General features: G+C 41.3%; 13 protein-coding genes across 18 annotated transcripts in view; 11 read left to right on the top strand and 2 right to left on the bottom strand.

Annotated features, from left to right (window-relative positions):
* Positions 1-221, top strand: part of LOC113747601 (uncharacterized) — a 3590-nt gene extending 3369 nt beyond the window's left edge. The window contains exon 4 of one of the 2 annotated variants that reach the window (XR_003463721.1): positions 1-221. This exon is cut by the window's left edge and continues 460 nt beyond it. The gene's annotated coding sequence lies outside the window, so the exon portion shown is untranslated. The other variant, XM_027287694.1, reaches the window with a different exon arrangement.
* Positions 222-2231: 2010 nt separating this feature from the next.
* Positions 2232-6581, top strand: LOC104919670 (uncharacterized). The gene is made up of 5 exons (XM_027287676.1): positions 2232-2390; positions 2660-3022; positions 3206-3322; positions 5466-5569; positions 6354-6581. The coding sequence occupies exons 1-5, from the start codon at positions 2333-2335 to the stop codon at positions 6417-6419; spliced, it is 708 nt and encodes a 235-aa protein (XP_027143477.1). The 5' UTR covers positions 2232-2332; the 3' UTR covers positions 6420-6581.
* Positions 6582-11587: 5006 nt separating this feature from the next.
* LOC104919672 (protein S100-P) lies at positions 11588-12402 on the top strand. The gene is made up of 2 exons (XM_010731738.3): positions 11588-11819; positions 12175-12402. The coding sequence occupies exons 1-2, from the start codon at positions 11682-11684 to the stop codon at positions 12313-12315; spliced, it is 279 nt and encodes a 92-aa protein (XP_010730040.1). The 5' UTR covers positions 11588-11681; the 3' UTR covers positions 12316-12402.
* A 781-nt stretch (positions 12403-13183) lies between these two features.
* On the top strand, positions 13184-13951 carry LOC104919671 (protein S100-P). Its single transcript, XM_010731737.3, has 2 exons — positions 13184-13418; positions 13750-13951. Exons 1-2 carry the CDS (start codon positions 13281-13283, stop codon positions 13918-13920), a joined length of 309 nt encoding a protein of 102 aa, XP_010730039.2. The 5' UTR covers positions 13184-13280; the 3' UTR covers positions 13921-13951.
* Positions 13952-25806: 11855 nt separating this feature from the next.
* On the top strand, positions 25807-39449 carry kiaa0232 (KIAA0232 ortholog). Of its 2 annotated transcripts, none has more exons than XM_010731740.3 (8): positions 25807-26260; positions 28251-28841; positions 29181-29321; positions 30943-31012; positions 31118-31202; positions 31331-34715; positions 34881-34989; positions 36231-39449. In XM_010731740.3, exons 2-8 carry the CDS (start codon positions 28605-28607, stop codon positions 36245-36247), a joined length of 4044 nt encoding a protein of 1347 aa, XP_010730042.2. In that variant the 5' UTR covers positions 25807-26260; positions 28251-28604; the 3' UTR covers positions 36248-39449. The 2 variants fall into 2 exon arrangements, with proteins under 2 accessions (XP_010730042.2, XP_027143666.1); XM_027287865.1 differs by lacking the exon at positions 25807-26260 and adding an exon at positions 26307-26462.
* An 861-nt stretch (positions 39450-40310) lies between these two features.
* Positions 40311-74851, top strand: tbc1d14 (TBC1 domain family, member 14). Of its 4 annotated transcripts, none has more exons than XM_010731741.3 (15): positions 40311-40640; positions 40963-41122; positions 43028-43787; positions 51640-51763; positions 61981-62105; positions 63080-63162; positions 63300-63417; positions 64285-64391; positions 67232-67312; positions 67433-67521; positions 67766-67837; positions 69615-69743; positions 70515-70624; positions 71708-71966; positions 72069-74851. In XM_010731741.3, exons 2-15 carry the CDS (start codon positions 41074-41076, stop codon positions 72123-72125), a joined length of 2163 nt encoding a protein of 720 aa, XP_010730043.1. In that variant the 5' UTR covers positions 40311-40640; positions 40963-41073; the 3' UTR covers positions 72126-74851. The 4 variants fall into 4 exon arrangements, with proteins under 4 accessions (XP_010730043.1, XP_027143667.1, XP_019126219.1 ...); XM_027287866.1 differs by lacking the exon at positions 40311-40640 and adding an exon at positions 40648-40819; XM_019270674.2 differs by lacking the exons at positions 40311-40640; positions 40963-41122; positions 43028-43787 and adding an exon at positions 47024-47692.
* Positions 74852-76398: 1547 nt separating this feature from the next.
* ccl36.1 (chemokine (C-C motif) ligand 36, duplicate 1) lies at positions 76399-77310 on the top strand. Its single transcript, XM_027287869.1, has 3 exons — positions 76399-76524; positions 76607-76718; positions 77006-77310. Exons 1-3 carry the CDS (start codon positions 76455-76457, stop codon positions 77097-77099), a joined length of 276 nt encoding a protein of 91 aa, XP_027143670.1. The 5' UTR covers positions 76399-76454; the 3' UTR covers positions 77100-77310.
* A 6274-nt stretch (positions 77311-83584) lies between these two features.
* Positions 83585-86265, top strand: LOC104919675 (uncharacterized). Its single transcript, XM_027287531.1, has 7 exons — positions 83585-83698; positions 83844-83999; positions 84556-84712; positions 84850-84921; positions 85295-85389; positions 85529-85673; positions 85961-86265. The coding sequence occupies exons 1-7, from the start codon at positions 83617-83619 to the stop codon at positions 86052-86054; spliced, it is 801 nt and encodes a 266-aa protein (XP_027143332.1). The 5' UTR covers positions 83585-83616; the 3' UTR covers positions 86055-86265.
* A 6602-nt stretch (positions 86266-92867) lies between these two features.
* Positions 92868-112918, top strand: LOC113747570 (uncharacterized). The gene is made up of 8 exons (XM_027287530.1): positions 92868-92994; positions 109887-110034; positions 110180-110335; positions 110892-111048; positions 111199-111270; positions 111644-111828; positions 112013-112112; positions 112255-112918. The coding sequence occupies exons 2-8, from the start codon at positions 109953-109955 to the stop codon at positions 112397-112399; spliced, it is 897 nt and encodes a 298-aa protein (XP_027143331.1). The 5' UTR covers positions 92868-92994; positions 109887-109952; the 3' UTR covers positions 112400-112918.
* Positions 112919-113160: 242 nt separating this feature from the next.
* On the top strand, positions 113161-119249 carry LOC113747569 (uncharacterized). Its single transcript, XM_027287529.1, has 11 exons — positions 113161-113392; positions 114032-114322; positions 114564-114672; positions 114934-115008; positions 115452-115715; positions 116039-116166; positions 116314-116425; positions 116581-116646; positions 117367-117578; positions 118388-118508; positions 118673-119249. Exons 1-11 carry the CDS (start codon positions 113326-113328, stop codon positions 118755-118757), a joined length of 1530 nt encoding a protein of 509 aa, XP_027143330.1. The 5' UTR covers positions 113161-113325; the 3' UTR covers positions 118758-119249.
* Positions 119250-119829: 580 nt separating this feature from the next.
* cfap184 (cilia and flagella associated protein 184) lies at positions 119830-123277 on the bottom strand. Its single transcript, XM_010742523.3, has 3 exons — positions 122500-123277; positions 120617-120964; positions 119830-120500 (listed from the first exon to the last, which is right to left on the bottom strand). The coding sequence occupies exons 1-3, from the start codon at positions 123253-123255 to the stop codon at positions 120174-120176; spliced, it is 1431 nt and encodes a 476-aa protein (XP_010740825.2). The 5' UTR covers positions 123256-123277; the 3' UTR covers positions 119830-120173.
* Positions 123278-123478: 201 nt separating this feature from the next.
* tada2b (transcriptional adaptor 2B) lies at positions 123479-131235 on the top strand. Its single transcript, XM_010742521.3, has 2 exons — positions 123479-123784; positions 125899-131235. The coding sequence occupies exons 1-2, from the start codon at positions 123515-123517 to the stop codon at positions 127108-127110; spliced, it is 1482 nt and encodes a 493-aa protein (XP_010740823.1). The 5' UTR covers positions 123479-123514; the 3' UTR covers positions 127111-131235.
* A 267-nt stretch (positions 131236-131502) lies between these two features.
* grpel1 (GrpE-like 1, mitochondrial) lies at positions 131503-135052 on the bottom strand. The gene is made up of 4 exons (XM_010742520.3): positions 134903-135052; positions 133243-133390; positions 132870-132951; positions 131503-132607 (listed from the first exon to the last, which is right to left on the bottom strand). The coding sequence occupies exons 1-4, from the start codon at positions 134968-134970 to the stop codon at positions 132261-132263; spliced, it is 645 nt and encodes a 214-aa protein (XP_010740822.1). The 5' UTR covers positions 134971-135052; the 3' UTR covers positions 131503-132260.
* Between the last annotated feature and the right edge of the window lie 5816 nt (positions 135053-140868).

Genomic DNA, 140868 nt, shown 5'->3' with positions numbered 1-140868 from the left:
AATCTTTTGAATAATGGATCAAATGTATTTAATGTATTTATTGATTACTCCTACATGAAGTATAAAGATCGTTTTTCTCCTCTGGCAAAACATTTAAATGAATCTTAATCTCTAACTTCAGTGCACTTCAATAGGAATGTTGAATCATCAGTTTCATTTCATATTTAGCATTACATGCTCATAAAGGCAATTCAATAAACCAAACTTTTCCAAAACTATGTGCAATATCTTTATTTTAGTTTTGTAATGAGTGTCTGAGGTTGCTGATTAAAATCAAGGGCTTAACAATGAAGCACAACTAATTAAATGAATTGACGCAACCTGATGTTCCTGATCTCTCTGTATTTTAACACCCCTCTCAGCCACATAACGAGGGATATAACACAAAACAAACAGAATGAGCCGGGCAGGTCAAAACATCTGCCAACACATCAATTCGACCTTTAGTTTGACATTTTGAAAAGTACACACTTAGTTGTAAAAATTGCTACCGCTGTCGTGTCTGTATATTGACTAACCAGCAGCTGTTAGCTTAGCATAAACATTGGAAGCAGGAGCAAAACAGCTCGACTGGCTGTAACAAAATCCACTCACCAGCACCAGTGACTAACAGGTTAAAAAGTGTAAGCATTACACCTGTGTACCAAAGGTGAGGCCAGACTCGCGGAGAACAGTGTTAAAAATCTTAAAGGTGTCAGATAATGCAACACCACATGATGCTGCTTGGTTTGCGTTACACATGCAATCTGGCTCATGGAAGCAAGTAACTTTATTGTTATTATTCTATTGACAAAATTAGTATAAAAATCCTAAAAAGTCAGAGTCAGACATGTTTAAATCTGTGTAAAGTAGGAATAAATATGTTCTGAGACCAAAGAAGAAAGTGTTATTAACCATCCAGCCAAATTTGAATGATTCAAAATATCAAGTTTATGAAATTAGGTGTGAAAATCAGGTAAAAATGAATTCTCAGCTCCAGAACTGTGATGCCGTGTTCTCTGGAGGCTCTAAAGCCACGCCCACCAGTGATGCGTGGGTTGATCCAAATTGAGCGGGTGCCACGAGTCACCAAACAATATTTTTAATGATATTCGGGTCGCGGTCGGTCGGGTCGTTTGAAATTAAGTTGCCGAGTAAAGTTTTGATGTGGGACAAAAAGCCCGATTTTCCCAACACATGGAACTGAGCAATGCCATTAAACCACATTTGAAATGAATATAATAACTCAGTAATGCCAGTTTTATGTAGCCCGATGACGCTACGAAGTTAATCAAGAGTATAGACTGCTTTTTAAAATGCGTGTCAGGAAGCGGGTTGGGTACAATATTTCACAATTATTTGCTGCGGTCCGAGTTTGGGCGGGTTAGTTTAAAACGTCAGTCGGTGCAGGTCGATCAAACATGGACCCTCGCATCACTGACGCCCACTCATGAGAGCAGTCAAGCAGCCATTTTGAAGCGACTGAAACGTGTCAGATGAGTTCAGAAAATGACATGACTAACTTTGAAACACTCTGAGTGAGATGAATTCATCTCTATCTCTCTGCTAGGGGTGCAGGGGTATGCTTAGGGTGGCCTCAGCGTGTCATCGAGCCACCCTTTAAGGACCGCCCACAAAATCCTGGACTGAAAACTGGTGAAAAACTGTTTGAACCTCTAACTCCACATTTCATTGTTCAAAGTCACATGTTTTTAGCAACTATTTTCCAACACATTTAATTCATTTTGAAAGAAACATCTTTAATTGCCTTTGCATGGGCTTTAAACATGAATTTTCTAAAGATGGACCCACTGAATGGCCTGTAGTCAGAGGTAAAGTTCAGAGTTTAGACTTTGGGGACTCCTAGTGGTCGATACTATCATAGACAGCAACATGCCCACCATTCCTCCATTGATCTGACCACTGGGCACACATGAATGGTACAACCCATGTATCTACTAACAGGTGAACTGTACCACCACTCTCACACAGATAATGATAGAAAAACTGAACATTTAGGGGCTTTAACCAAAGTACACCTATAAAATACAGTGTATTCATACAAGTTACAAGTTTTTTTATGTTCCAGTACTTAAACACATATATTTCTGTGTTAGAGTGAAATAAAGGAAGACTTTGCTGTGAGAACAGAGACGGGGAAGCGACATGTGAATGTGTTATACAGGAACTATCAGAAAAAGGAAGGAACAGAAGATGTGGTTTTCAGCTACCTCGGCAGAAAAGAAAATAACACTGAAGTAATACCATCCTGTTTGTGTGTGTGTGGTGGGAAGGACTTCTGAATCAGTGATGAGATGAGCGTCAGTGATCGGCGGTGAATCAGTGTGGAAGGATGAAGCTTCTGCTCAGCAGCATGTTACTCGCCTCGCTCTGCGCGCTCTCATCCTGGAGTGAGTAAAAACACTTCAACACTTCTAATGTCACGTCTGTTTTCATATGTGAGTTTAGATTCTGACATTAGCAGCTGGGAGTGCTGATGATTTGGTGTTTTTAGCATGATCCAGTCTTTTGATAAATGTGCAAAGAGAAAGGGAAATTGACAATGAGAAAGCGATGTGTCTGTTTCCTTGTTGCAAAAACTGGCTACATTTATCCTCCGATTTAGCTTCTGAAATGATGTATTGTCGACCAAATCATGCATCGCTCTGTCTCTTCATAGGTGTCTCATCAGGCGTACCTGTTGTGACCCAGACTCCTGATGTCTCTGTCACTGAGGGGGAGACAGTAAACATCACCTGCTGCTGGACAGTAAAGTTTGAAAGAATGAGTGTTAACTGGCTGAAGAATCAAACAGTGATAAAGACTGAACTGAAATACCCAAATAACTCTCAAGCATCTCTGCAAAAGGAGAGATCTGGATGCTCATATTTTACCTTTATGAATATTACAAGAGAGGATTCAGGGAGATACACCTGCAGGTTGTCTGTGGAGATACCTGAATTGCGCATGTATCAAGGAAATGGTACCGTCATCACAGTCACAGCCAGAGACAACAACAACGAAGATTACAATGCATCAGGAGGTAGGTGACAAAACACCAGTCATTTATGTGTTGCATTAATGGTTTCATTTATAATTGTGGTTTGCCAATGCATGTACTAATAATGATGTGTGTTCAGAAGGAGGTCTGGTCTGTTCAGATCAGTCAAAGTTTGTGCAACACACACACACAAATCACACTGTATTCATTTTTTTTTCTCTGAAGATGGAAAAGTGCCTGCCACCAAAGCTCTCCCAGTATACATAACAGCTCCTCTGGCTGTAGTGGTTCCATTGCTGCTCATCACGCTCGTCTGTTTCTGCGCTCTGAAAAGGAGACAAGGTACGAGGAAAAATGTATTAACGGATTGTCCAAGCATCAGAAGCTACTACTCCGAACTCTCACATACACACGGCTATTTTCTTAGCTGGTATGTTCTTGTTTGTGGTGCACACAGCATTGAAAGATAACAATAAAAGGATAGAAATAATGATGTTTCCACAAACAATGTTTCTGGTATTCAGAGTGATCTGCAGAACATCGGTGAAAGGTTTTCTAGGGACCATTTCTGCGTCTTCCAATTACATAATTATTTCTAAACTAAATTCACTTTAAATTTATTGGGATTGCAACAGAAATGTCTCTCACTTGTACATGATTACAGGAAAATGAAAATACGCTCTTAAAAATATCTAGAAATTAGTATTTAAAAGTTTATTAATGGTTAAAAATGGATTTCTGGGAAAGTCTCTACGTTTGTTTTAGAAAAATGAATTGGAAGAAATGTTCACCTTGTGTGAGTCTGAGGGGTAGTGAATCATTAATTCATTAAATTTTCTGTACAGTTGATCCTTTTTTTTTTGCCGACCCAAGAAAATCACACATTTAATTTAGTTACAGAGTTACCTAGTTTGCGATCAGACTGCCAGTCACCAAATTGGCTTTAGTTGCTGAGATAATTTACCACAGTTTCATCGGTGCAATCTGATGGTGGAAATTTTTTTTAGTAATTGTGAATATTGAGGTGTGAAAAACATATTGGCTCCAAAAGGAGGTTAGAGAAATATGACTGGAAGATTTTTAGCTTCAAATCATACCACGAAGACAGCAAAAACCTACAGTAACACGAATTACTTGGTGCCAAAAACAAAGTTTAAAAGGGGAAATGAATTAGATTGGTGCCAAAAACAAAGTTTAAAAGGGGAAATGAATTAGATGACACAATAAATAGGGCGAAACACCAGTAACATTGTGTTTTATGCAATTTTAAGAATAAACATTGATGTGCTTTAAAGACTAGACTAATAGAATGTTAACATTTTTTTTGGCAGCGCAAAAAGCTGAAAACACAACAGTGACATATCACTGTTTACTTGTCACACATCCATCAGACACGGAGCAACATTAGCATTTAGATCCATGTTTCTGTCAACCTAACCAATGCATGAACAATATTCACGTATACATATTTTACGTCTCTAGCTCCACTGGCTAGTCCCTAACTGTATTCTGTCTGACATTTAGTGCTGGACAGGTACTGTACATTGGGCTGACATTAAAAGCAGCTACCTCTGGCACCTTGAATGATGAGAACAGTTAGAACAAAGCATGAAGTTGCAGGTTTTGAAGTGAAACAATGAGCTGAAAGACACTAAAATGCTGTGTGCTGGGGTTTCTTTGGTTTGTCACTACAAGTGACACCTTTCATGGACCAGTTGTTCACATAAAAATATTATAGCTTTGAAGTGTCTCCAAAAATAATATTATAAAGACCTTGATCTGCTCAAAAAGAAGTAATAACTTATGTTATGATTCGGTGCTATATAAATAAAACTGTACTGAAAGTGAAAAATTGAGAGACTGTGGGTAAGCAGAGTTTGAGTTACATTACAGCCTTTCCTTAAAATTGTGGCAGCTGAAATCTGAGAGCTGTTTGATAACGGGCATCAAACAACCTATTTCTAGATAACAATGGTAAAAATGAGTTATTTTAAACGTTTTTTAATTGAATCAAGAGGCTCGTTCTAGTTTATTTGCTACTCAAAAACCGGAACCCATAAATTAATACAGAGATCTCAATAGTTGGAGGACAAAAATAAATTATGTTTCCAATGTAGTTATTTAGAATGTGGAATACTTTTACATGCGCATAAGCAGTGGCGTAAAGTAAAGTAGTCACAACGCGTCCTAGTGCAAGCATGATGGACTCTAAATCTGTTGTATTTGATATCAAATAGAGAAATTAATGTTTTATAGTTTTTACAGTTTACATAACTCCGAAGCCTGCAGTATATCAAGACTTTAGACCACCATAACTGTGTCTAGGAACAAAATAGAAGGTATATGGTATATTATTAGACTTATATTTGTAGTAACAGCTGGTGCTTCTGTGTATTTTTTTGTCCCAACTTTTTGTGCAACCTTTTCATAAGCCATTTGCGTGTGTATTTGTGTGTGTGTATGTGGGTGTGTGCCACGGTTTCAGCATCATCGGCAGCCAGGGTGATCTACGAGGTACCCCACACTGACTCTGAGGAGGCAGACATGGACAAACGCAGCACCAGCTCCTCCACAGGCTCTTCTCAGTGGGTGAGTCCATTGAGACAGTCGGCAAAGACACTCGAAAGTGAATGCTGTGTGTAGAACTGAATCATGAGGCCCAAAACCACTGGCAGGGTGTTTGTTCCTTTTTGTTGTGAGTGAGAAATCAACTTGTTTAGATTAGAGAACACACTCACACGCTTTGGGCACACTGCCGTTTCAACATTAAATCTTCAATCCTCTGCTTTCTTTGCATGAAGGGTTGATAGTATGTGTATGAGGTAGTGTGAGCTCCGGGGCAGATAATGTGGTGAATGGCGTGATCTACTCTCTAAAGGCGCAACAAAAGCAAACAAAAAAATCTGTTTGCACATGCTGCATGCTATGTGGCTACACACCTTTTTTAGTTAGCAGAACACACCTGTATGATGTATTACACTGCCCTATATACAATACAACAGCTGTCCAGTGGATAATACATGATCGTATATATCATATAGTATATATCAAAGTTCTATGTTGTAGTGTTGTTTTATTTGCAGAGGTTTCCGCTCACTCTTGTCACACAGTTTGAGATATTATAGCCACATATGAACTTGTACAGCTTGCAGTATCTTCCACTATTGAGACATTCTTATGAAATATAACTGACATCCTGTTTCCGACTAATTGTGCGTATTTCTCACGCCTGCTCAGCTCTAAACCGTACACCTTATCTCTTCTATTGACCTTTGCGTACCACAAACCGTCAAGCTCTTTAATGCTGCTGTTATGTATTCATTTGATTTCAATGCATGCTTACAATAATTTAGTCTTTATCTGTCTCTTTCAGTGTCAGGTACCAGTGTATGAATCCTTCGATTACTTTGAGCGTGTGCAGACCAAAGAAAGTGGGTGAGGATCTACTCTGGGGAATTTTCACATCTTGTTACACTTTTACTTTTTCTTTCTCTACTTTATATATCATGTACATTCATTGAATTACCTTTATATGAATGATGTAAATGTCTTTATACGAGTGTAAATATTTTTTATTTTTCTATAAACTAAGCCATATCTATCTGTGTGGTCTGAGTTCATTTCAGTAGAGACATTGTGTGTGTGCATTTATAGACAGGTTTACTCATATCAGATCAAATGAAATTAGTTTTGTTTTGTCTTTGAGCTGCTCGTCAGTGGTTTCACTTAGTGGGTGCTATTGATTCTCTAGCAAAGATGCAGGTTTCACATTGAACTCATGTCACGATAAGGATGCTGAGTGGAAACTGTGGTATTTCAGGGTCGCTGCACAATAGGTCAATGACAGGAAGTGGAAACAGTGCCTGTGACGGTTAAAGTAGTTTTTCTATGGCCCTGTGTCATCATTATCTTCACATCACTCAGCTCTCAGTATTTCAGGTAACATGTTCATTTTCTAAAATGTCCAGAGACCATGTCGGTAAAACACTCTTAGCATTATTGAAAGCAGAATTATACTTGAGGCTGCAAATACTAGTCATATAAATATGCTTAGAAAAAGCACCCTAGCTTACTGTACAGATACAGGAATTATTATTATAGCACGCTTATGGTAATGCTACTTGCTGCTCTACTGTTTAAAGGTTTAAAAAATATATATATAATAATTATATCCACAGAGACCATGGGTCCTCTTCCAAGGAATCCACCATGTTGAACTGCCATGTTTCTACAGTAGCCCAGAACAGACAAAAAACAAATAAACAAACACTCTAGACAAGCAGCAACCTCTGTGGCTGTGAAGTAAACTCAACACACAAGTTATAAAAAACTGTAGTTTCTCAAACGGCCACTTGAAGCTGGCTACAAAACAAGTCAATCTCCAGGCCAAAAATTAAGTCCCCATGTTCAAATGTCCAACTTCACAGCAGAAATAAACATGTTTACAGCCTGGTACAAAAAACAGTTTTGGTCTCTATAGCTAATTTTCCCGTTTATGACAACTGTACTGAGGGTGAATTTATATACAACTCACCTGTTCAAATTATTATTATTATTATTATATTATTATATTATTATTAAAAGACTTAAAGTTATGTAGAATTAACAGTGTGGACACTTTGATTGACAGGTGGTTGTAGTTAGATGGTTTGTTTGAACCACCAGGTTTCATTCAGCCCACCTCAGCTCCACCCATGCTCCATACGATCCATACCCATGCTTTCACAATGACTCTTCAGAAACCTGTGGGTGATGTTACAGAGACTATGCACATCTTTATACTGTCTATATATATATATATCTATCTTTGTTTTTTTGTATGTCACAGTCACTGTAGTTTCTCCTTCACGCTAGGAAGGAGAGGGTGAGGCGAGGTGGTTGCAATCAGCAACTACACCACTAGATGCCACTAAATCCACTGAGCCCTCAGTACCTTAGATTCTCTTTATTTAAACCTAATCTCAAAAAGAAGTCTTCAAGGGTGGAACTAATGTTTAACAAAACAACATTTCCACGCAGCATTTTAATTTGTGTTTCTTCCAAACTGTTTCCAGGATTGTGTAAGGTGTGTCTCGTCTGCTAAGTGTGTGGTATGCAGTGGTGGATTAAGGTGGTCATGGATTTTTGCGGTTACTCATTGCGCTTGACAAGAAAAAAGAGCAGCCCAGCTAAGTGCTGCTAAGCTGCTAGAGACGATGGGGGGATTGACTAATATTTTCATTTAAAAACTCTTCACTAGAACTGTTTGAGGTGTGATTTTGAGAAAAAAAATGACAAAAATCTACTTTTTGTTTTTGAAATTCTTTAATGTATTGTAGATTGTTCACTTCCTTTAGAAGCAGGGCAGTGGTGGCCTAAAGGTTAGAGAAGCGAGCTTGTGGACGGAAGGTCTCTGGTTCAATTGACCGGCAGAATCAATCTGGGTGGGGAAAGTGAAAAAACAGCACTTGTCCCTCTCTCATTACCACCACTGAGGTGCCCTTCGCAAGTAAGTTAAGAAAGTGGTTGTACTGGGCAGTGTTGTGGAGAAATTGCTGAAGTCAAAGGTCAATGGTGAGGTCAGGAGGGAAGAAAGTGTTCAGGAGCCTCTGATGTCTTATGCTGTATTATTTATTGTTGCTTGGCCAAGGAGAACTAGAGACACTCTCAAAGTACATCTAAAGTGCTTGAGTCGGTCTCGCATTCTGACGAACTCGTGGTGGTGGATAAACTTTAAACCCAAAGATCACACCCCAAATACTATACGCCCCAAAATTAGTCAAAGAGAATGTCTTTACTCTTGGAGGTGTTATTGTCAACATATTCTAGTCCGGGGACACAGATGTCTGTTTACGCAGATTGGAACGGCAACAACAAGCTATCTATTATGACTATGAAAGGCAGCAACAGGCCTCTTCGACCCTGGCCACCACAGTGAGATATGGTGGCACCTAGTCATAAGACAAACAGTTAATACTGCCGTGGATCACAAGGCTCACACGTGGCCTCGTGTAACCCTAAAAGAGAAAATTCCATAACAGGCAGCTACAAGGTGTGGGTGTGTAACTGTGTGAATGTGATCAGGGCGTTCCTGCAAAAAGAACTGGCAGCATTCCTGTAGCACGGTGAGATTAAGGTTAATAAGAGATCACTGTAAAAACAAGTTTTCACAATCACTGTTTACCACAAAGGGCAAATGATTCTGAGAGTTTGATTGGACGACGAGAGGGAGGTGGTGAGGTGATACTCCACATAGCTGACTGTTCGTGACATGTTTACAGGATGCACTGTAAACACAGTTCCTAAGCGACTTCACACACACGGAAGACAGAACCACACACATCATGATTCTGAGTCAAAAATGACAAAAATCTACTTTTTGAAATTCTTTAGTGTATTGTAGATTTTTCACTTCCTTTATAAGCATATTACAGTGGTATTTGTTTGCGTTTTTAGCACCTGCCCCGAACTGGGTGTGGCAGCAGAAAAAAAAAAAAAAAGTCAGTCAGTTTAAGCTCAACAGGCTCAACAGAGACACTCCTTTTTTCATGAGAATAAACTTACAGTATACTTCCCTTTAACTGCACAATGGTGGACTGCTCCTGCAAAAGGTGTTAACCACCACATCATGTGACTTAAGCTTTCACACAGACTTTGCTTTGAAACAAACATTCACCTTTATACCTTATACACGCCCGAACACGACACAAGTGTAGCGACCTGCTTTTGATTTTGCTATCGTGCACAGAAAAGGGACTGCACAAGTGAAACGCTTGCTCATTGTTGGAAACTAGTGTTAGTGATACTCCACATACTGCGAGTCTAACAGACTTGTGACATGTTTAAAGGATGCATTGTGTCATCACACTGTACATTGTGTCTCTGCAGGCATGCAAATGAGAATAAGCAAATAACTAATTTGGTCTTGTCATCACAGGTAACACTGCTCTAATGTTCCTGTAACTTATTCAAATCTTTAATGCACTCTACAGTCATATATGAGGCTTTTCTATTATTAATTACTTTTTTATTATTAATCTATTTCAACCAACCTCGCCAGGAGACAAAAACACCCCTAATCCTATAACCCTATAACCCTAACCCCAAACCTACAAAAACATTCATAACATTTGCATTTCTAAACTATAAAACTATAAAGTACATCACAGCGTAATGTTCAGTTCCTAAACGACTTCACACACACGGAAGACAGAACCACACACATCATCTATGGGTACGTGTGCAGCTCTCTAATATCATTTTTATGATTAAAATAGATGCGAATGTTCTCTATTCGTCTATTTTAATTAGGAAAATTAACTCACATATCGTAGCAATAATTGGTGACACAATAAAAGCAGGTCCACGACCCTTTTCGGTTCATACCCTAAGTTTGAGAATAGACAGTTTAATAATCGTATCAATGGTTTGCAACTCTAGAAACAAACACATTTTTCTCGATTTATGTGGTTTAAATCCCCCTCTGAAGTTCATCCATCCATTTTCTGTAACCGCTTATCCTCACTAGGGTCCCGTGAAGTTCACAGAAGATAAATTCACATTAATAAATCTATGAACTGTTTTCTTTTTTAGGTTTTAAAGCTTCAGAGAGAAAAATTGAGCACCCATTCATAGACAGAATATGACCTGACAGGACTAATCAGATGTTCAGGTTGACATTTTTCAGATGCTGATGTTTGAATATGTCAATATGAACTACTTAATTTCTTTTGTTAGATCTGGATTTCAAATCTTTAAATGACAAACTGAATTTGAGAAAGTTTAGAAGATACATCCATCCATTTTCCATAACCACTTATCCACATCAGAGCCGATTCTAGCTGACATTGGGATTTAAAGCCAGAGAAGGGGAGTACACCTTGGACAAGTCAGCAGTCTATGACAGGATTTACACATAGACAAACAAACATTCATGCTCACATTTACAACATGGGCAATTTAGAGTCAGCAATTAACCTGCATGTCTTTGGTCTGTGGGAGGAAATAAACGCAGATGTTTCGAGAACATCAAACTTCCAAAAGTCTTTAATGCATCCTACAGTAATTCATGGGGCTTTTTATAATGTTTCTTCCTCATTGCGTTTCATGGAATCTATCGCAACCAGAGCGGTGTGGTCAGTTTTGTGACAAGAGAAATGCTTCTACACAACATCTATCTCATATATAACAGAGCTTTGATTCCAGGAAACCAGGCCAGGACAGTAGACCAGAAAAAAAACCCGTGAGCAGACGCACTCAGTTCAGAGTGTCTCTTGTGGTTCATGTCCACCTTTGCAGCAGCACATAGAACCACCAACCACAGCAGAAGCACTGACAGTGAACTGACACTGGGCTTTAAATGTGATAAGCGGCACAGGGTTTTATACATTTACTATTATTTATTTTGTGTCAGACGAAACCAGTCACAGAATCTATTGCCTTTGTGATGTAGTTATTGATAAGACAACACCTTAAATCAATAAGGCAGTGGCTGTGATATAATATGCACATTAGGTGCTAAGGTCATGTTGACACAGTTGGATGCACCACCTATAGTAAACACATTAAGCCAGTATTACTTGACTTTTTCAAAAGGGGTTCAAAGGGTATAAAAAGAGCTGTCTCCCCCCTCTGCCACTCCTGACACATCTACCGCTCTGTGGACTGCTGCTGGTCTCTGATTTTCCTCTCTACGGAATTAACCACCTCTAAAGCATCAACCATGAGCCAGCTAGAGACAGCCATGGCCCTGCTGATGCAGACCTTCGATAAATATGCTGCCGGCCAGGGCAAACCGGACACTCTAACGCAAGCAGAGGCCAAGACTTTGCTGGAGAAAGAGCTGCCTGGCTTGATCAAGGTACCGTACACCCCGTACACTCCTGCTTAGTGATGTAATATTCATACTTGAAGTATTTATTCAAACTTTGTATACGCTGCATCACATGAGCACGGCTTGAAATCAAAAAAGAGGCAACCAAGACAGGAATATCTGATGTGTTTGTGTTTTTATGTAAAACTCAAATTACCTCCATGGCCTCGAAATGTTTGTGAATTTTTGGTGGTTGCTTTTTGAACAATGCTCCAACCACGACTTTAAAGATAAAATAAATAAGTAAAGTAAGAGACGTTTTTTAAGGTTGATTTTAGCATTCCCAATCCAAGTAGAATGTAGAACCCTAACAACATGAATGTTGTTTCTTTGGTCTGTGCAGGCAGCAAAGAACCCAGGGGAAGTGGACAAGGTGTTGAAAGGTCTGGATTTTAACGGAGACAATGAGATCGACTTCAGTGAATTCGTGGTTTTGGTTGCTAGTCTCACCTGCGCCTGCCACGACCGCTGTCCAAAGAAGTGAGCAGGGGGTGCCACGCCTGCAATGACATGAAATCCCTTTAGTGACTGTTCTCTGTAAGAACTGAATAAAAAGATGCATTTACCCAGACATGACTCGTGTATACTTATTGTATATTTAAAATCACAGGAATATGGTCAGGAAAGTAGAATATAAATGACAAAAAGAAAAAAAAAATGCCAACCGTGCTTTGTAAAATTGAATTTTCATGTTCTGGTTTGGGTGGACACATAGATACAGCCTTCTGGGGTGATGAAACTCTCAAAATACGTTGCATATAGGCTGGTTTTTAGTTCTTCAAAGTGTTTTTGTGAAAAAATGATGTACACACAGAACAGGTACAAAAACCTGAAAAAAAAAAGGGGGGGGGGGGGGGCAGAGCAGCAGCACAGTACTGAAACAAAGACAAAAAGACAAAGGAGTCTGAAAAGTTTTAAAAGATACAAAAATATAACAAACTAGACTGTAACTTGCTTTTCATGGGACAATGAAATTTCAGGCGGGACAATGTGCATGACAGGAAATGTTTTTTGCAGCAGCACATAGAACCACCAACCACAGCAGAAGCACTGACACTGGGCTTTAAATGTGATAAGCTGCACAGGGTTTTATACATTTACTATTATTTATTTTGTGTCAGATGAAACCAACCACAAATCTATTGCCTTTTTGGAGTAGTTACTGATAGGACAACACCTTAACTCAAAAAGTAAAAATTGCATGTGATGGTCTATGATGTAATATGTGTATTAGGTGTTTGTGCTAAGGTTGTGTTGACACAGTTGGATGCACCACCTACATTAAACATGTTAAGCCGGAATTACTTGACTTTTTCCAAACAGGTTTCAAAGGGTATAAAAAGAGCTGTCTCTCTCCTCTGCCACTCCTGACACACCTACCGCTCTGTGGACTGCTGCTGGTCTCTGATTTTCCTCTCTACGGTATTAACCACCTCTAAAGCATCAACCATGAGCCAGCTAGAGACAGCCATGAGCACGCTGATCCAGACCTTCTATAAATATGCTACCGTCCAGGGCAAACCGGACACCCTAACCCAAGCAGAGTTCAAGACTTTGCTGGAGAAAGAGCTGCCTGGCTTGATCAAGGTACCGTACACCCCGTACACTCCTGCTTAGTGATGTAATATTCAAACTTTGTATACGCTACATCACACGACTTGAAGTCACAAAAGAGGCAACCAAGACAGGAATATCTGATGTGTTTGTGTTTTTATGTAAAACTCAAATTACCTCCATGGCCTCGAAATGTTTGTGAATTTTTTGTGGTTGCTTTTTGAACAATGCTCCAACCACGACTTTAAAGATAAAATAAATAAGTAAAGTAAGAGACGTTTTTTTAAGGTTGATTTTAGCATTCCCAATCCAAGTAAAATGTAAAACCCTAACAACATGAATGTTGTTTCTTTGGTCTGTGCAGCCAGAAAATAACCCAGAGAAAGTGGAAGAGCTGATGGAAGGTCTGGATTGTAACGGAGACAAAGAGATCGACTTCACTGAATTCATGACTTTTGTTACTGTTGTCATCTACAGCTTCAACGAGGTCCTTAGAAGTTTGAAATTAAACCCTTTGAGTGACTGTTCTCTGTAAGAACTGAATAAAAAAGATGCATTTACCCAGACATGACTCGTGTATACTTATTGTTTAAAATCACAAGAATATGGTCAGGAAAGTAGAATATAAATGACAAAAAAATAAATAATGCCAACTGTGCTTTGTAAAATTGAATTTTACAGCCTTCTGGGGTGATGAAACTTTCAAAATACGTTACATAGAGGCTGGTTTTTAGTTCTTCAAAATGTGCGTGTGAAAAAAAGAAAAAAAAAAAAGGGCAGAGCAGCAGCACAGTACTGAGACAAAGACAAGGGAGTCTGAAAAGTTTTAAAAGATACAAAAATATAACAAACTAGACTGTAACTTGCTTTTTGTGGGACAGTGGAAATTTTTAGACGGGACAATGTGCATGACAGGAAATGTTTTTTGAGGCGCTGTAGCAGGTGGTCAAAGAGCCTCACTCATGTCAGAACAATCACTAGACATCCTGTCTAACTAGGACATGACCATGCATGTGAAACTAAGAGAACACAGTGTGCTGTGTCGCCCAAGATTTTTATGCTTTCACCTGAGGGATTGGACGACATGCTGGTTGAGAAAAAGCTTCCAGCTTTATGAACCCATCTTAAAACAAAAAGAACAACACACAGTTCTTTGTCACTTCACCTGGACATCTTTGATGTGCAGACAGGGGATGACACTTGAGCGAGCGGTCAGAGCGGCGGCTTTGTATCTGACGCAACAGTTCCAGCCGCATGCAAAGTATGTCATCGCCTCGCAAACAGTGCAAAATAACAGCATCTTTGCAGCGAGTGCAACATATTACACAACAGCTCTTCAATTGTGAAATAAATGATACTTCATACTGAGCCTGACTGGAGGTGATGCGTGCTGCCTGCATTGGTTTTACTCAGGGATTTGAAGATTTAAGGCCACTGGAGGGGGAACGTTTTTTGGAACCAGCTAGTTTGTGTTTGTTAAACCTCTGATCAGAGGCATCATGCTGCCTCTTAATCCACCTCTGGGATACTTTCTGTCTTTAGGTCAGGTCAAGTGAAACACTTTCTCTCCGGCAGGAACAGTTGTGTAATTACATCATGCCTGTGCTGCCCTCTAGTGGCAGATTCACTCTCCTGTTCATAAAACTGATATTGAAAACCTGTACAAGTGCAAAGGTTCATCGTCATCATTAGCACCATCCTCCTGAATCACTGCTGCCATCTTGTGCGACGTCTGGATCCATGACCTCCCTACTCCTCCTCCTCCGTGCCACTGCAGCTGATCTGACTGTGCAGGCTGTGTCCGAGGCCTCGCAGCGCTGCTTGTGAAACGTGGTTGACCTGTAATCGGCTTGCAAGTTCATCAAGCTCAGACTCTCTTCCCTCGCCCTTACCCCCACCCCCACATACCCCCCACCCTCTCTCTCTCTCCCTCTCTCTGGAGCATTATAAAGGCTTATGGGGATTAGGAGTGGAGGACAGTGTAGCTCTGGAGTCAGGAGACACAGGTGGAAAGGAAAAGTGTGGTTGAGGGAGGAGTTTATTGTATTTTACTTCATCCACACAAAAAATTATTACGAACAACTTTACCATTTATAACAAGGGTTTGATGATGAGATGAGAAGCATCACCCTTACTATCATTTATCTGGACCAGGGATTCCCCAAATGTCTCCAGCTTTGGACCCAGAAAAGAGAAATTTGGTGTCTTCCCGGGATCCAAACCTACAAAAACATTGCCCAAACATTTCCATTTATAAACTATAAAACTATAAAGCAATGCTCAAATCTGCTGAGCGTAATGTTCAGTTCCTTGATGGACTTCACACACACACACACACACACACACACACTGCAGAACCACACACACATCTGATCTGAAGAGACCAACAGAGCAAAAAGAAAAAGAAAAAAAAAAAAGACAGTTCTCTATTCTTCTGTTTTGAATAGAAAAATGAACCATACTTAGAAGAATCACTGTACCACCGTGCTGCCTCCTCTGAAGTTGACAGACGAGTTTTTTGGGAAGCACTGATCTAGACTAGTTTAATAATCTGCCAAAAGTTATTCGTATCAGTGGTTTGCCACTCTGGAAACAAGCAAATGTGTCTAGACTGATGTGGTTTGAATCACTCTCTGAAATTTACAGAAGATAATTTCACATTTAGATTGAAAAATCAAACATCCACTCATCTAAACTTTCTGTTCTTTCTTGAAATGACAGAATGTGACCTGACAGGACTGAGGCCTGATTTTGATAAATAAATAAATGATCATCAGTGGATTGATTTAGGCTTTGTCCACTGAGATTTAGTCATGAACAATTCTTTTTTTTAATTATTATTCCTGGCCACTGGGGCAAATGACTTCCCACAGGCTTCAATTATGTGTTGGTACAAGACACTTGTGGTCAGAGGTTTACACTAAACACATGCCGCTTGGCTCAGTCCACATGAACACTTATGAATACCTCATTCTGTTTCACACATCTCTGGTCATATGAGCTGCAGGGTGTCCAGCTCGTCTCGTGGGCTGACTCTCAGCAGGAAAAACACGAGAGACACACTGCTGCTCTTTGTCTCTAAACTTTAACCAAATGTGTTTTCTTGTCCCGGTAGACGTCATGCGGTGTCACTGGGTTTTACTGAGGGATTGAAGTGCAGTACGTCTGGTACCACTGAACAGCTACTTGACACATGACTGTTTGACTCGTGGGTTGTTTCAATACCGATTATGCAACTTGTGATGTTATGTCATCAAATTAAATTTTGAAATAGCAGGGAAATAAATAATATAAATAATAAATAGGGACATTAAAGCGGCTCTAATTAATATTTCTATATTCCTCATGGGTCAAATGACTTTGTGTAACATTAAAGTGTCACTCGTAGTGAGAAGTCCACAGGAAATTATCTTTTTTAGCATCTTTTAGCTCATTATTCATTATGGCCCACAACGTTTTAGTTTTGGTTCAGTGTCACCACTACTGTTAATCTCCAGATGCAGCAGACAGCTGTTTTCAGTGAAAAAGGTCTAATGATCTCACTGTACACTACCTCTCCAGCACCAAACTGCAGCCAGACAAAGCGACTAGCTAATGAAGAGCCCCACAGACATTCATGTTCCCCACAGGATGAACCCCCCTGACTCTAACAACATTATTGAGTCAAAACATACAAATAGCTTAAAAAGAACGACATTCCCAACAGCCTCAGCTGTACTTTGTGCTAATTACTAAATATTAGCTTGAAACATGCTAAACCGAGATATGGTAAACATGGTAAACAATACTACTAAACATCAGCATGTTAGCATAATCATGGTCATAGGTCAACAATATTTGATGGCATATAATGAGCTTGTATAGATTACTGGGTGTACAGGTTGTGGTGAGACATGACACACTAAAGGTATAATAACAAAAATCATCACATATTTTATTTCATTAAACCAGAACCTCAACAAACTGGTCAAGAGGTCCAGCTCTGTCCTGGACTGCCCCCTGGACTCCACAGAGAAAGTGGTGGAGATGTCAATCCAAACTCCAGCAAGTCTCATGAATGTAAAAGCTCCCAGCTTCTATTTTTGTGATAATATGAAGTATGAAATATGACATAATGTATATTCATGTACTTTAGTGCCCCTAGTGGGAATATTAAAAAAGACACAAAGACACTAATACATGTAACCACCCCACTGATCTCACATATAGACACCAAGAAAAAAATGAGCTGAACGCGACACACAGTATTCACTAATATTGACTTTTTTCTCAAGATAAAACTTTATGTTATCAGAAAAAACTTGCACTATGGTGCTTGTTAATTTCAAAATGATTCTTCCTGATGATGGCTCATTATGTAAACTTTGTCTTTGAGAGACAAAATTGAGAGTCATCATCGGTTTCATGTAGTTTTATGACGCTGGGATAAGATTGAAGATTTGTAAAATGGCCGCAGTCAAAACATGTCTGACATCTCTTTAAGCTTAGAATAGTTGTTGAGTGCATACTTAGAATCATGTGTGACTGATCTTGTGTGTTCATTTGTTAAGTTATCTTAAGGGGCGTGCCATTACTTTACCTTGCAACCTATCTCCCGAGTAGAGGTTTGTGTACCAGCTAACAAACAGCTGTCAGGGCTGATACAACATTGGGAGTTCCTGCCATACCGCACATTCCTTTGAGCTGAGTGTCACTGAGGCCATTTCTGTCAAACAGGATGCCGGTATCTGTCTGCTTTTAAGACTTAAGTCCTGTCTCCTGCATGCGAATGGTGACTCATGGAGGTAGCTGAGCGACGCTGACTGTCTGCACTGCCACATGCCTTACTAAACAATATGTTTAAGTCGCTGATAAAGTTCGCTGTGTTGTCTTAGGTGACAGAAAAGGCTTTAAAGTCTGATAGTAAGGCAGGAGAAATATAAAACAGCCCTCATTCACACACCAGACAGACAGTGTCAGCACCGTCACCTTTGACCTACACACATGATAAGCTGGCTCGTGATAGGCTGCGATAGCCTCCTTGGTTAGGTTGCTCCACCATTGATGGTTTTGAAAAGATGGAATATTAATGCATCTTTTTACTATCTGGCCAAAGGTCAGGTGACTGCTTTGTTTGTGCTCTTGTAATGTCGAGGTTGAAGATCAATAAAAATATGAATGAGGAATTTGATTCACAACCATGTTGTGACTGACGTGACGTTGGTTGATTTGTGTAGAAGCTAGACCCAGAGATGTAAAGGTACATAATTAAATGTAGCTACGTTATAATAAATGAATACAAACAAAGATCAACTATACTACCCTCAGTTCAGTCTTATCAGTGTATAACTCACTATAAACAGCTCCAAAACATTTGCATAAGAGGTAAATAAAGATACACTGTAAGCCACAAAGGTGCTGACACATATACCTTCCATAACTACATGCTAGAATGGACCTGCACATCAAGCAAGCTTAGTTAGACTTAACTCCTGTTAGGAGGCAGCTTTGAACCACAGATAAAAACAAATAAAAATGTAGCAGCCACGTTTGCATGTTTACCTACATGCAGCCCGGAGAAGCATAAATCCAGTTTTAGATATTTAGATATCCAGATGAAACAATCTAAAGATTAGAGTAGATAATCTACCTGCAGCGCCTCTTTTGATAGCATACACTGCCAGCAGAATACTTTGTAACATGAATGCGAATCTACTGTCATCGCTCAGATGCAAGATAAGTTTGTTGTTGCCCTGAATCATATCACTCAAACAGAAATGGATCTGTAGCAACACAACCACACCAACACACACACACCATGACTTTTAGACACAGTGCTATGCCCGCTAATTTAGCACACAGAATATGACGTATTTCACCTTTGCGTTGACGGATGGGTCAATGTTATTGTAGAATTCTCTTTTTGTCAACAAGTTCATTCAAGAAAAGGAAGGAAGATTCATGAAGGTGTAAATCAGATCACATATATAGAGATATGGCTCAGTAATTTTAGCCAACAGCTGGTCATTGTAGTTTTTAACAAACTTCACTCAAGACAACAGGAGGAAAAGGTGCATTTGGGCTAGTTGGTCTTGTTTACAACACTGGCAGCAACACTTCAGAAGTTGTGTCTTCAACATGAAGTTTCCAGAGCTGAACACCTTCTTAACAATGAACAAAACCCAGACGATTCTTGTTGCGATCTACAAGATATGGCATGCAAAGAAAACAATTGTCGGAATGCAGATTTTTGCTTCTTTGAATTAAGCATCCCTCAAAGAACTGTATTTCCCAAACTGTTGGAGCTTTCTTTAACTTTATTCTGCAAGTCAAACTACGGATTTCCTTTTTAAACCCCCAAGTCTATCTCCTTAAAAGTCTGTGAGAGGAAACAGAGTCGGCAGCCTGAGAGAAAAAGAAACAGAAGTGTTTGAGCTCTGTTTGACTCTGTAAACCTGTTATCAGTAATCATTCTCCAGCTGCAGACAGCAGACAGGTTAACAGACAACTGAGAGGCCGTGCTATTTGCATTGAGAACACATTCATACCTGTGCTGTGCTGATAACAGGCCCTCTGTGGATAGAGCGGCTGCATGATGTAATCCACATTTTCCTGCTTTTACAACTTTGCCTGTGACGTAAGTAAAACTAGCAATGTTTGTGCACTGTCCTGATGCAAACAGGCCTGCTCTCTGTCTCATTCTCTCTCAAACACATGACAAGGAGAGACTTTGTCCTGCTCTATCGTCAGCAGCCACGCAGAGGTCCCTCAGCACAGGCACATTTACACATTGTATCTTGGCCTTACATCAGTGTCAGCCAGCATGTATCTGAATTCATCCAAAGCCATTAGCGCCCACAGAAACGCCTTTAGTGCCCTCAGGTTTTCTCTGCCCGCACGTGGCTTGACATCAGCTGTGAAATCATTTTGAAATCCTTGAGGGTAAAAACAATCATTTGCCATTTCTCCTTCACTCGACAGTCAATTGTCACCTCGTCAAATGGTGACGATAAACACTTCTGAATGCTTAACTGCACTAGGCACAACGCGATGCGATAATGTTAGCTGTTCATCCTAATGCAATGATTAAAGGCGTTTCACTGCTGCTTTAAGAGCCCCAGGTTCTGAATGAACAGACCTAAACCATCAGACTGATTGATCTGTATCGACTGACCTACTGATTGATCTCTCTGGTGGAGAAATAATTGAGTCATAGGGAAATCGGCCTCTTTAGATCATGTGCTCCTCCTGAACAAAGATGAAGAGGATCGTACCACTCAAGTTGACCTTTTGCTGCACCTGAGCGTCGCCGGTAGACAACCGACTGTCTGTCGGCCTGCAGACAGGAACATACCCGCATCAGAATGACCTACTGTAGAAGCATGTGCTGCTGCTGGTGAGTACAGTTTAGCTGGGAACTAAGTGACTGTAAAGGCACGTGTCCTAAAATGTCTACTAAAGGTGATACATTGAGTATATGTATATGTATATGGCCATGCTTTCAATTATTGCAATGCTGTTATCTCAAGATGACACAATAATCAACCCATCATCAAAATAAAACAAGAGGTTGTTTCCTCTAATTATACTGATGGGCTGGAGCAGAGATGGGAGTTGGTCAACCTGTGACGACTATAAAACATTATTTTCTCTAACTGGAGCCAACAAAAGAACCCATTTATGCCCTGATTTACTGTTGAGTTATGAATCCTTCCTGACAGTTTTGGCAGTGATCCTGAAGGCTGAAATCAAGTGTGATCAAATGGAATCATTTTCTGGCTCTCCATAGTAAATTGTTATCTCAGGAAATCATCCTTTTTTTTAGCGAGATAAATTAATCTGTCATCACAGGAGATGACAAAATAATAAGGTTGTGATCTCTAAAAAAATTGCAAGCACTTTGCCTTTGTTGGCTTTTATAATTGATTAAAAATGAGCAAAAAATGAGAAATGAGAAATGAGGCTACTTTGAAGAATCTAAAATCTAAAACATGTTTTGCTTTGTTTACACTCTTGCATGCCACATATTTCCATATGTGTTACACGTTACCTAATTGTGATGCCTTCTGTGTTAATCCATAATGCAGAAAGTAACAAAGTGTGTCCAAACTTTTGACTGAAGCTGTATACTGTACTGTATAAGAATCATGTAAAACAGAGACCGAAAACACACTATGTACCCTCTAGCCAACTGGATCAACTCTCAGCATTATTGAAACTCATCAACACATGAATGCACCTCTTTTCTTCTCTCTGTTTTAAATGTTTTGGTTCTTGATAAAAGTTTGCTGCCTGGTTATCTCTGCAAGACACAGCATGACTACAGTAACAAAAAAACTGAGTAGTCAGCACTGCCAGTGAAATACACACACTTATTAAAATTTATAATGATGAGACGAGTCGATCTACAGTTTGTTTTCATCTTGTTTCTGGATGGCCTGAGGCCAGGTATGATATACTGGTGCCAGTGAAAGCATTGCGCAACTCTAAGCACAGGAAACAAAACATCACATCAAGTCCCTGTTACAACAGTCTGTGTGAGAGCACATACAAATGCATACATGTAGGCGTGAACACGGAGTCCAGACAGAGCACAGACCGTGGTAAACAGGTTTTGAGACAAAAAAAAAAGAGGAACCAGAGTCACATGGCTTTTATTTGGGGTGGGATTTCTTATTTCCTCAAAGGTCTTGATTGGTCTCTTTGATTCATGTTATGAGCTGTGATTGGTCTCCTCATAGAGAAGTATTTAAACCCTGTAAAAGGATTAGTGTCCTGAGATGTGGGTCAGCTTTACAGGAGGTGAGAATGGAATAGTTTGCGGCATATAGGACATGAGTTTGTCCTATGATGAATGCTGGCATGTGACTGTCTGGATACCGGTGGTGATGATGATGATGAATAAGTTTCATGAGATCGGTCAAAAGATTATCATGATAACATAGGATCAACTTCTATTACCTGGAATGAAGTGAGAAACAGAAAAATGCATGACTGACTTGATACAGTCTAATGATACTGCATCAACTGTGTATGGCAAGAACTTAAAGCTACAGAATAATTCCATTAAATGTGTGTCACATTTTTCTTTTCTAAATCAGTGATGAAAATATTAATATAATTTAGGATGCTCACTTGTACTTTGTAAACCCACCCAGTCAAATAAATACTCAGACATGTTATTCCTGTTGTTGTGTCATTTAAAGTGCATAAATCATGTTAATTATTACTTTTTGTAATGATAGCTTGAGAGTTAGACCAGTTGCACCAGCTGTTTGTAACTAAACTACGTTCACATGTTCTTAACCTAGTGTTTACTGAGCGGAGATTATCGGGTAGTACCGCACAAACTAGTCTTAACATTTATCTCTCAAAGGTTTGTTTTTTGTAGATTATTTTTTCGGCCTTTTTATGCCTTTAATGATAGTACAGCTGAAGATAGACAGGAAGCAGGGGGCAGAGAGAGGGGGAATGACACGCAGGAAATGGCCGTCCGATGCGGGATTCGACCCGGGGCCAGCTGCAGCGAGGACTGAAGCCTCTACACACGGGGCGGCCGCTTAACCCACTATGCTACCGACCGCCCCTAAAGGTTTGTTTTTACTGTATTTAAACCAATGACAGTACAAAAAAGATGGATAGTGCATGAGTGGCGTCACCTATAGGTTTCTGAAGTGCTGTTGTGAAGCTTAAAATATGTGGTGCTGGCAGCACTACTAAAATCATGGGACCTAATTTGGGCCTGGGTGCTCAAATAAGCCATCTGTAATGGCACCCACCTGTCAATCAAAGTGGTCACACTGTTAATCCTGCATAAATTTAAGCCTTAATATCATTTGAACAGGTGAGTTTTATAAAAATTCACCCTCAGTACAGTTGTCATGAGCAGGGAAATTAACTATAGAGACCAAAACTGTTTTTTGTATATAAATATATAATATGGTTGAAATGACTGAGACCTGATTAAAAAAATGGTTTAATTATGATGTCAACTAAGAAGATTTTACAAAAATAACAGAGTTTACCTCAAAGTAATAATTTATTAACATTAGACTTAAAGAACAAATATTGTCACCAAGGTGAGCATAATCAGATATTTCCACATGAGGCAGAAGAATCATCTGAATGAACCAGACTTAAAAAGGACTTTAGTCATAGTCATAATGCATTTATAAATAGCTGATAAACTCACTCACTGGAACATAAAGTCATTAGGAGTAAATAGCTTCCATATAATCGTGAGTTTTTCTTCTCCTACATGTCAGGGCAGGTGTCTCCCAGATGATCTAAATGCTTTTAAAATTTTGATTGACAGTATAGAAATGTTTCAGAGGTTGTGTTAAGACACAGAGACAATGTAAAAAAGTCAATGTGTACCATATACCACCTGTCTATAGTTATCTAGCTTATGCACTGTGACTAATGCACCTGCCCTGCTGATGCTTAACCAGCTTCACCTCAGTTGGCCGACGTGAACTTGCAGTTAAGATAGAGAGAAACACTAAAGCTTTGTGGGAAACCTTCTGCTTTCACAACCCTGCAGTGAAATCACCCAGAGGCCTCTTAACCCAACCCTCCCCCCTCATCTCCCTAACCCCCTAACCCTGGGAGAGGATTATGGGACATCCTTTAACTGTGCCATCTGCTCCAAATTGACTCTCAATTAACACAGGCAAATGAGAAAGCTGTCAGAGCAAAGAGCAGTGCAGACTGAGACGTCGCTCTGTGAATGTTAAGTCGCTCGCATGTCGGCGTGAGCGCGGCTGAGATTTTTTTTTTATCAGCGACAGGAAAGACAGAAACAGTTGGTGAGACAGAAGGAAGCAAACAAAGAAAAAAAATGAACAACTCTGGTCTTTCATCTTATATCGAAGTGTATCAGTATCAGTGTCACACACACACACACACACACAGACACACACACACACACACACACACACACACACACACACACACACACACACACACACACACACACACACACACACACACAGGGTATATTGACGGTGAAAACCAGCACAACTTCCTCATCAATCAGGCCTCTGTGTTCCATAGGGTCAATTTGTGTTTGGCCTTTGGCTCTAATGCTCTGGGCTTCAGATAAAGAGCTCAATATTAGGCCCTAACTGGCCCTGAGGGACTCTGGGAACTGTAGTAAAATTACACATATTGCCTTTTATAACATGTTGGCTGTTGGATGCACACACCTCACACACACTTCCACACCCCTCTTTGCTCTCACGTGCACATGCCTCCCTCCCTCTCTCTACACACACTCACCTCACATACACTGAAAGATAATTACATCTGGTAATAAGGCAAGGAGGCAATGAAGCGCAGAAGTGTGTGTTTCTTTGTGTTATTGTGTGTGTGTGTGGTGGGCAGGAGTGCAAACAGCTGGTCAATAGGCCTCGGCTCATCTCATCCCAGAGGTCATAACCCCTGGGGTCAGAGGGGCAGATGAAGTGTGCCACACTATGGATCCATGATCGGGGGCCAGGTGGTTAGCCTAAATATTAAACACCACCCTCAACATACACACACTTTAGTGGTTGGAGTGGGTTTTAGATGCAGAAAAAGGTTGCTGGTTCAAATTACAAGCGCTCACTGTACCACTTTTTCTCTTGCTATAAATAGTACTGGTAGTAATGGTAACACCACAGGTGTAGTAATGAGAGCAGTTAATAGACAGTGGTGTTTAGATACAACGCTGCAGGAATAATCTGCTTTCCCCAAACAGAAGGTGATACTAAATTAATAAAAACATGCAGTACCAATAAAAGGGCTGATAGGGGGCAGATAATTCTGCATCTGCACTTAACTGATGCATTTTCCCAACCACATGGACAAATATGATAAGTGTGTGCGCGGCCATCAGCTATCTTATCTGCTATTACTGACCCAGAGAGATGGAGTTAGCCCAACTAATGTCTAGCTATGTGTTTGTGAAGTCTTTCTACTAGTAGGTAAACATTCAGTCACAGTGAGAAAGAGTACACTATTTCATGATAAATATTACATAAAGAATAACAAATTCAGTCTGGTTGTTCTGTCAAAAAAACAACAACAACTGACTAACTGAAAAAAAGTGTCATTTTCTAAGCAGACTGAATCTAAAACTTTAAACTACAGTCTTAAAAATGGCAAATTTGCACAGATATGTTATTCCTGTTACACTTTAATTCATAAATGTGTTAACTATTGAGTATGTGTAATAAAGTAAAACCAACATAAAGAAATATTGTCATAAACAAATTGTAAATAGTTAATAAAACTGCAAATAACTGTAAAACCATATTTTTATGTAATTTTTGCTTATTTAGACATAAACAATAGAGTTTTTCTTCAAATATTTTTGTTTGTATGTTTCTATTTTTTACAAAGTCATCAAAACTTAAAAGAGAAAAGATAAGCTTTAATCATTCGTTTTATTTTGAGTGCTCAGTGTGAACTGTTCATTGTCATTCGTCATTTTACTTTAGCTTAAGTACAAATGAGAGGAGTACTAGTTGGGCTTCTGATGCAATACCCTAGCGGAGGAGTCAACCATATACGAATAGGACGGCAGAGGTTTGCCTTGTTGCCTGGATACGAACGCGGAGGGTGGCGCATTCAGGAGTCCTTCACTGGATGAAACTGGCTTTTCGGGAGCCGACATTGTGGCTCTAGGGGCTGAGCGCTATCCAGGGTTGACCTTCCTCCTACTTGAGCCAGAATGTCGTCAGTTGCCTTGACGCTGTTGAAGAAGCACTGGATGTGAAAACAGCGCCATTTCTGTCGGCGTCCATGATACGCGATGCTACCGCAGCGGATTCCAGAGCTCGAGCTCGGAACGGCAGCGGGAGAGAAATAGCCGCTCCCCTTTCGCTGCTCCTCTTTACTTCAGCCCGCGGCAGGTAAGTCCACCAGCGTACGGCTGGGACTTTTATCTTCGCCCTGTGGTGGTTTTTGTCCCCGTTTGGTGTTTCATGTTTAGTCCGCTTACTCTTTCGCTGTGTGACGATATGGCGTACATTTTTGAAGGGAAAACGTCTGACAGTCCTCTGGTAGCCTACCGGGGGCAGCCGCTCCTCCTCCCCCTCGGTCACAACAACAATCGTACGTGAAAGCTAACGTTAGCTAACGTGTATTTCACTTTGAATTGGATATGTCTGCGTTATTTTATTGACTTTTGATTATTCTGGGTGCCAGTTTCCGACTGAAACTTTAGACTTGGCTTAACGTTCGTGTGTTGCTGTTTGCTAGCTAACTATTTAATGGAGAACCAATCGCCAGGGCTCTAATGTCACCAAACAGAAGCAGTCTGCGTTCACCTGCCCGACACACACTGTGCCAAACTAACGTTAGTCTCGGCTGGGACGACATGAACTAAAATGTCTCACCTGACGTATACATGTTAGGTAAGGTAGGTAGGGTGTTAGGTCTTAGTGACAGTGAGGCGAGCAGCTCGGCGGCTAACTTGGGCTAACTTAGCTCCTTAGCTAAAGGTCGGTGGTCCGGCTAACCTTGCCGTTTGACTGCAAAGCGACGCTGGCTAACCGCCGTTAACGCCAAAAGTCAGTTAGTCGTCAGTTGACAGCTCGGCTGACACCAAACCGCCGAGTCTGTTGTGTGTCAGTGTGACTATGACATTAATACCTAGCGTTAATTTCAAGTATCGTCGCTGTTCTGTAGTTGTTTTTGCCGCACTCGATAGCCCAGCAATGAATAGTTAATCCCAGTAACACATTTTATACCTCAAAACACACTCGAAATATAGACGCTGGTTAACAAACAGTTTATTTTGTCCCTTTCCATGTCGGAGTTATCGCTTAAGTAACGTGTTGTACGGTAAAGTTTGGATCAGGAGCTAGCAGCCGGGGCTAGTGTGCATACAAGAAACAGCTGTAGCCACTGGTCAGCCATATTTAGCAATTATCGATGAAGCGAGCTCAGCTATTGGCGATGTGTATTTATTGAACGGACATAACGTTATTTACACGGAAGGGTGTCAAAGCTTCTCATCGTGCCCTTTTGACGTCTCTTAACGGGTAACCTATAATATGCCACTGTTGAGTGACGGGCCGGGCCAGCCAATCAAATCGGTGCAGCCTCCATTTGCTCTTCACGTCGGTTCCCTAATCCACCGCTGCCATATGAAACACATGCACTTGACAGCAAGCCCCCCCCCCCCCCCCCCACACACACACACACACACACACGCAGTCATATCCAACTGCTGGAGTCATGCTGTGTCATGGGCACTAAAGCAGGGACATATTTTTTTTATGACTTGCAAATGAAACTATTCAGTTATTGTGACGGTAACAGAGGGAATACTAAGTAAGAAGTGGTGCTTCCTGTTTCAGGAGTGTTACAAAGCCGGATCATTTGTTTCAAAATGTCTCCTCCTCGCCACAGTTCTTGTGTAATGTTACATTTACCTAACAGGAGTGTTATTACACACACACACACTCACAGACTTGAATATCTTGGTCGTTTGTGACGCTTTCACATTAATGTGAGAGGTCATTCTGAGGGGAATGCATATAACCACGCATCCTCTGCTAGGTTGTGGTCAGTAATTATTGTTAACCTGTTTATCACTCATGAAGACGGCTTACCACCATAATGTGTCGTGATCACTGCTGCTCTCTGCATTATTTAAAGCGCTCATGCTCTCTCAGGGGCCCATTAGCTTGCTGCTAAGCAAGGCTATGAACAGTCATTAAAAGCATCCTTTGGGATGAGGAACAAAACTTCGGGCATAACACTTGTCCTCATGTGTTAATGCATGTTTTAGAATAAAGAAGCCTTGTGTTGTGCTTGTGGGGGGGGGTCTTTGAGCATGTCTTTGTCTTTTTTGAAATATTTCAGAGAAACTAATGCATGTTTGCTCTGTTTCAGGTTGTGCCGGTGAAGTAAGACGTAGCCCCATAATGGACCCCTCCGACTGAGGCGCAAACACGTTGTGTGTTTTGCTCAGCAGCTGAGATCTATCAGCAGCATAAGCCATGCCTGACGAGTAAAATCCCCCCCTTTTTTTGCTCAAAGCAATAAAAAAACAAACAAAAAAAAACATCCTACATGCCTCCCCATGTAGAGCCCCTTCAGTGCACCCTGCTGGAGTGACTGCCCCCCTCCCCCTTCTTCCCAAGGTTCTGCCTCGTCCACGCTCCTTACCCTTCTCCACCAACCACCCTACAGTAACTACCCATCACAATGCTGCTCCACCTGAGAATGGCCAACACCTGAGGTCCCATGCGTCCAGTGAGCACCGATTCAGACGGTCCTGCTCCTCCTGAAAACCTCTCTTGCCCCTACCCCCTCGTGGGCCCCCTGCCTGCCTCAGAGATGTCCTTGCTCCAGTCGCTGGGTCCGGTACAAAGCTGGCTTGGCCAGGAGCTTGAGAAGTGCGGGATCGATGCCATGATTTACACCCGCTACGTCCTCAGCCTTCTCCTGCATGACAGTTATGACTATGACCTGCAGGACCAGGTGGGCCCCCAGAATCATTGTTTGTGTTCTGTTTTGTCAAAAGAGTGTACAGTGGGCTTCAAGATGGGAAGTTAGTGCGTGACTACAGCAGTCTCGTTAGAGGAAGACATCAATTTGCCAAGAGAGGTTAACAATGGGGCTTTTCTTTCACATCGTGGCGCTGTACCACCACTGAATAATTCCTCCTTTGATTTCTGTCATCTGTCATTACATGTGTTGATGTGCAGTTTGCTGTGTTTGTGTACACATTGTTAGAAGCCTGTATGGAAATGTTTTTTATCATATTTGTTTTCCCACTTGTCCTTCATGACTGACTGTTCCTTGGTTTGTGTCTGAAAGGAAAACGACATCTTCTTGGGCTGGGAGAAGGGTACTGGGAAGAAATGGGGCAAGAGTAAGAAGAAAGGTGGGACTGACCTGAGTCTTGAGGAAATGAAGAAGCAAGCCGCTGTGCAATGCCTTCGCTCTGCATCTGATGAGGTAAGCACTGTTATCGTTCAGCCTGGTTGTTGTAATGCTGCCATTTTCAGTCTCAATCAGGTTATCCTGTGCTATAAAATAATCATTTACTTGAATCACTTTCACTAAGCAGTCATTACTCATGCATTGAAGCTGGAGTGGTTTGACCTGCCCCGTCTTTTCTCAAACGTCTGAATGAAAAACATTGAATACTGAAGGCATGTGTGTAATTGGTCTAATTATGTCAGGAATCCGTTACTGTAGTATTCCTTGTTGCTTGTTAAGGTGCAGTCATGCAGATATTAATCGCATAAATCACAGTGAATAGACGCTGAATGAAGCTATGTTAGTGTGGGAGGCTAAAGCACCGAACAAGGGAAGATCTTCATTGTACATGCCTCGTCATCTTATTCGGCTGGGTGGCTACACCTTCAGTTAGTTTGCACTGGAAAGGTTATATCGAGGTCAGCTGTTTCAAGTGGTTCCTTGACCTGCTGTCCTCACTTAAAAAGCATGACCTTCAAAGGAATGTCATTTGCATGTAAGAGTGTATCCCCAGAAGTCTGTTCCTTTTAACTTTGTGTGAGTGGAGAAGCTACGGAGAGGTTGGCTGACATTTTCGTTGGTGGCCAGCAGTAGTAAGGGGGGTGTTCGTTGAGAATGACACAACATAAAGCCGGAGGGGAGCGTAGGGGGAAGGGTCTGCAAGGCAAGAAGAGGAGGAGTGTTGAGCTCCTCTCTGGGGACTGGACTCTGCGGTCTATTTTTTAACCAGCACACGCTGCACAGGATTGCAGCAGTGAGCAGCAGAGTCGGTCGGCTGTCAGCTGACCGGCATTAGCACAATGATGCAAGAGGAAACGCAGGGCAGGAGAAAACTTTGCTTGCTTTTCATGAGGTGACATGGTAAGGAAAATCATTTTCTGGAAGAGTGAACGGGAAATGAGTGTGGCAGGACTGATACTGAGGAGCAGCTATGTTGTGATTTGTCAGAGACTTTTTGCTTCGACAGTTCCTCCTTATACGCTAGCGTTTGGACATGTCTTGTTTATTTCAATCCCTTGTTGTTTATATGTTGTCGTGTAACATATTGCTCAATTTGAGAGCTAACCAGGACATGCAGTAAATGTTCAGTGTCTCAGGCAATCGCTTGTACTGTTGCTTAGTCCTTTTTTGTTGTTGTTGTTTTCTTTCTTTCTTTCTTTCTTTTTTTTTTTTTTAAAGCATTTCTGCACCACAGCTAAATATAGCAGTGCCGAGCATGCCTAAGCTCTCATAAGTCAGCTGGCTTGACTTGTGTCATCCCCCGTGCCTTTCATTCCCTCTTTTGGGTCACATTCATGTTAACACGTCATGGTTGTTTTTGGAGTTAGAATGATTCTTTTGTGTTCACATCAGGGCTCGTTTGTATTTAAAAAAACACAACTCAGTGACCTCCTTACAAAACATGGATGTGTTTTTTGTAAAGTCAGCTGCCCTACAATATGTCACAACAATTGTAGTACTAATAATACTCTACCCAAGATTATCATATTAAATAGTGAAATGTGCTGGAATGTGCTCAAATTTATTTATTTATTTATTTATTTGAGTATATATTAGAGTTTTCGAAAGTTTGCTCATGTCTTTCTTGTTTGTGCAGAACTCTGGAATTGAGAGCCTGGTTGAAGAGCTCTGCTCTAAACTAAAGGACATCCAAAACAAACAGAAAGGTGTGTTTAATACCCTTTAATACCACGTTTAGAACCTTTTCATTAAAAATACGAACAAAAACTGTAATACTGTAATAAAATGTCTTCATTTTCACTGTCTTTCAGAGGAAAAACAGATTCAAAAGAAATCTGATGGCTCTCAGTCTCCAGAGCGAGCTGAGTCCCCCTCTTCAAAGGACCAGGTGGAAATGTAAGCTGCGTCATAAAGTGTTAAAAAAGAAGTGGCTGCAGCACACACCCATATTGATTTGTTTATTCGAACTCTTCTGCTATGAATGTATTTACATCGAGCTTTCTTTACATCTGTTGTGACTGCAGGTATTATGAAGCCTTTCCTCCTTTGTCAGAGAAACCTGTTTGTCTTCAAGAGATCATGACGGTGTGGAACAAGGCTAAGGCCTGTGCATACTCCAGTTCATCATCCTCTGCAGCCCCACAGACCAGCACGGACACCTCTTCCCCAAAAGATTGCAACAGTGAAGGTGAAGCTGCAAAAGAGCGAAACCTCGAGGCATGCGGTACCATCAATACTGTGACCAGCGAGAGAGGCCAGCAACGACGAAGCAAGAAAGAGAAAGAGAACCGATACCATGGTGGTGCAGCAGCGGAGGAGAAGTCTACCGTCCACTGTAAGAGACAGACAAGACACAGATCTGAGGGCAAATACAGACCCAGATCCTGGTCTTCTGGCTCTAGTGAGGCGGGCTCAAGCTCAAGTGGGAACCAGGGTGACTGTAAGTCATCCAGAAGCAAGGCAGTAAGGATACGGCACAAATCCAGGGAGGCCGCAAAGAATAAAAGAACACGCAACAGCGGGCAGGTGAAGCTGCAGGTGAAGGTAATCGACAAAGAGGAGCGAAGAAACGCAGGAGGAAGCAGTAGCAGTGCCACAGGAGGCGCTGCCAAACAACCACAGCTTTACAAAAAGGGGAAGAGACCGCTGAAAGAGATTCGTAAAGATCCAGGGTGGAAGGAAGCAAAAGAGTCCGGAGTTGAGGCCAGAAACAAAAAGGAATACATGGAGGAGCCACTTTGGTACACTGAGCCCATCACAGAGTATTTTGTACCTTTCAGCAGCAGACAAAGCAAGCTGGAAACGAAATATCGAAGCAAGGTAGACTCTCCTGATGGCTTTGCTTTGTCAGCCGACTTGGAGAGGCTGCCGGAGAGAATCCAGGGAATCTGCATTGCCAGTGAGAGCTACCAGAGAGCATACCTAGCAGCAGGCTCGTTTGTGGACGGGCACTTTGTGGAAGGACCTGGCGAAGCAGAAGATGACACTGCTGAACTCACTGGGACCTCAAGCTGCCCTCAGCCAGAGGATAGTAAAGATTTAGATGACAAGCATCTGTCCGAATTCACTCACTTCTATGAAGTTGATATTTATCAATCCATATTGGATACTAGTGCCTCAGACTCTATACAAGAGAGTCGGATCTTAAGCATGATTCGACAAAAAAGCAAAGAGCAAAGAGACGTTGAGGCAGATTGCTGTTTAGTGTTAGATGGCCTTGAGCAGCAAGGGAAAAGTGCAATACGGGCAGACTCACAGGAAGCTTCGGGATCTGTTGGATTCTTAATGGAGGATCTTGAAAACATGGCTCAAGTGTGGGGATGTTATTCACCATCTACTTCCGAAGATATAGATGGAGAAAGCTTCGTAGGAGACTCTCCCATCCGGCTCTCCCCCCTTCTCGATAGTGTTTCGTTCACCCTTAGCAAACTATCCGGAAATCTGGAGGAGCCACCTGTTCCTGAAGCCACCAGTGAACCATCTGGTTTGAACTCATCCTGCTTCTCTCTTTTCGAGCTGCAGTATGACAGCCCCACTTTTCCTTTTCCCCGCGACTCACTCACCGTTGGTCACGAAAACACAGATTCTAGTAGCTGTCTCGACCCACATTCTAATAAACAGTCTCGTTTGCTAATATGGACCAAAAATAGTGCCTTTGATGAAACTGAACACTGTTCAAACCTTTCAACGCGAACTTGCAGTCCGTGGTCACATTCAGAGGAGACTCGTTCAGACAACGAGCAAGGAAACGTCCCGGCAGAGGACGCTGCTCAAATTGGCAATGAAGAGATTGATTGTATAATCCCTCCTCTCTCTGGTACATATCTGGAGGATGAAATCTTGGATTTTTTGCAAGAAAACTCTGCCCGCAAGTGTGAGGAGGTCAGTGTTAGTACAGCATCCAATCAGACCTTCACCAAAAAATCTAAATTGGAGTCCATTTGTGGTATAGCATTAGAAGAAGACGAGAGTAAACAGTACAGCACTGGCATGTTTTCGGACAACACAAACCAACACAGTGATGACTACAGCTCAGGGATAATAAAGGACATTTGGACTGCAATAGGAGATGACAAATCTGTAATGTCAAGGCAAGGAGCAGAAAACCCAAGCGAGGGGCTATTCTCAGATGATTCAAGCGGCTACTGCTGCAGTTGTCTGGAGGTGCAGGCAAAAGGAGTTCCAATTCAGGGACCTCAGAAAAAAGCAGTGCAGCGGTCAGAGTATCACCTATGGGAAGGCAAGAATGAAGAACAGGACTTAGCCAAAAACAAACTCTCCAAGGTAGATGGTGCCGGGGATTACATGACTCCGTCCAAGCCCTGGGACTTGAACTCTGACAAGGAGAATACATCATTCATCCTGGGAGGGGTTTACGGAGAGTTGAAAACACTAAGCGGTGATAAAAATTGGGCTGTTGTGCCACCAAGTGACACCCAAGATAACTTGCTCCAGTGTGCCGCTGCAGCTGCATCTGCATCTGCTTCTAGCTCCGACATGCTTACCATCACTGGTACAGATGTGTTCATGAACACTGGCAGCTGCTTTGCCCCTGGACACAGGCCCCTGTGGAGGCCTCTCGTATCCTTCGGGCAGAGTGACCAGGCCATTAGAGGAGGCGGAGATGGATTGAATAAGGGATTTTCTTTCATCTTCCATGAAGATTTGCTTGGATCTTACGGAGGCTTGCATAGTGAGGAGCAAGGTTTAGAATACCCGTTCGCATCCTTCAACCTGAACAATCCCTTCTCTCAAGTCCTCCATGTTGAGTGTTCTTTCGAGCCTGAGGACATGGCTTCGTTCAGTCCAGGGTTCAAGCCCAAATCTATCCTCTGCTCGGACTCTGAGAATGAAGCCTTCCACCCACGAATATATGGCATCAACCGGACGCAGTACAGGGCCATCCGCATCTCCCCCAGGACTCATTTCCGACCAATATCGGCCTCAGAGCTGTCTCCTGGTGGAGTGAGCGATTCAGAGGCCGAGACTGACAAAGAGGAGATGAGTTTTCCCGTCCTGGCACCGGTGGACGTCTTTGATGATCCTCAGGCAGACCTCAAACCTCTGGAGGAGGATGCAGAATGTGAGGGCCCTTATTACGGGAAGTCAGAACTGGAATCTGGTAAATTCTTACCCAGATTAAAGAAGTCTGGCATGGAGAAGAGTGCCCAGACCTCTCTGGATTCACAGGAGGGCTCCAGTACCCTCCTGCCAATCGCTGAGCAAGAGATTTGCTTAGACTGCAAAACGGCAGCAGCTGCAACGACTGCAGGTGGAGAGACCGACGTTGCAGTGGACAAGATTCAAAAGGAGGAATCTTCAGGAGAAAAACAGTCCTGCTTATGCGCACCAGCAGGTCAGATCTCCAAGTATGGGATTGCTTATGACTTTGTTGGAGATGTGCCAGAGGTGAGAGTTTCTTCAAATGATCCTTAATATTATAAATATATTGTGATCAACGTGCTAGAAAAGAAGAAAGATGTTGGCCTAACCACACAGTGTTTCATCAGCTGTACAATGGGCTCAGGCTTTTGTTTACTAAAACACTAACCACTTCTCATTTGTCCTGTTTAGTTCCCTCTGTTAAATGTAACTGGACAGGGAGGAACTGGCAACCAGCAAGATGAGTGCTGGTGGCAGAACACACTCTGTTCCCCCCTTTTCCCTGGATCTCAGTGTACAGGTAAACCTGTTATTTTTTTTTATTTTTTTATTTTTTATCCAACGTTTGACCATTTTAATCACATCAAACCAGTGACGGTTCATGGTTTTGTCCTGACTATCAACACATTTGATCTAAGGGTTGAAGTTATTAGGCAGCATACAACTTACTGAGCTCTTATCAAACTTAGGACAGTAGAAGCCTAAGCCCAGAGTAGTTGTCTTGTTAAATGGTATTCACCAGAAAAGAGAGTTTAGAGCGACTCTGCCTATTATTTCACCAACAATTTGTAGGTGGACCTCTGAAGTGTTGCATGTGGTAGAAAACTGAATTTGAAATGAACCATTATGTTTGTGGTGGGATGATCAGAGACTTTTAGCTCATTAACACAGCAGTGAGAGTGATAGCATAAACATGTGACCATAAAGTGTAAGTGTGTCACAGAAACCCAAGAAGGCAGGAAGGAAATGAGAAAATGCTACATTTCCCCAGTTGGACCCAGTTCATGTCTCACCACGCTGCGATATTTACACTGTGTTCCCTCATCTCGCCTGAGACGTGCTGGTCTTAGCAGGTCACCTGGCACCTCACGGGACGTGGACGTAGCCACTCAAATGGTTTAAAGAGTTTATTGATTGTAATGTCTGCTTGAACAAAGAAGGATCAGTCATTGAATGTGTAAAATCACACTATGTTACACTGCTGATCATTAACAGTGAACTGTACTGTACACAATGTCAGGATGTCACAATGACCTTTTCTCAGCATTAGTGCTCCAAGTATTTCCAATTCAGGACTTAACACTAACATGCAGTCAAGTTAAACGACCATTCAAGGCAATAAACATTAACCAGCCATATTAGTTTCACACAATGCTTAAGTTATCGGCCAGTAACAGTGGCAGCTTTCACAAAAGGAGATATCGATGAGACAAACCTGGACACTGATGAGCAACTTCTGCTATTACAGCCACCAAAATATGTGAGCTATCTAAATATTATCTCCATCTTTAGTAACTGCTATTAAAAGTTTGATATAAAACACTTCATTCAAGCTAAGAATCCTAATTAGGTCACAGAATCTGTAGGGTCAAAGAAGCACAACTAGCCAACACCACAAAGTGTCCAAAAATGGTTACAAAGTCGCAGTAAATAGTCCCAGACTTCCCTGAGTGAGAAAATAGAAGAGCTACAGTTATCAGTGAACATGCAACAATGTGTGCAACAGTCCTAACCATTGTGCCTGACTTCTCTTCTCTCCAGGGAGCAGCAACATTTGAATACTCCAGTTTTGCAGAGGACGCCTGTCGTATAGAGGAAACCTTCCTCTCCTTTTGTGACTGGACCTCTACCAGCAAACATTCAGGGTCATCTCAGAGCTGGAAAAACCTAATGTAGGCTTAATTTTCTGAGACACCCCCTCCAAAAAAGCACCCCTTCACATAACCCTGCTGGTTTTCATTTACTAACTTTAAAACCTTGTGTAATCAATCCGATCAACAAAAAGTGAGTGAAAATAGGAAAACTCAAAAAAATATGTTCTGTCTTTGAGTGATGCCATGTGCGGACATGCATTTTAGGCATTTTAGAATTTGTTTCTTTTGATTCTTCTGTACACTGGTCCTCATTCAAGTCTCACAGTTAGGTAGTTGGGACAATCTTTTTTTGTTCTATCCTCGTCAGTTTTGTTCCCACCATTTTTTGCTTTTGAACTAGGATACTGGTAGTTGGTGGTGTCTGAATGGTTGTGCATGGGTGTTCGTCCAGCCAGTCTCACTCCTCTTTTTCTAGTTGAACCTAATGTTGTGTGAAACGACTGCTATCACATCCTCTACTTTCCATCTTGTGTTCAGAAAGATTAAAAAAAAAAGGATGTTGAGATTTTTGAGTTGCATAAGAGTTGAAGAGTTTAATTTAAATAGTTTGTTTGGACGACTTTCTGAATGTGAAGTAGAGAATGTGTGCAGCTTTCTTCTAAATATCCCTAAATTCCCCATGTGTGAAAAGTTATCATAAATGAGTCTGATTTTTGAATGGTGATAGTCTTACAAAAGCTAGTAGTAGACATAGTATGGTTTGTGAGACTAAAATAAAAAAATATATATAAAAAACAGGGAATCAAAAGGAGTTTTGTTGGAAAAAAAAAAATACTAATCTACTTGAAATGCAATGCTGTAAAAGAATTGGGGTAAAAAGAAAAATGGTTTGTTTTGGGGTAAAGACCCATAATGAAAAGACATTAACTACAGCCATTTCTGCAGACACCTGTGTTGCAATTGAATGAAACTTCAGTTTTATTTTTTTGTAATTTCTATGGTACAGATTCTTGGTGCTACAAATCTGTTCAAAACTCTTTTGAAGTTGCAGTTTCCTAATATGGCTGTGATGAGTAGACGGCATAGCCTAGTTTTGTTTGTAGTCCAGACAGTCAGACTCCATGAATATCTTTTTGCGGGAAAAAAAAAAAATTGTGAAAAGAAGAAAAGTTTTGCCTGATCGTGGTTCTTGCTTAATGTGGCTTGGTTTTTAATTTTTTTTTATTTTTAAGGTAACCTCTTAGTTGTCAGGCCTGTAACAGCTGAAGCAGAAAATACTTTGCAGGTAAAATATCACATTTCTACGCATCTTTTCAGTTCATTGTCCCCAAACAGAAAGGACAAATTCAGCAGTGGTTGATGGGTTATTGTCCAATTGTGCAAGTAAACAAATCTATAAGAAAACCAGAGGCGGGGCGATGGTCAAACCAAAAACATGGCATAATCACACTAAGGTACAAATGCTTTTTTTCCCCAATATGAGGTGTGTTTTTATTTTTTTGGTTTACAATATATCTTGTTGAAATGTTGAGTAACGTCTCACTGTGTGTGTGTTTGCGTGCGTGTGTTGGCAACAGAACTTGTGAAGGCACTGGTTCAGAATGAGTGAACTTTCTCAGAGAAATGTGAATGTGTGCAGAGGCATGCATTCACCAATAAATAAAAATGCAAATGCATTAGTGTCCCCCGAAATTTGAAACACACCTTAACAAATCAGCTACAAAACCCTTTGAGGTGTGTTTGGACTGGCCCTCCCTGTGACCTGTGCTTTGAAAATGACATCTGCAGATAAATGCATGGTGCATTTCTGAATACCTGCTGTTTTGTTTTATTTTATTTTTTATTGTATATTATTCATTTGTTTTCAAGCAGGTTCTGAGGACAGTAGCAGGGTGACTTATTGGTCACATGATACCATGAAACTGAAGCACAGATGACTAAAATCGTCCCTCCGTTAATGGGTGTCAGCAGTGTGAGCAGACGCGCTGTAATGCACTGTCGCAGGTGAAGGTGTCTGTATTGCGGGCATGGCTTCGGAAATGGCTTCCTCATTAAAAAAAAAAGCAAAGATTGTATGTAAAGGCCCGAGGTTTGTTCAACCCAACACCACTTCAATTGACTAAGGACCCCCCCTCCTTCTAGTAGCTGAACGAAAGGTACTCCAACTTCAGGGTCTTGTCACCTTTCTTTGACAGTCATCAGACACTCAGGAATTTTTTAATATAAGCATACTACATAAACTACACTCAGACCTGTGACAGTGCATTGATGCATTAATGTAAAACCTTTCTTTGATTGTAGAACAGAAATTATTGACAGGAGTTCCTTCCAAGCAAACGGCAGAGGTGCCTGTCAGTAATTTAGAGCTATAGTTTTAGAGGACAAAAAAAAAGGAAAAAAAAAAGAAGTAAGCCATTGTAGATTGCATAAGCAATGCGGAGAAGAATTCAAGAGCCCTGAGTCCTATGCAATACCTTGGCGCATGTAAACATTCAAGAATATATGGAGAAAAGTCATTCAGTTAATTTTGCATGTTGATTACTTTTGAGTGAGGGACACCTGAGAGAGAGAAAAAAAAACAAACAAACATGGAATGTCTCTACAAATGCAGCATGCAAACATCACACTCCATCTTTTTATGTTGGATTAAACAATAGTTTTGGTTTTTAAAAAAAAAGTTAAAAAAACAAGACTGAACGAATGACTGTGCGCATGTGAGAATCTGAGTGAATGTGTGCAAGAAGCAAAGTCACAAAAAGCACTTACATTGGGAGTTGAAAGGAACGCATCACACCTTTCTCCATTTAATTCTTCCATTTTGATAGGCCGTGTTTAAAAAACAAAACGAAAACAAAAAAAAAGGAAAAGTACGAGGAGAAAAATGCATTCAGTGAGGGGTATATGCATTTGGAACGACACCGAAAGGGTCGCTGAGTTCCGATTGCACCATGGTCAGGAGAACATATCCAGCACTGAAAACTCGAGTTTTCTTCCGTCTTTTCATTCCCCACCTAGATGCTCCTTCACCCTCCCTGTTCCTCCATGTTCCCAAACCCCACCTGTCCCAGTACAGTAGCTCTGTTGTTCTAATTTCATGTACACCCTGAGTAAATTATTTTGTTTCATTGTGGATTTTTCTTAACATCTAATAAAGGAATAAACCAAACCTCAGCCTGTTCTTTTGCTTCTTACCTTTCATTGAGTGTGTTGTGGCGAAGAGAGAGGAAGAGCAGCTCTACGTTTGAATCCACCTTCCTCATGATGACACTAGAGGGCAGGGTGAGGATGCTTTAGGAGGAACAGCCAACTCCGTCATTGTTTTCTGCTGATCATTTTTGCTGTATGTACTTTTTGGTGGATGCTATGGTGTCCATCCACTAGGTTTTAATAAAAATATCACTTTTCCACATAAAGCGATTCATATCACATTTTAGGCCATTTTTGCTTGCACATTGGAAATTAAATAAGATATATTTTGTATGAAATGACACTAGTGACAGGAGCAAAATAAGTCTGTAATGGCTGGAATTAAATTTCCTTTGCACAGTCATATTTTTACAAGATAGGTGCTATACAAAAGTTGACTATTATTATCTTGAACAATATCTTCATAAGAGCATGTCATTACTGACCTTGGACACTAATTTGCCACCAAAAAGTCACGCTTGTGTAATGGAGCTTAATATTTCAAATGTTTTCACAGCAGCCATTTTGACAGGTGTCTCAATGATGCTAATTAAGGCTGCGTTCCATTCATGTCAAACAAAGTCAGGGACGCTGCTCATGTGCATGTTTGCTCACTGGAAAGGCTCTGCTGCAATAAATGGAACTGAACCTTAATTAGTATGACTGCTAACACCTGTGTTGACACTATTTTGTGTCAAAATGGCAAAATACTTTTTTTTTGCTTGTCACTCACACACATACAACACATTTATCTGCGTATAAATAATGTTCGATTGAATTTTTACTATCAATATGCCATTTTAAATTATTTTTCGTGTATTATAGAATACATTAGGGAGAATAGCCGTAATATCTATTCAGAAAACACTATTTTGGAGCCTGAAAGTGGAAAGACTCGATATTAAACAGATAAAACTACATATTTTTAACCTTAACGACAATTATAACACACTGAAAACCTCCTGTAACAGCTACAGTGCTTGTAAATGTACTTTTTTATTACCAAACCTTCCTCATAACGTCAGCATGTCGGTGCTGAAGTTGCGGGGTCGATTATTAATGCCTTCAGGTCCAGACAGGTGAATCCATCGACGGTGAACATTCTTGACTCGATTACACCGCACTCACGGCACAAGTTTGTTTTAAAATGGCGGCGGAAGCTTCGAGACAGGTATGAAATGTTAACGACACGGGGTAAACTTGTGACATGTCCTCGCCTGGTCGTACGTTTCGCTGAACAGCGGAGAAGTGTCGCCTCTCCTGTAGTGATGCCGTCAGAGAACATGTCTGTCGCTTTTTTAACTTAATTCGGCTCCACTTGAGGAAGCGGCGCTTAAAAAAAAAAAATCAGTGAGTTGGCGTCGGGAGCAAGTGCACTTGGCAAGCGAGTCCGGCTCGGCTCGACGTGGTGTTTCTGTTTCTGCCTTTTGTTTTCATGTTGAGGTGAATTTGTGTGTTTGACCTTAACCCCGGTGCTGTTTGTGTACTATAAGCTGCGTTGAGGAGACAGGGAAGTGATGGTGGTACAACAGTAGTCACAGCATCATCATGGACCGCCCCGGCCGGCGGCTACCTGCCACCCACCTGTAGCATCATTCGGCAGCATGGCGAACACGACCGTCGGGACCCGGGACCGGAGGGGCAGCCACTGTGGTAGGTGACTCTAATGTGCTGTCACGGGTCTCATATGTATGATTATGGTAAACACGCATAACCACATAAACTCTGCTCTGGCAGTGAATGTGCTGTTCTCCCTGGCTACACCAGACTCCATTCAAAAATGTGTAAATTTAACTATGAGCTCGGATATTGTGAATTCACACAGTTAAAAACAATGGCACGCAGTGTTTTTGTGAATTATTTAAAGCCGCTCTTCAATTCGGCATGCATTTAATGAAACAGATATGATTTATTTGTTATTAAATGTAAACTTTTAACCAGGTATGTTGAACATTTTGTGACCAGTTTGTCTCCAGTTAGACATTTTTAAATTGTGGTGCTGCGCCTGCTGCTGCTGCTGCTGAGATAACTCTTAAACTTTAACCCCACACTTAATAAACGATGACTCATAACATTGTGTGACTTATTGAAGCGAGTCTACGCATTAAAAACACCACGCTGCACCTGTACGGATTACATTTTAACATAAAAACTGCAAGGACTCTTTCATGACTTGCCACTGTCCTGCTGCTAGAAAATGGTTCTCAATGTTGAAATTAAACGTTTGATGTGTTTTTAAAAAATGAGGCTGAATTGGATGAAAAGAGGTCACATGACCTGTATGATCTGCATTACACCGTGCATTCCAGTTTCTGAACCCAAACACAACCACACCAGTGTCTGTCCACATTTCAGACCGTGGGATGTTCTCCTGCCTAACATGAAAGTGATGATGCATTTCCTCATAGCACCGATCGATAACAATATCATGACTAACAGAACAAGGTGTGTGTAACCCCTGTTACCCGTGTTAATCAAGACTTATAACAACATGAACGTGCACGTCTGTGCTGGCGTGGCTAATGCAACGCTCAGTGGTTAAAAGTTTTTTTTTTTTTTTTTTCAGCACATAGCTCAGATTCTGACATTTCTCGGCAACCTCTGCTTGTAGATCATTTCCACCGTGGCACAGGAACAACCTGTTGCCACTGTGTTTTGGGACAAAGCGTACCAGGCTCACATGACAACCTGCAGGTCAGGGTTTAGAGCTCGGCTGTGAATCTGGCTTTGCATGTCAAACATTTAGAACACGTTTTCTCAGTGTTCTGACCTCCAGACTATATTTAAGTGAACTATTAATTTGCATGTTTTTATAAAAAACACAGTATGTGTGACCCGCAGCTAGCACAGATAGTATTTCTTGTTAGAAAACAAAACACGTCCGTGTGTGTGTGCGTGCGTGCGTGCGCGTGTGTGTGTGTGTGTGTGCGCGCGCGCAGTGTGTGTCTACAAATCCATCTGAAGCAACGCAGATTCATGAAATTGTAAATGCGGCACAGGAGGAGTGTGAATGTGAGAGTCAGGAGGCTAGCTGTAGCATAGCCTCCCAGCTGGTGTTAAAAGCATGATGTGGCTCTGCTGGGGCCCTGTTCACATTACAGCACAGACTCCAGTTACAGTCCGGTTACTGTGGGATTAGTTTTCACCTCTGGAGTCTTCCACATCCATTTACTCTGATGCCCCGCTCAGTTTGGAGAAGCCTTTAACCTTTGGTTGTTAATTTGTATTTTAAATTGATCACTTAGTCTATAAAATAATGAGACATGTCGTCACTGTCGGGGCTGGATTAACTGTCAAGGTGGCCCAGGGGCGAAAAATGAACTCTGCTGATCCTCTGGGTTTTTTCTAACCAGTTAGAGGAGCGACACAAATAAAATCAGATTTATTGATTGATAAAAAACACTGCATCACAGTGCCTTTAGACTCCACTTGGTACCTTTTTGCTATAACCAGAGAAAATAGTCAAAAGAATGTGGATGAACAAAAACAACATACATGAGTTAAAGATTCTGTCAGCAAAGAGACAAAAGTCAAATTTATCTCCTTGTTGTGTTGAAGGTGTCTCTGGTGGAGTCATGGTGGAGAACGGTTGTGTGGTGACAGACGCCTCTGACCTCCACGATCACACAAACCACCATGAACCCAACATGACCCTGCACAGCGAGCCCATCCTGCCCGCTTACAAGCCATCCTGCTCCTCTACTCCCATCTACTACAGCAGCCCGCAGAAGAGCTACTCGGACCTGAACCACGACAGCCACAGCTTGTCCTCTCAGGACTCCGGTATCCCAACTCTGGAGATCAACCCTCCGGAGCCCATCCTCCACAGCCACCATCGCCCAGGCGACGCAGGCCTCATCCTGGACTCCCCTGCCACTTTACCTTTGGACGACGATCCCTCTGACAGCAACGCCATCCGCAAATCCTCCACCTTCCCCCGGAGCGGGTATGACTCCATCCGCCTCTTCAGCCCTGCCCTCAGATTGTCCGCCACCACAGGGATGTGCGTCGGGGGCGGAGCCTTGAACCGCAGCGACGACATCTCTGTGTGCAGCGTGTCCAGCATGAGCACCGAGCTGTCGGTGTCCAACGAAGACATCTTGGACTTCACAGTCACCTCCGACTCCAGCGCCATCGTCACCTTGGAGACGGACGACAGTGGCGCCGCTCACTTCTCTGACGTGACGCTGTCATCTTCACCGGGGAACCTCAGAGACTTATGGAGCCCTGCGAGACCTTATCTGGGGTCAGGGGTCATGCAACAGGAAGAGGATGGCAGGCAAAAGAAAATGGGACCTCTAGCAAGCTTATTCAACAAGTAAGTTCAGATACAACCTTTAAAGATGATGTTATTAATTAAAATGTTTCTGCATGATTCAGTAGCAAATGTTGCAACACTGTACGCTGCGTCAGTTATCCACTCTGAACTTCCTCTCATCACACACTTCTTACAGAAGTAGACATTTCTCAAAGTTGCTGTACAAACCTTGCTTAGTCAAGACTTCCTTCTCACCCCTCCCACCGGTCTTACATTTTACAGCTCTCCCAGAGCATGACCCCCTCCTCTGCATGCTGCTATCTTACTAAGAAGAGCTTGTCTCAAAGCAAGGGCGATGAGCTGAATAACCGAGACAAACTCATGACTGAGGTGATCTATGCTACTCCCAAGTCTCTGTCTTCGCTCCACATTAAATTTAGAAGCCACTGATTGGCTCACATAGTCGTGTTATTAAAGCGGACGCTGTCATGATGTTGCATGTCAAAGGATACTTCCCAATTCTGTGCGATTGGGGGTGTGCTGTTCCTTCCTCTTCAACAGGTGCATGCACAAGGCTACACTGTAACTGTTGAGAGGTGACAGCCATTTTAAGAAACTTGCCTTTAGATGTTAAACATCAAAAATATGGACAGTAAACACCCTGAAAAACCTAAGATATTGTTGCAATAGCAATACTTAATGATATATTATATGATTATTACAATCTAATTATTTAATTACATTAGCAGTCTGAACCAGTATGCTGTTGCCTTTTGAAACAGCGGAATAGCAACCAGGGACTTAGTGGATTCATTTTCAGTGTTTTGTATACCAGCAATTAGTGTTGTAGTAGTCAAGGTCAGTCTTGGTCTTGATTGATCTCAAGACCAGTTTTTGTCTCTGAATCGGCCGCATTTTTACTCAGTCTTGTCTCGGCTTCACACAAAGAGGACTCAGGACTTTATTTCAAAACCACAAGTGATTTATTTGTGGGATGTAAAACTTCCTGATTCATATGCAACCTAAAGCTTATTTCTAATTTTACACAATTTAAATGTTTTGTCACTGTTAACAGCTTTACGGCTTCACCTCCTCTTTAACAATGTGAATGCAGGAGACAGAAGGAGAATCTGTGTCTGTCTGGGAGGCGATGTCTTGTGTAATAAAATCTGTTTCCCTGAACAACACAGACATCATCTGCAGAGCAGAGTCAAAGAAAACACACAGCACCATGCAGTGTAACCTGTACTGAGGCTGCTGGAAAAACGCGCCTCACCCAAAGAGAAGTAGCAAATATACGGAGGCTGTATACTGTCTGGTCTTGGTCCTGGTCTTGGTCCTGGTCTTAGTCTTGACACAGCATTAAGCTTACGTATAACTGCTATAACTAACTAACTAAATATCAGCAGGCTAAAAATAACAACCATATTTTCAGTTGCAGCAACCACAAGCTGATGCCTGGTTGCCCGCCTGGCCTTGAAACCTGATGTGTATTGCAGGCAAAGCAGCTGGGAGAAGCTGCTGCTGCTGCCCCTCATCTGTCCAGCTGTGGCCTAGCCATTAGCCTCCCTGTATATTTTTATATATATATATATATATATATATATATATATTATATAATATATAGATATATATATATATATATATATATATACCAAAATAGAATATTATCAAAATCATGCGAAGGAATAACTTAATAATTAAATTTAAAGGAAGCAATCTTCAGAACAAGGCAGCAGAGCTGAGCAACAAGGTACTAAGGTCATAAGTCAGAGTTGGCATGGATCGTTGATTAGCAGCCTTTAATTACCCAGAACGACTCCTCTTCTCCTCATTGACTTATATAAAGCAGTTGTGTGCTTTGCTTTAAAAGTGTTAATGATGAATAACAATGCCTGATGTTGAGTTTAAGTACAACGTACGAGTACGTAGGAACTGTATTGATAAGTTAGTTCCTTGAACTGGTGCTGAAGTTGTTTTCACTCTCACTGGCTTTGGTCACCTTTAGCCACACGGAAAAAAAAGTTATCAAGTCTGAATCTCATTTCCTGCTTCGCCACATTCCAGAGTTTTCCTCGAAGCAACAGGGAAGAGGATTTAACAGCACCCAGTCAAAGTGTTTTTTTTCTATCTTCGGACTGGGCTGCTGGTAAAGCATTCTTTCACAGCTGTAATCTGACACCTGCTGTGTTGTTTTATGGTGTGTGTGCGATATTGGATGAGATTCAAGGTTGTGCAGACAGAGTACTTTCAAACTTGTAAATGAAGCCTGTAATTAAAGCATTGGAGTCTGGAGAATATATTAAAAAAACAACCCTCAGTATTCATTGCAGGATTATTACACTACTTGCATAAATGAATATAATTTACAAAACACCCATAGAATAATAAATTCCCAGCAGTAAAATCACATTTCTGGACAAAGATACAGCGCTATAGAATTTCAGAGCCAATAATGAAGATTCTGAACACTGTAAATCTGTTAAAAGGTAACATGTTAGCATTGCTGCACTTAAGTACAGCCTCACAGCACTGCTAGCAAGAGAATTGTAACTCCTTGTAGCTCCAAAGTTGTCTTATTCCTGTGTTGGCTTACTATAATTAGCCACTTGATCGCCTACATTCAAGGCTTTGGTTCAGAGCTGGAGGATGTGTGACCAGGTGGCAACCTGCGTGGCTGTGAATTGAAGCCAAAAACTGCTGTTCCTCAGACAGCCACTTGAGTCAGTCTCCATAAGTCCCCATGTTCAAATGTCCAACTTCACAGCAGAAATAAACATGTTTACAGCCTGGTACAAAAAACAGTTTTGGTCTCTGTAGCTAATTTCCCCGTTCATGACAACTGTACTGAGGGTGAATTTATATACAACTCACCTGTTCACATTATATTAAGGCTTAAAGTTATGCAGGATTAACAGTGTGGCTGCTGTGATTGACAGGTAGGCGATGTTACAGGCAACTTGTTTGAGCAACCAGGCATAATTTGGCCTGCCTCAGGTCCGCTGATGGTCCACGTCTTGAGCCACAGATTTTGAGCTCTAAGGCAGCACTTCAAAAACCTGTGTGACACATCACGCATATGTTGTCCATTCTTTATACTGTCAGTGTGTGTGCTGTGCAGTTAAGGGACTTCTGGGGTGCTAGCTAACTGTGGATGGTCAGTAAATGCCACCAGATTGTAGAGCTGCTTACCTGTCTTGTTCTGTTTCTACATGTTGGATACAGAAGATGTGTCCTGTGACTGTGGAGCATTTAGAGTTGATTTAAAGGCACCTTGGCACTGAGTAATGAAAGTAATGTAATCACTTTTTCAATGAGTACTGTGTGATGATTATTTGATCGCTGTTTTGAAGTTAGAAATGTGTAGTGCGTCTTTTATTTTTAGTAACACATTAAAGCATCCACAGACCATCGTCTGTCACACATTGGTCACACCGTTCAGTGTTGGTGGGTCATGTGAATTGATTTTCCTTAAAATGAACCTGGTTAAAATCAAAGTGTCCCTGATTTGAGACGAAATAAAATGATAAGATTTGTTTACACATCATGTGTTTAAATGGCTGAACCTCCCTTTAACATTCAGTCCTCTTATCTCCTTCTCTTATCCCTCCTCCCCTCACATGGAGAAGTTACTCATTCCCTCAGTGCCTTCCAGGCTCCTTCTACTCACACCGGTTCCTCCCCTCCCATTTGTTAAGTCAGGCCCGTTCCTCCTCCACAGTCGGACTCCGCCTGAGCGTGGTGGCTGTGTGGAACTCTGTTTACTCTCTCTAACTTCAACTATGGAATCTTCTGTATGTGGATCTTGAATGAGGGCGAGATTTGACTTCATCAGGAGTTTGTTTACTCTGTACTTCTTTGAAAGCTCAGCCTCCAGCTGCCCTTTTCTCTCTGTTCTTTTTTTTTTTTTGGATTCAGTGTGTCAGCAGGATGGCAGCCTCATCACTTCTTCTGTACATCGACAGGTAGGATAACACAAACCAGCAGATGACGTAAACTGTGTTTTATGGCTGACGTGTATGGCCCGCAGATGTTAATTTTTGTCTGTGTTTTTGTTATGGTTCACAAGTTGAATGGCTTTTCTTGAGCTTGACAGCTTGTTGGACTAAATTCACTCTGCCTTCTGGATTTGGTGTGCTCTGTTTGACTCTTATAAAAACAGCCGTACACCCTGCTTACTTCTGTTTTCTATGATGGGCAAAAAACTCTGTGCTCTGCTCTCCCTCTTGTTCTAGCTTGTTAGGTATTTCCATGCCAGGTGTCTTCATTGTTAGTTCAAGCGTACGAACCACATCACCTTATTTTTTTTAGAGTGTTTGCAAAATCCAAATGTTAACGGGAGACCTAAACACAAACCAGTGCAGCTTAAAGCTGCCCTTGACTTGAATTCAACATCCAAACAAACCTCTGCCAGCCCCTCTTGGATTCTCGAGCTGTTCCACTTGAGCACTTGACCATAGCCGCAGCCATTCAGCTGTCACGTTGAGGCACATTTCGCCTGGACCTGCAAATCATGCTTCTGCTTTGTTGACGTTTGTTTGGCGGCTGCAGTGGTGTTTCTGGTGGCGGTATACTCAGAAGGCATCCATGATGTTCTGATGAAGTGTACAGTAAAACTTGAAGTGTCCGTGTTTAAAGTTGACACTTGAAGTCAGGCTTTGCTTCGTAAAGGTTGCACTCGGTTAACCTCTGCACTTCAATCATTGCAGCATTGTTTTACGGCAGCTCACAGGGTTACTCAAGTACATCCCTGCACATAGTTCAAAGCCAGGTTACAGTTTATCTAATGCACCTCAACTCAACCTTGCTCAGCTGATAGTTTTGGGTGATTTCACGAGTACTTCACTGCTTAAGCTTGAAAGTTCATTGACCTTGGAAATGCTCATCTTACACAAGGTTCAAGCCTTCTCCAAAGCTTTCGGCTACCTCTTGTGGTCTTCTTCAGCCAGTGGAGTTTGCTAAAACTCAGGTATCAAACATTGGTCACGTCACAACAGATGATAATGATAATGGGTCATAAATGCTGAAGAAGACCATGAAAAGATGCTCATGTAAAAGCTAGTGAAGTGAGAATCTTTTTTTCTTTTATTGGTTGAACTACTACCATCACTATCTCTTTAGATCACATTTCAGTCTTTTTTTTTTCTTCTGTGTGAACTGAAAGCTGATGTTTTCTTCCTTATGTTCTCCGGGTGGAGTTGGGTTACTTTGATTACAGCAGATATTCCTGCAGCTTCCTCTTGCAGAGTATAAAATTGTTGCTCTACAAGCGTTGAACGCCTCATGTCCAGCATTTTTCTGTTATCTGTCAAAGAAAAGAAAAAGTTGTTACAAACATGGTGGCTGCTTTTTTTTCTGTTCTGTTTGGTTTGTGCTGTTCTGAGAATAGCCGAGTAAGATAAGCCATAAATGTCACTGATAGAACAATTAAACATTGTGTTCAGTTTATCAGCACATCACAAAAATGTTCCGTTCTTTTAAACTGTGTTGTCATTGAGCTTCTTCATTAAACCCTCGACTCAGCCACAGAATGAGGAAATACATTCTTTCTTTGTATACAACTGTATCAGTAAGCGGCGTGGAAAATATGCAGCACTGACGTGAAACACACCACCACGAGAGAAGCAAGAGTGAGGCGTTACTACTGAACTGTGCTAAAGGTGCCGTGACAGCTCACGCAGGCGTCTTGTTCATTGACTTGAGAGACACATGTTTGGTCCGGGTTAAGATGACTGAAAAGGCCAGGCTGAGGTTATTTTTGTTTTTTGGGTTACCATGGGAAATCATGCGAAGACTTTATAGATCAAACCGCACACATGGTAGTGAAGTGTGGTTAATGTGTATCTGTGGTTAGTTTCATAAGTCGTCACTGCTACAGACTGAAGCAGCACACTTTGAACACTGGAAATGACCCTTTGCGGTTTTTTTTGTTTTTTCAGCTCGTCTTGGTCAGTTTGCATACATACAGCTAGATTATGTAGTACTCATGATATACATCTGTTATAGAAGCTTGTGTCAAATCATTTTAACTCTTGTGTGGCTGGTGATGCAAGCAGTAATGTTCATTTCATGCTAGCTAAAGTTCTTCAAGAAGGTTTAAACCTGGGGCAGCTGGATTGTTTGTAGATCCATGAAGACCAAGACTAATCCAAGAGTCTTCTTCAGTTCTGATTGACTGGTGAGAATAAAGCTGACATGACACCTGACATGACCGTTGTCATTAGGTGTTGATTAACCATAATTGTACCATGAACCCATTAAAAAATGACATTACAGACTAGATGACACTAAACAACAGTTGTAAACATTGATAAAGACTCCATGTTCACAACATTGTTACGTCATGCCACTCTTATGCACACCCCTTCAAATAAAGCAACATTCAGCGCATTAGTATTACTAGTTGGCCTTTAATAATAACTGATAAATAACCCTGAAGCAACATATTCATTAATATATTTTTTGATTGTATTCTACACAACATCCCTGGTTCAGCTTTATCTGTGGGTCTTTGTTGTGGGGCATGCTCCTGCCTCTCTTTACATTTTCTGTCTGTATCTCTGCTGTCACAGATTGATTGCGACACTTTTCCCTCACTGTTTTGTAGCTATTTGAGTTGTAATGATTGTATACGGGCCAGAGCGCATTAAGTGATTTCCCCAAAATGATCACACGGCCTGGCACTGTTGGGATTGAAGCAGATGGTTCCGTAATGGGCTGAATGATTTAATTGGCGGCTGCGTCATGGAGCACTGTTCAGTTTTTATTATTATTTACAGAAATGTGCAAAATTCTTCACCAATCAGCAGTTAAAATGTCAGCTCATAGCAAGAAACAAAATGTATCCTATGTATGGTTCTCCAACAACATCATATTATGGTTGTAATGGTGGAGATGGGTGGTTGGACGATGGGGAAATTGGGTTTGAATGAGTTATTAGTAGCAGAAGATGTCCTAATGATGCCCAACGTCTCCAAAACAAACGCAGCGAATGAAGCCTGCAGTCAGGAGCTGTGTTTTCTCAGTGTTTGGCAGCATGCTTCCTGTCATCACCACCCTGGAAGCAACCAGGTAAAAGGTCAGATTGATCCAGGTGGTGACAACACAACCTGCATAGTGCAAAGTTTTATAATTAATCCTGTTGATCGAGTCAAAGGCAACAAAAGTGAAGTGCCTCACTGAGATTCAGCGTAGACAAACGCGTGAAAAGGATCCAGACTCTTTGATGTTATATCTACGTCGTGTCACGTGGTCTGCTCAGAAGAGCTTTTCTTGTGTTTGACCAGTTTATTCATGTCTTTTCACAGCTAGCCTGTATTCAGACTTTTAATTAAAGCCCCCGCTAACGGCTCAGTGACAGCACCGCACTGACGGACAAATGAAAGGAAAGGCTGGCTAAGTGGTACAGTGAACCCTGCTGAAAAGAGGAAGTCTTCTCAGCCGCTTTGCATGTGGTATTTAAACACCAGGCCATTTCAAGCATTCAGGTGTGTTTTAGAGTGCACAGCAGACAGTTGGAAAGAGGAAAGATCGTATTCTTCAGTGGAAGTCATAAAGACGCCTTTTTATCCTCACCTTCAGCAGCCATAACGGTAGATTACTCTAAATGCGTTCTCTGTCTGCTTATATTAGTCCTGTGACTGTGACCAGCCCGTCAGCTCACATCATGTCACACACTTATAAAAAATTCTCTGTGGGTGGCCTGCACGCCTTTTGTTTCTTGATCTGCAGATTTCTTTTGCAAGGCGCGCGCGCACACACACACAGACACTTAACACAGCTCTGGGCGGTGACCCAGTGAAGATAGCAAAAAAGTGGAACACAATTATGATTGCATTGTGCTATAATGACCTAATTTATTTGCCCTCCATTCTGACCCCTCCTCACTCGCTCCCGTCCGTTTGTCTTTCAGGAGCCTGTTTGCCAGGAGGGTAAAGGACAGTCGGCCAGCGGAGCAGAGGGATCCAGGGTGGAAGCTGTTTGGGAAAGTCCCACCACGGGAAGGCCCAACGAAGGACCCTAAGAGAATACAAAAGGTAGAATCTTTATGCCTTTGAATCACTGTTGCATGACGTGTGAAGACCACAAGACACCAAGTCACACTTCAATGATCTGAAACCACAGATGTTCAGTCATCAGATTTTTGATACAATAAGATACTCAATTTGTGCAGATACTACTTTTATCACTTAAGTTATGCTTAGGCCGTCATGGGAAATTCATGTTACATTCTTCTATTTCCATTGTTTTCAATCTCGCCCTCAAGTGTTCTCTTAAAGTCAGAATGAGTAGGATGTGTTGGCTGCGGTTCGTTTAAAGTCATCCCTCGCTCAGTGACTCTGTAGCTTCCTCTTTGGGTGCACGTTCACGATCTGGCACCCTGCGCGCTGATATTAGCTGGGTGTACACACACACTCTGGCCGAAGGTTGGTGTCCTGAACACAGCATAAAAGAAAATACAGGCAGATGGCAGGGTCCACTCCGACACACACGTCATAGGTGATGACTGAAGGAGATTATTTTTTTCTGCCTTTAAAACATACTGCGGTTTTTTTTTTTTTTTTTTTTTTTTCTTACATAACATGAACCGCCGCTCAGTTTGTGTGCCGTCCTAGATCTCAGTCACATGAACCAACAATATGTGTGTTTGTTTTACAGGCTGTTTGTTTGGTTTTCTGCGTGTTTTGTTTGAGCCGGTCATAGACACCTAACTTAAAAAGAGATCAGAGCAGCAGCCGATCTCCTCTGACTGTGCACAAAGACTAAAGAGGAAGTAGTGCAAAGATTAGGTTTATCAAGATTTTGAAAGAGAATCCATTTAAAGCCCTGATATGAATTGGTTTCTAGTGTCGTTGACTTTAACAATGGCTTTGGTGAAGCTGCAGCAGTTTGTGCTGATGAACAGCAAAAGGGCGTGTTGTTGTTGTTGCTCAAAGGTCAATGGTGAGCAATTTTGAAGCAATAGCCCTTTTTTAGCAGAGTTTATCACCACGGGACAACAAAGACCAACAAGTATCTGACATTATGACTCGTCCTCAGGACAGATAACATGAGAGATGACTGAAGAACATACTGTAACAGTGTTTTTGAATACTGGGAGGACAACGCTCCTCATCAGTGACATTTAGGTTCTTTAAGCTATTTTTAGAATTGCACAACAACCGCTCACCGGTTTTCCAACAGTACTTAGAAACACAATAAAAAGGACTTGGTTGAATGCTGACCGGACAAATGTTTAACCTGAAGACACACGGCGAGTACAGTCATGGTTTTAACATGGGAATGGAAATATACACTCAACACTCAAAGCTTTAGCACTAGCTCATTAGCGCATTAATTAAAACTCAATTGATTTTTGGAATAATAGTCAAACTACTTTATAATAAGCAAAGATGTAGCAAAGCTACATGAGGTGGTACATGAAGTAATGCTACTAGTACAACTACATTTCCCAGTAGTGTTAAGCAGTGTGGCTATTTTTAGTCATGTAGCTGTCTTTGTTAGCTTAGCTTAGCTAGCTTCTTGAGCTAGTTTCCAGGAGCTAGCTACCTTTTTCATACACTAAGAAGCAGTGTAGTGCTACCGAACGCTACATTTTATTTCTCTTGAAGAAACGGTTATAATACACCACAAAGTCACAAGTGCATTTGTTTCTTGTTGGGAAACAGCTTAAAAATGTAGCTAACTGTATTTTTTTCAGGAGTAGCTTGCTCTGGTTAGCTTCCAACTTTAATAGCTTGTAGCTCCATTAGCTAATGTTTCAAAGTAGCTTCCCAAGCAGCAGATATAATTATAAAATAGTTAGTAATAGTAATATAGTAATTAGATAATAGTAAAAAAAAAAAACACTTTTAGTGATGCCCCAGATGAAGGTCAAAATAATTCAGCCAAATAGATTTTAATAAACATTATTCTACTATTTCTCTGTGACAGACTCTGTAATGTGGCACTAACATGCCCCGAGCATGTGATGGAGTGTTTGTGCTGCTCAGCAATCTGAAATTCAAAATGTCAAGGTCTTTGAGAGCACTTTGCTGGATAGCCAGCTGATGACTGAACACTCTTCTAATTACTCTTGCTGCTGTTCAGTAGGCCAACAGGAAAGCGCCTCAGACCCAATTAAAGAGCACGACAGCACTCTGCTGGTAAAATAGACCACGATGCAAGTAAGATGGCAGCTTGTAATTAGAGCCTGTGGAAACCTGTTATTGTGCTACTATTTATCGCGTGACTGACACCAGGAAACCAGCACTATCCTTTGTGCCGTTGAAGCCTGGTTGAAAGGCTTGCTAATACGCAGTTTGTACGTATTATCAACTGTCAAACGTGTCACATACAGGCTTTAAATAGCTTATTATTTTGACTATCTCCTTGTGTAGGTTAGAAATTAGAACCTAAGGATTGAAATGTCGTCCCTTACACAAACACTCATCCACACACCCACATGTGCTTAATAGCTTAGTCCATCTCATCCGTGGTTGTAACCTTATATTGGCCCTCAGGAATCAGTTAACAAGGCTAGGCTTTCAAGCTTTTGTCTTGCCACCGATGCTGCTGTTCAAAGGCGAGGTCAGTAAACCTTGTATGCGTGTGTGTGGAATGCTTTATTTGCCTAGAGTATTGTTCAGCTGCTATGAGACACACTGTGTGCTATTTCCACCAGCAACTTCTCCCCTTTGAGAGCGAGAGCTGTGAATCAAGTTTTCTATTCTAATTTACACCACTTTGCTGTGTGTGGGTCTGGGGACTCGGTACACCAATACATCTGGAGGCCTTTGTACAATGTCAGTTCATAGTGAATTATTGCCCACTGAAGAAAGTAATTGTTCTGTAACTTGCTGAGCCCCTAAATCACATTGTGTGGCAGCCTAGAGACGTCTGAGTTACCGGGACATGTGAGTGAGGCTGAATTCAAATCGGACAATATTCCCAGCAGGACTTTTAATTTAGCGTTAAGTCATTTAAAACCCTTCTACACTTTAATAATTGAAAGCCAGCACAGAGAGTTGATGCATAAATTGAGCCAAAGCTTCTTGATGACTTGATGTTCTGTGCTGATATTCAGTATCTTTAAACAATGTTAATATTTTATTCATGAAGTATATTTATTTTCTAGTCATGATGGTTTTAGACCGTCATGGGATAATAAGTCTGCAGAAATTCTGGATAATGACCATAATGAGAAGGGAAACTAATCAATATGAATATTGGTGTTTAATTCCGTGCAGATGTGTGACAGTGTTGAACCATTTATACAGAGTTTTGTTCTACATATCGGTTTGATAGAACAAAGAGGATGACCACTTCTGAGAAAACGCAGGCCATCATAAACGTATTACTGGTAGTGTTCATGTAGCCATGCATAACATTTTCTTGGAATGAAGTGAGATTTTTATGGATAATCCAACAAATGAAGTTAATTCATCACATTAATGTGAAAATCAAAAGACGTTTTAAATGAAGAATGAATAGTACAGAGTGCATCGTCATACTACTACATTTAACCAATGAAAACACAGTTCCATCAGTAAAATAAAGTGTTGTCTGTCAACCATGAGCAGAGAACAAGGGGAAACAAGATGGTAGAACTTGTGTCGGCACTTTAGCTCCAGCAGCTTGTTGAGTCGTGGATTAAGAGAGCAGGAGGCTGACAGGCTGGAACCTGATCCATTACTCTGGGCTTGATTGGAAAGGGCTGCCAGAGCACGGCAGAGCGCAGAGCTCCTTTTCAGCGCAGCGATGGTGACTAATAACACACGGTGGTGCTGATTTGCTGACACGCGCGCACACGGCAGCAGCAGTACATCTGATGCAGAGCGGCTCAGTGTAGCGTCACTGCTCAGAGAGAGAGAGAGGGATGGGGGGATGGGGGGGATGAGGGGTATCATGCTGCTGCATCGTTTCCAATACGCGGGGTGTGTCCCTCCGTCGGCAGCTTGACTGTCCCTCTGCCCTCCTCTTTCACCTCCTCCTTGTCTTCTCCCTCCCGGGTGCCCTGTTGCCAGGAGTGAGCCCTCGGGAGCGGCAATGACGCTAGGCTAGAGTTTTGGAAAAAAAGACGAACCCCCACCGGAGGACTGGCCGCCTGTAAGGAACCGCAGCGTTCATGGTGAGTGAGCACTCGCACGGCGAGGACAAGCGGGTGAGCTCGGTGACCCGCTGTCTCTCTCTCCTTGTCTGGTGGAATCAGAGGGCATTGGTAGTCGGAGCGTGAACGAGAGGCGGCAGAGGAAGAGGATGGCTCAGATTTCACATAATAGCCTCTTTGAGCTTCGTGGTGGGGCAGCAGGACGATGATAGTCAGGATGTGTGCGTTTCTGGACAGATGAAATCGTCTGGTTTCTGACGTCCAGTGAGGAGATGACACATCTTAACTGTAATGTAACTGGACCTTTTTTTTAGCCTTCAACTCGTACTACAGGAGCACGTGCAGCAGCGTGACTTTGAAACATGTCGAGGGGTTTCCTTCCATCACTGACGCTCAGATAAAAAAAGTACCAGGTTATATGGAGGGTTTCGTGCCAGAGCTTGAGGCTCCATCTGTTCGCCTGGATCCATTCCCTTCCTTTTGTCTTTTTAAAAAGCTGGCAGATCATTCCAGGCTCACAAACGCGTGCTCCTCTTCAGCTCCCCTGTGGGAACTGTAATTCAACTGTTGTGCGCGTCAGCCAAAAAAACACTACATGCCAATTAGATGACTGCCTGAATTTCATTCAGAAATCTCAAATGACCTCAGTAGTGTTTGATCAGACCTTAAACAGGTGTCATCTGCAGTTTAATGTCACTATGAATAAACGGAGACGGCGTGACTCATGTTTGCACAGCTGTCATTAAATGGATTGTAAATGGGGTGTGTGTGTGTGTGTGTGTGGTCAATTGTTCATAAATGAAAGATCCTACCGCCACAAGCTCTTTAGTTGTCAGTGTATAGAAGCAAACTGCTGTTTGAGTTTGAAGAGATCAGATTAATGTGCAGTTAAATCTGTGTGGGCGTCATGGTTGTCAGGTTATCTTCATGATTCAGGGATCACATGCAGTCAGCTTGGGGACGATCTGAGTCTGAGATTGCTGATATTTAATGCTTTTCCATAATTATGTGTAAAATCAGTGGAGTCGTGATGGAATTTGAGTACCTGTGTGTGTTTAGTGAACCTGTATCCTGCTATAGCTGCCGAACAAACACACACACATTGCCGACCACACACACACACAAGCCATCTGACTCACTCGCGCGCTCACTGCTCTGTGCTTGATGAGCATCGGAGAACACTTTGGGACCGCCTCAGGGCTTTCCACTTTAAAGCTGCTTTCTATGATGCATAGGTCTTAATCCATGGCAACAAAGGAGGAGAGTTTTACCAACATCTGCAGCAGTGGTTTCTTTTATCGTGTGTTTACCCACGCAGATAAGTTTTAAATTCTAGTCGACGTCACGGACAAACTGCCGCTTCCTGGTGTCTGTAGGTCTAAGCCATAAACACCATTAGCAGTCAGTCAGCGCAGCCAGGCACACAGAGAGCTCTTACACCACTACCGGGAAACTGGAGAAGCTGTGACAAAGCAGGTTTCCCTGACAGCAGGTTATCATGGGATACAGTCGCTATTTCAGCAGGTAGCAAGAGTAAAGTTCCACCCTAGACAGGACAGGAGGGGTTTCTTATTGTTGTTGTCTTATTTTTTTTTATTCATGTTAGTTTTCTTGTTTGTGTTGCCAGATTCCTGAAACTGTAACTCTATTCTGCAACTTTAAACAATAAAAACAGGGACAGTTCTTTATGTGATCAGTTCATGATGGCTCCACATCAGTATGCCAGTTTGAAGCTATGTCAAAAAGTTCCTCCAACTTTAAAGTCAGAAGTCAAAAAAGCTGTTCCAGGAGTGTGTGAGCGCTGTGTAAAAACAGATTTAGTGCCTTTAGAGGAGTCACTACTATTTACTTTTGAGCTATAATTCATGACATCCTTTTTCGGACCTCTTCGTGCAGCAGACTTTGAGAACACAAAGCGTTGCTGGTGCACCTTTCTGTTCAACAACACATGATCCTCTAACAAAGATGTGCTTACCTGCATAATGTTTTTTAACCTGGTTTCATCAAGTGTTTAGTGTGGCACGGGTGTGTAGCAGTAGAAATGGTTAGGAAGGAAGAGTCGGTGAAGTGATGATTTGTAATCTGTCTGATTGACCAAAACAGGAAAGTTTTAACTTAACTAAGCGGTTTAGTTACTCGCCCTCACATACCTGTAATACTTCCCTTTCATACGCACATCCTCTCTTGTGTTTCACCTTGTTGCTAGCACCTGCATTGCTGCTGGACAGATGCCAGATTGCTCCCCTTCCCTCCTCCAACCCTCCCCCCTTAATTTTCCTCGCTCTCTCCTCTTCCTCTCCTTCCGGCTCTCTGCAGTATCCATCCGTTCTCAGGGTGTAAAGCTCTGGATAACCTTTTTATATCGAACTGCAGCTCTTCCCTCGCAGCAGCACAGTACCTGTCTATAAAAGCACAAAGCAGTTTAACACTGAATGAAGGCAACCATTCATGCTAGAGAAAATATTGTCTGAATATGCATTTTTGCAAAGTACACATTTGTTTTTTAGAGTTTTGGTTCTGCAGTGAGATGTGGTAGGGTTGCATCTCGACATAGCTAAAGGGGAGTTTGACGGACTGAAACATGTGAGCAGTTTTCCAAACTTAAGTGGGAGAGAAAATGAAGACAGACTAAAAACTTCAAATTATTACCATAACATAACCAAACATGAATGTCAACATCCATCACAGTTTACAATCTGAAATCATGGTTCATTGACAGTATAAAACATGGACGTTGTGTCCATGACATCACCCACAGGTATAGAGACCAAAACAGTTTTTTGTACCAGGCTGTAAACATGTTTATTTCTGTCCTGAAGGTGGGCATTTTAACATAGGAGCTTATGGAGACTGACTTGTTATGTAGCCAGCCTCAAGTTGGAATAGACAGCCATGGCACTTCCTGCATTGGCTTCACTTCAGTCACACAGGTAGCCACTTGGCTTTGACACACGGTACTCACTATAGTTGTCCAAAACAGAGGAAACTACCATGTGTGGCACTGTTCGGATGTTTCACTCTCCTCTAGTGGAAACTAAAGTACTCCCCTAGAGTGTCATGGTTTGTAGACAGTCAACGGTGCAAATAAACTTAGTGTCTGGTTAGCTAACAAGCTAGCTTCCTAGCTAACTGACCGTCATCGTTCTAGCTAAAGGGAAATTGTGACTAGCTAGCATGTTAGACGTTAGCTTCCCAGCTACCGTCATTAAACAGCTGACACAGGTCTGTCTGCAGGGCCCATGCGGTGCCATGGTCCGGAGTGCTTTAGAGATCTTTTTACCGTTAAAATATCTTTTGCTTTTGTTTTCTCAAGTGTTTTAGCCGAGCTCCTAAATGAAATGGATGCTAGTATCAGGCGCTGTGATCGCCCCTCTGCTCAGCCTAATGTGATTTTGGCCAAAAGGTGCAGCCTGGTGATAAACCTGAACACAGCGCAGTCAAAGGACAGACGAGGGGAGCGAGGGAACAGATGCAGACAGATGATAGCGGGGATATGGACAGCAAAGAAGAAAGAGAAGTCGGGGAACTACATGCACATGAGAATGGTGACTCACCCTCCGTGTAGCACAATACTCTCATCCCAGTGCTGAGTGCAGTCTTACCTCATGAATCACCTCCATTCTCCAGCGGCGAAGGAACGCTTTTCCATTAGTGCTCCAGCCTCACTCATCCTCCTCTCTTTCTCCACTTCATTTGTCTTCTGTGTCAGCTGCTCTTCCTTCATGCCCAGTCCTCAAGAGACGTTCTCTCTGGCTTTTTCTATCTCCTCCTCTGACATCTTTTACACCAACCTGCTCCTCTTATTTCTTCTCCATCTTATCTGCATAGAAGCAGCTTTCCTGCTTTTGTGCAAATAAGATGCTAACCTCCTGTGACTTGTATCCACGATACTTAAAGTAGATACTGGTGATTGCTCTCTTAGAACTTGAGACACCGCATATTTGATTCCTTTCAGCATTGGTTTCAATTTAACTTTGTTTGCTAGCAGAATAGTTGAGACATTACCTTAGCAACTAGCTGCTCTATATGTGAGTTTTAAAAACGGATGCATCTTTGACGCTCTGGAATAGCTTTTTTTTAAAGCGGACTGTACCTCGCTCTTAATAATAGAGAAAGTGTTGCTTGAGTTTGACAGCTACTATTGCGCCTTCATCATGAGGTCAAAATAACATTTACCACGACAGTAGAAAGAATGGACAACATATGCGTGATGTCACCCACAGGTTTCTGAAGACGTTGTGAAGCTCAGAATCTGTGGCTCTGGGCGCCACCATGTTGGCGGTCATCTCCTTTTTCCATCTCGGTTAATCTAAAAATGGGCAAGGCCGTGGATCATTGGCAGACCTGAGGCGGGCTGAATGAGGCCTAGGTGCTCAAACAAGCAATCTGTAACAGCATCTACCTGTCAGTCAAAGAGTCCATGGTCTTAATTCTGCATAACTTTAAGCCTTAATATAATGTGAACAGGTGAGTTGTATATAAATTCACCCTCAGTACAGTTTTCATGAACGGGGAAATTAGCTACAGAGACCAAAACAGTTTTTTGTACCAGGCTGTAAACATGTTTATTTCTGCTGTGAAGTTGGACATTTGAACATGGGGATTTATGGAGACTGACTCACTTCTGGAGCCAGCCTCAAGTGGGCGTTCAAGGAAGTACAGTTTTTGACACTTCAGCATTGGCTTCACTTCACAGCCACAGAGGTTGCTGTTTGTAATTACTGAGCACTGATGGAACGTTCTCGCCCGTTTCCCCTCAGCTTCTAGTTTTTATGCTAAGCTAACTGTTCCTTAGCTTCATATTGAGTGTTCTCCCACACTTCCTTTGTGGCTCCCAGCAAGAGAGACAATAAGCAGTCTGTGATAATGGCACACTGTTCCTTAAAACTAAGATGGTGAACTTTGTCATCGTGAGCATGTTGACGTTAGCATTTAGCTCCAAGCAGTTTGGTGCCCACGTTTAGCCTCACGGAGCTGCTAGCGTGGCTGTAAACTTTGTTGCTGCTTCTTTTCTTCAGTTTTACAGCATTTTTATTAATCTAATAAAGAACGTAGCTCACTGAGCGGCTCTATAAGTAAATGTTATAGCTCATATCATTAATTCATGCTGCTTTTATGTCTTTTTATGCCTCTGCCCTCACTTTTGTTCCTGCCCTCCTCCTCCAGCTAAAAATTCAATTTGTTCGATTATCTTTTATTAGTCTCTCAGGGCCAATGACGAGCACCCTCTGGTACAGATAAAGAACATGGGCTGCATCACACACACACACACACACACACAGACTTGTATTGAAGGAATAGATTTTCCTTTGTGTGTTGTAGCCCATGCTGATCAATGTGAATGAGCAGCGCAGTGTTAAGCTGATTGCATGCAGTGCTCAGCCTGCATTATTAACCAGCTCAACACTGGAGGCCATTTTGGACATGCAGTGGCGCGTGCGTGTGTGTGTGCTCATATTGCACCTGCCCTATTTACAGTAGCTTCCTAATTAACTAGTTAGACCGTGTGGTATCTTCCAGTGGTTCTCTTCTGCAGGTCTTCCCTGAACTGCCTGTGCTCCGTCAGCTCCACGAACACTGACTCCTGGACTTAAGCTCAGAGCTGCTACCACACACACAAACCAGCATGTCAGCTGATGGTTGACCTTTTTGTTAAACTGCTCTGAGGCCTTAGCTATAACAGGCTGAATGTCACATGGCCTCCTCTTTCTATAGGGCTATAGTGGTGGAGCAGCCTCATTAGACAGCAGCTGACAAATGCTGCAGGGGCCAAAAGACCGTTGTCACAAGGTAGTCAAGACATTTCTCAGTGTTTCAGTGTGACCTAATGTACACATACACACAAGTCAACCTCTGTCATCTCTCCCGACTCGAACCCTCGCAGTGTGTGTGTGTGTGTCTGTGTGTGACCGCATTAGTTTTGAGGTCAGCTGCGACCCTCGTGGCTTTAGATGTCCTGCTCCTGCTTTGACATGGAATACAAAGCGACTAATCCACCAATTTCCCCTCTCTCCATTCTTCACTTTGTGTGCGCATAAACGTTGCAGACCTCTCATCGCCGGCAGCAATGTGAAACTAAATATAGCCGGAATGAAAGCGACCTCTAAAAAGCCCGCCCCCCTCCCGGTAACGGCGCTGTAATTAAAACTCCACTTCTGTCGACAGGAATATGAAACAAAGAGTGGCAGAGCTGGACCTGGCAACCCGACGTCACCCAGGCAGAGTGTGAGGAAAAACCTGGACTTTGAGCCCCTCTCCACCACCGCACTTATACTGGAGGACAGACCTGCGTATGTAAACACACACACACTGTCTTAGATCTTTGGGTTGTTGGACTGTCCCACATTTTTCACTCTCCTCCGTCACTGCCAGAGGAGTTTTCTTATCAGACAATAAAGCCTCATCTGTTGTCTCTGTGTCTTCATCTTCCCCTCATTCCTCCCATATCAGTGCTCCTTCCTCTGCCGGGTCATTAGACTCCATTCAGTATTGTTCCAGCTCTCGCTGTGTCCCTGTTTGTATCGCAGGCGGTGAAAGAGAAGTGCTGCTGAAAGTTTAATAGCCCTCCAGCAGCCTGGCTCCATTACCCTGCTTTTTTAGCATTTTACATTTTGTCACACACACAGACAGACAGACAGACAGACGCTGCCTCTCTTCTCTCATTCACTGAGCTGCAGTATTAACATAGCTTCCTGTGTGAACACAAGGAAGTTTATTCTAACACCGTGACTGGCGAAACACGAGTTCAGCTGCTGCTCGGGTCTTTTGCTGCATGCAGCCTTCCGCCTCTTTTCCTTCTGCACCGTCTCCCCCTGCTGGTGGAGTGCACACACTGTTGAAGTGTTATTGGCTTAAGCAGTAGAGTGCATCTTCTGTCCATGCTTGAAGAATGCACGAAGAGAAGTTTATTTTTGTGTGAACGAGCATTGAAATTCTTAGAGAAAAATGTAAAAATAAATCAGATTTGCTGTGAATAAAACAGAATAAAATGCTTTGCTGTTGCCTAAATGATGTAAAATATAAAATGACAAAGCACAAATTGCTGTCTTAGAATGTCCAAGCTCTGTGAAAGCTTCTGAATGGACCTTGAGGTGTGATTGTTTAGTTACTAGACCAAAGTCAGCGAGGGTCTCCTGTTCTCTTCCTCCGTCTCTGTATGTTTTCCTCTCGTCATACCTCACAAGCCTGCTAACCATGAATAATGCAAGTGAAGCTCAGAGAACATGTAGTCACTAACTGATTTCCCTTGCGTGGTGCGTTCCAGTAATCTGCCTGCCAAGCCAGCCGAGGAGGCCCAGAAACACAGACAGCAGTATGAAGAGATGGTGGCCCAGGCCAAGAAGAGAGGTGAGGTCACATGACAGAGTAATCAGCTCATCCCGAGCGTTCAGCTTTAGCAAACACCCTGCAATCTACTGTTCCTCCACCCCAACTCTGCCTCTCGTTTTGGGTCTGACCACCTCTCTCCACGCTACTGTCTGCAGAGTTGAAGGAGGCTCAGAAGAGAAGGAAGCAGCTGGAGGATCGGTGTAAGCTCGAGGAGAGCATCGGCACAGCCGCCCAGACCTGGAACCAGGAGATCCTGCCTAACTGGAGTACAATGTGAGCACAAAGGCTGAGTTTAGAACACTAGAAAGTTTTTGTCTTTTGCATCTTGACCTTTTGAACAGTGCAGAGTTGGTTCATCTTTCCCACTGCTATGTTCTTGTGTTTGAGAAGCTGTGTGTGTAACTGAACCTGTCATGGAAAAGCAGCCAGATCCTCCGGGAAGCGCTTCATGTCAGATTAAATCCAGTCAGTTTCGAGCACTGAGTCAGCAATTAGCGTAGACATGGAACACAAAGTGGAGTTGGAGCCTGAATCGCATTTTACGCTCACAGCGGTGAAGCCTGCTCTGTTTGTGAGGACCAGTTTCCAAACCAACACCAGTGATCCCGCTTTACCAAGCTGTTTAGGCGCTTTAACTAATTTCAGATCCACAGTCCACAGAGGAGAAAGAGAAACAGTCAGTATGCTGCATGTCTCAGTCAGTCTTTAAGTTGTCTGTGAAACTCTGAGGTCTACATGGAGAAAAACCACCTGTCTTTGAACTTCATCACACTTTATGGTGATGTCACGTCACACTGGGAGCGTTTAGCGAACAGCTGCTGTGGTGGAAGTACAAACAGATCATTAGCAGACATAATGATTAATTAATCACGAGATTAACAGAACACAACCTGTTTGACAGGCAGAGCTGCCTCAGTCATTCCAGTATGATAGTTTGGATTAATATCAATGTCACACAGTAAATATCACACTATTGATGAGGTCCTGTGTAAAGAGGGGAGGTTTATGTGTTCTCTTTAATGCACAGTACTATGAATTAGAGGTTGTGAGATATGGGGTCAACATAAACCGCTCCTGACTGTGATCGATAAATGCTGATGACGTACTGAGCGGCCTCTTCCACATTAAACCCCCCTGCAGGTGCACATCTCGACGAGTGCGAGACCTCTGGTGGCAGGGCATCCCCCCCAGCGTCAGAGGCAAAGTGTGGAGCCTGGCTGTCGGCAACGATCTCAACATCACACACGGTACGTGGGAGTGAGTGCATCTGAGAGAGAGTGTGGTGTTTTATTTCTGATGAGAAGGACAGGCTCATCATGTTTGAACTTTTTTTAATGACCTTGAAGCTCCTGTTTACAGCTGGCATTAACGTGTGCCTCGAGTGATCTGATCACGAGGGGAAGTATGTCAGTTCACACCTTCATTAGAACGAGTTTCCACACGCGCCTCAAGTGACCACTTGTGATCAGATGTCATTTCCCTGCTCCATAAAACCGAACACGTACATCATGTCAGTTTGCAAAGAACAAATGCTTTGTGGTTTTCAACCAGTACCTCATCAGTAGAAGCCAACACGCTGGGACAAGAGGGGACACCGTGTTCTTTCCACAAAGAAGAACTTGATGTGTGACATTTGCTGAATTTGCAAGAAGGCCCAAAATACTTAAGAATTAGTTGTAATCAGTGTTTCACACATTTTAGAAAGTCTCTTTTAACTCAACAACTCACAAAATGGTGAGTGTTTTAAGGGAGTTTCCACAGGATACAAATAGTACCCTGTACTGATTACTGCTTCTTGTATATGTCAAATTTCACACTGTTTTTACTGTCAATAAAATGTTGTGTTAAAACACCTAGCTGCTCAGTGTTGGCTGGTAGACAGAGTAGCCACAGATACAGTGAATGCACGACAAACATGTTTTGTTTTTTTACAAGGAAGGAAATGAATTTACAAGAAGATTAATTAAACAAGAATTTGCTTTAGCTGTTGGACAAAGTTTTTAAGTTTCTCTCACTCAGCAACTTTCTTTAAAGGGGAATATTGCAGTTACAGGTGCAGTGGTGAAATCTGTTCAGACGGCGTGTTCACAAACATCCACTGTACGTAAAAAAATCCAAACATCTCGCCTGTACTCGTCTGTCAGTTGAGGAAGCGTTTCTTCAATTTGGCTCTCGATGCACAAGTGTTTACAGTACAGAGATATGTGCTCACCTCTGGCGGTGGTTTTGAGTGAATCATGATGCGACTCTGTGGCTGTCCACCTGTGATCTGATTGAATGTTGATACCAGCTGCAAACAGGCTCAAACACACACCAGCGTGGCCTCTAGCACAGTCCACACTCGCTCACACTCGCTCACACACACACACGCACACACGCGTGTAGCACTTTGTGTCAGTGTTTGTAATTTAACGAGCGTTCCAGTGAGATGGATAAAAGAAGAAGGAAGACGGTGTCCATTTTAAGAAGGAGCATGGTCCAATGATTCCCCTGAACGAGCAGCATTTCAATGACTTCTCCAGTCTGAGTGGAGATACACACACACACACACACACACACACACACACACACACACACACACACACACACTGCAAATTCATTCTCCACTTTCACTGAGAGAAAGCTCTTCAGCACCCTCAGGGCTACTTGCAGATAAACACTCTGGCCCACACTGCTTTGTGCTACTCAGCCTTTTAAATGGAGCACAGTCCTATGCATTATCACTACACACACACGCTCGTACAAAGCTTGGTCCCTTTCAAAGTTGTCTGTTATCATAAGTAGCAGCTCAGTGACATCTTATTCTCCTGTTTGAATAAAGTTATTTTAATACTGCTGCTAATGCTGCCACTTGCAGTTCTATGATTACTGCTGCAGTTCTGCCACCTCCACCACTACTTCATGCTGCTAATATATTCTACTGCTCGGTGGTGACTGTTACTGCTACATCAGAGTGTTACGATTCAGTAAATAGAAAAGAGGGCACATTAGTTTCCTTTTTATAGTCCACTGAATTGCAGTATGAAACACAACACACGGTTAAGCACACAGATGATCTGGAAGCATGTTGCTGTATGAGAGTGTGTGTTGGGATAAGGGGAGCAGAGGGAAGCTGTGTGAAAGGGACAGGTGCATGCCGGTGTCCTACAAACAACAGGAAGTGAGTTTTTGGAGCGCGCCTGCTGATTTGGCCGCTTATTAACGCAGTCAGCAGTTGCAGCAGCATCAGCAGCTGTGACACACGGAGGCTATTAAAGCACTTTAAAACCCCTTAGCAGCTGATTGCTGCAATTTCCTTCGAAAACTTGTAGCGCAACAGAAATCTGAACGGACACAACGCTGCGAACATTTTTAGACTCACTCGGAAATCTCCAGAGCTGCCTGGTAATCACCCAGTCTTTAGGTTTGCTTCAGTAGCAAAGTGATCTAATGAGTTACCATGGGTACGCTGTAAACTAGTGTAAACGACGAAGCAGGCTGAAATATCACATGGCAACATTATACTTCCTGTTAACGTCCTCAGCATTATTGAAACCGCAGTTCCAAACCTTAGAGCCTGATTATGATTATGAAAGAATAATGATAGAATCACTGACAGTAAAAAGAATAACGGAGGGCTCATTAGTCTGAAATGCTGTTGGTTGTTAATATATTTTATATCTCTATATATTATAGATGTGCATATAATTGCTCTTTTAAGTATGCTTTCACATTAGACTGCAGTTGCCATCGTCTGTACTCTGTGTCAAGCTGCTGGTGTTGGTTGCTGTTCAGATCCTCCAGCTGCACAGACCTCCGTGCCACGTCTCAGGAAAGTGCAATGCAGCGCCTCGCCACTAGAGGGCAGCCACAGGTCAAAGCACAGGCGGACAGTTGAGCGCACTGCGGCCACATAAAAGTCTCTGAAAACAGAGGTCGACCTGTTCCCTTTAATCACCTTTAGTGTCACTGCCGCAGAGTAACGTGTCGATCCGAGCGCTTTTATCAGCCAAAGTGCTTTCTGTCCAGTCATCGTGTTCTCTGCTCACTGTCTTCCTCCCTCTCTCTCATATTGACTGTGCCGTGCTGCTGTTATGTGCCCCCACAGAGCTGTATAACATTTGTCTGTCCCGGGCAAAAGAGAAGTGGAGGACCACGGCAGCACCTGCCCCAGAGCCAGAAACTGAAGGTAGAGATGAATAGCTGTTGTTTATATAATTTATAATACTGGCCTCACAAATCATTATGACAGCTGGAGGTTTTACTGTTTGAAAAATAGTTTTGCGTGTCTTAATGTTTGTCTTTTTAGATGCTGGCTCGTCAGATCGGGAGTCGAGTCTGGAGCTCATCAAGCTGGACATCTCGAGAACGTTCCCCCATCTGTGTATCTTCCAGCAGGTGAAGCTCAGCCCCCTCGCACAACACAACACCCATGTTTTCATTGAGGAAACGGCTCATTCAGCCTCTTTAATTCAACACATTGTTACCTTGGTAACCGTGAAGCTCATTCACTCAACATTACTGTATCAGAGTCAATCTAACATGGATGTGTGTGTGTGTGTGTGTGTGTGTGTGTGTGTGTGTGTGTTCGTTCTTGGCCTCTTTGTTCCATTCTCTTCATTATTTCTTTGTTCATCATCAGGGCGGGCCATATCATGACGTGCTGCACAGCATTCTGGGAGCATACACTTGTTACCGGCCAGACGTTGGCTACGTAAGTCACACACGCAACACGCACACACACAATACATCCTGCTGTGATACTAACTCATTATACTGCGTCTCTAAGAAAAAGTGTGTAAACACAGAGTGTTTATTGGTCGTCATGTGACAGTATTAGAGAATATAGTACCTGTCAAAGGTTAACAGTGACACAGCACCGACTTGGATCTCCCACGTAACTCCCACAGAGTCTATATTACCTTAAATAAACAAAGTTTGACTGCGGTCGGGATGACTGGCAGCTTACAGTAATTGAGTTCCACAGAGTGTGAGAGTGTGTGTGTGTGTGTGTGTCACAGGAGGAGCTCAGCGTGGAGACGGTGTGTTTAATGCCTGTGTGATTTCCAACACGTCTCGAGATTTCAGGAGGAAAAAGATGAGCAGTGTTTACGGCTGCCGGAGACAGTGAACGCATCACTCCACATTACCTCTCAGCTGTATCTACACAGTGTCAATATGTGCTAGAACATGGAAAGGTAGCATTATTACATAGAGAGAGAGAGATAGATGCCTTTATCAATCCCCAAAGGAAAATTGCATTTATTGAAGACAATAAAAATACAATAGAATAAAATACTGAGGGAGAAAAAATAAAAAATAAAACCACAGAATGGGACAAGGACACTTAAAAAACACAGACAAATAGATCAATATTATCAGATGGCATCATGGTGATGCAGGAATTCAACTTGTCCCACTGTCAGTTGATGTGACGTTAATATTTAAGGATGCATTTTATGAAGCAACATTTATGAAAGTCTGCAAGCTTTAGTGTCCCCCCTTTGTTCAGGAAATGCACATAAACGAGCCGCAAACATCTACTCAGTGACATTTCTCATCGTAAATAAACCTGAAATGAAAGTCTGAGACCTCAACCTGGTCTACAGTCTTTGAAGTGGACCAATCAGCGTAGACCAGATGCACACAGCTGTGTTGGGTAACTGTAGAAGAAGAAGAAGGGCACTGGGGTCGAGTCAGGTGTAGCACTTGTGGTACGAGCATCAAACTTTCCTCTGAATTTCACTTCACGTCATCAGTTGAACAATCAGTCATACTCAGCAGATACATCTCAGTATGATTGCACCTGCAAGTGCCGATTTACAGTGAACGCGAACAGTGCCTGCTGGTTACGGCTGGTTAGGTGTGATCTCCCAGTTAGCAGACCACACGTTTTCCTTCCATCCACCCTCCTCTTCCTTCGTGGAGAGTTTCTAGTCATGTGACTCATCGCAGGCTCCTCTGATCAGTTTGCTGTGTTCTATTCAAAACCCCTCCACATACATGTGACATGTTCAAATCAAACGTTGAGGTGGAAGCGTTGAAAAGTGATGGCTGCACTCTGATGCTGAACCACGTTGTGCTCATAGATGCTGCGGTTTGCTCTGCTGCTCCTCACCGCAGACCCACGCTCTTTATACTTTATAGAAATGACTGTGACTTCCTGCACTGACCCCAACCCATGAGCTGCTACACACACACACACACACACAAAACCTATGCATTCAGTGCTGTGTGCAGGTTTTCTTTGCATCAGTCTGCATCAGCATTTCATCTTTCCTTCACACTAAAATATTCAGTTTAATCATAGTTAGATAAAGGTGTAACAGTGTCGGTGATGTGTGGTGCAAAAATCACCTTTGAGCACGTGTTAACATTCAGAGACAGTAGTCAAAGTGTACGTTTCATATTAACACTTTTTTTAAGACTTGATTTTACAGGGTTTTTTTGTTTTTGTGTGTGTGTTCTGGTGTGTGTGTGTGTGTGTGTAGGTGCAGGGAATGTCGTTCATCGCAGCAGTGCTCATCCTGAACCTGGACACAGCCGATGCCTTTATAGCTTTTGCCAACCTGCTCAACAAGCCCTGTCAGATGGCCTTCTTCAGAGTCGACCACAGCCTTGTCAGTGCATGCCCGTGCACACACACACACACACACACCCTTACAGATTTTTTCACCAAAACGAAAAACATGCACATACATTGATTTGACATACAATACCTATAAACACACTTCACACACATGACTTTTAGAGTCATTACAGCTCGCTCTGATACCAGATCCTCTGTCTGGAGAGTGAATATTTTAGAGTGTGAACTTATAACAACATATTCATACAGACAGACAGTCTTCTGTTTCAGCTGTCATAAGTATCTGCACTGAACTAAAGCTTTTTATTGGACTGGAAAAATGTTAGACTCTTCATTGTTCAAAATCAAATTAGTACAAAAAGGTTGTCACGAAACATACATTAAAATATTCAAATAATTACAACAGCATGTTTACACAGTACATTTCATTCTCTACATGTTGAACAATTTTTTTTTTTTACGTAGCAGCTACTAATGATCAATTTCATGATTGATTAATTTGTCAGTTATTTTCTAGATTAATGGTTTTGATTTGAAAATGTCCCAAAGCTCCGATCAAAATGATCAGAATTGTTCTGTTCATAAACCTGCCACAAAATTGCGATTTGATTCTAGCTTCATATTTTTAAGCTCACCGCTGTTTTGAGGGCGTCTGAATATTAAGCAGTGCCGTGGAGTTTATTACGACTTCACACCGCAGAAATCAGTCGTCCATCTCTACATTTGACTCACTGCCCTGCATGTTGAAGCCGCCGTGTGCGTTTGTGTTCCTCTGTTACACCACCGTCTCCTCTCTCTACAGATGTTGACCTACTTTTCTGCATTTGAAGTCTTCTTTGAAGAGAATCTACCAAAGCTTTTTGCACATTTCAAGAAGAACAACTTGACCCCTGATATTTATTTAATCGACTGGTGAGTCTGTTTGTTTTGTTTCCTTCAGTCTGCCTCATTTCTTCTGTTTAGAAATGTTGTAGAAGTGTAATATCAGTCCCTTGAAAATCTCTTTAAACTCTTCTCGGTTATGTCATGTCACAGCTGCAGTAGTAGCTATTTCTAACAAAAGGAAAATATGAGCAGGGCTTGTTCTCCACCTACACGCAGAGCACACTTTGTCCTCCATCCTGTTAAAAACGTGTTACGTGTTACATGTCACTCTCTGAAAACACGACACCTTGGTCACACCGAGCACACCACAGTGTCAGCGTCATGTGTTTTTCTGAGAAATCGGCACAGGGCTGTTAGTGTGGCCGGTGGTCTGTGTCAGTCACCTCTAAACACCATTTTCAACTCTCACTTATATCACTTACACTGCACCCAGCATGTAAAGGACAACATGTCAGTATTCATTCACTGCTGACATTCATAACAGTTAGAATTTGAGTTTTATTTATTTTAAATATTAGACGATGGACCAGCTAAAGAGCCCAATATTTCCCCCAGGTGTCCATAGAGACCAAAAACAAATCTGGAGACTGGGTTCTGAGCCGTGGCGAGGCCGGTGGGATTTGAAATATTGACTGCAGCGGGCTGGAAGTCAGAAACAGTATAGAGAAGCAGGTCAATTTTCAAAATAAAACGCCCAAATTTAACAGCAGCCAAAATGGAATACAATTTAACCCCATAGCATATTTACACAGACATATTTAGGTGCACATAAACCAGAAAAAATTCAAAACTCTTCTGAAACTCTCTTGGTGGGGTTTTGGCTTTACATTCATCATGTGGACACAAACACGACTAGCGTAGCTTCAAAAGAGAAAACGTATCTCTCAGGACAGGTTTTGTGGCCGTCACCACATCCTGGGGGAAATTAATGATCCAATCAGCAGCTGCTGCTGGCTGATATTGGAACTTTTTTAGTATTCAAATTCTCTTTTCTGTTTTGTCAGGGTAGAGTGAGGATTTAAGCACGTTATCTTAAATATAATAACAACAAAAAAAGCGTCTTAAAACCTAAATGTTTGTGCTAAGAGACGTCTCCTTCCGTCCCTCCAGGATCTTCACTCTGTACAGTAAGTCGTTGCCGTTGGACCTGGCGTGTCGGGTGTGGGACGTGTTCTGCAGAGATGGCGAGGAGTTCCTGTTCCGCACGGCGCTGGGCCTTCTGCGTCTCTACCAGGACGTCCTGACGTGCATGGACTTCATCCACATGGCTCAGTTCCTCACCCGTCTGCCCGACCTCATCCCCGGCGAGCAGCTCTTCCAGCAAATCTCTGCCGTTCACATGACCAGCCGCAACAGGAAGTGGGCGCAGGTAAAGGGCGGTGCGGCTTTGTATTTTTACAGTGTTTGATTGGTGCTGTTCCTCCTCACATTTTTATAAAAATTTTTTATAACCTCTCCCTCTCTTCTTCAGGTCCTGCAGGCGTTACAGAAAGATCCGGAGCGGGGCAGCCCAGTGTTGAAGCGCTGAGCTGAGATCGGAGGGTCACACACTAAGACTCAACCAGAAAGAACTGGACTCAACGGGACATATTTGGTTGGAGTCGCCGTGATTAAACCTCTTCTCCGGAGCTCTGCTCTAACAGGAACCAGGACCCTGCAGGGGGGAGGAGGAGGAGGTGGGGGAGGGGATCTCTCAGTGATGAGGGAGGGGTGTGAATGAAAAAATAAAAAATTACGAGGCCTTATATATCTCCCACCCACCTCTCTGCTCAGAGGCCTGGGAAAGCGGAAAGTGTAGCTGGCAGAGGCTGAAGAATGTATCACACACTCACACACACTCGTCCCACCCACCAGGTCTCCACAGACCAGAGGAAACCACAGAGATACCAGTCACCGCTCACATCCTCCTCCACCTCCGAGTCTCTGCTGTCTTTCAAGCTACAATTCCACTCTTTACATTCGGCGTATGACACGTGACAGAAATAACAGTCAGGGAAAGTAAGCGTCAGATCTGTGGAAATCTGAAATATGTGTCTGTGCGTCTCCATCTCTTTGTTTCTGCACCGACTTTATTCATTCCTTCATGTCACAGTTTGATTTTTGTCCTTTCATTTACCTGAACCATTCCATGAAGTCTTGATGAGTAATAATCCATGAAAAGTGCACATAACCTCGCTGCAGGTTAAACGCCTGAAGACAAATCCGGTATCTCTCGGAGCACCAACGTCGTTACACTGAATGAATAGTTTGAAGCTGCCTGTAAACTGCGCTTTACAGAGTATTTATGTCGATGAAACTGGACTAAATAATGAGGTGACGGTGTTGATGCACCACACCCAGCGTCAGACGTGGATGTTTGAGCTACATTTCAGCTTGTCAGTTGTTTTTGTTTCCTGATGTCTTGGTGTCAGTGTAATGTCTTTAAAAAAAATTGTATTTATTTCATATTTATCTAAAAAGACGACGACAGGACATGCACAGGACTTGTTCCGGTCCAATGAAGGGTTGTTGCTGAGCCTCTGCTCACACCTGAACTCCTACATACTCACTTTGAGCACCGCGTAAAAAGAAACGACCGTTATGAGCGTGCACCTGAAGGATTAAACGACCCCGGAAGGCAGATTAAGGCTGAAACATCTGATATCTTCCTGACAACTACTGATTTGAAACGTTTCAGTAATTGATCTGCAGAATGATAGAAGCTAAACACTCTAACCTAAAGGCCCTCACACAGCAGCTACAGATCACTGTGCAGCCTTTGTCAAGTGTCTTTGGCTGTAGTTTCTATGGCGTCTGTTCCTTTTTAAAAACATCCGTCCAGCTGGTTGTTCAGCCCCGTGAATCAGTGATTTACAACTCTATACGTCTGCTGTTAACACAAGCAGCATGCTCAAGCTGACACCGGTACAAGCAAAACAACCTTTTGGCTCCTTTTCCGTCTGGTGAATTCGGATTGAACCGCTCACCAGGCCCGGGCTGCAGCTGCTGTTCCTTGAGGTAGTCATTTTGTCGGCTGATGCTGCGTTCACACTGTGGTCGACTTGTTATTGCACCATGACCAGTCGTGGGCGGGGACGGCACTCACATCTCGTTTCAGTACCTGCACAGTTTTGTTGAAGCAACGCAGGATAAACAGTTCTAAGTCGAAGTGAAGTAACATTTTGCTGTTGATCCCGCACAGGAAAGCAACAGTTTGAGTCTTTTTTTTTGCCTGTTTTGCACAGATCTGCTCATCACATGAAGAGTTGTGTAGAAATTGTTTCATCATTAACAGCCTTGAAACAGTAACTGTCTTGTCATTGGTCATGAAGCTGCTTCCTCTGATGTTTCGTGATCGACTTCACTTGTTGTGCCCGTCTTTGTTCACACTCGACTTTCTTAAATGCCCTTTTTTTTTTGCTTTCTTTTAAAAAAAACAATGGACCACAGCTTGGAGCGCAGCTCATGCTCTGAGCTCTAAAAACAGGAAGCGCCTTTCATTTGTAAATCATCTCGTCTGAGAGACGCCGCACCGGCTCGGCAGCGCGCTGCAGACTTTGTGATCACTCTTCTCGATGCACTCCCACCCACCCCACCCCCCCACACATACACTCACTCACCGTGGTGACACACCGCAGGACTGCAATAAAGCTTTTTGCACGTTCATGTAAAGCCTTTGAGTTGTGCCTCGCATTTTCACTTTGTCATCGCTCACAGGTTGAAACGGGTTGTCAGTTCCCCATCCTTTTATTTTTATTTATGTTTTTTGTGCTTAAGTAGTGACCAGCTGACAATACAAGCTGAAGTTTGTGTGTGTGTGTGTGTGTGTGTGTGTGTGTGTGTTTGTTTGTTTCATGTGTCTAAGTGGCATTTCCTGAATGAGATCTGTTAGTTACTAGTTACTTGTTACATTAAAGGCTGCCCTTCGTATCAATCGACTCCCAGCTCTATCAACACTACCTGCTCCCCGGCCCTCTGTCACTCTGGCAGCACTGTATGATCCAGTGATCGAAAAACCAAATTCAATGAAGCTCACTTTGAATTAAAAAGTGTAATATTCTGTTTGATTTGCTGGATATCTGTCATTTCTTGGGTTCTGTTTGTTTTTGCATTGTCTCTTTTTGTTGTTGTTCTTTGTCAAGAGACCCGTGTACTGTAGAGGACTGATGGACATCCATGGAGACAGCAGAGGGTTACCATGCAGCTGTATCTCACTTGAAATGTATATAAACAATGGTTTTATTAAAATAAAGAGCTGTACATATTCAACCACGAGCACATCGCTGTGTCTTTGTTTGTACATTTAATGGAACCTGATGTATGAATTTCAACTTACAGATGGAAAAGGCAGAACACGTGCCATGGGGTAATAGATTACTGTAGTTTTTAGTCCTTTTTAACACAATTCACTGACCTCACAAACCTCATCCATAGTGGTAGCCATCTCTCTTAGGTCGTAACAGGATAGTATCTAGTTAGATTCTCATTGTAGTTAGTTGTAATTAAGTGTGTGTGGTAGTCACATGAGCGGTAGTCGTGACAGAAAGGCATCGGGAGTGGAGAACTATTGATGGGTGAGGTGTAAATACCTCATCCGTGACCTGGCTTCAGCCCTGCTTTCTTTTCCTGTAGGAGGTCGAATGAGTTTCTTTGAAGAGTGGCCATTGACGGAAAAGCTTGTTCCCTTTCCCTGGACAGACTATAAATCCTAATTATTATAAAATGTTTTGTTGAATGTAATACAGCAGCCATTTTCACATGAAATTGTAAGTAGGTAAACACAGGCGATATTAATTAAGGTCTCGTTCCTTTCAGGTCAAACAGAGTCAAGGTGCTGCTCTTGTGCGCGTTGCTTCACTGGAAAGTCTCTGCTGGACTAAATGGAACGGAACCTTAATTTGTATCATTGGTAACACCTGCGCTGACGCCACTATTTCCACCAACATCTGAGAAACATATTTGGCTAATTAGCAGCTTAAAGCTACAGGTAGGATACAGCAGGTCAGCTTCTTTGATGGTAACTCTTTGGTGCTGTGGCTGGACGTGACGTTTATGAGGCTGAACAAAAACACAAGTGGACAGTAAGTTTTGGACTGTAAAACCAAAACAATGAGCTGAAAGAGGCAAAAAAAAAAAAAAAAAGTCCAGTGTTAACTCTCTGTGGGTCATTTTATCAGTTGCTAATATAAAGATATTGATTAGTGTGTACAGTGTCTATTGAGGCTTCCTTCTTTAATTTCACTGGTGGTGCACAACGTTTTATCTACACCTTTCCTCCCAGTGATTATCGCTAAAACTCAATGTGGCAATCCACAACTCCCAACTCTACTGACAAAGTTCCGTTTAGTCGTAACATGGTGTACGAACCAGCTGTGAAACAGCTGCATGAAGTCCTCTGTGGTTCAGACATTGACCAAGTGAAGCTAAACCAAAAACAGACCTCAAATGTGGTCTTTCTTTTGTATTTTATAACGACTTATTGGTTTGTTAGGGATGTAGAAATATTGTCACGGTCATGCTTTGAGCTACAGCTCAAAGTTCTAACCACAGCTGCATTTCCTGCAATCTACCACTCAACCTTTGAAAAAAAAAAAAAAAAAAGCAAATGGAAAATTTCTCTCAAGCAGCTTCGGTCCCCTTGAAACCACAAACCAAACACCTCTATACACACACACACACACACACACACACACACACACACACACACACACACACACACACACACACACACACACACACACACACACACACACACCCCTCTTTTTTTTTTCTTTTACATTTTTGATCTTGATAAACGAAACACTGCACCACCTTTTGTTTAGATTGTCTTTACAGCAGGTGGAGAGCAGTTGTGTTATTAATCTCCAGTCGAGTCATCATGAGGACCAGTCACATCCTTCTGCTTTGCATCTTGGGAGCCGTGCTGCTTCCTTCAGTGATCTGCAGCAGTAAGATAACCTCACAATCTCTATTTATTTTAGTGACTCTTCAGAACACTCCGATAACACATTACTCTCTTTTTTTTTCCAGGTGCAATCGGTCCTGATGACTGCTGCTTCAAATTCTACCCGAGAAGAGTGATGAAAAACTTAATCAAGTCATATTATCTGTCGGATCACCGCTGCTCGAAGGCTGCAGTCATGTAAGTACTGAAACCTGAGTTTAGTTCAATACAATGACCTAAATAAATATGACGAGTATTACTTAGTGTGACTATTACTTTATAAATCATCTGCATAACACTTTTTCTATTTATTTCTCATTAGATATACAGCATATTGTATAAATATTTTATTTATTTTATTTATGATTATATAGTAAATTCTAATTTTACTCTGCATTTTCTATGTACTACTTTTTTAATTTTTTTTTTTTAAACCTTGACCTGCCAACACTCATAAAGACAATGTTTTCATCTCTTTCTTTCAGTCTGGTTACACAAAAGTCTCGTCGCATCTGTGCAGATCCGTCTCTCACCTGGGTCGACGGCATCATGAAATATTTGGATGAGAAGTCCTTTTAAGCCAACTGCCCGCCCTTTAAAGTCACTGCGACTTTTGTTGCTTTATCACATACTATGAAATGCATGCTGCAATGTGGCTTATGATTCTGATATCATGTGCAAAATCTGTCTCAGTAATTAAAGGTTTAATCTTTCTCTTTTCTTGTAATTTCTTTTGAATGCTTTGTATTATCCACAATATCATACAGTAAAAAATCAGTTTAAAAACTTTTCTTGTCTCGTCTCAGTTTTTTCTAAGCCAGAAAAATGTCACGCTTTTAGTTTGTACAAGCCTTAATCAGTCTTTGTCTAAAATATCAAACAAATAAATAAAATAAAAATATTAAAATAGTCAAAGGACATATTTGAGTTTCAAACCTCTGGGTGGGTGTTTCCCATGACTTGACTGACAGATGAATGGTGCCATTGTATTGTTAGGTTAGAATCCGGTATATTGCCAAGTAGGTTTTCACATACGAGGAATTTGTCTTGGTGTTTTTGGTGTAAAACAAACATTAAGTCAAAAATCTAAGAATATAGGGAAGATAAAAAAAATTTAAAAATCAAAGAAGATCACACTGTATGCTAACAGTGTTAATTCAAGCTGATCTTTCCATTTCCCCCAGTGTTAGTCATCAGTCATTAACCATTTAAGCTGTCTGTCTCTAAAAAAAACATTCAGTGTTTGGCAGGCTAATTTGGATAGCTTATGGTCAACGTTTATTTTTAATCTTGTTATTTATAACAGTTAGTGCTCTCGCTCTCATGCTCTTCCTGTATTAAAGAACTTCTGTTATACTAACAGGTAGCTGTACAGTTGGTTTTAAGTGGTTCAATGTAGATCTTTGCACACACACACATACACACACACACAGAACAACAGAATATAAAGTGGTATTTCATTTTGCTCCCACACAGTGTGCCAGTGACTGGTTCATTACAGACTAAAGTTTAATCGGTAGAAAGTCTATTGAGGGCCTAAAGACAGACAGAGTTGTACACAGTGCAAATTGTTAGTTTGGGCTATATAAATATCATTTGACTTGACACGAGATAGAAACATGGTAGAAACAGGATTGCGCAGGTCATTGTGGTTCTCCTGAACGTTGCATGGATTTTTTTCTTTTTACAGCCAAATCCTTTCTCAGGTAAGAGAGGCCTCTGTTGTACTTAATATTGTGTTTCTATCTCGGACAAGGTCCTTTGGTGTGTTGGGAGAGTGAAAGTGTAAGCATTACACTCTACTGACTGGGGCGGTCAGAGTATTAAGCAAAGAGTGTTATGATATTTCTGGGGCATCTAAATCTGAATCCTTTTGAATTCTGAAATCATTGTGGGGAAGTAAATCAGCTACAAAATACAAAATAAAACCCCGGTTGATTTTTAAAATAAAATACTCCATGTTCACCGCGGATCGAGTTTCATTACAAGAACACGTCATAATGGGCGGGGCCGACCTGTCAACAGGTGAGGGGTTTTCAGGCATAATCATTCATGACACCTCACATCCTTTTTATAAGGACACCAGAAAAAAGATGTGGCGTGGAATGCCATTGCAGGAGTCAAAGAGACTACAGCCGGCAATATTGCACGATTATGCGTGAACTTTGCGAGATCTTGTGCGTTCTCGCGATGCTCAGTAGCCGGCGGAGACGCACCTGAGTGCATCACAAACGGATTATGTGTGAGTTGGCAGATGGCGGAGTAATCCGTTCTGCAGCCGTTCCGCATGCTGTGTATTTTCGGGGTAAGAGCTGTGAGTTTCGGTCATCTACGGGTGATCAGAACACTCAGGTGTGAACAATTTGCACCTCAACTGGAAAACCATTCACAGCAATGGAAGAGGGCGGTCTACGCTAGTCGCAATCAGCCTAAACGCGAGAACAGCCGCTTTTAATTCCAATGAAAGTATAAAACAGGGCGGTTGTTGAAACGTCAGCCATTGTGTCCAGCCGTCCTCAGTGAAGACGTTCGTAGATCAAGACGAGCAAGTTTACCTGTTCAAGTTCACCGAGCAAAGGGAACCAGTCCTATTCCCTCCACACTCACACGGAGTATTACAGTGTGTGCCACTCCATACCTGTTGTTGTCTCCAGTTCACACAGAAAACATTTTGTCAAAAGACGCAGAAATCTAAATAACCTCCGTAACCAATCCATCTAACCGTTGCCTCCTTTTCCATGGGCTTATGAAACTGCCAATCCACAGTTAACAAAACCGATTCTATTACGGCTTACAACAACCACCTTTCTCTGGAGCTCCTTGCTCTCACTGAGACCTGAATCAAACCAGAGAACACAGCCACCCCAGCTGCACTCTCCACTAATTACACACTCTCCCACACCCCCTGTCCTGCTGGTCGAGGAGGAGGGACTGGCCTGCTAATTTCCAACAAATGGAAATTCACTCTGCTGTTACATTCCACAAATTATGACACTCTCGAATACCATGCCATTACAGTAACGGCCCCTGTTAAGGCCTACGTTGTTGTCATTTACCTTCCACCAGGCCAAATGGGGGGCTTTACAGATGAGCTAGAAACCCTGCTGTTATTCATACCTGATCATGACTGTCTGTTGCTTGTCTTGGGCAATGTTATGGAATTTTCTATCCTTAGGTTACACAAGGTCACGTGTGGGCCTTGAGGTCCTCGGTAGTATTAATTGTTAGCCACCATATCTCACTGTGGTGGCCAGGGTCGAAGAGACCTATTGCTGCCTTCGTAGTCATAATAGATAGCTTGTTGTTGACGTTCCAATCTGCATAAACAGACATCTGTGTCTCCAGACTAGAATATGCTGAAATAACACCTGCATGGGTAAAGACATTCTCTTTGACTAATTCTGGGAGTGTAGTATTTGGGGTGTGATCTTTGGGTTTAAAGTTTATCCACCAGCATGAGTTGGGCAGAATGTGAGACCGACTCAAGCACTTCTGATGAACTTTGAGAGTGTCTCTAATTCTCCTTGGCCAAGCATCAATAAATAATACAGCATAAGACATCAGAGGCTCCTGAACACTTTCTTCCCTCCTGACCTCACCATTGACCTTTGACTTCAGCAATTTCTCCACAACAGGTGACATGAACATCCACTTAGACAGTCCAGGCTCTGATAGCTTTATGTCATGAATTCATTCCTTTGACCTCCAGCTGGTCCACAGTCCTCCTACTCACAAAGCTGGCAAAAACCTTGACCTGATTCTCAGCCAAAACTGTGCCACAGATGCACTGGTGGTAACGCCTCTCCACCTATCAGATCACTTTTTTATCCAGTTTAATGTCACTCTGTCAGAGCAACCCTCTGCTCCTCCATCAATGGTTGCGTTCCGCCGCAACCGCCGTAACTTATCTCCAACTCACTTCTCCTCTATTGTTACCTCTGCTCTACCACCACTCAGCACATTCTTCTCTCTGAAGGTCAAAGATGCCACTGAGTCACTCTGCTCTACTCTGAACTCATGTCTGAACAAGCTGTGTCCTTTATCTATGAGGCCTGCTTGGCCAAACCAATCTCACCCATGGTTGGATGATAACCTTTGATCACCAAGCACCAAACTCAGAGCTGCCGAAAGAAAATGGCTCAAATACAAACTAGCCGATGACCTCAAAGGCTACCAGACACTTTTATCCTTTTTTTCAACCAATGTCCAACTTACTAACGAATTTTGTGGTGCCCAGGTTATCGATACAATCTTCCATGCAAGGGGAGAGGGTATGAATCTCGAACAGTAACTGCATTTACCTTGCGAAAATCTGTGATAAACCTGGGGGAGCCATCGGCTTTAGTTTCTAGCAGACACGGTGAACTCCATGGAATGGAACTAGCAGAAGCCAAATCATTTTGCAGGTGATACTCTACCTCCTGTTTCATCAACTGACGTTTAGTCTGATTGATGTTGTTTTATGGGGCATGCATCTTCTACCTCTATGTCATGTTTCAAGACAGAAGTGTGGGTTGGAATATCGCTAAATAGACAATAGTACTGGCCAATCAGCACCTCCAGATCATGTTGTTGTTCAGCGGTTAAATGCTGCAAATAGCATGACAGGTTTGCAAGCATCTCCGAATTTGGGAGGCGAACCGGTGGATGTGTAGGGATGGGCATCTGTGGGTCATCTCCGTGGGGACTGCTCACGGACTCTGTCACAATCATAGCAACAGCTTTAACATCTGATGGTTCGGCTTTGGCTACTAAGGGCGAGGGAACAGCAGAGGTAACATTGTCTTGGCAGGACTGGTAGCGTGTCAACAGATTTATGTGACAGACTCTAGTCTTACGCCTTCGACAGAGTACATAATCAGTGTCGCTAAGACGTTTTTTAACGATATACGGACCGGAGAATTTAGCTGCGAAAACAGATCTGGCGATGGGCAGCAGCACCAAAACTTTATCACCTACCTCAAAACTGCGGGATACAGTGGAACGATCGTAATAGTACTTCATGGCCGATTGTGAATCACTAAGGGTGGCTAGCAAGGGTGTTAACTCGCTGAAGGCCCTCACGGAACTGTCTAACACGTGCTTTTTGTGGCCGAAAAACAAGCTGTGCAGAACTAAAACCAATCGATTCCTGCACGGCGTCACAAGCAGCAAACAAGACAAAGGGGACTCCCTCATCTCACTGTTTTTCATTCTCAACACAGTACTTCCTGAGCATCGACTTTAGCCTCTGGTGCCAGTGTTCTGAAGCTCCTTGCGATTGGGGCTGGTATGTGAAAGACATGATGTGATGCACACTTAAGCTCTTGAGTACCCGTCTGAAGAGACCAGACTTAAGATTAGAGCCCTGGTCTGTCTGGATCACTCGCAGTAATCCAAAAGTAAAAGCTTTCACTACGGCCCTAGTGGTAATCGAACGGAGTGGAATAGGCTCTGGGTAACGAGTGGCAGCGCACATAATAGTGAACAAATACTGATTTCCACTTTTAGTTCAAGGTAGAGGGCCAACACAGTCAGTAATTTCTTGCTCCAATGGCTCTGCTATCACAGGAATGGGGCGTAATGGTGCAGGAGGTACAATCTGGTTAGGTTTCCCGACAACCAAACACATGGCAAGCACGGCAATGTTTAAAAATATCAGACTTTAGACCTGGCCAATAGAAGTATCGGAGGATGGCTTGATAAGTTTTGGTTATGCCCAAATGTCCTGCCCACTTATTTTCATCACATGCTGGCGGCATCCTGCAGGAATAACTATCTGGTAAACAGAATCACAATCAGAATCACCAGTTGCAAAGGAAGACCATTTACGTAGCAGTATCTCACCATCCATAATATATGCTACTTTTTCATCTCTTGCTTTGTCGTTACTCACCACCTTGTCAAAGCACTCTCGCAGTGTCGGGTCTGCTTTCTGCATCTGGCTCAAGCACGTTCAGTTGGCTGGAAATGCTGCACCTCTAGCTAACAGTAGTTCTGGGCCAGTCGGGGGCGCTTGCTCAGCAGACTCTTCCTGAACAGGCAACGCAAAGCAAGGGAGGACTGAATATGGATGCGGTGCGCTGGCCGTGGCACGTAACCCATTTCAACTCCTCTAAGAACTGAACTGTAATGACAAGCAGAGTTATCAGAAAAAGGTAGAGCTGACGCCAAAATAACAGATTGGGAGCATGCCGTATCTCTCAAAGCCCGTATGGCATGTTTATCAGCGGACTCACCAGTCAATGACACAAAGGCATCAAACACAAATGGCTTAAAACAGTCATCAATTTCCTGATCAGATCAGTCAGTGTTCACACCACGATCTGCTCTAATCAGTCCTATCCCTTTTGCTTGAGCAGAGCGTGAGGACTGCTCTCTGTGTTTTAATGTCACGGAATTTGCAATGACATGGCCGAGCTGGTGACAGTAATAACATTCCCTTTCCTCTTTCAGCCCACGTGGATTAGGGGGTCTGTGAGGAGAGGAGGGACATGAGACAGCAGAGACTGGAGAAAAAGCAGATTTATGGGTTAACACATACTCATCAGTCAGCACAGCAGCAGACAGTGTACCCACTTTCTGTTCATTCAGATATACAACAATACACTCAGACAAACACTTCTTAAAGTCCTTTTCCTTTCTTGTGACCTCAAAACTTCTGTCGGTATGCTTCCCGAAATACAGGTACCAAAGCCACATGCTTACTAATGACAAACACTAGGTTAGGTGAACTGGTGGAAGGTGGTGACATACACATATCAGTGTACAGTGGCACAATAGTATTTTATATATTTAACCATTGATTTACATTCCATTTAAATTTACATTTCTGGTATGAAATGTATCAGATTAGGTCATATGTAACACAGAGTCTATGTATATCAACCATGGGAATGCAGTGCATGTTATGTACCCACGATGTGCTGCTGGTTTTGTGGTTAAATGGTAAATTACACAGCTCTGCAACACACAAACACACAGAGTAAGCCATTTTAAAATGTTTGAGAGGTGTTACATTCTGAAGCACGTATATGTACCCCACACACAGACGGAAAGTCAGCAGCAGCTTTCAGCACTGACAGAGTGAAGGTTCTGGATTTCAGCAGATAGAAACATGCAGTGGACTGTCCAGGTCATCGTGGTTCTCCTGAACATAGCATGGATTGCCTTCTTTTTACAGCCTGATCCTTTCTCAGGTAACAGAAGATGTTTTCTATTGTGATTTCTGTTGCTTGTTGGTTTGTTTCATACAAAATATCAAATTAATTCATCATAACTTTATTACTTAGCATTTAAACTTCATGTGTTGGTCATCTTGGGTTGGTTTGTGTTGATTTTCAGTGTTTGTACAGAGAAGAAGCTCTGACAGCTCTGATGAGGAGATGCTGTTTAGACAGTTTTGTATTCAGCCTCATCCTGACATGAACTGGGCTTCGACTGCACATTCAGCCAACATCACCCCTAATAAAACCAACAGCACCAACATGACAGCTGAAGGTAAGTCTGTCTTTCAGGTCTCTATTTTTTTATTTGCTCATGTAAACTCTGTTTGTTTTTCAAAAAGTCCATGCATTCCCACCAGTGATGCGTGGGTTGATCCAAATTGAGCGGGTGCCCGCGGTCATGAGTCACCAAACAATTATTTTAAAGATATTCGGGTCGCAGTTGGTCGGGTCGTTTGAAATAAAGATGCCAAGTAAAGCTTTGATGCGGGACAAAAAGCCTGATGAACATGTGGAACTGAGCAATGCCATTAAACCACATTTTAAATGAATATAATAGACTGCTTTTTAAAATGGTCAGGAAGTGGGTACAATATTTCACTGATTCCTACACATTGCAGTATTATGACTTATATTAAAGAAGAAAAATAAAAGATGTATTTGTGAAAGACAACTGAGACTTGTTCTGCACATTAAAACACTTACGCACAATACTGCATAATACATCAGGGATGGGCGATACTACTTCCAATTTGATGATTTTGATGTGATGACATTTTCCAGTAATGTAATTAACTGACTAATATCCACATGCATGTTTATGTCTACAGAGAAAACAAAGCTCTCTTTGCATGAAGCTCACGTCATCAATAAGACTGAAACTCATGACTGTCAGTGCAACAACACACATATGAAACAAAGTGATTACTCAGGGTTTTCAGATATCAAGTTCAGAGCTCCAGCACCGGGATGTAAGCCTATGATAATGTAAGTCACAAGTCTTTGTTTGTGCTTTGAATTGTTGTATTTCAGTGCAGTAAATTGTTAATAACAGTGTAACAGCAGTATCATCATAATATCACCAATGAATCAGTTTTTCTTTTCTCTTATGTGTATTTGACTAGCATGACGTTTCCCAACAAGAAGGTGTGTGTTGATGTGGAAACCTTCTTTTCTGTCTTTGATTCACTTGCTTCGTAAGTTCTGGATGTTACCTGGCCAATGTATAATAATATACACGACAGTATGTGACATCAGCACTCTGTACAATATGCTGTGACTCGATAACATTTAGGAAAAAGTCAAAGTGTTATAATTACAATTATGGACAATGGAATGGAAATGAAAATATTGTATTTAATAGAAATATAGTACAAGATCCAAACTGCTTCTGGATAACAGCAGAAAAAAACAAACAAATTTATTTTGTAAGTTTCACACAGAGAAATGTACGGAGCACTGATATCAAAGATATGACTAACATAACTATGTGAATGAATATTTGAATGTTTTCAAATGTTTTCCAATCCAGTCTAATACTTACATGTATTCTATACTTGCATATGTTAGAGACAGCTCAGAAGCTGCTCATGTTACAGTGACCCGGCAGTCGAAACCTCCTGTCCAAGAAAAAGACGAGGACCCAACACGTTCTCCTGGTTTGAGTGAGTTGATGCCCTCAACATGTTTTAACTGTATGAGCATGAGTTTCCTCAGTGCCATCACTCCACTTATTGTCATTTAAATTTGACGTTCCAAAAAGTTTTTCAATCCCGTCATATGTTCATGTAGTCACTGTTGTAGACAGGTCTGAGATGCCTCCAGCTTTTCCCATGTCAATAATCGGTCCTGATGACTGCTGCTTGAAATTCTACCCGAGAAGAGTGATGAAAAACTTCATCAAGTCATATTATCTGTCTGATCACCGCTGCTCGAAGGCTGCAGTCATGTAAGTACTGAAACCTGAGTTTAGTTCAATACAATGACCTAAATAAATATGACGAGTATTACTTAGTGTGACTATTACTTTATAAATCATCTGCATAACACTTTTTCTATTTATTTCTCATTAGATATACAGCATATTGTATAAATATTTTATTTATTTTATTTATGATTATATAGTAAATTCTAATTTTACTCTGCATTTTCTATGTACTACTTTTTTAATTTTTTTTTTTTAAACCTTGACCTGCCAACACTCATAAAGACAATGTTTTCATCTCTTTCTTTCAGTCTGGTTACACAAAAGTCTCGTCGCATCTGTGCAGATCCGTCTCTCACCTGGGTCGACGGCATCATGAAATATTTGGATGAGAAGTCCTTTTAAGCCAACTGCCCGCCCTTTAAAGTCACTGCGACTTTTGTTGCTTTATCACATACTATGAAATGCATGCTGCAATGTGGCTTATGATTCTGATATCATGTGCAAAATCTGTCTCAGTAATTAAAGGTTTAATCTTTCTCTTTTCTTGTAATTTCTTTTGAATGCTTTGTATTATCCACAATATCATACAGTAAAAAATCAGTTTAAAAACTTTTCTTGTCTCGTCTCAGTTTTTTCTAAGCCAGAAAAATGTCACGCTTTTAGTTTGTACAAGCCTTAATCAGTCTTTGTCTAAAATATCAAACAAATAAATAAAATAAAAATATTAAAATAGTCAAAGGACATATTTGAGTTTCAAACCTCTGGGTGGGTGTTTCCCATGACTTGACTGACAGATGAATGGTGCCATTGTATTGTTAGGTTAGAATCCGGTATATTGCCAAGTAGGTTTTCACATACGAGGAATTTGTCTTGGTGTTTTTGGTGTAAAACAAACATTAAGTCAAAAATCTAAGAATATAGGGAAGATAAAAAAAATTTAAAAATCAAAGAAGATCACACTGTATGCTAACAGTGTTAATTCAAGCTGATCTTTCCATTTCCCCCAGTGTTAGTCATCAGTCATTAACCATTTAAGCTGTCTGTCTCTAAAAAAAACATTCAGTGTTTGGCAGGCTAATTTGGATAGCTTATGGTCAACGTTTATTTTTAATCTTGTTATTTATAACAGTTAGTGCTCTCGCTCTCATGCTCTTCCTGTATTAAAGAACTTCTGTTATACTAACAGGTAGCTGTACAGTTGGTTTTAAGTGGTTCAATGTAGATCTTTGCACACACACACACACACACACACACAGAACAACAGCATATAAAGTGGTATTTCATTTTGCTCCCACACAGTGTGCCAGTGACTGGTTCATTACAGACTAAAGTTTAATCAGTAGAAAGTCTATCGAGGGCCTAAAGACAGACAGAGTTGTACACAGTGCAAATTGTTAGTTTGGGCTATATAAATATCATTTGACTTGACACGAGATAGAAACATGGTAGAAACAGGATTGCGCAGGTCACTGTGGTTCTCCTGAACGTTGCATGGATTTTTTTCTTTTTACAGCCAAATCCTTTCTCAGGTAAGAGAGGCCTCTGTTGTACTTAATATTGTGTTTCTATCTCGGACAAGGTCCTTTGGTGTGTTGGGAGAGTGAAAGTGTAAGCATTACACTCTACTGACTGGGGCGGTCAGTATTAAGCAAAGAGTGTTATGATGTTTCTGGGGTGACTAAATCTGAATCCTTTTGAATTCTGAAATCATTCAGAATTCAACTCTGTGCGTTGTAAACAACTGAGGGCAAGTGAACAATAAAGGCTAAAATACACTGCTTCTATTTTTCACAGACGCCGGAGCACGGCGCATAAATCAGCACAGAGCAGACTGTGCGGGGAAGGAAATCAGCTACAAAATACAAAATAAAACCCTGGTTGATTTTCAAAATAAAATACTCCATGTTCACCGCAGATCAGTTTCATTTCAAGAACACGTCATAATGGGCGGGGGCGACCTGAAGTCAACAGGTGAGGGGTTTTCAGGCGTAATCATTCATGACACCTCACATCCTTTTTATAAGGACACCAGAAAAAAGATGCGGCGTGGAATGCCATTGCAGGAGTCAAAGAGACTACAGCCGGCAATATTGCATGATTATGCGTGAATTCGCGAGATCTTGTGCGTTCTCGCGATGCTCAGTAGCCGGCGGAGACGCACCTGAGCGCATCACAAACGGATTATGTGTGAGTTGGCAGATGGCGGAGTACGCAGCCGTTCCGGAGCGGAGCCGTTCTGCAGCCGTTCCGCATGCTGTGTATTTTCGGGGTAAGAGCTGTGAGTTTCGGTCATCTACGGGTGATCAGAACACTCAGGTGTGAGCAATTTGCACCTCAATTGGAAAACCATTCACAGCAATGGAAGAGGGCAGTCTACGCTAGTCGCAATCAGCCTAAACGCGAGAACAGCCGCGTTTAAATCCAATGAAAGTATAAAACAGGGCGGTTGTTGAAACGTCAGCCATTGTGTCCAGCCGTCCTCAGTGAAGACGTTCGTAGATCAAGACGAGCAAGTTTACCTGTGCAAGTTCACCGAGCAAAGGGAACCAGTCCTATTCCCTCCACACTCACACAGAGTATTACAGTGTGTGCCACTCCATACCTGTTGTTGTCTCCAGTTCACACAGAAAACATTTTGTCAAAAGATTTAGAAATCTAAATAACCTCCGTAACCAATCCATCTAACTGTTGCCTCCTTTTCCATGGGCTTATGGAACTGCCAATCCGCAGTTAACAAAACCGATTCTATTACGGCTTACAACAACCACCTTTCTCTGGAGCTCCTTGCTCTCACTGAGACCTGGATCAAACCAGAGAACACAGCCACCCCAGCTGCACTCTCCACTAATTACACACTCTCCCACACCCCCTGTCCTGCTGGTCGAGGAGGAGGGACTGGCCTGCTAATTTCCAACAAATGGAAATTCACTCTGCTGTTACATTCCACAAATTATGACACTCTCGAATACCATGCCATTACAGTAACAGCCCCTGTTAAGGCCTACGTTGTTGTCATTTACCTTCCACCAGGCCAAATAGGGGCTTTACAGATGAGCTAGATACCCTGCTGTCATCCATACCTGATCATGACTGTCCGTTGCTTGTCTTGGGCAATGTTATGGAATTTTCTATCCTTAGGTTACACAAGGTCACGTGTGGGCCTTGAGGTCCTTGGTAGTATTAATTGTTTGGCTTTGAGTAGGTGCCAGTCTATCTCAACACTGTGGTGATCAGGGTCGAAGAGACCTATTGCTGCCTTCCTAGTCATAATAGATAGCTTGTTGTTGACGTTCCAATCTGCGTAAACAGACAGCAGTGTTTCCAGACTAGAATATGTTGACAATAACACCTGCATGGGTAAAAACATTCTCTGACTAATTCTGGGAGTGTAGTATTTGTGGTGTTATCTTGGGGTTTAAAGTCGATCCACCAGGATGAGTTCGTCAGAATGTGAGACCGACTCAGGCACTTCTGATGAACTTTGAGAGTGTCTCTAATTCTCCTTGGCCAAGCATCAATAAATAATACAGCATAAGACATCAGAGGCTCCTGAACACTTTCTTCCTTCCTAACGTCACCATTGATCTTTGACTTCAGCAATTTCTCCACAACAGGTGACATGAACATCCACTTAGACAGTCCAGACTCTGATAGCCTCATGTCATGAATTCATTCCTTTGACCTCCAGCTGGTCCACAGTCCTCCTACTCACAAAGCTGGCAAAAACCTTGACCTGATTCTCACCCGAAACTGTGCCACAGATGCACTGGTGGTAACGCCTCTCCACCTATCAGATCACTTTTTTATCCAGTTTAATGTCACTCTGTCAGAGCAACCCTCTGCTCCTCCATCAATGGTTACGTTCCGCCGCAACCTCCGTAACTTATCTCCAACTCACTTTTTCTCTATTGTTACCTCTGCTCTACCACCACTCAGCACATTCTTCTCTCTGAAGGTTAAAGATGCCACTGAGTCACTCTGCTCTACTCTGAACTCATGTCTGAACAAGCTGTGTCCTTTATCTATGAGGCCTGCTTGGCCAAACCAATCTCACCCATGGTTGGATGATAACCTTTGATCACCAAGCACCAAACTCAGAGCTGCCGAAAGAAAATGGCTCAAATACAAACTAGCCGATGACCTCAAAGGCTACCAGACACTTTTATCCTTTTTTTCAACCAATGTCTAACTTACTAACGAATTTTGTGGTGCCCAGGTTATCGATACAATCCTCCATGCAAGGGGAGAGGGTATGAATCTCGAACAGTAACTGCATTTACCTTGCGAAAATCTGTGATAAACCTGGGGGAGCCATCGGCTTTAGTTTCTAGCAGACACGGTGAACTCCATGGAATGGAACTAGCAGAAGCCAAATCATTTTGCAGGTGATACTCTACCTCCTGTTTCATCAACTGACGTTTAGTCTGATTGATGTTGTTTTATGGGGCATGCATCTTCTACCTCTATGTCATGTTTCAAGACAGAAGTGTGGGTTGGAATATCGCTAAATAGACAATAGTACTGGCCAATCAGCACCTCCAGATCATGTTGTTGTTCAGCGGTTAAATGCTGCAAATAGCATGACAGGTTTGCAAGCATCTCCGAATTTGGGAGGCGAACCGGTGGATGTGTAGGGATGGGCATCTGTGGGTCATCTCCGTGGGGACTGCTCACGGACTCTGTCACAATCATAGCAACAGCTTTAACATCTGATGGTTCGGCTTTGGCTACTAAGGGCGAGGGAACAGCAGAGGTAACATTGTCTTGGCAGGACTGGTAGCGTGTCAACAGATTTATGTGACAGACTCTAGTCTTACGCCTTCGACAGAGTACATAATCAGTGTCGCTAAGACGTTTTTTAACGATATACGGACCGGAGAATTTAGCTGCGAAAACAGATCTGGCGATGGGCAGCAGCACCAAAACTTTATCACCTACCTCAAAACTGCGGGATACAGTGGAACGATTGTAATAGTACTTCATGGCCGATTGTGAATCACTAAGGGTGGCTAGCAAGGGTGTTAACTCGCTGAAGGCCCTCACGGAACTGTCTAACACGTGCTTTTTGTGGCCGAAAACAAGCTGTGCAGAACTAAAACCAATCGATTCCTGCACGGCGTCACAAGCAGCAAACAAGACAAAGGGGACTCCCTCATCTCACTGTTTTTCATTCTCAACACAGTACTTCCTGAGCATCGACTTTAGCGTCTGGTGCCAGTGCTCTGAAGCTCCTTGCGATTGGGGCTGATATGTGGAAGACATGATGTGATGTACACTTAAGCTCTTGAGTACCCGTCTGAAGAGACCAGACCTAAGATTAGAGCCCTGGTCTGTCTGGATCACTCGCAGTAATCCAAAAGTAGAAAAAAAAACTTCAGTAAAGCTTTCACTATGGCCCTAGTGGTAATCGAACGGAGTGGAATAGGCTCTGGGTAACGAGTGGCAGCGCACATAATAGTGAACAAATACTGATTTCCACTTTTAGTTCAAGGTAGAGGGCCAACACAGTCAATAATCTCTTGCTCCAATGGCTCTGCTATCACAGGAATGGGGTGTAATGGCGCAGGAGGGACAATCTGGTTAGGTTTCCCGACAACCATACACATGGCAAGCACGGCAATGTTTAAAAATATCAGACTTTAGACCTGGCCAATAGAAGTATCGGAGGATGGCTTGATAAGTTTTGGTTATGCCCAAATGTCCTGCCCACTTACTTTCATGAGCCACTGACATCACATGCTGGCGGCATCCTGCAGGAACGACTATCTGGTAAACAGAATCACAATCAGAATCACCAGTTGCAAAGGAAGACCATTTACGTAGCAGTATCTCACCATCCATAATATATGCTACTTTTTCATCTCTTGCTTTGTCGTTACTCACCACCTTGTCAAAGCACTCTCGCAGTGTCGGGTCTGCTTTCTGCATCTGGCTCAAGCACGTTCAGTTGGCTGGAAATGCTGCACCTCTAGCTAACAGTAGTTCTGGGCCAGTTGGGGGCGCTTGCTCAGCAGACTCTTCCTGAACAGGCAACGCAAAGCTCTCAGTCTCTTTCTTCTTCTCTTTGTCACCTGAAAAAGCGATCTGACCTGATGGCTGGATCCCATCACACTGGGGTTGATTTAGGACTTGTAATGTGGGAGTTACCTCCTGCGATAATGTTCCCCATCAGGAGTACGATATCAGGGATTAGAAGTTCAGTACAAACAGCTACTGGGAAGAATCTAGTAACAAGGGAGGACTGAATATGGATGCGGTGCACTGGCCATGGCACGTAACCCATTTCAACTCCTCTAAGAACTGAACTGTAATGACAAGCAGAGTTATCAGAAAAAGTTAGAGCTGACGCCAAAATAACAAATTGGCAGCACGTCGTATCTCTCAAAGCCCGTATGGCATGTTTATCAGCGGACTCACCAGTCAATGACACAAAAGCATCAAACACAAATGGCTTAAAACAGTCATCAATTTTCTGATCTGATCAGTCAGTGTTCACACCACGATCTGCTCTAATCAGTCCTATCCCTTTTGCTTGAGCAGAGCGTGAGGACTGCTCTCTGTGTTTTAATGTCACGGAATTTGCAATGACATGGCCGAGCTGGTGACAGTAATAACATTCCCATTCCCTAATGTGTTTAAGACCATGAGTTGCAATGTCCAGAGGTAGTGTTGGCACACAGTGAATGGACATATGCAGCCTCTGTAGTAGTTCATACTATGGCAAGAACCGCTCAACTAAGTAAAGTTGGAACGAGAGTCCATCATTACTTTAAGACATGAAGGTCAGCCAATCCAGAAAACGTCCATGAAAACCATCAATCAGGCCTTGATGGTTGTTTAGAATTTTAGTCCAGTCAGTGAAAATAAATTGAAGAGGAGTCCAAGATGTCTTAAGCTCAAAGGTTTATTGAATGTTGGCCAAGGAGAATGGAGGGTTCATTAATACACTTATGACATGATGCAGCTTTCATTTTGAAGAAGCTGTCCTCTCTGGTTTGCACGATTGCACGAGTAGATGTACTGCTGGTTTTGTGGTGACTTGGGAAATTTCAGTACCCGACAACACATGCAATCACACACACCAGCATATGAAATCTTTCAGATGTGTTTCATATTTCACAGTGTCTTTGAAGCTGTTTGCATGCTTCAAAGACACTGTGCTTGTTGGTTTGTTTGATACAAAAGATCAAATGAATTTGTCATAACTTTATTATGTAGTATGTTAACTTGATATGTTGGTCATCTTCAGATGGTTTGTGTTGATTTTCAGTGTTTGTACAGAGAAGAAGCAAAAGAGATAACCCTAACCCATTCTCAGACACCTCTAAAACCAACACCACTGGTGAAGTATTTATTTATTATTCTATCAAATGTGCTCTCAATTAATCTTTTTATTGTCTTCTTCATACCGTCATATTACAATCAAATCCACATAATATACGTCACAATAGTATTTTATATATTTAACCATTAATTTACATTGCATTTATATTTCTGGTATGAAATGTATCAAATTAGGTCATATGTAACACGGAGTCTATGTATATAAACCGTGGGAATGCAGTGCATGTTATGTACCCATGAACAAAAACCACCATATATTCTGCCAAAGATGTGCTGCTGGTTTTGTGGTTAAATGGTAAATTACCCAGCTCTGCAACACACAAACACACAGATGAAGCTATTTTAAAATGTTTGAGAGGTGTTACAGTCTGTAGCACGTATATGTACCCTACACACAGACAGAAAGTCAGCAGCAGCTTTCAGCACTGACAGAGTGAAGGTTCTGGATTTCAGCAGATAGAAACATGCAGTGGACTGTCCAGGTCATCGTGGTTCTCCTGAACATAGCATGGATTGCCTTCTTTTTACAGCCTGATCCTTTCTCAGGTAACAGAAGATGTTTTCTATTGTGATTTCTGTTGCTTGTTGGTTTGTTTCATACAAAATATCAAATTAATTCATCATAACTTTATTACTTAGCATTTAAACTTCATGTGTTGGTCATCTTGGGCTGGTTTGTGTTGATTTTCAGTGTTTGTACAGAGAAGAAGCTCTGACAGCTCTGATGAGGAGATGCTGTTTAGACAGTTTTGTATTCAGCCTCATCCTGACATGAACTGGGCTTCGACTGCACATTCAGCCAACATCACCTCTAATAAAACCAACAGCACCAACACGACAGCTGAAGGTAAGTCTGTCAGTTCACATCTTAATTAATTAAATAATTATCTCTGTTGGTGTAACTCTTTGTTTTCCAAAAAGTCCATGCATTCCTACAGATTACTCATATACAATATGACTCATATTAAAGAAGAAAAATAAAAGACGTAGCTGTGATGTATACAGGCCGTGTACTGTGAAAGGCGACTGAGACTCTGCAATAGTCCAAACCTTTGTCATACCTATTCTACACCAAACCTAAAGGAAAGGACTATTTTATATATTTAGCTATTAGTTAAATTAGTTGACATGAATCAGTGTTTCATATTTTGCTGTGCGTGTTATTCTTTGTGTTTTCTGCAGAACATGGACCCAGAAAACTGACCACCAAGACAAGTACACAACCAAATGACATCCACACTTCACAGTCGTCAGACATTGACCTAACATCCCCTTCACCAGGAAGCACACCTCAGCAAATGTAAGTAAAAGTTGACTATTATATTCATCACATACATGTATTCATGTGTTTTATTATTGTTGTTAGTACTTTTGTACTTTGTTTGTTCTTTGGAGCGCACATACTGTACATATTGATGCATCTATGATAATGCACGCTTCATCATAAAGTTGTATTGCTAGTGTTTTTAAAAATAATATATGCTGCATTATAACACAAAAAGTAAAATATTAAATGAATGATGTTTCTGCTTTAACAATGAAACCTTAAGATATGAAACCTATATGATATATTTAAAGGAAGGAAATACAAAATAAACAAACAGATTTTTTTTTGTAAAAGTTTCACACAGAGGAATGTACAGAGCGCTGATGTCAGAGATATGACTAAGCGGGGCAGTTGGTAGCATAGAGGGCTGTGCGGCCGCCCAGTGTGCAGAGGCCACAGTTCTCGCCGCAGCTGGCCTGGGTTCGAATCCCGCATCGGACGGCCCTTTACTGCATGTCACCCTTTGCCCCCTGCTTCCTGTCTATCTTCAGCTGTCCTATGCATAAAGGCCAAAAAAAATAATATATATGTATATATATATATATATATATATATGACTAGCATAACTCTTTGTGTGAAGGAATATTTGAATGTTTTCCAATCCAGTCTAATATTTACATGTATTCTATACTTGCATATGTTAGAGACTGGGATGAGACAACTCCAGCTCCTTCTACTGCACAGAGACTGACATCCTCAGAGGTTACTACAGCCTCTGGCTTCATTTCCAGCAGCAGCTCAGAAGCTGCTCATGTTATAGTGACCCAGGAGTCAAAACCTCCTGTCCATGAAAAAGACTGTGTTGTCCTAACACCTTCTTTTCATGGTGGTGAGTTGATGCCCTCAACATGTTTTAACTGTCTCCATCAGAAAGTTTGATGAAAAAGTGTTTTAGCCATTTGCAGCTTCATTATAAGCCTTTACTGTACAGTGCTGAGAATGCTTCAATCAAAACATTTTTTACCTTATGATGGCATTTTATTAAACTTAAGAAATAACGTTTTATTTTTTAGAGTTCAGCTGCTGCAGATCATACATCTCCAAAAAGATTCCTTTTAGCCTGATAATAGGATACACTATACAGACAGTGGGTTGGTGTCCTATTAACGCTGTTATGTAAGTACAAGCTACATTTTAGCTTATTGGCATGGATATACAGACTTTGTCATAGATGAATCTTGATTTCTCTTAAACACAAATGTGATATGATATATTAATCCATAATAATAAGTATTCATGAATAATATTATATATAATATTTAAATAATATTTTCTCTCCACAGTTTTCACACAAAGAAATTAACCTTCTGTGCTGATCCATGCAGTCATTGGACCATAATCACAGTGAATAGAATCCGTCTTAGAGCACAAAATATACACACCCGGGGGCAGCAGTAGCTGAGTCTGTAGGGATTTTTTATTGGAACCGGAGGGTGGTTCATTCAAGTCCAGCATGGACCAAAGTATGGAAGGTGGACTTGTAGCTTCATTATCTGTCCACATTAGCATGTCTAGGAGCCCTTTGTGTGTGTGTGCTTGTATTTTGTAAAACCGAGTGAAAAAATGATTTTGAGGGGTCAATAAAGTATTTATTCTATTGTAGCTAAGGAAAAGGAAAATACACTTTTGGGGAGTTAGCCCCAGTTAGTGTGTAAAGCTGGAAATACATGACAATACAGTTTAAGCTCATTTGATCATTTGCCATTAAAAGCTTTTTTACCGTATCAGTTTGTAACTCCCTTTTAACTCCCTCATACACATCTAAATGAATCAAACATTGACTTCATACAAGTTTGTGCTTCATTCTGCCTCTTGCCCAATGTCAGCTGGGATCGGCTCCAGCCCCAAGTGAGCCTAGTGAAGATAAGCGGTTATGATAATGTATGTACGTATATATATTTCATATTGTTTGTATGCTTGTAAATGTTTTTTATCAGTTGTGCTGTATATTCTCATTCTCAGTATTAAATTTCTTTCATCTGTGTTTTGTCTTTTAAGTTCAACCTCATGTCTGAAATTCAGTATAAAGGTAGCCTCAGGCGTGGCTGCCCAGGGTTTGAATCTGACCTGTGGCTCATTCCCCATCTCTCTCTCCCCACATTCCTGTCACTCTTCAGCTGTCTCTATCAAATAAAGCTCAAAAAGGCCAAAAAAAAAAAAAAGTTGAAGGCTTTCAGTTATGCATATTTAGTGATGTAGTTGTGTGCCAACTTTGAGTGACAGCTAGATGGTCACAAGTAGCTGGTTTCAGCAACCAGGCTTCATTTGGCCCACCTCAGTGCCAGCAACGCATAATCTCAGCACAACATTTTTAATTATCGACGAATTAGACAGGCACTGCCAAGATGGTGATGGCCAGGGCAGAAGAAGAAGCAGTACTGTTTTGTGGTTAAGCGGTTAAATTAAGATCATTGCAGCACATGCAAACACACAACAGCAGCATATGAAATCTTGCAGATATGGTATTTCATCTTGCATTATCCAACACAGTGTCTTTAGTACAGACTAAGGTGTAAGAAGTAGCTCAGGGGTCAAGACAGACGGCGTTGTACTCTGCAGATTGCAAAGCACTCTGTTATAAATTGTTAGTTTGGGCTATATAAATATGATTTGACTTGACTTGAGATAGAAACATGCAGTGGACTGTTTAGACAGTTTTGTATTCAGCCTCATCCTGACATGAACTGGGCTTCGACTGCACATTCAGCCAACATCACCTCCTTTGTCATTCATATCTTCTTCATACTGTGATATCACAATCAATTTTCATGAATACATGTTTTTATTTAGCTATGGTCATTCAACTCCATGTTTTCTGCAGAAGGTGGACCCAGAAACCTTCATCAAGAAGCAAGCCTCAGCTAACGTAAGTTAAAGTTGTCTGTTATATACATTATATACAGTCATATACAAGTTATGTACACGTTTGGACACACCTTATCATTATTATGTTTATTTAGCATAAATAATAAATAAATAATTTTATGTAGCATCACATTTACATATTGAAATACTAAAGTTATCTTCTGTTGTAGCTGTTTGTTTGTTAATTATTTTTTTATTCTCTTCATTGTTTCAGTTTTGTTACAGTAAAATCTCGTCGCATCTGTGTAGATCCAGAACTCTCCTGGGTTCAGAGCATCATGGGAAGTCTGGACAAAGGCTCCTCTTAAACTGTCTGCCTGCTCGTCCTTCTTTAAAGGTCCAGTGTGTAGAATTTAGCTGCATCTAGTGGTCTAATCGCTGCATTGCAATCTCCTCACATCACCCTCACCTTACTAGTGTAAAGGAGAAACCACATTTGAAAGGCCCTAACTAGAGTCAGTATTTAGTTTGTCTGTTCTGGGCTACTGTAGAAAGACAGTGTTTCAACATGGTGGCCTCCATGAAAGAGTTTGTTTGATGATATGAAACATTAAAGTGTGTACACATCTAAACGAATCAAACATTAAAACAAACAACATATTTCTGATGTGTTTCTAACAAATGTGTTGCTCACAGGTTTTTCTTCTTTCAGGCCTCACATTGACTTCTTAAAGTTTTCACTGAACAAGTTATATATCTATAATAAGAAAATATTGATTGCATAATACTCTTGCGTGATAGACTAGTGTGTTGAAACCTGTGTGAAGTGTGTGGGTGTGTTACTAATGTAGGCTCTGGAAATGTACATATCTAATGGATTTTTAGAATACTGCTACTGATATCTGCTACATTATATTTCTTCTTGATTGCTCCTCTTAATTGTACACTGATGATACATACAGCTCAATTAAATATGATTTCTTTCATTTTAGTGCAAGTTTGAGCCTCATTTTCCTTTTTTTATATTTTATATGTTTCATATTGTTTGTATGTTTGTAAGTGTTTTTATCACTTGTGCTGTATATTCTCATTCTCAGTATTACATTTCTTACTCCATCTGTGTTTTGTCTTTTGTTAAGTTCAACCTCATGTCTGAAAAGTTAGAAAGTAGCCACAAATAAAACAAGATCCAAAATTATAGCTTCCTTCACAATAATTTGGGAATGAGTTTGGTTTATTTCAATAACAAAATATGCTACATGATGGTTTCTGTCACTGCCATCAGTCTGCAGAACTGGTGCACGTACAGTATCAGCATCAGTATCACCATCAGCTCACATGACTCATTAAGTCATTAAGTACTTTGGTACTTCTGTTGCGACACATCAACAAACCAAGCCTTCAGCTTCAGAACTTTCTTCCTGATCTGCTGCTGAATGATCAGATTACGACTTTCCTATAAGGTTAAGTACTGTGCAGCGTAAAAGCTGAAAGCTTGTTGGTGGTATGATCCAGATCCATGATGGGCCTCTTCATCGTCAGTAAACTGCTTTTGATATCCTTTGCGCTCCAGTCGACTGAAGAGAGTGAGTTCTGTGGTTAATCTTTTTATTGACCTCGTTACATACACACATACAGACATTTTACTAATACCTGTGCTTCCAGGCCATTTGTATCTTTTATTTATTTATTTATTTATACATCATATGCAATATCTGTAATATTATAGGAGTGATGTGAAATAATCAAGAAAATATTAAAACAGAATCAGTTCACTAAGAACTTTAAATAATTTTATTCATTCCTTATATTTAAATAGAATAAATAATTGAACATTTACTATACAGAAATTCACATGACAGCTCTAGAATTGTTGGGTTCAGAGGTCTGCAACCTCAAAACAGGGTCACCGATTGCAAAACCCGCATCAGTTTAGTAAAGATGTCTTCACTAACAGGTCGGTATATTTGCTGTGTTCTGTCATCATTTGAAATGTTTTTGTTCTCTCTTGTTGTAGAGTGGAAGATGCATGCAACAGCTGAACCTGACAATTCCGTACGTTACGGCGAGTTCTGCCTCCGTATTTCTGATGACTCTCACAGGACCAGCTCCAAATCAGTCACCCAACAACCCACAAAGTCAGCTCGCCAGACCAAACAGACAACCCAACAGTCAACCACAGAGCCAGAGCACTTCTTAGACACAGACAAACCTGAAGAGATAAGCCAACCATACACAGAGAAACCCAATGACATGATCGTACCCCTGATTGCTCCCCATAATTTCCAGAGTCATGGTGAGACCCTTTTTCACTTTTTACTGACATTAAGTATTTATTTCTTGGTGTTACTTTTTTATTACTTACTGGTCGGCTGTTATACCTAAAATAGCTTATATAAATTAATATAATAGAATTTTTTTATGTAATCTATGCATACTGAATGTTGTTTTGCCTAAGGTGCCTGGCCATTCACTGCTGTGTTTTTAGGTCCTGATCACTCCCTGTTACTTTTATCTCTGGTGCTTATTCACTGTACAGGTCTTATCTACTTTTACTGCAACTGTTCTTAAATTATGCTTTGTACCCTATAGGACTTAATTTACTTCTTATTTGTTTCGCTGTTGTAGTTTTATGCTGCTTCTTCTAATCTCTAGATTTTCATGCAACTGCTCTGTTGCCTGAAGAACTGTTAGTTGTTGTCTATTTTCACCCTGCTCTGTGAAGCACTTTGGGCTACAATTCTGTATGAAAGGTGCTATATAAAAAAATTAAAGTTGAGTTGAGTTGTTAAAACCTTCCTTTGAAACCAATAATCCAAAACCCAATAATATATCATTTAATATAATGTAAGACTATCTCCTTCTAGGTGGATGTTACTGCGATAAGACAGAGAAGAAACATCTGAATGAAACATCACTTTACATGTTAACGACGGAGCTCCCCAGTGAAACATGCAACTCAGTTCAATTCATGTAAGTGTGTTTGCATGTGAATTTAAAACATTTAAATATTTTTTGTTCCAAAGTCAATAAAAGTAATGTTCATTAGCCATGTTAGCTGTATGGGATTGCCAGATTGTCAGTCTGTCCACCACATTATCTTCAGCTGCATTTTGTGTTTAGTGCTAAATGTTCGTAGGCTAGGGCACTAAACTAAAGTGGTGAAAATGTTCAACATTACCTAAATGGTAAAGGTAATGTTAGCGTGCTGATGTTGGTGCCTCACAGCTAGTGTTGCAGCAGACTTTTTTTTTTAATAAGTTGACTGTGATTTTGTAGATGAGCTTGAATTGAAACTAACCCTTGTTTTCCAGTGGGGAGTTAAAGGATGGAAGTAAAGTGTGCATGGCAAGACTCAGCTTCTTAGATTACTACAATGCAATATCAACAACAGGGTAAGTCTGTACTCTGTGATATTAAACATACAGAAGATTTCACCAGTAACAGTTAAGATTTGTCAGTCTAATAAATTTCCATCTTAACAGCAGCTTCTTTGATGTCAATGGGAAAAATTATTTCATAATAACCTTCCAAGTGATGTGATTTAAGTCATCCTTTAGAAAATCGAAAACATAACTAATTACAAAACAACGAATACAACGCTATACTTTGAACGTTATCTTGAGCCGCTACATTCTAAGATGAATATAAGGTAATATAAACTACCTCTGTGGCAATGTTTTGTTTGTGTGATTTTTATAATCTGATGTAAGCCATTTCCTTGCTGATAAGTGCATGTGTTAATAACCCCTTCCTGTAAGTTAAAGGTTATATTACTCATCCAACCCTCAGCCACCAGTCTAAACCTGAGCCAAGTAGCTACGAAGAGCCTCCTACTCCGCTGGACCCAACCACAGAGCTAGCCATGACCACTCATCCATCTGTGACAGAAAGCAAGCAACATGATCCAACTCCACAAATGACCCAAACACCACAACACACTACTCATGTCTGTGAATCCTGCAACTTCACGACAAATTTAGATGCTATTGACCCAAAGGCTGTACAATCCATAAATGTGAAGAAGCAATCATTCTCCTGTCCTGTTCATATTAAGTAAGGTTCCTACTACTGTTTTTCACGATTAAACAGTTCATGATGCTATGTTGTTTTATGAACTTGTGCTAATGTGGATATGTCCAGACAGAGATTGCAAATAGATCTCTTATCAAGCTTCATGTAGACAGATCAATCTTTAAATTTCAAACTTTTACACTATAATTGGTAGAACTGATCATAAATCGATCATTTTATTCAACCAAAGATGTTTTCATGAATGCAATAAAGAGCTTCGTGTAGACAGTTGAAGTAGTATGGCGCATGACACTGATGATATCTTTAACATGAAAGCTCACACACATTCACCTTCATTTCTCTGTGTTATTGTGCAAAGAAAACAAAACAATGATTTTTATTTCTCTCCTCTGCTTCACAGTGTCAGTCTGAAAGATGAGGATTTCTGTTTGGACTTGGACCTGCTGGAGTTTAATGGAATGCTGATAAAACTGGACGAAGAAATTCTCTCTAGAGATAGGGATGGTTTTGTCCCAACGCCTAAAAATAGTTTGTAAAATTGTCCTTTTTATAGTTGTTTGAATGTTCTTGATGATTAACTTGATCAAATGATCAGTCATTCAGTCATTGATTCATTAAGTAACCTTCATTTATTGTAAAATAAATTCATTTTTTTCTAATTCTAATTTCCTTTTTAAGTCAGCAGCTGTCACTGTCAAGAGACAGAGCAGAAACCTCCGACTGAACCCTCTCCAGCCACAAGCACGAGGATTTGGCTCCCGAGTGAAACATGCAACTCAACTGAATTCATGTAAGTGAGAGACACTATGTGTGTTTGTGTGTGTGTGTGTGTGTGTGTGTGTGTGTGTGTGTGTGTGTGTGTGTGTGTGTGTGTGGGTGTGTGTGTGTGTGTGTGTGTGTGTGTGTGTGTGTGTGTGTGTGTGTGTGTGTGTGTGTGTGTGTGAAAAATGTAAAAGCACATCAGCACAGTTGAATTAATGTTAGGGTAAAAAACTTTAAAACTGAATTTACTATTTATTTCTGATTTGCATGCACATGTTTATGTGTGTGTAACATTCTGTGTATGACAACAGTGACATTTCAAATCCCTTAAAAAACAAAAAAAACAAAACAAAAAACAGTTTGAAACTTGTATTGCAAACTGAAATGGACCCTTGTTTTCCAGCGAGACACTGATGGACGGCACGGAGGTGTGTGTGATTGGACGGAGCATCTTCGCATACCTTGGCGTTTTGTGAGTTGATAACATCCATTGCACAGCACATTGTTAGGATATTTTATATATCGTCTTTAGATATTTTCCATGATATTTTCAAAAGAGGTCACTTTGTTTCACAGTTTATGAAACAGTCAGAGCACTGAAGTAGTTTATTATCACTGTTCACTTCAGTTAAATACCTTTTACATTTACATTAGTCATTTAGCTGACACTTTTATCCAAAGAGACTTACAGAGAAGGGAACAATCGTGGTACAGTGCGATAAGAAAGTGTAGTGTCAATTCTTAAAGGAGTAGATTCAGCATGTCTAGTTGTTGGTAGTGTTGGAGAGGAGGTACTTTCTGAAGAGCTGGGTCTTCCAGAGTTTTTTAAAGGTAGAGATGGTGGCCCCTGATCTGATAGGAACTGGTAATGTGTTCCACCAATGCAGAACAACAGACGAGAAAAGTCAAGATTGATTGATTGACGTGATTTCAGTACTTGAACTCAGTGACTTTATAACTTCCCACAGCAGTGTTGTAGGTAGTGTCTTTGGAAACTTAATGAGGGAAATAATTGATGAATTTATAAGTCACCATTGCTCAGTCCTCCATATGGACAGTACAGTGAACTGTCCTGGAAAACAGCCTCCCCCTCCCGCAGTGAGAGCCGGGTAGGTCGGTAACTTTTACAATGTGTTTGTCACTTTCAATGATGCACTGTCACACACACTCTTCATCCTTTTGGGCTCTAAACGTCTTTATCTTTTCTCCAAATCATGGAGCTTTTCAGGTCAGGCAGAATCTAACGTTCACTCAGTTGGTCCACTTTGTTTGCTTCCATGGTTGTAGTACATGATGACATCATAGTGTCTTTCTGCCCCTGATGACATTACAGTGATGTCATCATGGTTATCTCAGCTTGTGTCACAATGTTGGTTTGTCCTGTGAACTGCTGAACCCTCTGGTTCGCCCCTTTAAGTTACTGTCTGAAATTTCAGCCTTCTCCACAGTACAGTGCTCATAATAATCAAAAGTGATATTTAAAAAATATGTGACCAACGTGTCTTTTAAATATCAGTGTCTAACTATGTAGAGACCTACAGTATGGTATGTATTTCCGCACTGCTGTGAGCATTATATTTTGGTGGAGGCTGCATGATTGAGCAACATAAGAAGTAACTGAGAATTGAACGTTGCTTTACACATAAAAAGCTTGATGAAAGTAGATGTGTTCTGTGTGTGTAGCTTATCAGATCAAAGCTATTTCCTTGCTGATACCTTGGCAGATGTGTTCACATGTAACATCTGTAATCATTTCCTGTAAGTTGTCAAGAAGACTATTTTACTCAACTTATCCCCAGCCCTGAATATGAAGCTGATTCTCTCATAGAAGAAGAAGACATCAAGTTTTTCCCAAGTGAGTTTTGTTTGATTCATTTCTCAACATTTCACACTTCAATAAGAAAATGAATAACTGATAAAGTCCTGGACCTCAACAGGCAAAAACACACACACAAAAAAACAATCTCAATCTGTTTATGATTTTGCATAATTACATAATTAATTGAGTGTGCGTGCAAGGCGCACACTATATGTTATCCACCGCACTTATTATTATTCTTACGCCCGTTTTTTGGTTCGCTACTCCTCCCAGAGTTCTTGTCGCACATACACAAAAAGGGTATCAAAACGTGCGGCTCGGCCAGGACATGTGTGCTATGACTTTTCTAAGAGTTTCGGCAAACGGTTTTGCCAAAAATCGCCAAAAACGAAGACAAAAAATGAATGGGTGTGTATTGCGAGAACTTTCCAGAGCTAGAGTGAGTGATGTCATCGCTAGAGTGGAGGGGGAGAGAAAAAGTCGTCGAAAAATAAATTTGTAAACTGCGACTGTGGCCGCAAATGCCCAGCTACAGACATGATTATCCCCTCAAACGTAGGAAAATTCGAGTCGGTCGCAGTGATAACACTGTTGAAGCTGTGTCTGTTATAGTTTTGGCTCCCTACGCGCTCATTGATCGACTACTCCCCCCCACAGCCTCATATACTCCCATGTTAAAAAAGGAGGGAAATTTTCTGGAGGAAGGCAGAAGTAACGTTTCTCTCTCTTGCTCCTACGGGCACATTTCTTCATTTATCGACACAAAACTACTATGTAAAATGATCAGGAAGTTCTCATCTTGCCTGTGGTTAAGTCGGCTCAATGATTGGAAATACGGTTTTGGCCAGAAGTCCTTCCCGTTCGAGAGGAGGTCTCAGCATTTTCTCTCAGTCTCTAAGTGACATTCTAACAGGTGCAGATCAGCTGCTGCTGATTAGGTCCTGGTTGCTTGGCAACCTCAGCCTGCGTGAAGGAGGAGAGGGGGGAGGGGCCAGCAGACAGAAGCCGAGTGGCCATTTTAGTAGTTCTTGGCACTTAATTTGAACCTGTCTGTGTAAAATAGCAGACAGAGACAGCAGAGCGTTAGCGCAAGCTGTAAAGACATGCTATTTGCAAACATTAGCGACCAATGCTAAAATTTGTGCTAATTAACATTAGCCACTAGGAATTAAACACATGTTAATTATTAACATGCTAATGCTAACATGCTAATGTTAACTGCTAGCGCATCAGCGTTAACTTGCTAATGCTAACATGCTAATGCTAACATGCTAATGATAACATGCTAATGCTAACTGCTAGCGCACCAGCGTTAACATGCTAATGCTAACATGCTAATGTTAACATGCTAATGATAACATGCTAGCGCATCAGCATTAACATGTTAATGCTAACATGCTAATGTTAACATGCTAATGCTAACTGCTAGCGCATCAGCGTTAACATGCTAATGTTAACATGCTAATGATAACATGCTAATGTTAACATGCTAATGTTAACATGTTAATGATAACATGCTAATGTTAACATGCTAATGATAACATGCTAATGATAATTGCTAGCATGTAAGCGCTAGCTGCTCCTGTGTCTAAATAAACATGTTAAAAATGACTGTTTGAGGTGTGCTTTTTGAATACAGACCCCCAGCAACAGCCCACTCGTCACTCTCAAAATTTCTTTTCTAGTACTGAATTTGCTGAGCAGTGTCAGTAATAATGCATGGGGGCGACGGGGCCAGAGTCACGCACACTCAAAATTTCTTTAGAAATTCTAATTAGAAATTCTAATTTCTTTAGAAATTTTGAGAAAAGATAGTACCTCGCGCATCATGCTCGGATTACTTTCAGTTACATTGCGCAGGCATAGGCGAGAGGAGGGGAGGGGGGTGAGCGCGTGAGACTGAGATACAATGAGCTACATGAAGCACCCGTGCATGCATTCAAGCGAAAACTCTGTTCAGCGTGTTCTCGTGTTCAGGGCGACTGGTTGCGAGAGAGAGCGCGCCGATTGGTTTGGTCAGCAAAATACACCAATAAGCTTTCGTTGTGGGAGGGACTCCCCCCCCCCCCCCCCCCGTCTCCCGGAAAGGACTATTTTGGAACTTGGGATGTCTGCATATTTTTGGGGGTGTGGCTGAAGCGTTCCTCATTAAAAACAAAGAAAAATGCAAATTTTCTGAGAGTTCTGGGGTAGTCTAGGCGACACAGTTGCTGGATTAATTCTGGAAAAAGTCAATAATTTCAGTTCAGGAACTGTATAGACTAGAACTAGAATGAACGTCTAGTGTAATGAAGAGATGGTATATGTACGTACTGAAAAAGTGTATTTTGTGTTTAGTTAAAGTCTGTTTTTTTATGGATTTACATTAGAGAACGGTTTCATATGTCTTCCCTGCATCCCCTTCCCAAACTGGCACAACATGAACCAAATGATGTACAGTTCAGAAAGATTATAGGAGATCACGGTCCTGTCCTATCTACATTCAGTAAGTCAGCTTCCCACCAAGTATAAAACTGCAATGTCAGGTATTGACTGATATCTTTTGAAACATATAATCAATCCAGATTGAGAGTTTCCCATGTAAGGTAATAGAGCCAGCATATTAAGCACGCCATACTGTATTTATAATATTTGTCTTTTGGTTCACAGTGTCACCCTGAAAAATAATGAAAACTTCTGTGTGGACTCGTCCCAGCCGTGGTTCAGGACTCTGCTGGAGAAGCTGAAAATTTAAGCCCACTGAGGAAGAAACCTTAAATGTGATATTCTGATATTCCTTTGATCCAGTGGGGAGGGATTACATACTTCATATTTAGATACATACATGTATTCTCTCCATTATTACAGTGATAGACAAGATAAGAAAAACATTTCTCATGATGGTTCATCCTACTTCAGGTGGTTAGAGATTCAATTATTTCTGTATTATTTGTTTTCAAATATTTTTTATTTCTCTCATATTTCTCATTATTTCTCTTGAACATTCTAATATTATAGAAATAAATGTGATATTTAGTATATTAAATGTTCATTCATCAAATTGAGTGCTTTTATTATTAATTACTACTCCTGCACTTTGTGTGCTTTTGGACTACAGGACATTAAAAGAAACTTATTTTGTACCTGCACATACAGTATTGTAACTTTTCTTCTACTTGCCCCTTTATTGTTCAATATTGTTAATTTACTGCTCTACATTATATTGTTTATTGATTTTTTGGGGCTGATTTAATGTATTGCTATGATATTTTCTATATTCAGCCTGCCCAGATGAGATGAATCCTACAGACTTTGAGGATGTCCTGACTTTTCCTGTAGCGCCACCATTAGATTGACAGTTTTATCTATTAGTAATATGAAATTTGTTTGAGATATCCATGCTGCCTAATGTCTTTGGTATTTTTCACACTGTTCCCATGTTTTTTTCTCTAAGTGCCTAATGGGGATAACAGTTTTTTTAATCTGGTACCATTTTGAAACCAGGCTGCACTGTAATCCTTCTGGCCTACTGTGCAAGTGTCTAAAATCATTAAGAAAGGGATCACTATATGATCCTTTTTCTTTGACAAAAAGCATTTTTACTGCTAAACATCATCACACTAAAACCTTGTTTCAACCATCACCAACTTTAGTCGAAATAAACCCTTAATTCAAAGTTAGATGTAAAAATATTCTGGATCTACATGCTGTCTGCTGTCTAATTTAACCATAATTGAAACAATAACTGGCAAAAACAAAGGTCTGCAGATGATTTCCATTTTTGGCAATGACCCAAAGATCATATAGTAAGTTAGTTTAGAGAGCACAGCTGCGTCTACACTTTCTGCATCGGATGAGAAGAGCAAACCTGCATCTCTGTCTGGTTTGGGGCCTGCAACGCCTCAGACTGGAAATATGTAGAGAGAGTGGTGAGGACAGCGAAGAGAATCATCGGGACAGCACTTCCTTCCATCCACTACACTGCTCGCAGACGCTCCCTGACCAGGGCTCAGTCAATCACTAAAGACCCCTCCCACCCCCACCATGGACTGTTCTCCCTGTTGCCCTCTGATAAGAGGTTCTGCAGCATCAAAAGCAGAACAGACAGATTTTATTCTGTTTCTTTTATATTTTATATACTTTATATTTATACTGTTTTTACATGTCTTCTGCTTTATTTGGAGCCTTGCAACGAGATCTCGCTTAAATGTACATTGCAAATGTACTTTGAATGACAGTAAAGTCTGTATAAGTACGTTTTAACCACACATCTATCAATACTTGAATATAATTGTATTGACAGTATAAAATCTCAGCACTTGGTCAGTTAATGTTATTTGTAGTCAGATATACAGTCAAGGGCGGTAAACAACGTGCTTCTGTTTGTCCACAGTTGTGCATTTTCCTCGCAGACGTCTGCATATAAACTAGTGTACAATAGTGTCACCTACTGACTGCAAGTGAAAACAGCATGTAACTTCTGAGATAGTGAAGCAGTTATATACTGTGCGTCCTGTGTTTCTTACTGGATCTTATGCTTAGACAAAACAGTCTTCAGCGTACTCTTTATTAGTATTAATATGAATCATGATTTGATGTTATGAAGAGGATGCAAGGAGGAAAAGAGAGCTTGGAAACTAAAGTGTCCAGATACAGGATCACTCCACACTCTACCATGAGCTTGTTCTCAGCTGAGATACTCATGTCCAGGAGGCCCAGGACCATGTTTAACACGCTTCAACCACAACCTCCCCAGTAAGTTTGGACCTCTGCCTGTCTATAACAGGCAGCAGCTTTTCCATCTTACAGTTAACTCACATAGATGCACAGAGGAGCATTTAAAAGAAAAACTTTTTCTCTGAACGTTCTTTGATTTAGTATGGTTAAACCACATCTAGTATCCACTTCAAATGTCACTGCTCCCCCCATTTAGATCCCCGCAGATCTTATAGGGTGGCTCCCTTTCCTCTTCATCCTCGCCCTGGACATGGTACAGGGAAGGTGGTTGATCCTTGTCACTCTCCTCTGACAGTCTGTATGAACAATAGTGCAACTTGTGCTCCTGCTTGAAGCACCTTCCTCATCCTTCTCTAGATCTTTTGTCGGACCTCTTTTCAGCACTGGCCTTTTTCTTATTGTGACACGCTCATTCCACACATGACATTTTTCCAACACTCTGTGGGTACGTGTTTCCCCTTACAGCGGTAACACTTTGTCAGTTTGCACATGGCCCTATGATCCTGTGACAAGGCACTTTCATATGTGGGATCAGTCTCTGATAGTAATCTCATCATTTATCCCACACACCAGCCTGTTCTGTAACATTTGTGACAGTGTCTTTCCATAATTAAAATCTTGGGATAATTTTCTTATTTCAGCCACATATTCAACAGATTCAGTGGGTTTGCTCATGTGGGAATCTTTGGATAATTCCTCTTGGCTTGGTGTTAAAGTAGTTTTTCAGTAATGTTACCAACTGTGTCTTTTTCTCCAGGTTTTGTAGGACTTTCTCATCAAAATGTTTGTGCACCCACCACACTGAGCAATATGGATTTCTTCTTATCTTTATCATCAATATTGTTTGCTTTGTGTGTTCATAATTTCACAGTGTTCCTTCCAGGCTTGCACATTGCAGATCAAATGGTGGCAGTGTCCCTACTGTTGCCAACTCACCCACATGTATCTTCCCCTTTACTGAATCCTCTGTTCTAATGGAGCCTTCAAACAATCAGCCAAGTCCACCCCAGGTAACTTCCTGCCAGGTAACACAAACCTTAATCACCCAGAGCTTCCTCTACGGTAAACCCTAACTCCAGTGAAGCAGTGTGAAGCAGTCTGTGCATACTGTCTTCCTCATTGGATCTTATGGCATACTAATTAGTACTAATATGAATCGTGATTTTACACTAACTTTAGGTAAAGTTAGACCACAGGTTACAGACAAACCAATTGGCTGAAAGGGAGTGTTGAAGTCCAGTCATCACCTGCTTTGGGATCATGAGCTTTGCAGAGACAGATTCATGTATTTCTATAAATGATTACTCATTCATGAGTCAGCCAAAGATGTGTTTCTGGTTTTGTGGGTAAATTACACAGCTCTGCAACACCCAAAATGTTTGAGAGGTGTTACATTCTGTAGCACGTATATGTACCCCACACACAGACGGAAAGTCAGCAGCAGCTTTCAGCACTGACAGAGTGAAGGTTCTGGATTTCAGCAGATAGAAACATGCAGTGGACTGTCCAGGTCATCGTGGTTCTCCTGAACATAGCATGGATTGCCTTCTTTTTACAGCCTGATCCTTTCTTAGGTAACAGAAGATGTTTTCCATTGTGATTTCTGTTGCTTGTTGGTTTGTTTCATACAAAATATCAAATTAATTCATCATAACTTTATTACTTAGCATTTAAACTTCATGTGTTGGTCATCTTGGGTTGGTTTGTGTTGATTTTCAGTGTTTGTACAGAGAAGAAGCTCTGACAGCTCTGATGAGGAGATGCTGTTTAGACAGTTTTGTATTCAGCCTCATCCTGACATGAACTGGGCTTCGACTGCACATTCAGCCAACATCACCTCTAATAAAACCAACAGCACCAAGACGACAGCTGAAGGTAAGTCTGTCTTTCAAGTCTCTATTTTTTTATTTGCTCATGTAAACTCTGTTTGTTTTTCAAAAAGTCCATGCATTCCCACCAGGGATGCGCGGGTTGATCCAAATTGAGCGGGTGCCCGCGGTCACGAGTCACCAAACAATTATTTTAAAGATATTCGGGTCGCAGTTGGTCGGGTCGTTTGAACTAAAGATGCCAAGTAAAGCTTTGATGCGGGACAAAAAGCCTGATGAACACGTGGAACTGAGCAATGCCATTAAACCACATTTTAAATGAATATAATAGACTGCTTTTTAAAATGGTCAGGAAGTGGGTACACTATTTCACTGATTCCTACACATTGCAGTATTATGACTTATATTAAAGAAGAAAAATAAAAGATGTATTTGTGAAAGACAACTGAGACTTGTTCTGCACATTAAAACACTTACGCACAATACTGCATAATACATCAGGGATGGGCGATACTACTTCCAATTTGATGATTTTGATGTGATGACATTTTCCAGTAATGTAATTAACTGACTAATATCCACATGCATGTTTATGTCTACAGAGAAAACAAAGCTCTCTTTGCATGAAGCTCACGTCATCAATAAGACTGAAACTCATGACTGTCAGTGCAACAACACACATATGAAACAAAGTGATTACTCAGGGTTTTCAGATATCAAGTTCAGAGCTCCAGCACCAGGATGTAAGCCTATGATAATGTAAGTCACAAGTCTTTGTTTGTGCTTTGAATTGTTGTATTTCTCTTATCAGTGCAGTAAATTGTTAATAACAGTGTAACAGCAGTATCATCATAATATCACCAGATGAATATCACCAGTTTTTCTTTTCTCTTATGTATATTTGACTAGCATGACGTTTCCCAACAAGAAGGTGTGTGTTGATGTGGAAACCTTCTTTTCTGTCTTTGAGTCACTTGCTTCGTAAGTTCTGGATGTTACCTGGCCAATGTATAATAATATACACGACATTATGTGACATCAGCACTCTGTACAATATGCTGTGACTCGATAACATTTAGGGAAAAGTCAAAGTGTTATAATTACAATTATGGACAATGGAATGGAAATGAAAATATTGTATTTAATAGAAATATAGTACAAAATCCAAACTGCTTCTGGATAACAGCAGAAAAAAACAAACAGATTTATTTTGTAAGTTTCACACAGAGAAATGTACGGAGCACTGATATCAAAGATATGACTAACATAACTATGTGAATTAATATTTGAATATTTTCAAATGTTTTCCAATCCAGTCTAATATTTACATGTATTCTATACTTGCATATGTTAGAGACTGGGATGAGACAACTCCAGCTCCTTCTACTGCACAGAGACTGACATCCTCAGAGGTTACTACAGCCTCTGGCTTCATTTCCAGCAGCAGCTCAGAAGCTGCTCATGTTACAGTGACCCGGCAGTCGAAACCTCCTGTCCAAGAAAAAGACAACGAGGACCCAACACGTTCTCCTGGTTTGAGTGAGTTGATGCCCTCAACACGTTTTAACTGTCTCCATCAGAAAGTTTGATGAAAAAGTGTTTTAGCCATTTGCAGCTTCATTATAAGCCTTTACTGTACAGTGCTGAGAATGCTTCAATCAAAACATTTTTTACCTTCTGATGGCATTTTATTCAACTTAAGAAATATCGTTTTATTTTTAAGCTAACTGCTGCGTAACGGTCAGCAGAATGGAGATTCCTTTTCACACAATTAAAGGATTTATGGTACAGCAACGCTTCGGTGTGTGTGTTACAGCTATTATGTAAGTACAAGATATTTTGTTTTATTAGTAGGTATTTATAGACTTAATCATAGATGAATCATTGTTTCTCTTAAACACAAATATGATATGATATATTAATTTATAATCTCTCAGAAACCCTGATCTTATTTTTCCTTTACAGTTTCTTCACAAATGATGGCCAAATATTCTGTACTTATGTACGGGCTCCATGGGTGAGGAAGGCATTGATAAGACTTCATAAAATAAATAAAGCACGTGAGCAAGCTGAGGGAAAGGTGGAAACAACCTCTGCCACTGTTGAATAGAGTATGAATAGAGAATAAAGAGGAATTGACAAAAACAAAAATAAGTGTAAGCTAAAGAGTAACAATCATTTTGTTCTGTTCTTTTTGCTCATTTAGGTTTTCCTTCTGTCAGACCTCACATTGACTTCATACAGTTTCCATTCAACAAGTTATTTACTTATAATGAGAGATAAGAAAATATTGATTGCATAATACTCTTGCGTCATAGACTAGTGTGTTGAAACCTGTGTGAAGTGTGTGGGTGTGTTACTAATGTAGGCTCTGGAAACGTACATATCTAATGGATTTTTAGAATACTGCTACTGATATTTGCTACATATATTTCTTCTAGATTGCTCCTCTTAATTGTACACTGATGATACATACAGCTCAATTAAATATGATTTCTTTCATTTTAGTACAAGTTTGAGCCTCATTTTGCTTTTTTTATATTTTATATGTTTCATATTGTTTGTATGTTTGTAAGTGTTTTTATCACTTGTGCTGTATATTCTCATTCTCAGTATTACATTTCTTACTCCATCTGTGTTTTGTCTTTTGTTAAGTTCAACCTCATGTCTGAAAAGTTAGAAAGTAGCCACAAATAAAACAAGATCCAAAATTATAGCTTCCTTCTCAATAATTTAGTTTTCTGAGTTGGGTTTATTTTAATAACAAAATATGCTACATGATGGTTTATGTCACTGCCATCAGTCTGCAGAACTGGTGCACGTACAGTATCAGCATCAGTATCAGCATCAGCTCACATGACAGGACAACTCAAGAGTACTTTGGTACTTCTGTTGCGACACATCAACAAACCAAGCCTTCAGCTTCAGAACTTTCTTCCTGATCTGCTGCTGAATGATCAGATTACGACTTTCCTATAAGGTTAAGTACTGTGCAGCGTAAAAGCTGAAAGCTTGTTGGTGGTATGATCCAGATCCATGATGGGCCTCTTCATCGTCAGTAAACTGCTTTTGATAACCTTTGCGCTCCAGTCGACTGAAGAGAGTGAGTTTTGTGGTTAATCTTTTTATTGACCTCGTTACATACACACATACAGACATTTTACTAATACCTGTGCTTCCAGGCCATTTGTATCTTTTATTTATTTATTTATTTATTTATACATCATATGCAATATCTGTAATATTATAGGAGTGATGTGAAATAATCAAGAAAATATTAAAACAGAATCAGTTCACTAAGAATGTGTGATTATGTTTTTGGTGTAGAATTATTTAGTTGTTTTTGTTCATTCTGACTCATCTGTACATTTGGTGTGACAAATCTTTAATTCAGTGAACGTATGGAATGATGTAATGATGAAATTAGGCGTTTGGAGGGTTGAAAGAGCTTCACTGTCCATTTTACATTTATGAACTATTTATTTTTCAGACTGATCTGAGAACTGACTGATACGGGTTATATTTTATATTTAAATAGAATAAACAATTGAACATAGTTTACTGTACAGAAATTCACATGATGGGTGTAGAATTGTTGAGTTCATGTGAGGTCTGCGACCTCAAAACAGAGTCACCGATTGCAAAACCCGCATCAGTTAAGTAAAGGTGTCTTCACTAACAGGTCGGTATATTTGCTGTGTTCTGTCATCATTTGAAATGTTCTTGTTCTCTCTTGTTGTAGAGTGGAAGATGCATGCAACAGCTGAACCTGACAATTCCGTACGTTACGGCGAGTTCTGCCTCCGTATTTCTGATGACTCTCACAGGACCAGCTCCAAATCAGTCACCCAACAACCCACAAAGTCAGCTCGCCAGACCAAACAGACAACCCAACAGCCAACCACAGAGCCAACGGATCTAGGCAGTCAGTCAACCCAACAAACCACAGAACCAGCCTCTTTATTCAAACTGACTAAAGAGACAGGCCAACCATACAGAGAGAAACCCCCGATTGCCCCCAGTAATTTGCAGAGTAAGTATTAAGTACTTATTTATTTTTGTTTAGCAGTAATTATACCTAAAATAGCTTGAAAAATTAAATTATTCTTTTTTTATTATTATATATATGTTATACAATCTATGCATACTTTTATTATAGTATATATGTTATACAATCTATGCATACTAGATGCTGTTAAAACCTTCCTTTGAAACCAACAATCCAAAACCCAATAATATATCATTTATTATAATGTAAGACTATCTCCTTCTAGGTGGATGTTACTGCGATAAGAGAGAGAAGAAACATCTGAATGAAACATCATCACTTCGCATCTTAACGACGGAGCTCCCCAGTGAAACATGCAACTCAGTTCAATCAATGTAAGTGTGTTTGCATGTGAATTTAAAACATTCAAATATTTTTTGTTCCAAAGTCAATAAAAGTAATGTTCATTAGCCATGTTAGCTGTGTGTGATTGCCAGATTGTCAGTCTGTCCACCACATTATCTTCAGCTGCATTTTGTGTTCAGTGCTAAATGTTCGTAGGCTAGGGCACTAAACTAAAGTGGTGAAAATGTTTTTAATAAGTTGACTGTGATTTTGTAGATGAGCTTGAATTGAAACTAACCCTTGTTTTCCAGTGGGGAGTTAAAGGATGGAAGTAAAGTGTGCATGGCAAGACTCAGCTTGTTAGATTACTACAATGCAATATTGGGGTAAGTCTGTACTCTGTGATATTAAACATACAGAAGATTTCACCAGTAACAGTTAAGATTTGTCAGTCTAATAAATTTCCATCTTAACAGCAGCTTCTTTGATGTCAATGGGAAAAATTATTTCATAAATGATGGTTTAAGGCATCCTTTAGAAAACCGAGCCCGGGGGGGGGGTTATATACATGCTTTGCCAACTGCTTACTTAACTTAAAACAACACTTACGTAACTAATTACAAAACAACGAATACAACGTTATACTTTGAACGTTATCTTGAGCCGCTACATTCTAAGATGAATATAAGGTAATATAAACTACCTCTGTGGCAATGTTTTGTTTGTGTGGTTTTTATAATCTGATGTAAGCCATTTCCTTGCTGATAAGTGCATGTGTTAATAACCCCTTCCTGTAAGTTAAAGGTTATATTACTCATCCAACCCTCAGCCACCAGTCTAAACCTGAGCCAAGTAGCTACGAAGAGCCTCCTACTCCGCTGGACCCAACCACAGAGCTAGCCATGACCACTCATCCATCTGTGACAGAAAGCAAGCAACATGATCCAACTCCACAAATGACCCAAACACCACAACACACTACTCATGTCTGTGAATCCTGCAACTTCACGACAAATTTAGATGCTATTGACCCAAAGGCTGTACAATCCATAAATGTGAAGAAGCAATCATTCTCCTGTCCTGTTCATATTAAGTAAGGTTACTACTACTGTTTTTCACGATTAAACAGTTCATGATGCTATGTGGTTTATGAACTTCATGTAGACAGATCAATCTTTAAATTTCAAACTTTTACACTATAATTGGTAGAACTGATCATAAATCGATCATTTTATTCAACCAAAGATGTTTTCATGAATGCAATAAAGAGCTTCGTGTAGACAGTTGAAGTAGTATGGCACATGACACTGATGATATCTTTAACATGAAAGCTCTCACACATTCACCTTCATTTTTCTGTGTTATTGTGCAAAGAAAACAAAATAATGATTTTTATTTCTCTCCTCTGCTTCACAGTGTCAGTCTGAAAGATGAGGATTTCTGTTTGGACTTGGACCTGCTGGAGTTCAATGCAATGCTGATGAAACTGGAGAAAGACGTTCTCTCTAGAGATAGGGATGGTTTTGTCCCGACGCCTAAAAATAGTTTGTAAAATTGTCCTTTTTATAGTTGTTTGAATGTTCTTGATGATTAACTCCATCAAATGATCAGTCATTCAGTCATTGATTCATTAAGTAACCATTTATTGTAAAATAAATTCATTTTTTTCTAATTCTAATTTCCTTTTTAAGTCAGCAGCTGTCACTGTCAAGAGACAGAGCAGAAACCTCCGACTGAAACCTCTCCAGCCACAAGCACGAGGATTTGGCTCCCGAGTGAAACATGCAACTCAACTGAATTCATGTAAGTGAGAGACACTATGTGTGTGTGTGTGTGTGTGTGTGTGAGACTAAATCCACTATTTAAATTTTGTATCTTGTATCTTTTTCTATCTTTGTATCTCAGAAATAAAATTTTGAAACTTGTATTGCAAACTGAAATGGACCCTTGTTTTCCAGTGAGACACTGATGGACGGCAGGGAGGTGTGTGTTACTAGACTCAGCATCTTTGCATACTCTAGACTGTAAGTTGATAACATCAGTTACATGCCACATACTTAAGATTGTCTGCATTATATGTATCCATGATATTTTCCAAGATATATTTTTGTATCTCTCTCTCTCTCTCTCTCTCTCTCTCTCTCTCTATATATATATATATATATTATATAATATATATATCTATATATATATATATAATATCTAATCTATATATATATATAAGGTCATAGTTTGTTCTTATTCTGTTTGAATTCAATCTAAGAATGTAACCTTGAAAGTAAGAAAGTATCTGTTATCAGTCAGTCAGTTGCATTAGTTGGTTTGTCCTGTGAACTGCTGAACCCCTGGTTCGCCCCTTTAAGTTACTGTCTGAAATTTCAGCCTTCTCCACAGTACAGTGCTCATAATAATCAAAAGTGATATTTAAAAAATATGTGACCAACGTGTTAAATATCAGTGTCTAACTATGTAGAGACCTACAGTATGGTATGTATTTCCGCACTGCTGTGAGCATTATATTTTGGTGGAGGCTGCATGATTGAGCAACATAAGAAGTAACTGAGAATTGAACGTTGCTTTACACATAAAAAGCTTGATGAAAGTAGATGTGTTCTGTGTGTGTAGCTTATCAGATCAAAGCCATTTCCTTGCTGATACCCTGGCAGATGTGTTCACATGTAACATCTGTAATCATTTCCTGTAAGTTGACTTGTCAATAAGACTATTACTCAACTTACCCCCAGCCCTGACCCTGGATCTGCTGTTAAAAAACAAGGACCACCAGGAGAAGCAGAAGAAGAGAGAAAACAAGGAGAACGAGGAGCACGAGGACCACCCGGACCAATCGGACCACTAGGACCACCTGGATCACCCGGATCACCATGGATATCAGGACCACCCGGATCACGAGGGATATCAGGACTACCCGGATCACGAGGGATATCAGGACCACCAGGTTTAGCTGAATCAGCATATCACATCAGCATTTGGCATAGGACAAACTTGAGTTTTTAGTCTGTACGTGCCAACATAGCAAAGTCAGAAACTACATTCTTTTTCAGACTATGCTACTTGTGTCCTCTTATGGCAGATCAGTCCCCGTGTGGTGATAGGAATGTAATTTCCATGACAGACTACACCATTTTTAGATTTACTTTACACCAATATGAACATTGAGTTTTGATTCTGGCAAGCATAGGTCTAAAAGATTACCATACGAAACATTTAGATGTCGTGAACTGAAATGGACACTAAAATAGATTTTTGAAGAGGGGTTTGAGAAACTGTTAAAATAACATTAATGGAAAAGTCTTTGTCTATATAAAATTATAGACAATTCAGAATAAATTGTATATACAGTATAAATGCACTGAATTTGGAGCAGAAAAAAAAGTAATTTGTGAAAGTATTAATCATCAGTCTGTCACCAATTCGCACTTCAACAACAAAAAAAAATTTAATAACTTGCTTTAAGAACAACTGAAATACATTATTATTCTGTTGTACTCTTGACATCATCTAAAATGAGGGCAGTGAATAAATGAAAAATACAAAACTTTATAGCTGCAACTTGGTTACACTACAATGTGGATATAGTCATTATGTATTTTATAGGCATTATTTAAGTAAAACATAATGCTTAATTGTTTCATGCTTTATTCTGAATTATACATCCATTACCAATTTTGTTTAATGATGTGATGGATACTTGAAAATGGGTATTTTGTGCTAAATTTAAAGTCTGTTTTTTTTATGGATTTACAGTGATGAACGATATCAAATGTTTTCACTGCTTCCCCTTCCCAAACTGGCACAACATTGAACCAAATGATGTAAAGTTCATGAAGATGGATATGAGATCACGGTCCTGTCCTATCTACATTCAGTAAGTCAGCTTCCCACCAAGTATAAAACTGCAATGTCAGGTATTGACTGATATCTTTTGAAACATATAATCAATCCAGATTGAGAGTTTCCCATGTAAGGTAATAGAGCCAGCATATTAAGCACGCCATACTGTATTTCTAATATTTATCTTTTGGTTCACAGTGTCACCCTGAAAAATAATGAAAACTTCTGTGTGGACTCGTCCCAGCCGTGGTTCAGGACTCTGCTGGAGAAGCTGAAAATTTAAGCCCACTGAGGAAGAAACCTTAAATGTGATATTCTGATATTCCTTTGATCCAGTGGGGAGGGATTACATACTTCATATTTAGATACATACATGTATTCTCTCCATTATTACAGTGATAGACAAGATAAGAAAAACATTTCTCATGATGGTTCATCCTACTTGAGGTGGGGAGAGATTCAATTATTTCTGTATTACTTGTTTTTAAATATTTTCTCATTTCTCTCATATTTCTCATTATTTCTCTTGAACATTCTAATATTATAGAAATAAATGTGATATTTAGTATATTAAATGTTCATTCATCAAATTGAGTGCTTTTATTATTAATTACTACTCCTGCACTTTGTGTACTTTTGGACTACAGGACATTAAAAGAAATTTATTTTGTACCTGCATGTACACTATTGTAACTTTTCTTCTACTTGCCCCTTTATTGTTCAATATTGCTAGTTTACTGCTCTATATTATATTGTTTATTGATTTTTTGGGGCTGCCAGTCAGTAAAATATCTCAAAAACCACTAGATGTATTGCCATGACATTTTCTACATTCAGCGTCCCCAGAAGATGAATCCTACAGACTTTGAGGATGTCCTGACTTTTCTTGTAGCGCCATCATTAGATTGACAGTCTTAGCTATTAGTAATATAGTCTTTGGTGAACCCTTAAAGGGTAACTTTGGTACTTTTCACACTGTTCCCATGTTTTTGTCTCTAAGTGCCTAATGGGGATAACAGTTTTTTAAACTGGACTGCAACGTTATCCTTCTGGCCTATTGTGCACTGCAAGGTATGTTTGCTAAAACTGATTTTGTCAACGACAGGCTCAGAAAGTGTCTAAAATCATTAGGAGAAGGATCCCTACACGATCTTTCTTGATCCGACTATTTGACTTTGTGACTTTATATGACTGTCCACAGCTGTGCATTTTCCTCGTGGATGTCTGCATATAAACTAGTGTACAATAGTGTCACCTACTGACTGGAAGTGAAAACAGCATGTAACTTCGGAGATAGTGAAACAGTCTATATACTGTGCATCCTGTGTTTCTCATTGGATCTTGGTTAGACAAAACTGGGTTCAGCGTACTCTTTATTAGTATTAATATTAATCATGATTTGACACTCAAAGGTTGGGGTCACTGCTGGCAAAGTCTGACCGTTTCCACAGACAGTTCCAATCACCAACTTGGGAAATACACTTTATGTTCTATCATTTGAGCAGACATGTGGAACATAGATGGTTTGTGTCACAGAGTCCATTGGCCTAATGAAGTGCCTTAAATGCAGAATTGGTCGTTGCCTACACTGACACACTGCATAGGATAAAACTACAAATAGTACTGATGCTCATTTTCGTTCCTGTTGAATCAGGATTCTTTCGTTCAGTAGTCTGATCACAGTTCATTGAATCTTTCATTAGGTTGTCCCCAGCTTCTTCCTCCATCTGCTACAGCTGAAGACAATCTCGGCTTGCCGACCCTTCAGATTCTCCAGTTGTTCCTCCAAGTGGTCGGAGGCGTCCACAGTGTCCTCAAAATCCCGCAGCAGAACTCTGTTCCCCAGCAGACCACGGCGTTCTTTCAGCCTCTGGTTGTCTCTCTGCAGGCTGTTGCGTGCCTGCTTCGTCCTGGTCAGGAGGTCCCTCTTCCTGGCCACTGTGGCTTCCACTGCAGCCAGCTGCTCTTGCTTGGCATGGACATCCATCTGGCACCAGAACAGCTTCTCCTTTATGTTTGACAGAAGCTGATAGAGCAGAGGAAAACAAAATATTGACCCTATTACTTATCAATTGATAATTATATTTTGTGAGGCAACTACAAAAACTGATGCAGTCTGTACCTGTAGATACTTGAACCTACCTCCAAGCTGCCGCTGATCTTTTTCTGCATCTTTAATGATTCCTCGCTTTGCTTCTCAGCATGTTTTTTCTTCTCCAGCCTCTCAGCCTGCAGCTGCTCAAACTGGAGCTGCAGTGGGTCCCTGGCGTGCTCTTCCCTGTCACGGAGCTCTGCCTCCAGCCTGTGAATCTTGATCCTCAGCTTGATGTGCTTGAGGCGCAGCTTGATCAGCTCGTCCTGGCGAAGCTGCTCTGCTGCCAGGATGGACTCCACTTTGGCCTGAGCAGCTTGTTTGCCCAGGCGTCGGCTTAGCACCGTCACAGCTACATCCTGCTTCAGTGCCATCAATGTACGCCACTCATTTTCCACCTGAGGACAGAGATGAGACAGTTTTGTCCACTGATCAGTACACCATAGCACACACAATCAACACCTATTGCACAACCAGATTGTTATATGTGCCATGTCTATCAGGGTACTTAACTTCTGACAAGGTTACAATAAGGGTCTGATTCTTTCAGACTTGTGAGTTGTATTTGGTTTGTTGCTAAACCGTTGCATGCACATAGTGCTGAGAGAAAGATCTACAGGCTCAGTATGCACGTCACATCCACCCAACTCACTGCACAGCAGCATGTGTAGACCCCTTGTACTCCTTTTCCCTAGAGAGATAGGAGACTATTAAAGCTTCTGAAAACTTGCTTTCAAATCGTAAGTATTTCTCTACACCACCTCAAACTTTTGCATCGTGTACCACCTCAGAAAATATTAGACTCTCCATGTACCACCAGTATGACTGATGTTCAAATACAGTAGCGTAGACTGACTCTGTTCAGCTATGGACAGTTTACACAGGAGGCAGACTGATAATCTGGTGGTACTCCTGATCTGCACTTCCATAGTTCCACAGTTTAAGAACCAGTATAGCCATAATAAGAAAAATTTATCTTTCTATGTAGAGACACTGCAGTGCGCCATGTTGAGCCATCATGTTTCTACAGTAGCCCGCTAAACACCAGATCTTCTAAATAAGGCCTTTTGGGTTTTTCATGGCTGCTATAGTATGTCCTTTACACTGGGAAGGAAAGGGTGAAAGAAGAGGGGTGTAATCTATACATAGATCACTAGGTGTCACTACATCCTACACGCTTGTTCTAAAGTTATTTCCTTAATCTGCCATCAGGACAGTGGGTATAGTTTGCAACGTACAATACAGGAATCTCCTGTGTGAACTAATCAAAGCTGTTTTGACTTGGACAGAAAGTCTTTTCCTGTAGGAAAATGTCATGAGACAGTTCTGTAGCTGTTTCACCACCATCAACACCATGCAACTGAATTTATTTTACTACTGCCTTCCTATATCCATTGCATTGTGGGACAGTGTGGTGTCCATCAATGGCACACATAGTTCAGCATTTTCTTCACTATGTATAGTGACTTTTGGAATTTTGCCACTGAGCCAGTGTGAACTTCAATTAAATTTTTTGCTATTGGCAGAAACTGCCATCAGGACAGTGGGTATAGTTTGCAACGTACAATACAGGAATCTCCCGTGTGAACTAATCAAAGCTGTTCTGACTTGGACAGAAATTCTTTCTGCTATTTGCAGGGACCCGTTGCGACATACATAATTAAAACCTCTTTATGATTAGTGTATTAAACAGTATAGTGTGTGTGTGTGTGTGTGTGTAAAATTGGGACCTCTTAGAACCATCACCTTAACATAACTTTGCTTGTAACAGTGATATCCAGTGGTTGAAGGTCGGTACTGCAGTGTAAATCCAAAAACACTGGAGCATCCTCCATCCTCTCTCTCCCCTGAATTCTCTGTCTATCTCTCCAGCTGTCACTATACAACAAAGCAAAGAAAATACCCATGAACCCGCAGAAGCCATCACACCAACCTTGTCCAGCTTCCCTTTTGCCTGGAAGCTCAGCTCCTCTTCCTGCTGCTGAGCTGCCTCTGACTCAGTGCTGATCTGCAGCTTCAGGTCACTCAGGATGCTCATGTGCTTCTCATACTCCCGCAGCTGCTCTGACACCGACAGCTCCCTCTCCAGCTGGACGTCGTCCCCGGACCTCTTGCGGAAGTACTCTGCCAGCTTGGTCTGCAGCTGGATGCTGCGTTGGCTGGCTTTATCTCTCTCCTCGCGCAGCTCCTGGAGGAGCCGCATGTGTTCTTGGTAGCTGACGTCTTCTCTGTCTGGAGGAGCAGCAGCAGCAGGAGCAGTGGTGGGTTCCTCTCCTTCAGCCTCATCTTCCTGCTCCTGTGTGGGGCTGGTGTTCTCTCTCTCCGGGGTCTCGAGATGCAGACTTGGAGGACCATCATCATCGTTGCTGTTCATCTCAAAAACAACGCTCTCCTCGTGGGACGCTGGCTGTTCATTGACTTCATTCATCTCCACGTCCAAGTCTGGGCTTGTGGTGAGCTCTTTCATGCTGTTCTCTTCTGGCTCAGAGCTGGCTGCCTCTTCAGCTAGGGCCTCCTCAGTGGGCTTCATACTTTCAGAAGTTTCTCCATCCTGATCTGATGCACCCACCTCAGCTGGGACACCTTCATGTCCATGAACAGCAGCAGGAGCAATGTCCTCCTCATTGGAGACCTCCCTCTCTGTGTCATTCCTCACCTCATTATCTTCCTGTTCTGTCTCTCTGTCCATGATTCAAAAATAAAAATAAAAAAACAAACTATTATTCACTTTATTTATAGCTGTAGGGCTCGTTCACTTCTGTGCTCAATGAAACTGTTCGTTTTGTTTCGGTTGTCCTGGAAACTGGTGTCGGGAGCCAATCAGAAGCGGCCTGACCCTTCCTCATTAATATTAACAAGCAGGATGGGAGTAGGTCGCGCGGCGAGAGGCTCGCGGTGCGCAGGCGCGCGAATCTGCCTCCAACAACAAGAAGCAGGAGCCAGGCAACATGGCCGACCTGGGGAAGAAGTACTGCGTGAACTGCCTTGCAGATGTTACGAACCTGCGGCTCCGCTGCACCGACTGTCCCGATATCGAGCTGTGTCCGGAGTGCTTCTCGGCGGGCGCAGAGATCGGTAATCACCGGAGATGGCACGGCTACCAGTTGTTCGACGGCGGTCGGTTCTCGCTCTGGGGTCCCGAGGCAGAGGGAGGATGGACCAGCAGGGAAGAGCAGTCGCTGCTCGATGCTATCGAGCAATATGGATTTGGAAACTGGGTACTTTTTAAGTTACTTCACTGAATTCATCTGTGCCACACGTCGTATATGCCGACAAGAGTTTTTATTTTGAAGTGTGTCGTAAAAGTTCAGAGCCAAAGTTGTCTGGCTAACGTTAAAGTAATGTTCATGACCTTTATGACAATCCGTTTTCTCTTAGTGCCGACAGAAAAGTTGGACGACTGAGCGTTAACACAGAAGAACAGTCCCACACAGAGCTCAGTGTTGTTTTTTTTTATCTCGCAACAATGTGTTAATAATATGTCACATTATGTGTATGGCGACTTTACATCTTCAGATTACAGCAGCCGGATCACATCCGTCCATACTGGAGCACCCCAAAAGAAAATGAAATTAGAATTAAAACTAGGATAGTTTGATCTGTTTGGACTTTGAACAATCTGATGAGTGAAAATCAATCCTTGGTACAACTGCTCACAACAACAACAACTTATGCAATGTGTAATATAAATTCATATTCTTCTGGGGAAGCACTCCGATGCAACATTAATGACTGCTAACATGATGCACTGTCAGTGATAGTACAAGTAGGTTACCTGTGGATGGTAACCCTCCCTTTTTCCATACATCATCTGAATACATTTCTGACATACATCACATGCAAGCATTAAATTGATGAATGAACACTGCATTCAGAGTCTGTTTGGGCGTTAAACTAAGCGATTTTGAGTCTTGATTAATCTGTAATTCTTATAATAAATTCAATAATGGCTTTAGTCTGTTAGGGTACTCTATTTAAAGGTCCAGTGTGTAGAATTTAGTTGCATCTAGTGGTCTAATCGCTGCATTGCAATCTCCTCACATCACCCTCACCTTCCTAGTGTAAAGGAGAAACAACACCTGAAGGACTCTCTAGTCACTATTATACTATTATAGTTTGTCTGTTCTGGGCTACTGTAGAAACACAGTGTTTCAACATGGTAGCCTCTATGAAAGAGGACCCGCTCCCACTGTAGATATAAAAGGAGAACTATGAAAGAGGACCCGCTCCCACTGTAGATATAAAAGGAGAATTTTAAAGTAACAAAATTAAAGGGTTCTTATTTTCAGGTGATTATACATGCATGAAAACATAGTTATGAATATTATATATAATGTCTGCCTTATTCTGAAAATAAACGCCCCAAATCTTACACACTGCACCTTTAACAGGTCTCTGTTCTCTGAAAATATATATAAAAAGTATATAATTTGGCAATAATTATTGAGGAAACCCGAATTCATATAAAGTAAGGATGTCAGCAGTTAACCGTTAAATCAGTTGCATTGATTTGCATACACACTCCGCCAATCTAAACTTTATACCAACGTCTAACGTTGGTATAAAGATAAGCAGTCAGCAGTCTGAGGTGAAAAAAAAAAGAAAAAAAAAAAAGAAGCGCACGAAATGAAGCTCCATGTGGGACCATTTCCTCCAGTAAGGCAACAAATGTTGTTAGTTTAGTAGTACTAGCACTATTCTGTGACTTACCACATTAAGAACAAGCAGCCCTGTCTGAGGATGGCTCACAGCCAAAGATCACGTTGCTTCTGTTTGGGGGGGAGGAAGTGTAAAGCACACCCGTCAGAAGCCATTTGATAAAGGTCTAAAAGAAAAAACGGGTGTCTTTTTTTTTTTTTTCTAAAATTAACCTGTTAATGTGTGTTGGGCTATATAACCTAAACTGACACCCCTAAACACAAGTAAACATTAATTTATCGTTTCAGACAGATGCCTTTGCTAATATTTTCCATATGTTGGACTGTGTTGGTATTAAATTTAATACATAATTTCCTGGAAGCTTACTTGGAAATCTTTCATCATCAGGAAATTACAGACACTTAAAATAAAACGTTGAAGGAAAAAAGTGAAAAATCTCCATCTCCTGGAGCACAGAGTGACACTTGAAAACTCAAAGTTATTCAGTTTATAAAGATGTTAAAGATAGAGAAGCAAGAAGTCTACGAAAAAACCTCACATTTCAGAAGCTGGGACCAGGAAATGTTTTGCATTTTTTCCATTTTTAGTCCCATAAATAACATTATGAATAGCACGCTTTTCTTCCGCTGTGCTCATTAGGAACATTTCCTGCTTGTCTTGTCTTGTCTTTCAGGAGGACATGGCCACTCAAGTCGGAGCGTCCCGCACTCCTCAGGAAGTCATGGAACACTACGTCACCATGTACATCCACGGAAACCTGGGCAAGGCATGCATCCCTGACAGCATTCCCAACCGGGTGACCGACCACACCTGCCCAAGCGGGGGGCCCCTGTCGCCCAGCCTCACCACCCCGCTCCCTCCGCTGGATATCAGCCTGGCTGAGCAGCAGCAGCTGGGCTACATGCCGCTACGTGACGACTATGAGATTGAGTACGACCAGGATGCGGAGAAGCTCATCAGCGGACTTTCTGTGAACTACGATGACGAGGATGTGGAAATTGAAATGAAGCGTGCTCATGTGGACATGTATGTGCGCAAGCTCCGAGAACGCCAGAGACGTAAGAATATCGCCCGAGACTACAACCTGGTACCTGCCTTCCTGGGCCGGGACAAGAAGGACAAAGAGAAAGAGAAACCGGGAGCGCTGGGAGTCATAGGCACTGCTGGTGGTGTGGGTGGGGCAGGAACTGGCGGTGGCACAGTAGGATCAGGTTCCACAACAGCTGCAGGATCGGGTCCTGTTCCGAGCACACCCAAAAGAAAGATCACCAAGGAAGAGAAGGAGCAGCGGGTCAGGCTGCGGGCGCTTTGCCAGTTCATGGCCCATCGGGAGTTTGAAGACTTCTTTGAGAACATGCATAAAGAGCGCATGCTGAGGGCCAAGGTGCGCGAGCTGCAGCGTTACCGCCGCAATGGCATCACCCGCCTGGAAGAGTCGGCTGAATACGAAGCGGCGCGCCACAAACGGGAGAAACGCAAGGAGAATAAAAGTGTGGTCACCTCCAAACGGGGCAGTGGAGGAGGAGGTGGGCTTGGCTCTGGGATGGGACTTGGGGGTGGTGCTGGAGGGGGAGGAGGCATTGCTGGAGGTTTGGGGGTTGGAGGTGGGATCAAAGAAGAGGGCAAAGACGGCGAGTTTGCCGCCATTGAGAACCTGACGGGCTTTGAGCTGCTGTCGGACAGAGAGAAGGTGCTGTGTAACTCTCTGAACCTCAGCCCAGCTCGGTACCTGACTGTCAAAACCATCATCATCAAAGATCACCTGCAGAAAAGGCAAGGCATCCCGGCCAAGAGCCGGTTGCCCAGCTACCTCGACAAGGTCCTCAAGAAGCGCATTCTCACCTTCCTCACAGAAAGTGGCTGGATATCCCGAGACGCCTCTTAGCAACCCATCTTTGGTTGGGAAGCAGTTGATGATCAATGATTGCTGAGTTGCTACAAGCTCTGTAGGCAAACTACTGGCTTTCACCAACTTTTCAAAGGTGACCATGTGAATATGTACATTTAGGATGCCCCACTGGAAAATGTCTATTTTCATACCAGGGCTAGAAACAAAAGTAAGTCTATATTTTTACATTTGGAACGGGACGCGGGTGAACAAATCTCTGTGGGTTCAAAGTATTTTGTGTCCATATTGTTACCATATGATGGTAGCTACAATACTAACAAGTATTACGTAGTTCAAGAGAGATTTTTGTGTTATTGCAACATGCTCATTGAAGAAATCTATGGAGAAATACTATTTTGAATCCAAACAGTGACGGAAGCCTAATTTGGTAATTTGGTCAACTTTGTTAGATCATTTTCTAGAAATTTTCACACAGCTCGAGTAAACTCTCAACTTTTTGACCAATCTTTTTTTTTTACTGCCCACAATGGCAGGAAAAGAAAATACAGGAGGGTTCTACAATCGTCCAGCTTTCTCCGAAATGCTACTACCTGAACACAAGTCGTATCATCTATTTAAAGCTGTTGATCTAAAGCTAGACCGATTTAAATGAGCTGTGCTGACATGTCTACCAGTGTATCAGCATTGGCACATAAATGAATCAACAAGAAATGTCAGTTCAGGAACGCCAAAGAAAATGTTTTATAATTAAGAATCAGTGTTTCCATCACAGTCTGTCCACCAGGCTAGGCAAGCTATAAAATGTCTCACTCAGTACATATCATGGTCACAATTCTATTTAAAACATCCTTTATAAGAAATATTCATTCACGTTGGCATGTTAATGTGGCACACTGGCAGATATATTTAACCCTTAAACCCCCTCTCGACTTCAGATCTTAGGTATTTCTCTGTAACGTTAACTTCTCATAAGCAACATTCCAATTCTAAAAAACATCTTTGGGGATTATTTTATTAAGAGATTAATGCTTAAAAAGTCCCCTTATGTGCTTCATCAGGACTGTGATTCAGATTTGAAATAATTAATCGATTAGCTGTTGATCATTCTTGTTTTGCCCACATCCCAAAGATATTCAGTTTACTATATTTACATTAGTGGAGTTGAAATCAGAGAATACTCCTTAAAAAATCGTTTATCAAAAACTGTCATGAGGTTTGGATTCAGTTGCCCCACCCCGATTGTTGCAGAGAAATATATGACATCAACCAACTAACCAACCACTGAATTGTTGCTAAATCCTGATTGGTGCCTGTAAGTAATGATGATGTTGTGTCATTCCAACTGAGCCCCACCCACTTGAAACCAGTGAGGGGAAAAAAAAATCAAACGTTGGTAGAAAGGAGAGTTTATGATTGATTCCTTCATACATGGTGAGAAAAGGTGTATTCAAGGCCTTTAAATATCCATGTGAGTATCGGCTGGGCTAGTATTTTATTTATGATTTGTTCACCTGAAATTAGTATGGAGGAGACACGCATCTTTGAAAATGTATTTATTTTTACAGAAGCATCTAGTACAGCTTTAAATGTTATACTGTCCACATGGTACGATGCAGGTAAAGATGCTGAATGTGTAAGGGCATTAACCAATGATACTCAAATATACAGTTCCAAGATTGTTGTTTACCGAGTGTCTTCGATGGCAGTGTTCCTCCTCATTCTAGTTTCCTAACACCACACATGCCATCTCAGATGGTCTGTCAAACCAGACATTGCCTGCAGTCTGATATTAGTGCTTAGGTAACTTCACTTGAAGGCAGAACTATAACAGCAGCACTGGTGACAGTTTCCTGCTTTTTTTTTTTTTTTTTTTTTCCCTGCAAGCCGAGCAGTGCGGCGTCCATTGTACTATTTAAATGTAAATGAAGTTATTGAATGGGCTGTCATTTCACGGCAGGAACAGAAGCTGTAAAAAAAAAAAGAAAAAAAAAAGAAGAAGATGATGAAAGAAATCACAAAGAAGAAAGGCATGTGAATGTTACCGAAGCTGGAAATGCAAGTAATGAGTGGCGTTAGTTCTGTAGGGGTAAAAGTGGAGCTTTGCCTCTTTTTTTTTTATGGTCATTGAGGAGCAACGGCCTTGTGGAAAGATGATGGATCAGCTGTGAGGGGTGTTCTGTAATGGTCAAAATCAGTCGTTGTTAGTCAGATTTTATCAACGCGGGGGTCCAAAGCATCTTCCCTTGTGGTCAAACACTACAGCTGCTTTTAAAGGATAGCTAGTTCTATATTTGTCTTATTGTCAACAAATCCCATGAAAAGACCAAAACCCACAATGAGCCGATTCCGTAGTTTCCTTTTGACTCAACCCCACATTCGCTACATTAATACACAGTTGAAAATAGTCCCCAACAAATGCATTGTTTCCTACTGTTTGAGTTTGCTAAATCCTACAGCGTTCAGCTGTTTTAGGAACCGACATCCCTGACACATTCTTCGAGAAGATTCCTGTCTTCCACAGGAACCAGTTGGCTTGGGGCTGAGTTCTACAGACCGAGAAAGGAAGTCGGAAAGTATTAAGAAGTGGACTAACTTTGATTTTCCAGGGGGTATGTTGACAGTGAAGAAAATATTCAACATTGCCAGCCTTATCTTTTAAAACTTAAAGTCCTGTCATCTCTATGCGTTGACTCCAGGCCTTTGTGGTACACGATTTAAAGAATCACTGGAAAACTTTCCAACGTTCATTTTGGGTCACCTCCAGTGAAAAGATTTCTTTTAGACTATCTCTGCTGCACATTAACCCATTGCTAACATGATCTGATCAGAGCTGGATCCGTTAGACAGCTGTAGTCAGGTTTATTGAAGACAATTTTTTTGTGTTGAAGCTCAGTGGAAAGTTTGAGCATCCTACTGTAACCAGAATGTTCTTGAAAAGGCGATGCTAATTTCCAGCCTATAAACCAAACCGCAATGACCCAGAACTGTCAGGTGAATTTTATGGTTCTCCTTTGTTTGAATGTCCTCTTTCTGTTTATTCATTTTTAAATAGCTTATAGTGATTTCTCTTGAGTTTTGACAGTGGTGTCATTCTGCATGTGCAACCAAATGTCCCGCATTTGTTTCAAAATGGTGTGTTTCGGTGTAAATTTCTCAAAGACAAATATGGCAATTTGATTTTTTTTTTTGTATGGGAAAGGGGGGTTGCTTACTTTGTCACCAAATGTAAATAATTTTGTAAGATAAATTGGAAAAAGAAACTATAATTACTGACCTGTGAAATGTACAGTATTTTGTGTCATGGAAATTTTTTTTATAGCTTTTGTAATAAAAAACTGGTTTTGGATTACAGAAAAAGCATTTTCTGAAGCTTTGGGTATGGTGATGGCATGCTGTTGAGCCGTCTTTAATCTGGTTACCGAGCTGTTTTCTTGTCCTGTTACTTTGTTGTTGCACATGACAAGGTATGTATGGAGATGTATTAAAAGTGCAAATACTTTATAATTCTACATAGTCTTGTTTCCTCTTCAGTCATTTGCAGTACCTGTGAACCAAAAAACAAACCCAAAATGTCTTTTAATTGCAATAGAGGGACAAAGAGAGGACTTGTTACTAATGCTGCAACTGTGGACCATGAGTCGATACAAGAGCAGCATGTTAATGAGGTCACAATGTTTTCATTCACTGCGGCTACAAGTAAAGACACATGTTAGAATTCAAGATATGGAAGAGATTAAAATAGTAAATTAAAAACTGGAAGTCAGAAATATCTAAAAGGTGAAACATAAATGGTGAACAATAGACTAAAATTCAATTTTCAATTAGTTTCAGTGGGAAGGAAATAAGGCTTGAAACTGTGATATTAAAAAAAAAAAACACACAATATCATGTAAATGATCCAGCACCTCTTAAATCACTCTGTTCTAGGTTTGTGGTTCCCACCACAGTTAAAGTTTCAGACTCGTTCTCCACCTCTCAACACTAACATTTTGAGTGCAATTGATTTACCAAACAAACAAAAAAATAAAAAGGTAAAGATGAATTTGACTTATAGCATGTTTTTCTCACCAAATTTCCTGAGATATTGCGGAAACATCAGAATTCTTTTGGTCACGATAATTGTTTAGTGAAAATCTGATATTGTGACAGACCTAGAACAAATACATAAGTAGAGATGTCCGAAATGTAATAATTGCATTTAAAAGCATGAAGCTTGATTTATTGGTTAGTTTTAAGGAAACGTTACTCAAACGTAAAAAAAAATAGCGCACCTGTTGGACTTTTTCCAGCTGTGGATTAATACACATTTGCTGTCCTCTGGAGTGTTAATCAGCAGGTCGCTGTATGTGCAACACAGTCAAAATAACCTAGTGTGTCTTCATGGTAATGAAGGACAATGTGTGTAAAAGACAAACACCAGACCAAGACTTCAAACTTGATCAGTTTATTCTGATGCATGACAGCTGGACAATGGTCCACGCATATTCTAATGGTTTACAGATAAAGCTGTTACATGACTGAAGAGTGTTGTAGAGACGCTACAATGACTGAGGCTGGCTGATCAAGATGTTTAAGATTTAGTCAAGCCCGCCTCAGTCCAATGCAGCATCTCAGACCGTTCTTCAGATTCTCAAGTACTGACCCTTACTTTATTCACAGAATGAATTTAAAACTCAAAGACAACTGAGGAGTCAAGTTCAACATTATTAGGGCTTTAAACAAAAGTCCGGAATGATACCAGCAGTTCAGAATTAACACTGCTCAAATTTGTGGATGGATTTCAGATCGTAGCTCACCCAAAATAGGTCTTCGATCTAGAGGGATTTACGATCGTCGGCTCAACTTTTTGTGAAACATCACGTCTTTCTTCTCTTCCAGTTAAGATGGCGGCTGTGATCTGGTGAGTTTATTTTATTAACAACCTCTGACAAAAGACTGATGATGAACTGAAATGTTCCTGTAAAGACTGTCCTGTGCCAGACAAAGTGTGATGCATCTGTTAAAAGCTGGTGGATATTGTCCAGATGTAGTTGGCTTCAGTTCAGTTAACTTCCTCTTCTCTTTTAGGCACCTTAGGGTAAGCAGGGTAAGGTGTGGCAGGGTGCCTTGACCAGTCTGCTGTACCTGATCATCCATAACCCAGGCAACAAAACAAATCACACTTTGTCACGGTTACATCATCGTTTTTAGGGGGCTTTGGCGACACCCACCAACGCTGGCCTGAGGGTGCGACCGTGAAGCTTGTACCCTACTTTGGTTACCACTGCGACGCTGCCGGGCTCCTTGCCCTCCACGGGAGCGTGGAAGAGGGCCTCGTGCTCATATGGGTCGAACTTCAGGCCCTCAGGGTTGAGCTTGACAAGGCCATGCTTTGTAAACACCTTCTGGATCTGGACCTCGGTCATCACCAGGCCGTCATACAGGTTCTTCAGGTGGGGGTTGTGGCTGGTGACTTCCTCCTTGGGCACGCTTTCTGTGGCCTTTTCCAAGATGTCGGCCACCTCCAGCAGGTCCTTACAGAAGCCCTGGATCCCTGTGATGGAAGAAGTGGGAACATGTTTGCCTATTTAGTTTAGAAAAGTATCTCATAGCCTTTTCATAAAGTTATAATAAAATAATAAAAACAGTTTTCAGACCAACAGCTTAACCAAGACACCCAATGTAGTGAAAAAGGCTGAACTTGCTCTTTGGTGACCTCTAGTGGTTGAAACATACAACTGCAGAATATTTGATCAAACCACATAGTAAACCTTAAAGAGCAGAGCCTGTTGTAAATGTAGGAGATGGGTCATTACCGTATAATTTAGCATCTTCGATCATCTTCTGACTCCTCGTCCTGAGGTTCTCTGTGTCTGCCAAGGCCCGCTTGTACTTTTCCTGGAAAGACGGAGGAAACAGTAAGTCATGGCTTAAAAAACAAAATGTCACCGACAATATGCAGTGAAGCTCTGGATGACAAACTAATGAGTTACTATGTCTGTTAAAGCTCCTAAATGTATGTCCTCATAGTCTGTGTTCAAAGTCACTGATTGGTTGATGTGGTTGTCACTTGACAAACAATTCTTCAGCCTGCTGCCGTTTTAATGTAAGAATAATGCAGTCAAAGGAGATGGAGTAATTCTCCCAGTCCACCTCTGCTAAACAGGAAGTGACCTTGTCTTGACTTACTGTCATGTCCTTGAGCTGATCCTCCAGCTGGGTCTTCTCCTCCATCAGGACTTTTTCTGCTGAACTCTGCTCTGGCTTTTCAGCCTCCTCCTCTGACCTGTGGCCATTCTTCTGCTGGGTGGCAGTACATAACAATCGCGGAGACGCTCTGAAGTGGGAAGGACACACACAATAAGAAGTCATTTGTCAAGTGTTTGCGGCTGCCCGCTCACTTTGCCTGACTTAATTATGTTCGGACCATTTTTCAGACCCTGATCAACCTGCAGTGTATGAGCTCTGATGCTCCAGGCTTACACAAACTAACATTTCTCTGCAGTGTGCTCACTGTTTCAACAGATATATTCCTTGTTCTATCTCCTGACAGACTACAAAGCTGTCTGTCAATTTAATGCTCAATCTGTTCGACGTGACACAATTTAATCAATTAAGAGATTAAGTTGATTTAGATAGCACATTATTTGTTTGACTCATTGATTTAAATGGGACAAATTTAGCTGGTTTCAGCCTCTCAACATCCGTCAACATCCTATTTTTCTTTGTGATCCATGATAGCAATCTGAATCAGTATTGGACTTCTAGTTAGACAAAACAAAACATCTGTTGACATCACAGCGAGCTCTTGGACTTCTGTCTACTAGGACTAGTGAGTTACAGTAACAGGACACAGAGGTCGGGGGCTCGCTGAATGCTTTGTGGATTATGAAAATAATGTTAAAAAGACACCAAAGCGTGCACAGTCATTAGATCTTGGTCAAACTGAACACTTAGGAGAGATTTTAGAGGAAGAATTAAACAACTTCTCCTTCAGAAGTCAAGACTATTCTGGATCTGTGTCCAGACATACTAATTAATGGAATCAGACAGCTTAATTCACACGACTGCCAGTAGTACTTACTGAGCATGTTACGCAACTACTCTGTAGGTGATTCAATGATAAATGTCCAGTTATATACAGCATATAGCCTATTAAGAAATGGAGTTCTGTGGATGAGTAGCAGGAATAGTCTGTTTCACCATATGACACGTTATGTCATCATCTCACTAGCCAATAGAAAAGTGTGGAGACATGTCGTCAAACTCCATTCATTTTAATGTCGCGAAGGAAACAAACAAACAAACACATAGGTTTATGAATGGAGTTTAGGCTCGGAGTTAGAGCTGGTCGTCCACTAATCAAATGATCAGCGGTTCGATCCCCGGCTCCTCCAGTCCTGAAGCCCAAATTGCTGCTCCCTGTAAGTGGCTTTGGATAAAAGCGTACTAAATGTAGTGTCCGAATACACACACACACACACACACACACACACACACACACACACACATACAGTATCTCTCTCTTCATATAAGATATGTCACGTTACATCATCCTGTTCCCTGCTATGACATGCTAACAGTGACACACACTAATACGTTGGTCAGGTTTAACGGTTAAATATGAGCCAGCTCATACACACACATATACACATACACATCTCAGCTGTCACTTCTGTATTATTAATATAAAACTGAATATTAAGGACCACGGTCGGTGATGAAAGCTAACGTTGCTAGCTGACTACCACCTCCATGAGCTAACGGGAGCTCTGCACTCTCTCAACCCGAGCCGAGCGTCTCTGTGCCGGCTACATTCAGTCAGAGGAGTCGATGTAAAGTGTGTTACCTGATCAGCGCGGGTGAAGCTACCAGTGAGTAGCTCTGTCTCACTGCACGTACACACCAGCTCGCCATTTTCCACCTGCAGGTAAAAGCTCCTCGTAACACACGCTGACGGGACGCTCAACCGTGATGGCAGGAGGCGTGCGGTTTGAGCCAATCAGGTGTCAGTAGGGGGACAGTTGACCAATCGGATTAAAGGAAGCGTTTGACGGCGAGTTGTAGTTTGGTTGGAGTTAAAGTTAAAGGTGAAAGTTGCACATGTGACCAAGGACAGTTTTTAAAAAGTCTCATCAGACAGAAGGTCACTCATCCCCGGGTTATTCAACTCACACCGTTTACCAGCATAACTGTAGTAGTGTTCTTACAGTACATGAAAGCAGCTACATTAACATCTTACCATTGGAAATTCTTTTTACACTCTTTTATTTACATGCATTTTAACCCACACACATGCAGTACAAGGCATAGACATGATGGACACCTCGGCAGTGCAGAGGTAAACTGGCACCTTTCTAGCTACCAGTCCACCTTCCATATTTGGTCCATGCGGGGCTTGAGCCTGCCACCCTCTGGTTCCCAAGCCAAGTCCCTATGGACTGAGCTACTAAGTCTAATATCTACTCTTATTTAGCTCCGCTAACACCTCCAAGACCAGTATCTGTTTTTTTAGCTGCTGAAATTATGTTTAACCTATCTATCTATCTATGTCACTTGACACAGATCAGCCAATAGCAAAATTCATTTGCATTAACCAGGTTTTAACCAGTAGAGGGAGGTGGTTATGCATATTTATAGTGTAATATGTATAATTTAAATACTTTACACTAACATTTGTACCTGAATTGATCATTATCAACATTAAATATGCACATACTCTGGTATTCATCTGAAAAGTTGTTTAAGGGTTAAGTTGAAAGGTCAGTAAAGCTCTGTTTGTTACTCATTTTAAGAGGCACAAACTGGGGCTTAGGTTGTAATTCTCTGTGAGTTTGTCACTAAAGCAACCCCTTTCACATCACACATAATAATTTGATTCATTGTTAGTATAGAGAATTATTTATTGTTTAAGATTGTGTTATGCTGTACTAAGGAACAAGGTGGTCTGGGCCCAGACATATGGCAACACTACTGAGTATCATAATTATGGTATCCAGTATAAGTAGGTGAGTCCAGATGTTACAAATACTTGGATTAAGATGAAAACTAGGAACTCTGGTTCACGGACGTTGATGGTTTCTAAAACAAAAACTACATTATACTTTTGTTGTTTCAAATACTATCCAAAATCCAGATTTACCAGATTACCAGGTCGATACTATTCTGGCTTGTAATCAGGTGAATGATGTCTCTATTCCAATGATTTTGGTGAAACTGGATCATATTTTATGGTGAAAAAGTTTTCTGATGGACAGTAACAGTGAACTGTAGCTGCTGTTAGCTAATGTTAGGTCAGTTTGTTAGCTGGGCTGCCCGGACTGTGATCTTAGAGTGCTGTCAGTGTTAGTGTTTGTAGAAAAGGTGTTTTGGACCACTTGTAAGAAGAGGAGGTTTTTAGATTCAGGATGCAGGGCAATGCTAATGAGGAGTGGAGCCAGTGTTGTGCCAGAACTGGAGCTAATGGGGCATCTGACAGAGTGATATATTTGTGATATAAAACGCAGAGCTGAGCTTCTGCAATGTCTTGTGTTGTTGACTTTGCTTGATGTTCATCAGTATTATAACTGTCCATATTGCACTCACAATTATAATAATACCAATTTCTATGCAGCGTTGCTTTAATTCTCAGAGAAGATTTCTCCACCAGTTTAACGTGTTTTAGAGAGCATATAGAGGATATAATGTGAGTCATTATTATTTCAGAGAATTCAACTTAGAGCACTTAAAAAAAAAATAAAAATCTGCTTTAATACTTGAACTCCACCTGGGAAGTGTAAGAGGTGAACTGTGTGCAGATATGTTGAGCCGTGACAGTCAGACTAGCTTTTGAGTGACACTCCTGCTTACAGCCTGCTCATTCAAAGACATGTTGTCTCTGTCTGCTTCTCGTCAACTAATCAGCCTCACTGCGGATGAAAAGGAAGTTTGCATCATCTCTCGCTCCCTCTTTTCCTGCCAGACACACACACACACACACACACACACACACACACACACATCAATCTCTTATTCATTTCCCATCTCTTTCTCTTTCTCATTCTTTCTTTCAGTGCACATCTGACAAAGCGGAGCTAATTGATAGGCATGTCCTTTCTCTGTGCTCCTTCCCAGCCCCGCGACTCCACCTGTTCACACGTCTGCAAATTACTCCTTCATTTCGCAGTAAGCGGAGCAGACAGGTTGGCGCTTCCTCATTAGGAGGAGGTTTGTTTCACAAGGTGAGGCATGGATCTCTCGTTTCAGCTTTGATGAAGCCTCACAGAGTCAGACTTTGATGTCTGTCATTAATGAACCTCTTAAAAGAGTTCTGATTCGTGTGTAATGGGAAAGGGACTCAGGCTTCTGTCTCAGACTGGCTTTGACTCTTTGTTTACTTCTCTCTTTCTCTCTCTCTCTCTCTCTCTCTCTCTCTCTCTCTCTCTCTCTCTTGACTGCAAGGTGAAGCTGATTGAAATTAAATGTTGTCATGCTGTCATCATAACCAGGTTTCATTTGAATATTAAATCTGGGTCACTCTGTGGGGAGCACGAATCCTCGAAAACAATCATATAGACTCCTGAGGCTCTCGAGGAGCTATGTCATGTCTGAGAAAACATCCCAGATGATGTCATAGTGATGTCATCACCATTATCTCATACCTGAAGGGATAGTCAGTTTTGAAGGGCGTTTTTATGAATTTCCTGCTGTAGACGGCAACCAGTGTGCCCACAGTTGGAGCAGCTGTCAGGTTCCCTGGCACAGAATCAGAGCGATGCACTGACGTGGACAGGGTCAGCAGAAAAATGTATTTAAGCCACATTAAAATGGTCCACTTCAAAAAAATCAATATCCTTTTAAGTGCAGAATATTTTCATGGCTTTGCCTTGCCAGGAAACCTGTCTGCTTCCCTAAACTGGTGGTGCTCTGATCACCATCTGCCAATGGTAACACACTGACTACCATCACTGTAAGAGCTAAATACAAATTGTTGTTTCCTGTGTGTACAATGGGTGGCGCTGTGTCAGAGGCTCAGGTATAAAAGTAGAGAGTGACAGTGTTTGGTTTTCATAAAGGACATCCATGTTATTGTTCAAGTTTATGCACAAATGGAAAATAAATTATTATTGCTGTATCCAAGAACAACCTTGTGGACTTTTTAATTCTGCATAACTTTAAGCCTTAATATAATTTGAACAGATGAGTTCTATAAACATTCATCCTCAGTACAGTTGTCATGAACAGGGTTTTTTTTTGTACCAGGCTGTAAACATGTTTATTTCTGCTGTGAAGTTGGACATTTTAACATAGGAGCTTATGTTCTGTAGCCAGCCTCAAGTGGCCACTCAAGGGTTTACAGGTTTTGGCACTTCTGCACTGACTTCATTTCCCAGCCTCTTCCACTCTTTGAAGAAATAAAGTAGTAAACGTCATTTGAAAATATTTTAATATGTGAGATTAAATAATCTCCCCTCAAGGCCTATTTAGTGGGTGGCTCTACTGAATGTACTTATTTTCCTGTGTTGTCTAAAGACTTTGACTTTTCGTCCTTGTTGGAATAAAAGTTGAGTTTGTAGGTTCTTTCTTGACACAGCTGTTATATAAATGTTCAAGTTTATTAGAGCTGTTTGTGATGATTTGTCTGTATTCATGTCACCTTCAGTAGCTTTCTCTTGTGATGCCTTACTTGTAAAGAGGAATATGTTTGAGTACACTGCAGTGACGGGTTTCTCCTCATTGACCCCGTCTGTCATTATTACAACCTGTTTCTGACAAAGTTGTGCTCATCTGAGTTTAGTCTTTATGAATAATCAGTGTGAGCTGTCAGCCTTGGAGTGTCCATTTGTTTACCACAGATGATGAACCAACTTGCCTTGAAAACCTAATGTCATTGAAAATCAGGAAAGAGAAGAGGGGGTGGTTGTTCGCTGATGGAAGACAGACACAAATGAGTAGACACCGATGTAAAGGTGCAACACAAGAGCACCTCACATCAAAGAACGCTTGTAATGAAAGAAAGGTTGAGAGCAGCCGGGTGGATACAGATCGTCTGAAAGTTTTTTTCTTTCCCTCCACGCAAACTAGAAGGCAACATATTCAAGGATGTTCAATTATTCATGTTCGGGGATCTTCTCCGAGCCTTTTCCCGTCTCAACCAACAAGACTAACAAGACCTCCGCAGTATTACCACGGGGATGTTTGTTTACATGGATCAGATGCAGAGCAGGGAAAAATAGCTCACCGGGGTCAGACGATTGCCACAGCTTTTGAAAGGCAGGGGGCACACACCGCCAGCAGGGGGCATTCAAACACACGCTTTAATGCATTGCCTTGGGTTTGGTGTAACTGATGGGAGATATGACAACAGACAGACTCTCTCAGTGTTCCTGACACACACACGACACAAAAAGAGGACCTCCATTCATCATTTTCTTCTTTCTTTGAGATGCAGGAAGCAGCAGCCCACTCACAGAGCACAAAGAGAGGTCGATCTCAGGCGAAAGAGACCCTGCCCCTCTATCTATCCCGCCCGTGACTTATTAGCAGTAATGGAGAAATGCACTTAGTGAAAATGAAGGCCTTTAAAAAGTATTAAAAGCCTGATTATGAGGTATTGTTATTATTATTTTTTTCAAAGAATAGTTGTGTGTATGTAATATCTCAGCATGAGCTCAAATAAAGTCATAACTCAGTCCTTTCTTTTTTGACTGAGCTCCGTTCTGTCCACCTCAGCCTGCTACAGTGCTGCAGAGCTGCTCTCCTTTACCACAGTCGGGTTCTATGGCGCTAACATCTCTGCCGCATGTGAGTGAAAATGAGACTGTGCAAATGTGAAAAATGGTTTTTGCTGCACCGGTGTCAGAGTACTGAGCTCAGAAACTGAGGTTGGCAGAATGCACAGATTCACTAAGCTCTGGCACCAATCACCAGCAAAGAGAAGTGTAGAAAACATTAATCTTCCTGACACCCTATCTTTAACTTCACCTTGACCTTAATGCCAACAGAGCATTGTTTTTTAAATTTGAGTTTATTTGACAGGAATTGCAAATAAGGCATAATCATTTCTGTGAAACTGTCAGAGCTGTTTGAAAAGTCTACTTCTCATTTGTAGTTCCTCATCAGGTTAACAGCAAGGTGAGTGATGATGGTGTTTACCTGCAAAGTTTGAATTTGTGACTTTTGTTGAGTGGCCTGCAATTCAAGAAATAACCCAGAGTCAACATTAAAGCCTCCCGTTGGCTTCCATGATATGGAATACATTACAGCATCCTTTTAAATCTTCTTCCTTCAGTTATTTTAATCAATGCTCGTAGCATAATTGAAGCTAAGGTCTATGAAAGTCATTAGCATGAGGCTAACAACGCCTATGTAAATGTGGTAATGTAGTACAAGTACAAAGCATAGAACATACAATAACATTATTATTTAAAGTAACTAAAACAATTAAAATGCTCAGATGATTAAGCTAAATGCTAACATTAGCATGCTAACATGCTCACAGTGACAATGCTGATGTTTACCAGGTACAACCATAGACATATATACATAGACATATATACATAGACGCTGCATTGAGCTCTGAATCGTACGTCGACGCCATATTGGAGGTGGTAGATCTGCCCGTAAACTAATAAAAGGAAATGGACTGAACTTCATAAAGCGCCTTTCTTCAAAGTTCTTTAAGTTAATGTCTCTTATACACACATTCACACACACACCAATATATCTGGGAAACAAACAGACACCAAAAACAACGTATGTAACTTTTAAAGTGATGATTATAAATGTTTACTCCTTATGTAAGCACCAAACCAACGTATGTATTTTTCTAATGCT

The sequence above is a fragment of the Larimichthys crocea genome, chromosome XIV, assembly GCF_000972845.2.
Source record: "Larimichthys crocea isolate SSNF chromosome XIV, L_crocea_2.0, whole genome shotgun sequence".
Lineage (NCBI taxonomy): Eukaryota > Metazoa > Chordata > Actinopteri > Sciaenidae > Larimichthys > Larimichthys crocea.
Note: the sequence above shows the minus strand (reverse complement) of the source record. Positions and strands in the feature narration are given on the sequence as shown.

What these genes read in the sequence shown, in the direction of transcription:
- tada2b (XM_010742521.3), top strand. Translation starts at nt 123,515, where the DNA reads ATGGCCGACCTGGGGAAGAAGTACTGCGTGAACTGCCTTGCAGATGTT. An exon ending in AATATGGATTTGGAAACTGG is followed by an intron (nt 123,785 to 125,898) that starts GTACTTTTTAAG and finishes CTTGTCTTTCAG; the next exon opens with GAGGACATGGCCACTCAAGT.
- kiaa0232 (XM_010731740.3), top strand. Translation starts at nt 28,605, where the DNA reads ATGCGTCCAGTGAGCACCGATTCAGACGGTCCTGCTCCTCCTGAAAAC. An exon ending in ACTATGACCTGCAGGACCAG is followed by an intron (nt 28,842 to 29,180) that starts GTGGGCCCCCAG and finishes TGTGTCTGAAAG; the next exon opens with GAAAACGACATCTTCTTGGG. An exon ending in TTGTTGGAGATGTGCCAGAG is followed by an intron (nt 34,716 to 34,880) that starts GTGAGAGTTTCT and finishes TGTCCTGTTTAG; the next exon opens with TTCCCTCTGTTAAATGTAAC.
- cfap184 (XM_010742523.3), bottom strand. Translation starts at nt 123,255, where the DNA reads ATGGACAGAGAGACAGAACAGGAAGATAATGAGGTGAGGAATGACACA. An exon ending in CAAAAGGGAAGCTGGACAAG is followed by an intron (nt 120,965 to 122,499) that starts GTTGGTGTGATG and finishes CTCTGTCCTCAG; the next exon opens with GTGGAAAATGAGTGGCGTAC. An exon ending in AGATCAGCGGCAGCTTGGAG is followed by an intron (nt 120,501 to 120,616) that starts GTAGGTTCAAGT and finishes CTGCTCTATCAG; the next exon opens with CTTCTGTCAAACATAAAGGA.
- LOC104919671 (XM_010731737.3), top strand. Translation starts at nt 13,281, where the DNA reads ATGAGCCAGCTAGAGACAGCCATGAGCACGCTGATCCAGACCTTCTAT. An exon ending in AGCTGCCTGGCTTGATCAAG is followed by an intron (nt 13,419 to 13,749) that starts GTACCGTACACC and finishes TGGTCTGTGCAG; the next exon opens with CCAGAAAATAACCCAGAGAA.
- ccl36.1 (XM_027287869.1), top strand. Translation starts at nt 76,455, where the DNA reads ATGAGGACCAGTCACATCCTTCTGCTTTGCATCTTGGGAGCCGTGCTG. An exon ending in TCCTTCAGTGATCTGCAGCA is followed by an intron (nt 76,525 to 76,606) that starts GTAAGATAACCT and finishes TTTTTTTTCCAG; the next exon opens with GTGCAATCGGTCCTGATGAC. An exon ending in TGCTCGAAGGCTGCAGTCAT is followed by an intron (nt 76,719 to 77,005) that starts GTAAGTACTGAA and finishes TCTTTCTTTCAG; the next exon opens with TCTGGTTACACAAAAGTCTC.
- tbc1d14 (XM_010731741.3), top strand. Translation starts at nt 41,074, where the DNA reads ATGGCGAACACGACCGTCGGGACCCGGGACCGGAGGGGCAGCCACTGT. An exon ending in TCAGAGTCGACCACAGCCTT is followed by an intron (nt 69,744 to 70,514) that starts GTCAGTGCATGC and finishes CTCTCTCTACAG; the next exon opens with ATGTTGACCTACTTTTCTGC. An exon ending in GCAACAGGAAGTGGGCGCAG is followed by an intron (nt 71,967 to 72,068) that starts GTAAAGGGCGGT and finishes TCTCTTCTTCAG; the next exon opens with GTCCTGCAGGCGTTACAGAA.
- LOC104919670 (XM_027287676.1), top strand. Translation starts at nt 2,333, where the DNA reads ATGAAGCTTCTGCTCAGCAGCATGTTACTCGCCTCGCTCTGCGCGCTC. An exon ending in CTGCGCGCTCTCATCCTGGA is followed by an intron (nt 2,391 to 2,659) that starts GTGAGTAAAAAC and finishes GTCTCTTCATAG; the next exon opens with GTGTCTCATCAGGCGTACCT. An exon ending in CGCTCTGAAAAGGAGACAAG is followed by an intron (nt 3,323 to 5,465) that starts GTACGAGGAAAA and finishes CCACGGTTTCAG; the next exon opens with CATCATCGGCAGCCAGGGTG.
- LOC113747570 (XM_027287530.1), top strand. Translation starts at nt 109,953, where the DNA reads ATGCAGTGGACTGTCCAGGTCATCGTGGTTCTCCTGAACATAGCATGG. An exon ending in CACCAAGACGACAGCTGAAG is followed by an intron (nt 110,336 to 110,891) that starts GTAAGTCTGTCT and finishes TTATGTCTACAG; the next exon opens with AGAAAACAAAGCTCTCTTTG. An exon ending in AACACGTTCTCCTGGTTTGA is followed by an intron (nt 111,829 to 112,012) that starts GTGAGTTGATGC and finishes TTTATTTTTAAG; the next exon opens with CTAACTGCTGCGTAACGGTC.
- grpel1 (XM_010742520.3), bottom strand. Translation starts at nt 134,970, where the DNA reads ATGGCGAGCTGGTGTGTACGTGCAGTGAGACAGAGCTACTCACTGGTA. An exon ending in GCTTCACCCGCGCTGATCAG is followed by an intron (nt 133,391 to 134,902) that starts GTAACACACTTT and finishes TTCCCACTTCAG; the next exon opens with AGCGTCTCCGCGATTGTTAT. An exon ending in ATCAGCTCAAGGACATGACA is followed by an intron (nt 132,952 to 133,242) that starts GTAAGTCAAGAC and finishes CCGTCTTTCCAG; the next exon opens with GAAAAGTACAAGCGGGCCTT.
- LOC104919675 (XM_027287531.1), top strand. Translation starts at nt 83,617, where the DNA reads ATGCAGTGGACTGTCCAGGTCATCGTGGTTCTCCTGAACATAGCATGG. An exon ending in GGATGTAAGCCTATGATAAT is followed by an intron (nt 84,713 to 84,849) that starts GTAAGTCACAAG and finishes GTATTTGACTAG; the next exon opens with CATGACGTTTCCCAACAAGA. An exon ending in GTCTTTGATTCACTTGCTTC is followed by an intron (nt 84,922 to 85,294) that starts GTAAGTTCTGGA and finishes TGCATATGTTAG; the next exon opens with AGACAGCTCAGAAGCTGCTC.
- LOC104919672 (XM_010731738.3), top strand. Translation starts at nt 11,682, where the DNA reads ATGAGCCAGCTAGAGACAGCCATGGCCCTGCTGATGCAGACCTTCGAT. An exon ending in AGCTGCCTGGCTTGATCAAG is followed by an intron (nt 11,820 to 12,174) that starts GTACCGTACACC and finishes TGGTCTGTGCAG; the next exon opens with GCAGCAAAGAACCCAGGGGA.
- LOC113747569 (XM_027287529.1), top strand. Translation starts at nt 113,326, where the DNA reads ATGATGGGCCTCTTCATCGTCAGTAAACTGCTTTTGATAACCTTTGCG. An exon ending in TACTACAATGCAATATTGGG is followed by an intron (nt 115,009 to 115,451) that starts GTAAGTCTGTAC and finishes TCCAACCCTCAG; the next exon opens with CCACCAGTCTAAACCTGAGC. An exon ending in TGTCCCGACGCCTAAAAATA is followed by an intron (nt 116,167 to 116,313) that starts GTTTGTAAAATT and finishes TTCCTTTTTAAG; the next exon opens with TCAGCAGCTGTCACTGTCAA.